This window comes from Blennius ocellaris, assembly GCF_963422515.1.
Source record: "Blennius ocellaris genome assembly, chromosome: 22".
Taxonomy (NCBI): Eukaryota; Metazoa; Chordata; class Actinopteri; order Blenniiformes; family Blenniidae; genus Blennius; species Blennius ocellaris.
This window is the reverse complement of record NC_137671.1, coordinates 6,006,076-6,148,185: the sequence shown is the minus strand read 5'-3', so window position 1 is coordinate 6,148,185 and position 142,110 is coordinate 6,006,076. Positions and strand designations below refer to the sequence as shown.

Genomic DNA, 142,110 nt, shown 5'->3' with positions numbered 1-142,110 from the left:
ATGTAAAGCCACTTTTATTGAAACCTTCTCGTGCAAAATACAGTTAAATGTTTAAAATACTTCTCCTTTAGCTGTGAACTTATGCATTTTTTTTGTTAAATAAACTGAATGAAGTAGCTGGCTTTTATAGCAGCATCACGGATATCTCAGCTCAGGCCGCAGTGTCCACTACTCGTATTGAGTATTGCTGCAGTGCAGCTGACGCGCTCAGAACTCGTCTGTACTGTGTGCAAACCATTCTCCTCTCTCAGTCACACTCCAAGTCCCAATCTGTCTCTGTGAAGCAACGTGCTGTTTTACCAGCATAAGCTCACAGGGACAACCGACAGTTTCATGAACAGTGAAAAATTACTATTAAGAATTGTAAACTAGGAAGATTCCTGAGCAATACAATCAGTCTCCTCATCCTTGTATGCCCACTGCTGGCACTACATTGGTGTCAGAAGTGGGATCAGGATGGAATCAGAAGAGGAACACAATCATCTTTTTCAAGATGCAGCTAGAGAGTAAAGAGAGAGTAGCCTGGGTAACCGAGGAGTGGAGGATGCCCGGTCACCCGAATGGTTCCAGCGACCTGAGAGCTCGCTGTCCAGGGGGTTTGCGAATGGCTGAAGACGGCGACAGTGAAATTAAGAGTGTTTGTCCCTCTGTTCACAAGACATATTTATGTCAGATAATTATTATGTTGATCAGAGGTGTCAAACATGAGGCCTGTAGGCTGAAACAGGCCTGCCAGAGGCTCCAATCTGACCCAGCAAGCAAATTGTAAAACAAATTTCAAAGAAAACATACATTTTTTTTAAACAAATATCTTCATAGCAGCAGACATAAAACAATAATACAAAGTGTGTTTGACCTTAATACAGTTGAAAACAAGAGGTACAATTGATAATTTATCTTGGAAAAATTTATTTATTTATTTATTCTTATCAGAAACATGTAAACATCAGATATTGTGTTATGTTTCAGCTGGTAAAGTGGGTTGACGCTCCGTTGGAAGGTTTTAAGTTTGATCCCCCATCTGGCCATATGTCAACGTGTCCTTGAGCAAAACACTGAACCCCAAACTGCTCCTGATGGATGACTGAGCACTGTGCATGGCAGCCAATTCTATCAGTGTGTGAATGTGACTAACATTGTAAGTTCTTTGGAGGCAATTGCTTAGTATTAAATAAGAGGTGCACTACAGACCCAAGCCATGTTTGTTTTGTTGATCAATGTGTTTTTGAATATAACTGGCGAGACCAGAGGTCTGCAACATGTGGGTCTGGAGTCACATGTGCTACATCAGGTGATAAAACAGTCGGAAAGATGGTAAAAGGAATACTATGCTAAATTGTAATGAAAATTTCATGAATGCAATGTGAGATCAACTTTTTGTATGTATAAGTAAAACTATTTATGAAACTGTATAAGTTGTGCTGGCCTCATCTTAAACATGCTGTGCCCCTTCAGTTATATTGATTTGCTGAAATATGACAAAAATGGCTCTTTTGCTCATGAAGGTTGCAGACGTTTGGCCTTGACCTTCAAATACTCACACTTGTTTGTCTTTCCAAAGGCTTGTCACTTGTGATTAGATTTGCACATGTCAAAGAAAACCACAGAATTTTAAAAGTTCTGTACATTTCTGAAAGTGGTTTTGTTCATTTGTTCATTCCTTCTTTGTGATAACATAAAGGGAAAAAAAAGTATTTTCAGTCAAACTGTTAAAATCTCATTTCAAGTTTTTCATTAGTGTGCACTGGGTCAGGCTGTTTCTTGCTTTGGATCTAAGGAAGGAACCACAAAGCAGAAGTCAGAGACAGTAATACATTTCTTGGTTTGTTGGATTGATTTGCATTTCTGCTGCACTTACCCGTTCTGTTAGAAGTTTGTAGAGGTGATAGGAAAGCATGTCCTCTTTCTGCAACATAAGCCTTGGATCCACGGTCTGTCTCCTGCCTCCTGAAATAATAAGTAGAAGAGACCAAGAGGCAATGACAGGTCATATCCACAAAAAACACATGTAACCAATGACAATAGGACTTTTATTTACCTGTCAAGAGGCTGACTACCACCCCCACGATTATGACCGCAGCAGCTCCAATGATGGAAAAGTAAAGGTAGGAGGGAGAGTGCCAGTTTCTGATGGTGAGAAAAAATCTTTGTAAAAGATCAAGGAATCAGTTCTATTGATAAAAGACTTTTTTCTTCTAGGAAAATAGGAAAATATATACAAAGTGATTTCAGTCTTGAGAGTTCATAGTATGAACTTTATAATCAACTAATTGACCTTTGTTATTTGTTATTTGATGACAATTACTGAGAGGCCATACAGTGATGATTATAGTTGAAAGCTCTTCATCTCCAGGCTTGAGGTCCTTTCTGTCTGGAGTCTGCATGTCCTGTATACAGTAAAGTGATTTTTTTTCCACTATGGTCCAAAATTATGAATTTGAGGTTATCTGTGAATGTGAATGTATATATATCCTTGTCTGTCTCATTGTGTGGATGGATGGATGGATGGATGGATGGATGGATGGAAGTCTCCATATTTTCATGTTCTTCAATTTACACTCCAATCACTGTCTACACTGCAAAAAGGGCCTTAAGGATCAAACATAAAAGAGCACACAACTGTCCACTATTCTTGCAGTCAAAAACATTAAAATTCACTGATTTGGTTCCATTTCAAAAATCCCAAACTATGTAGACAGCATAAAATAATTTAGTTTTGTGGTTGTAAATATGTGATTGGTTTAAAAAAAATTCCTCCTACTCCTTTCTGAACATAAGTTTTCCACTTCAGTGTTTTCATTCTTGTCACTTTTTTTCTTTGTTCGAAATAAAATGGAGCGCATGAACGAACAAACAAACAACGTGTCCCAATTTGTCTAACTTTAGTCAATCAATATCCTTATTTCTTGAGGAAGGTCTAAACAGCTGCAAGCAGTGTCAGTGCTCTGGTACACCACACTTACATGCAATAGTTTCCCTGTATCGGGGCTGCTGTGGTGGAATTTGGCGCCGTGGGAAGAGCAGTGGAGGTCCAGTTCAGGTTTGGAGATGCAGTGGTGAGGTTACAACCCTCAGTAGTCAGCGGCAGAGGTCGGCTCAACTCAGGAGGGGTTGGACACAGGACTTGACCCAAGGCTAGGACCAGGCAAACGATAAACCCTGACACGACACCTGACAGTCCTCCCTGACAAAATATAACAAGAAAACCATTTGAGTGCATGGAAAACCTTGAAACTGCAATCAGAAGTAATTGTATCCACTCTACTGTTACCTGTGTTTGTTTATGTGAAATTATTTCGTTTCTGTATTAACAGAATGTTTTTAATTGTTTATCTTCGTTCCTACCCTCACCTATGGTCATGAGCTATGGGTCATGACCAAAAGAACGAGATCCCGGATACAAGTGGCTGTAATTAGTTTGGTCCGTAGGGTGGCTGGGCGCACCCTTAGAGATAGGGTGAGGAGCTCAGTCATCAGGGAGGAGCTCGGAGTAGAGCCGCTGCTCCTCCACATCGAGAGGAGCCAGCTGAGGTGGCTTGGGCATCTGTTTCGGATGCCCCCCAGACGCCTCCCCAGGGAGGTGTTTCGGGCATGTCCCTCCGGTAGGAGGCCTCGGGGCGGAACTAGGACACGCTGGAGGGACTATGTCTCTCGGCTGGCCTGGGAACGCCTTGGGGTGCCACCGGAAGAGCTGGAGGAAGTGTCTGGGGCGAGGGAAGTCTGGGCAACTCTGCTCAGACTGCTGCCTCCGCGACCCGGCCCCGGATAAGTGACGACACGATGGATGTGATTTTTTTTCTTCTCATTTATTAAAAAATCCCAATAACACAATTTTAAGAAAAGTTACAAACATGGGGACATTGTATTCTTTCAGAGCACTATGTGCAGTTTGATAAGCACGAAAAGCCAACATCATCTATATTCTCAGTTAGCATTTTCAAGTGTTTGTATCCCCAAAATTTTACTTGGATTGTTGTTCACTAAGTTTAAAAATATTCAAAGTTCAAGAGAAACCTCACTCTCATTGTGTTCGTGTGAATCAATAAGGTGGAAGAGATAAACATTTCTGAATTTGCATCTATGTTGAATATTTAGTTAAAGTAAGAAAAATGAGGATATACTTACTTTGGCATTGGCAAAAGGACAGAGGATTCCCAAAGAGAACAAGGCTAATACAGGGCCTCCAACAACTGAAGCTACTATGGTGACTGCCTGTTAAAAATATTAGATATATACAAAAAGAGAAGAAAAATTAACAAACTGCTTTTTGTTATATGTTGGAATGCATCTCTGTGGTTGATTGCCCATGAAGTATTATATTACCCACCTGTGACATCTGACCCAGGACTGATGCCAGTCCAGCCATGGCCATGCAAACAACCCCGTAAAATAAAGCTGCAACGACAGTGTATTGATTTAAATCCTGGGAAATAAGTTTATGAAAAATTTAAAATCACATAAATAAACTGACAGTCACGTGAAAAGATACTACTACTACTACTACTACTACTACTACTACTAATAATAATAATAATAATAATGATAATAATTAGGACAAGCATCGTACTCAGTCCTTTGGAGAGGATGGATATGCGTTTCTCAGACATGACAGTGTATGGTTTGATCAGGTCTTCCAGGGTCACTGCAGCAAGTGCATTGATGATGGATGAAACTGTGCTGGAGTTGAAATTACAGCAAATGAAAGAATGAATACAGAGTGAATAAACAAGGTTACCACAACTGGATTTCATCAAGATCAGGCCAAATGAATGGTAGGTGTTGGTTTCACCAGTCCCATAGATAAGGCCCATCTGCACCAGAGGAAGCCAGAAATAAGATTTAAGTTGATCTTTTATGGTTGTTGTTTGGATTATGGAAACACTCTAATTGATAGTAACTGAAAGAAGGTTCATTAAGATTAAAATTGGGACTAAATACAACATTTTCTCAAAGAACTTTCGTTTTCATGGGTTGGCTGAGTTGAGGAGTGTCCAAACCTCAACTCAGCAATTACAATAAAGTCGTTCTTCTGGTGACCTTATATATATCTATACCTTATTACAGCTTATCATATCTCATGAATGAGTATCAGTATCTGTAACTGTGTCACTTTTATATGAGTGAAATATGATCAGTTTATAAAACCTCAGAGAGCCGCTATATACTGCTGAAAAGAAGAGTCCCAAGAGGCCATGTTGGCCTGCCATGATGTATTTCACCAAATATGGCAGCACCTAGAGGAAAAGGATGAGAAGAATTAATGTGTATGGCTTCTTGGAAGATTGCTACACAAACAAAATGGTGGTCGTCTCCATTCCAACTGCTTCCCACCTCATCTGGAACTGACACCAGTCCAGCCGTCCACGGGTCGCAGTGCTTATAGATTGAGTATACGCACAATCCAGCAAACATTGCAGACAACAAGATGGCCCAAAGGCCAAACAGGTTAATGTGCAGAGCTCTGAAGGAAAAAGGTACACAACCAAGAAAAATAGATGAAGTCAACAAATTATTACACAATAAACATGAAGTATCAGTACATGCAGATGATATGATCACAGTTTTCATGATTTTCACATCAATTACTGGCCCTTAGTCATTCAAACAGTACAATGAAGACAAATGACAAAATGTTGAACTCAGTCTCTTCAATCGCACTTTTTAGTAAGGAGGTGACTTACAGTCTGGCATGAGTGATGCTCTTACAAGCAGTATATCTCTGAACCTGAGCAGGTTGGGTCCCATATACAGAAATCCAACCTATTGTGCCTCCGATTAAAACGGTCCAAAAAGTATGTCTCCTCAAGGGATTTGGGTCAAAGCTGGGGGAGACAGTGCCTTCGTCAATGATGAGACCCTTGAATGAAACCTTCTCCTCAAGCGTTCTCTTCTTCATACTCACTCCCAAGCGTTGAGTCTCCCTCCTTGCTGTGAATCTGTGAGAATGGTGGAGATTCCTCCTTGTATGATCACAGACCTGATCATGATAGCCAGGTAGCCTGCAAGCATTATTCCAATCTGCACAGATAATATCAGACATATGTTTTGTATTTCATTCCCCCGTTGATGTGTGTGGATGAATAAATGTAACTTCATATGGGAGGTGTTGCTATTGTTGTGCTTTGTGTGTCGCTTTTCATTCAGAAACTTACCTGGAACACATCGGTCCATATCACTGCCTTCAGTCCACCCTGATGCAAACAGCAAAACATAAGTTGCACATTTAAAAATTCTACTTCAGATTTTTAAAAAAGCACAAAAAGCTGATGGTGATTTTTTTACTTAAAAACAGACTGCTTGAAAATAATATTTTTGACAACTCCAAGCAGCTCTCAGATGATGTTAAATTTTACTTGTCTCATTGCCACAAGATTACTAAATACTTTCTGAACTTTTCAATTGGTCACAGTCTGATTTCTCTGAACTTTGTTTCTTGAGGTTTCACGTGGAATTTTCCTGACATCACTACTTTTACTTAAAATTTGATGTAATAGTCGTACTTGAGTCCAGATCGTCACTCCTTCTTCCACCTCATCACATATATGTCTAAATATTCATGAACAAGTACCATGCAAACTCATCTTTTGTTCTTATTTTTTTTCCACTAACCAGTGTGCAGTAAAGAATACAGATGCTGGCAGTCGAGATAATTCCAATCCACAGATTCATATCAGTAACTGGAGAGAGAGATCAGAGTCACTGCTGTGTTTAAATGTAGTTATGAGGCAACTTTAAGTCAGCTGCAGTGTCTCGAAAGTTGCATGACATACGTTGGCTTAAAGCCAGAGCTGGAGCATAAATGACAAATCCAGAAAAGAGGACCTGTGACAAAAAAAGAAAAAAAGAATGAAGATAAAAGCATGAATGAAAAAAAAAGATCTAACCTTGGTTATCATGCATTATGTTCACTAAATTCTTTCTTACATTTTGGACAATATAAGTCACTGTTCCAAGCAGACGGGTCGCTCTGTTGAAACGTAACTCCAGATACTGAGCAAGAACAACACATCAGAGGAAATACATTGTTAATACTACAATTACTGAATTTAAATTAATCTTTATACCTGCCTTGATTTGTTATTAGGGCTTTTGTAACTTGATGGATCCTCCACTGTGCTGAACTATACAATTAATGGAAAGTAGCTTTATATAAAAAACTCACTTAAAATACTACATCTATATTCACTATGGACATTTACTTTATATAGGCTTCCTTAAACATGTTATAAATACACTCCACTGAAACAAATGCTGAATTCTCTTGATAGAATTTGCATTGAAAATATTCAAAAACAAATGTGAACTGGCAAATGCACACTCACTGTATAAATGCTGTTGAGCTCCAGCCTATAGAAAACTGGGAGAAATGTCTCAGATGATATTAAAACAGCAAATAAGTAAGAAAAACACAAAAGTCCATAGGCAGATCCATAGATGTATACCTACAAGCATAAAAAGTATATAATTTCAGTTAGTTTGTTATAAAACTGCTTAACAGGAGATGTAATAATACAATGAACAAAAATGTGCTGTTTTGTTCCAATTAAATGTCTTTAATTGCCTTTTAATGTTCACTGGAAATGTAAAAAAAAAAATAGTACAGCGTTAATTCACTTTGTCTCAAATTCAAATTACTTGACTATATTTTATACATAAACCAGTTTTGTGTTAAGCGTCTCTCTCTACAGTTGTGAAATTCAAAAAAATTTGAATAAACCTCAACAATGAGTTCCAGCATTGTAGTTGTAGAAGTAGAAAAAGGGTCTATAACTTGAAGGCCGCTGTCGCCTTACCTCAGCTGGGATGGATATCAGTGTAACAGACGACATGAAGCCGGCGGTCAAGGACATGGACACAGGCAGGGCGTTCATTTTTCTGCCCCCCGTCAAGAAGTCACTGGAGTTTCTCGATCCCCTCAATGTCCAGCAGGAATAAAGACCGATGGCCGCAGAGATGGCGAGCATGAAAGCAAACACCACATAGTCCTCGATCTCAAAGGAATTCCCAGAGGCCTCTGACATTTTGCTGGATTCCACTGGAGCTCCTTCCCAACGATCCACTGGAAACCTTTTGATAGCAGTATTCAATTCTACTACTAAGATAGAACAACGGGGATTGTCCACTAGAGTTAGAAGAAGTTATAATCATTGACCAACAACAATCCTCCTCCAGAAAAAGGACAGAAGTTCCCGGACTCCCTGCCATCTTGTCTTACTACCAAACAAGATAGTATCTGAATTTACAAGCCTAGTTCAGGTACAGCATGTCCCAATATTAAAGTTTAGAACTGAGATTTTATTTGAGTCCAGAGGTAATGTTTGTGTGATAATGACTGTGCCAGTATATCTGTGCTGCCATGAAACTTAGTGTTGCCACAGATCTTCTGTCTGTCGTTGGTGAAGAGAAGTTTCCCCTTTCCCCCTGCAACCTGGGAGCGTTACATAATTAGGATACAAATTTTTTTTAACTGTAATCCACTACAGTACATAAAAAAATGTGTAATCTCGTTACAGGTATATTCGATAAAAACTGGGATTACTGAGCAGGATTTCAATAGAAAATCAGAAGGAATAAACTTGCAGGTGTCACATGCGCCGCCCACAAGCATTGCAACACTTCTTTAACTAAACTAAGCAATGAGGTTGTTTACTTTTCGAGCAGCATCACGAATGTCTCAGCTCAGAGAGAGAGAGAGAGAGAGAGAGAGAGAGAGAGAGAAATGTTAGTGATGCCTAACAGTGACACATGGTGATTGAGAAAGGAAAGAAGCTCAGTGTGGGTCCTCCAGCAGTCTAAACCAATGGCAGCTTAAAATGGTCCACTGTGGCCTGAGCCAGCACTTACTGTGAGCGCTGTTTTTTTGTTTGTTTGTTGTTGTTTTTTTAAATGTAGAGACTGTGCCTTGTGTTGACCCGCGTTCATAGTGACTTGTGGATGGAAATTGTTTTCAGAACATCGAGGAGAAAAAAAGATATTTTTGTTTGCGTGGACGGGGCCTTAGAAACTGGAGGCTTGAGTCCGTCTTCAAGAGAGGAAGATGGCTGCGGTCAAGAATACTCCACTCTGATTGGCCCAGAGAGGACCAGAAGTGGGTCACGGGTCACAGGAAGTACCCAGACGGATGACTGTGTTTCAAGCATAAGACTCACTGTACATGTTGAATCAGCCTCTGTCCTTCACCATAAGTGTTGGGGGAGCACTGGCCAGAGCCATGTATGAACTGCCTGGTGAATATGATGTTGTTGTTGAATAAGCCTGCCGCAGGTTTGGAACATGCAGGATACCTTGAAATGTCTTACAATTGTTACAATAGTCTAAACGCGAGGACACAAAAGCATGAATAATCACCTCCAAATCCGAGGTACAATTGATGATTTCACTTTTTATTTTGGAAAATGTATTTTAACATGTAAATATAGGACATTACGTTATGTTTCAGCTGGTAAAGCGGGTTGTCGCTCATTTGGAAGGTTTCAAATCTGATCCCCCATCTGGCCATATGTCAACGTGTCCTTGAGCAAAACACTGAACCCCAAACTGCTCCTGATGGATGACTGAGTGCTGCGCATGGCAGCCAATTCTATCAGTGTGTGAATGTGACTAACATTGTAGTGTTCTTTGGAGGCAATTGCTTAGTATTAAATAAGAGGTAAATGGTAAATGGTCTAGATTTATATAGCGCCTTCTAACCACACTGAGTGCAGTCCCAAAGCGCTTCACATATCAGTCATTCACCCATTCACGCTCACATTCACACACCAATGGGACAGAGCTGCCATGCAAGGTGCTAGTCGACCACTGGGAGCAATTTAGGGTTCAGTGTCTTGCCCAAGGACACTTCGACTCATAGACCAGTGTAGACTGGGATCGAACCTCCGACCTCTCACTCCGAAAGACGACCACTCTACCACCTGAGCCACGGTCGCCCACTAGGAGTGTAGAGGTGCACTACAGACCCAAGCCATGTTTGTTTTGTTGATCACTGAGTTTTTGAATATAAGTGGCGAGACCAGAGGTCTGCAACATGTGGGTCTGGGGTCACATGTGCTACATCAGCTGCTAAAACAGCCGGAAATGTGGTTAGATAATTACTATGCTAAATTGTAATGAAAGTTTCATGACTGCAATGTGAGATCAACTTTTTGTATGTAGAAATAAAACTATATATGTTGTATTGGCCTCATCTTAAACATGTTGCGCCCCTCCAGTTATATTGATTTGCTGAAATATGACAAAAATGGCTCTTTTGCTCATAAAGGTTGCAGACGTTTGGCCTTGACCTTCAAATACTCACACTTGTTTGCCTTTCCATGGTCTTGTCAAGATTAGATTTGCACATGTCAAAGAAAACCAAAGAACTTGAAAGGTTCTGCACATTTCTGAAAGTGGCTTTGTTCATCAGTGTTGCTGTGAGGTGAAAGGTGATCGCCACTACACATCCACTTCCTATTCCTTCTTTGTGATAACATTAAAAAGATTAATATGTATTTTCAGTCAAACTGTTAAAATCTTGTTTCAAGTTTTTCATTAGTGTGCACTGGGTCAGGCTGTTTCTTCCTTTGGATCTAAGGAAGGAACCACAAAGCAGAAGTCAGAGGCAGTAATAAATCTCTTGGTTTATTGGGTTGATTTGCATTTCTGCTGCACTTACCCGTTCTGTTAGAAGTTTGTAGAGGTGATAGGAAAGCATGTCCTCTTTCTGCAACATAAGCCTTGGATCCACGGTCTGTCTCCTGCCTCCTGAAATATAAAGTAGAAGAGACCAAGAGGCAATGACAGGTCATATCCACAAAAAACACATGTAACCAATGACAATAGGACTTTTATTTACCTGTCAAGAGGCTGACTACCACCCCCACGATTATGACTGCAGCAGCTCCAATGACGATAAAGTAAAGGTAGGAGGGAGAGTGCCAGTATCTGATGGTGAGAAAAAATCTTTGTAAAAGATCAAGGAATCAGTTCTATTGATAGAAGACTTTTTTATTTTTGAGAGCAAAACATTTACAAAGTGATCTCAGTCTTGAGAGTTCATAATGTAAAGTTTATAATCAACTAATTGACCTTTGTTATTTGTTATTTGATGACAATTACTGAGAGGCCATACAGTGATGATTATAGTTGAAAGCTCTTCACCTCCAGGCTTGAGGTCCTTTCTGTCAGGAGTTCGCATGTTCTGTCTTCAGTAAAGTGATTTATTTCCCCTATGGTCCAAAATGATGAATTTTAGGTTATTTGTGAATGTCAATGTATAGATATCCTTGTCTGTCTCATTGCGTTTGTTATTTGCTATGGATGGATGGATGGATGGATGGATGGATGGAAGTCCCCATATTTTCATGTTCTTCAATTTACAGTCCAATCACTGTCTACACTGCAAAAAAGGGCCTTAAGGATCAAACATAAAAGAGCACACAACTGTCCACTAAATAACTTGGTTTTGTGCTTGTAAATATGTGATTGGTTAAAAAGTTCCTCCTACTCCTTTTTGAACATAAGTTTTCCACCTGTTTTCGTTCTCGTCACTTTTTTTTCTTTGTTCGAAATACAATGGAGAGCATGAACAAACAAACAAACAACCAACGTGTCCCAATTTGTCTAACTTTAGTCAGTCAGTATCCTTATTTCTCGAGGAAGGTCTAAACTACTAATGGTTTGCACATTCCTTGTCTATTCTTTCCACATGAGTGTCCTCAAGTGCTGAATGTTACAAGTAAATTTCTCCACTGTGAGATCAATAAAGGCGTATCTTATCTTATCTTATCTTATCTTATCTTATCTTATCTTATCTTATCTTATCTTATCTTATTTTAAACAGTTGCAAGCAGTGTCAGTGCTCTGGTACACCACACTTACATGCAATAGTTTCCCTGTATCGGGGCTGCTGTTGTGAAATTTGCCGCTGTGGGAAGAGCAGTGGAGGTCCAGTTCAGGTTTGGAGATGTAGTGGTGAGGTTACAGCCCTCAGTGGTCAGCGGCAGAGGTCGGCTCAACTCAGGAGGGGTTGGACACAGGACTTGACCCAAGGCTAGGACCAGGCAAACGATAAACCCTGACACGACACCTGACAGTCCTCCCTGACAAAATATAACAAGAAAACCATTTGAGTGCATGGAAAACCTTGAAACTGAAATCAAAAGTAATTTTGTCCACTCTACTGTTGGCTGTGTTTGTTTGTGTGAAATTCTTTTGTTTCTGGATTTAGAGAATGTTTCTGCAAGATAGCCTGGTTGCTCTGTAATCCAAGGCCAGAAGAATGAGGTTACAATCTGAACTTTATGAGTAAGTTTACATGTTCACCTTGTGCCTGCATTCATTTTCTCTAGCTTGAAAAACAATTCCAACTTTACCATGAACCATTAAAATACCAATACACAGACGGTTCTTTAACACCAAGTGTCGTCTAGAAATGTGTGAAGAAGACTGCCCTGCCCCTCACTTAAAGATCAGCTGATCTCCACTGTTTTGCAATAGATATTTTTAGAATGCGCTGGGTGGACGATAAGAAACCCTGTAGGTAAATATACACAGTTTCCCAGTACTTTGGCCTGTGGAAGAGAGAGAGCAGTCCTTTCGAAGTAAGTTACTTCATATTATTTCTGCCATTTCTCCTTTGTAATTTAAAAAAAAAACTTTTTCTGATTAAATTAACTCCATGACTAAGATAACAGTATGGCAATAATAACAACTTCAAAATGTATTTTTACTTTAAGAAAAGAAGAAGCACTATTTTGATCATTACCTGTTAGGAAAATATTTCATTATCATTTGTTCATGCTTGTGCAAATTCTGTGCAGAGCTTTGAGTGCAGCGGCCTGCAGCCCCTGCACCTCACATGAGATCTTTATCTGTTAATTGTTTGTGTTTCTCCCCCCTTCGAACTAGCTGTGTTTTTACGATCCTGAAGACAGACCACAGGAACCAGTTTGAATCAGTGTGTTTACAACTTGTGTAACCGCCCACTGAGCTGTCAATAAAGAAGGCATGCAGAGAGCATTCTATGAAGACTTCTGAGTGAGCCCTGTGAGGTGAACTTGGTGTCTTCCCTTGCTGCAAGTACCTTGATTGTTTCTTGATTCCCGTGTCTTCTCTTTATTTACCTAGTTCAGGGGTTTAGACCTGCCATTACCTCATTCAACAGATCAAGTTATTTTAACATGATGAGTTGCAGAAATCACATTTTAGACATGTTTGCTTGTGTGAAATTTTGTCTTTGGTTAAAAAAAAAAAAAATAGTTGTATAACCCAATTTTGCGATTCATGCAATGGAGCGGCATAGATTTAATGTATTAAAACTACATTACATATATAGTTAAATATGTTTCAAAGCAGGGCCAATTGTCTGAATTACATCTTTGGTGGGCTACTTGATCATTTAGATTTTTTTTGCAATTGGGATTTTTTTTTTTCTTCTCATTTATTCAAACATCCCATTCACCTCACTGATAATTCAATTTCAAGTAAAGTCACAAACTTGGAAGTCACAGTGCTATTTATTTTGTCGTTAATGCTGTCTCTCGTTTCAGGCTCCTTGACTTCCCCTCCTCATGTGTGATTGCTGCTGCCTGTCCTGATGTCTTTCACCTGTGCCTTAGTGTGTGATTGTTTTCACCTGGTGACTGCACTTTAAGCTGGGCTTCAGCTCTGTGTCTTGTTGCCAGTTCGTCTGTGTAGTTTCAACAGTTGCTCCAGCCTTTTTCCCTGCCTCTCGCCTCGTGGCGTTTTTTTAATCCTTTTTCTGTCCGCCCAATGTTCCAGCCCAGTTCTCCACTGACTTTCAAGATTTGTGAACCTTGCCTGCATGACCTCGGCTCAGCTTCGACGTTTTCCACCTCCCCTTTTCCCTTGTCTGAATAAAAGACACTGTCTCGTGACCAGCTGTGTCCTGCATTTGAGTCCACACTTCACCCATGACACTGGGACATTGTATTCATTCAGAGTGCTATGTGCAGTTTGATAAGCAAGAAAGGCCAACATGATTGCTCATCTATAATCTCTGTTGGCATTTCCAAATGTTTCTATCCCCAAAATTTAACTTTGATTATTGTTCATTAAGTTTAAAAATATACAAGGTTCAAGAGAAACCTCACTCTCATTGTGTCATTGGGAATCAAGAAGGTGGAAGAGATAAACATTTGTGAATTTGCATCTATGTTGAATATTTGGATAAAGTAAGAAAAATGAGGATATACTTACTTTGGCGTTGGCAAAAGGACAGAGGATTCCCAAAGAGAACAAGGCTAATAGAGGGCCTCCAACGACTGAAGTTACTATGATGACTGCCTGTTTAAATTATTAGAGACAAATAAAAGAAGAAAACTTAACAAGCTGCCTTTTGTTATATGTTGTAATGCATCTGTATGGTTGATTGCCCATGAGGTATGATGATGTTACCCACCTGTGACATCTGTCCCAGGACTGATGCCAGTCCAGCCATGGCCATGCAAACAACCCCGTAAAATAAAGCTGCAATGACAGTGTATTGATTTAAATCCTGGACAATAAATTTACAAAAAAATTGCAATCACATAAAGAATCATTCATCTGACAAAGCAGTCACCTAAAAAACTATTAATAATAATAATAATAATAATAATAATAATTAGGACAAGCATCGTACTCAGTCCTTTGGAGAGGATGGATATGCGTTTCTCAGACATGACAGTGTATGGTTTGATCAGGTCTTCCAGGGTCACTGCAGCAAGTGCATTGATGGCAGAAGAAACTGTGCTGGAGTTGAAATGACAGCAAATGAATGAATGAATACAGAGTGAATAAACAAGGTTGCCACAACTGGATTTCATCAAGATCAGGCCAACTGAATGGTAGGTGTTGGTTTCACCAGTCACATAGATAAGGCCCATCTGCACCAGAGGAAGCCAGAAATAAGATTTAAGTTGATCTTTTATGGTTGTTTTTTGTATTTTGGAAACACTCTAAATGATGGTAACTGAAAGAAGGTTAATTAAGATTAAAATTGGGACTAAATACAACATTTTCTCAAAGAACTTTCGTATTCATGTCCTGTGTAAAGTCAAAAGTAATCCCAGAGGAGAGTGTCCAACCCTCAACTCAGCAATTACAATAAAATCGTTCTTCTGATGACCTCAGCTTATTATATCTCATGAATCATTATCAGTGTCTGTAACTGCGTCGCTTTTATATGAGTGAAATATGATAATTTTATAAGACCTCAGAGAGCCGCTATATACTGCTGAAAAGAAGAGTCCCAAGAGGCCATGTTGGCCTGCCATGATGTATTTCACCAAATATGGCAGCACCTAGAAGAAAAGGATGAGAAGAATTAATGTGTATGGCTTCTTGGAAGATTGCTACACAAAGAAAATGGTGGTCGTCTCCATTCCAACTGCTTCCCACCTCATCTGGAACTGACACCAGTCCAGCCGTCCACGGGTCGCAGTGCTTATAGATTGAGTATACGCACAATCCAGCAAACATTGTGGACAACAAGATGGCCCAAAGGCCTAACAGGTTAATGTGCAGAGCTCTGAAGGAAAAAGGTACACAACCAAGAAAAATAGATGAAGTTAACAAATTGTTACACGATAAACATGGAGTATCAGTACATGCAGATGATATGATCACAGTTTTCATGATTTCCACATCAATTATTTGCCACTCTCATATTCACTGGAACATTGCACTGAAGATAAATGAATTGAGACTCTTTTTAGTAAGGAGGTGACTTACAGTCTGGCATGAGTGATGCTCTTACAAGCAATGTATCTCTGAATCTGAGCAGGTTTGGTCCCATATACAGCAGTCCAAGTCATTGTGCCTCCAATTAATACGGTCCAAAAAGTATGTCTCCTGAAGGGATTTGGGTCAAAGCTGGGGGCGACAGTGCCTTCGTCAATGACAAGAGCCTTGAATGAAACCTTCTCCTCAAGCGTTCTCTTCTTCATACTCACTCCCAAGCGTTGAGTCTCCCTCCTTGCTGTGAATCTGTGAGAATGGTGGAGATTCCTCCTTGTATGATCGCAGACCTGATCATGATAGCCAGGTAGCCTGCAAGCATTATTCCAATCTGCACAGATAATATCAGACATATGTTTAGTATTGCAGTCCCCTGTTCATGTGTGTGGATGAATAAATGTAACTTCAGAATGGAGGTGTTGCTATTGCTGTGCTTTGTGTGTCACTTTTCATTCAGAAACTTACCTGGAACACATCGGTCCATACCACTGCCTTCAGTCCACCCTGATGCAAACAACAAAACAAAAGTTGCGCATTTAAAAATTATACTTCAGATTTTTTTCTAAAAGAACACCACAACAAAATAGAAACAGAAAAGCCTTCAAAAAATGAAAAATATGAATTCAAACAAATACAAATTCTGTTTTGTCTTTGCTATCTGTACTTTTAATGTCTTTTAATGTTGGCCTGAGAAATGTGCTATGGAGTAAATATGTCATCCAAGTAAACTTAATTGAATTGCCTTTTACTGATGTTGACTTTTTTAAAGTTTTATATGACTATATATTTTAACAACTGTCATAAAAATGCGGTTATCTGATGTTAATTATTGAAGATGAGGTGTTTTTCTTTCCAATGCCTGCACACAGACTTGTTTCTTCTCACTCACTTAAAAACAGACTGCTTGAAAATAATCTTTTTGATAACTCTAAGCAGCTCTCAGATGAGGTTGTATTTGACATGTCTCCTTGCTGCAAGATTATTTTAGAATCTTTTCAGTTGGTCCCAGTCTGATTCCTCTGAACCTTGCATTTTGAGGTTTCACATGGAATTTTCCTGACATCACTACTTTTTTTTTCCACTAACCAGTGTGCAGTAAAGAATACAGATGCTGGCAGTCGAGATAATTCCAATCCACAGATTCATATCAGTAACTGGAGAGAGAGATCAGAGTCACTGCTGTGTTTAAATGTAGTTATGAGGCAACTTTAAGTCAGCTGCAGTGTCTTGAAAGTTGCATGACATACGTTGGCTTAAAGCCAGAGCTGGAGCATAAATGATAAATCCAGAAAAGAGGACCTGTGACAAAAAAAGAAAGAAAGAAGATAAAAGCATGAAAGAAAAAAAAAAAATCCAAGCTTGGTTATTATACATTATGTTCACTAAATTCTTTCTTACATTTTGGATAATATAAGTCACTGTTCCAAGCAGACGGGTCGCTCTGTTGAAACGTAACTCCAGATACTGAGCAAGAACAACACATCAGAGGAAATACATTGTTAATACTACAATTACTGAATCTAAACGAGTCTTTATACCCGCCTTGATTTGTTATTTGTGCTTTTGTAACTTGATGAATCCTCCACTGTGCTGAACTATACAATTAATGGAAAGTAGCTTTATTTAAAACTCACTAAAAATACTACATCTATATTCACCATGCACATTTACTTTATATAGACTACCTTAAACATGTTATAAATACACTCCACTGAAGCAAATGCTCAGTTCTCTTGATAAAATTTTCAAATGGCAAATGCACACTCACCGTATAAATACTGTTGAGTTCCAGTCTATAGAAAACTGGGAGGAAGGTCTCAGATGATATTAAAACAGCAAATAAGTAAGAAAAACAAAAAACGGCATAGACAGATCCATAGATGTATACCTACAAGTGACAAAGAACAGAATTTTAGTTAGTTGGTTATAATATATACAAAAATGAACAGAAATCTATAATTTGCTGTTTTGTTTCAAGCAAATGTCTTTAATTGTGCTTTAATGCTCGCTGGGGATTTAAAAAACTTAGTATAGTGTTATTTTACTTTGTCACAAATTCAAATTACTTGACTATATTTTATACATAAACCAGTTTTGTCTTCAAAAAAATTGGAAGAAACCTCAACAATGAGTTCCAGCATTGTAGTTGTAGAAGAAGAAAAAGGGTCTATAACTTGAAGGCTGCTGTCGCCTTACCTCAGCTGGGACTGATATCAGTGTAACAGACGACATGAAGCCGGCAGTCAAGGACATGGACACAGGCAGGGCGTTCATTTTTCTGCCCCCCGTCAAGAAGTCACTGGAGTTTCTCGATCCCCTCAAGGTCCAGCAGGAATAAAGACCGATGCCCGCAGAGATGGCGAGCATGAAAGCAAACACCACATAGTCCTCGATCTCAAAGGAATTCCCAGAGGCCTCTGACATTTTGCTGGATTCCATTGGAGCTCCTTCCCAACGATCCACTGGAAACCTTTTGATAGCAGTATTCAATTCTACTACTAAGATAGAACAATGGGGATTGTCCACTAGAGTTAGAAGAAGTTATAATCATTGACCAACAACAATCCTCCTCCAGAAAAAGGACAGAAGTTCCCGGACTCCCTGCCATCTTGTCTTACTACCAAACAAGATAGTATCTGAATTTACAAGCCTAGTTCAGGTACAGCATGTCCCAATATTAAAGTTTAGAACTGAAATTTTATTTGAGTCCAGAGGTAATGTTTGTGTGATAATGACTGTGCCAGTTTATCTGTGCTGCCATGAAACTTAGTGTTGCCACAGATCTTCTGTCTGTCGTTGGTGAGGAGAAGTTTCCCCTTTCCCCCTGCAACCTGGGAGCATTACATAATTAGGATACACATTTTTTTTTAACTGTAATCCATTACAGTACATAAAAAAATGTGTAATCTCGTTACAGGTATATTCGATCAAATCTGGGATTACTGAGCAGGATTTCAATAGAAAATCAGAAGGAATAAACTTGCAGGTGTCACATGCGCCGCCCACGAGCATTGCAACACTTCTTTAACTAAACTAAGCAATGAGGTTGTTTACTTTTCGAGCAACATCACGAATGTCTCAGCTCAGAGAGAGAGAGAGAGAGAGAGAGAGAGAGAGAGAGAGAGAGAGAGAGAGAGAGAGAGAGAGAGAGAGAGAGAGAGAGAGAGAGAGAGAGAGAGAGAGAGAAATGTTAGTGATGCCTAACAGTGACACATGGTGATTGAGAAAGGAAAGAAGCTCAGTGTGGGTCCTCCAGCAGTCTAAACCAATGGCAGCTTAAAATGGTCCACTGTGGCCTGAGCCAGCACTTACTATGAGCGCTGTTTTTTTGTTTGTTTGTTGTTGTTTTTTTAAATGTAGAGACTGTGCCTTGTGTTGACCCGCGTTCATAGTGACTTGTGGACGGAAATTGTTTTCAGAACATCGAGGAGAAAAAAAAAAATTGGGTTTGCGTGGACGGGGCCTTAGAAACTGGAGGCTTGAGTCCGTCTTCAAGAGAGGAAGATGGCTGCGGTCAAGAATACTCCACTCTGATTGGCCCAGAGAGGACCAGAAGTGGGTCACGGGTCACAGGAAGTACCCAGACGGATGACTGTGTTTCAAGCATGAGACTCACTGTACATGTTGAATCAGCCTCTGTCCTTCACCATAAGTGTTGGGGGAGCACTGGCCAGAGCCATGTATGAACTGCCTGGTGAATATGATGTTGTTGTTGAATAAGCCTGCCGCAGGTTTGGAACTCCTTCCCAACAGACCCAAGCCATGTTTGTTTTGTTGATCACTGAGTTTTTTATTATAAGTGTATAATTACAACATGTGGCTCTGGAGTCACATGCGGCTCATTAGCCTCTCTGTAGTGGTTCACTGAAGCTTTTACAAAATAAGAATCATATTTTTTTTCTATGTACATATCAGAGTCATTTTCAAAGGGGTTCTTATCTCTTGGCTGAAAAGGGCTTCAAATAAACACAATAAATAAATAAAAAGAAAGAAAGAAAGAGCTCAAAATTAAAGAAACAACAACAAAATAAAAAAAAACTGCTGAAATGTCTAAACTTTTTCTGAAAAAGAGTGGTGCAACTGCTCAATCAATTGCAAAACAGCCAAAAATGTGGTTCAATGTTTACTATGCAAAATTGTAATGAAAATGTCATGAATGCAATGTGAGATCAACTTTTTGTATGTATAAGTAAAACTATTTGTGAAAATGTATAAGTTGTGCTGGCCTCATCTTAAACATGCTGTGCCCCTCCAGTTATACTGATTTGCTGAAATATGACAAAAATGGCTCTTTTGCTCATGAAGGTTGCAGACGTTTGGCCTTGACCTTCAAATATTCACATTTGTTTGCCTTTCCATGGTCTTGTCAAGATTAGATTTGCACATGTCAAAGAAAACCAAAAAACTTGAAAGGTTCTGCACGTTTCTGAAAGTGGATTTGTTCATCAGTGTTGCTGTGAGGTGAAAGGTGCTTGCCATTACACAACCACTTCCTTCTTTGTGATTACATAAAGAAAAAAAAGTATTTTCAGTCAAACCATTAAAATGTTGTTTCAAGTTTTTCATTAGTGTGCACTGGGTCAGGCTGTTTCTTGCTTTGGATCTAAGGAAGGAACCACAAAGCAGAAGTCAGAGGCAGTAATAAATCTCTTGGTTTGTTGGGTTGATTTGCATTTCTGCTGCACTTACCCGTTCTGTTAGAAGTTTGTAGAGGTGGTAGGAAAGCATGTCCTCCTTCTGCAACATAAGCCTTGGATCCACGGTCTGTCTCCTGCCTCCTGAAATATTAAGTAGAAGAGACAAAGAGGCAATGACAGCTCATATCCACAAAAAACACATGTAACCAATGACAACAGAACTTTTATTTACCTGTCAAGAGGCTGACTACCACCCCCACAATTATGACCGCAGCAGCTCCAATGATGGAAAAATAAAGGTAGGAGGGAGAGTGCCAGTTTCTGATGGTGAGAAAAAGTCTTTGTAAAAGATCAAGGAATCAGGTTTTTTCATTCTTGAGAGTTCATTGTATGAACTTTATAATCAACTAATTGACCTTTGTTATTTGAAACTTGATAACAATTACTGAGAGTTCCTATAGTGATGATTATAGGGTTATTTTCATTTTCATATTCTACCCAAATGAAATGCAACACAGTGTGAAGTTTAAAATGTTTAGCCATTGTCCAACTATTTTGGGGGGATTTTTACAGTCTATTGTAAGAACTCATGAATTTCTCCAGGTAATAATAGTTATCCCCACATTCTGCGCTGATCAGTCATATCGCTATATTTAAATTATTTTGCAGATATTTGTGATAATATCTAAAAATGTATGCTCCAATCACTGTCTACACTGCAAAAAAGAGCCTTAAGGATCAAACATAAAAAGCACACAACAGTCCACTATGTCAAATGTCAAAAACATAAAAATTCACTGATTTGATTCCATTTCAAAAAGCACAAACTATGTAGAAAGCATCAAATAACTTAGTTTTGTGGCTGTAAATATGTGATTGGTTAAACAATTCCTCCTACTCCTTTTTGAACATAAGTTTTCCTCTTCAGTGTTTTTATTCTTGTCACTTATTTTTCTTCATTCGAAATAAAATGTAACAAACAAACACACAAACAACGTGTCCCAATTTGTCTAACTTTAGTCAATCAGAATCCTTATTTCTTGAGGAAGGTCTAAACAGTTGCAAGCAGTGTCAGTGCTCTGGTACACCACACTTACATGCAATAGTTTCCCTGTATCGGGGCTGCTGTGGTGGAATTTGGCGCCGTGGGAAGAGCAGTGGAGGTCCAGTTCAGGTTTGGAGATGTAGTGGTGAGGTTACAGCCCTCAGTGGTCAGCGGCAGAGGTCGGCTCAACTCAGGAGGGGTTGGACACAGGAGTTGACCCAAGGCTAGGACCAGGCAAACGATAAACCCTGACACGACACCTGACAGTCCTCCCTGACAAAATATAACAAGTACGTTTGAGTGCATGGAAAACCTTTAAACTGCAATCAAAAGCAATTTTGTACACACTACTGTTGGCTGTGTTTGTTTATGTGAAATTCTTTTGTTTCGGGATTTAGAGAATGTTTTAATGCTGCAAGATAGCCTGGTTGCTCTGTAATCCAAGGATAAAAAGAGTGAGGTTACAATCTGGACTTTGACTAAGTTTGCATGATCTCTTTGCACTCGCATTAATTTTCTCCAGCTTGAAAATCAACTTGCTCATGAACCATTAAAATACCAATGCACAGACTGTTCCTCAACACCTGAAGAAGACTGCCCTGTTAACTGGAGGCCTGCCCCTCACTTAAAGATCAGCTGATCTCCAATGTTTTGCAATATATATTTTGAGAATGCACTGGATGGACGATAAGAAACCCTGTAGGTATACAGTATGCAGGTTGCCGGTACTCCATTTCTCCTTTATAACTTTTTTCTTTTCTTTTTTTACTTATTTTGTTTATATTCAAAGAAGCCAAACTACCTGACTAAGATAACAGCCGGATGGTAATTAAAATTTCAAAATGGGTTTTTGCTGTACAACCAAGGTGCTGGTAACTCCTTCGCATTGCAAGGTCATCATTATTTTAAGATGATTAGTTGTAGAAAAGAGGTTTTAGACATTTTTTTTTGCGCATAGGCGCTAGGCCCATAGCCTATTTTTGTGTTTGTAGGGTGGGCACAACTCTTCTCCGCTACCCACAGTTCCCGCTAACTGGAGCATGTGACTCTCACAGGTGGCCTGTTTATTCGGCGGCGTCAACACCAAGCGTCATGTCATTACTGTATGCTGCTGTATTTGCTTGCATGTTGACAACAACGATCCGTTGTTGCAAAGCTGCGGCTCACTACTGTCGATCCGAAGCTTTTCCATAACCCTGGCAAGGGAGGTTAATATGAGTAAAGTGCCTTGCCCAAGGACACAACAGTCATGACTCTCTTTTATTCATGGAAATATGGAGCTGACCTGGTGCTTTAAGCTGTTTAAATGGCAATATAGTCTTAATTACGTATTTTGTGGGCGACCTGAGCAATTTACATGTTTTTGCAACAGTGATTTTTTTCTTCTTCTCATTTATTAAAAAATAGCCTGAATAACAACACAACTTCAAGAAAAGTCACAAACCTGGGGACATTGTATTCATTCGAGCGCTATGTGCAGTTTGATAGGCACGAAAGGCCAACATGATCTCTCATCTATTATCTCTGTTACCATTTCCAAATGTTTGTATGCCCAAAATTTTACTTAGATTGTTGTTCATTAAGCCAAAAAATATTCTACCTTAAAGATAAACTTCACTCTCATTGTGTCATTGTGAATCAAGAAGGTGGAAGAAGTTAACTAACATTTGCGAATTTGCGACTATGTTGAATGTTTGGATAAAGTAAGAAAAATGAGGATATACTTACTTTGGCGTTGGCAAAAGGACAGAGGATTCCCAAAGAGAACAAGGCTAATACAGGGCCTCCAATGACTGCGCTTGCTATGGTGACTGCCTATTTCAAATATTAGAAACACACAAAAAGGAAGAAAACTTAACTTTTGATCTAATATGTTGCAATCAGTGGTGTGCAGTCAGGGGTGTCAAAAACGATTTTTCTTTTCTTTTCTTTCTCTTCTTTTTTTTTTAATAATCAAAAAGTGATTCTGAAATCTGTGTTTGGAAACAATTAGTGACTTTAGCAACTTTATCCAGAAGACAACTGGGTCTATTTTGTGGGAGTCAAATCTCCTATGTCCTCTAAACGCATCATAGCTCCTTTCCTCTGCTGGGGCTAGCAGACGAAAGCGTGGCTAACCTCTGATCGAAGCTGGATGCTGCTATTGGATTAAAATGTTGAGTCACAGTATCATCAGCCAATCAAATTTTAATGTATTATTAACGGAATGCCCTAGGGCCAGCAGAATTTCTAGCGCTGATCTTGGTGCTGTCATTGAAACGAGTTTGACTGATTGGCCCATGGGCAGGTGTGTGATGACACACTGTTATTGTCTGCTAATCTGGAGTGATGGCGGCTAATTTAACAGCAAGATCTTTTATATGATAGTAGATCTTCTTCGGGGGCCTTTTTCAAGGTGCAGAAAAAAATGGAAATTGTGAGTAGAGGAAGACCGACACCAGAAATGGATGAGCTCACTCAGATCATCAAAGTGATTGGTGGGTGCTAGGTTGATTGCCCATGAGGTATGATGATATTACCCACCTGTGACAACTGTCCCAGGACTGATGCCAGTCCAGCCATGGCAATGCAAACAAGCCCATAAAATAAAGCTGCAATGACAGTGTATTGATTTAAATCCTGCACAATAAATTTACAAAAAAATTGCAATCACATAAAGAATCATTCATCTGACAAAGCAGTCACCTAAAAAACTAATAATTATAATAATAATAATAATAATAATAATAATAATTAGGATAAGCATCGTACTCAGTCCTTTGGAGAGGATGGATATGCGTTTCTCAGACATGACAGTGTATGGTTTGATCAGGTCTTCCAGGGTCACTGCAGCAAGTGCATTGATGATGGATGAAACTGTGCTGGAGTTGAAATGACAGCAAATGAATGAATTAATACAGAGTGAATAAACAAGGTTGCCACAACTGGATTTCATCATGATCAGGCCAAATGAATGGTAGGTGTTGGTTTCACCAGTCACATACATAAGGCCCATCTGCACCAGAGGAAGCCAGACATAAGATTTAAGTTGATCTTTTATGGCTGTTGTTTGTATTATGGAAACATTCGAAATGATGGTAACTGAGAAGGTTCATCAAGATTAAAGTTGGGACTAAATACAACATTTTCTCAAGGGACTTTCATTTTCATGTCCTGCGTCAAGTCAAAAGTAATCCCAGAGGAGAGTGTCCAAACCTCAACTCAGCAATTACAATAAAGTCGTTCTTCTGGTGACCTTATATATACCTATACCTTATTACAGCTTATTATATCTCATGAATCGGTATCAGTGTCTGTAACTGTGTCACTTTTATATGAGTGAAATATGATAATTTTATAAAACCTCAGAGAGCCGCTATATACTGCTGAAAAGAAGAGTCCCAAGAGGCCATGTTGGCCTGCCATGATGTATTTCACCAAATATGGCAGCACCTAGAAGAAAAGAATGAGAAGAATTAATGTGTATGACTTCTTGGAAGATTGCTACACAAACAAAATGGTGGTCGTCTCCATTCCAACTGCTTCCCACCTCATCTGGAACTGACACCAGTCCAGCCGTCCACGGGTCGCAGTGCTTATATATTGAGTATACGCACAATCCAGCAAACATTGCGGACAACAAGATGGCCCAAAGGCCTAACACGTTAATGTGCAGAGCTCTGAAGGAAAAAGGTACACAACCAAGAAAAATAGATGAAGTCAACAAATTGTTGCACGATAAACATGGAGTATCAGTAAATGCAGATGATATAATCACAGTTTTCATGATTCTCACATCAATTATTTACCGCTCTCTTGTTCATTCAAATATTACAGTGAAGACAAATGAACTCAGTCTCTTCAATCACAATTTTTAGTAAGGAAGTGACTTACAGTCTGGCATGAGTGATGCTCTTACAAGCAGTGTATCTCTGAACCTGAGATGGTTGGGTCCCATATATGGAAGTCCAACCTATTGTGCCTCCGATTAAAATGGTCCAAAAAGTATGTCTCCTGAAGGGATTTGGGTCAAAGCTGGGGAGACAGTGCCTTCGTCAATGACAAGAGCCTTGAATGAAACCTTCTCCTCAAGCGTTCTCTTCTTCATACTCACTCCCAAGCGTTGAGTCTCCCCCCTTGCTGTGAATCTGTGAGAATGGTGGAGATTCCTCCTTGTATGATCGCAGACCTGATCATGATAGCCAGGTAGCCTGCAAGCATTATTCCAATCTGCACAGATAATAAGTTATGTTTAGTATTGCAGTCCCCCGTTGATGTGTGTGGATGAATAAATGTAACTTCAGAATGGAGGTGTTGCTATTGCTGTGCTTTGTGTGTCACTTTTCATTCAGAAACTTACCTGGAACACATCGGTCCATATCACTGCCTTCAGTCCACCCTGATGCAAACAACAAAACAGAAGTTCGTAGTAAAAGTTCTACTACAGAATTTTTTTTTTTTTTTTTTAAAGAACATCAATGAGTAATGAAAAATGTGCAGGAAAAAAATAGAAACAGAAAAACTTTACAAATATGTGGAAAATTACAGTCACACTTTAAACAAACATAAAATGTGTTTTGTCTCTGCTATCTGTACGTTTAATATCTTTTGACAAATGTGCTATAGAGTAAGTATTTCAACCAAGTAAACTGATTGACTGACTTTATATGACTATATTCTTTTATAGCTGTTATTAAAATGTGCTTAAAAATAATATTTTTGACAACGCCAAGCAGCTCTCAGATGAGGTTGTATTTGATATGTCTCCTTGCTGCAAAATTATTAAATACTTTTTGAATCTTTTCAGTTGGTCCCTGTCTGATTTCTCTGAACTTTGTTTCTTGAAGTTTCACATGGAATTTTCATCACTACTTTTACTTAAAATTTGATGTAATAGTCGTACTTCAGTCCAGATCTTCACTCCTTCTTCCACCTCACCACATATATATCTAAATATCCATGAACAAGTACCATGCAGACTCATCTTTTGTTCTTATTTTTTCTACTAACCAGTGTGCAGTAAAGAATACAGATGCTGGCAGTCGAGATAATTCCAATCCACAGATTCATATGAGTAACTGGAGAGAGAGATCAGAGTCACTGCTGTTTTTAAATGTAGTTATGAAGCAACTTTAAGTCAGCTGCAGTGTATGAAAAGTTGCATGACATACGTTCGCTTAAAGCCAGAGCTGGAGCATAAATAACAAATCCAGAAAAGAGGACCTGTGACAAAAAGGAAGGAAGATAAAAGCATGAAAGAAATAAAAGATCTAAGCTTGGTTCTGATACATTGTGTTCACTAAATTCTTTCTTACATTTTGGACAATATAAGTCACTGTTCCAAGCAGACGAGTTGCTCTGTTGAAACGTAACTCCAGATACTGAGCAAGAACAACACACCAGAGGAAATACATTGTTAATACCACTATTACTGAATCTAAACGAGTCTTTATACCCACCTTGATTTGTTATTTGTGCTTTTGTAACTTGATGAATCCTCCACTGTGCTGAACTATACAATTAATGGAAAGTAGCTTTACTTAAAACTCACTTAAAATACTACATCTATATTCACCATGCACATTTACTTTATATAGACTGGCTTAAACATGTCATAAATACACTCCACTGAAGCAAATGCTCAATTCTCTTGATAGTATTTGCAAATTGCAAATGTACACTCACTGTATAAATGCTGTTGAGTTCCAGCTTATAGAAAACTGGGAGGAAGGTCTCAGATGATATTAAAACAGCAAATAAGTAAGAAAAACACAAAAGGCCATAGGCAGATCCATAGATGTATACCTACAAGCAACACAAGAACAGAATTTCAATTAGTTTGTTATAAAACTGGTTAACACAAGATGTAATAAAACAATGAACAGAAATCTAGACTTTGTTTTTTGTTTTTTCATTTCCAGCTAAAGTCTTTATTTTCCCTTTAATGCTCACTGGAAATTAACAAAACTTAGGACAGCGTTAATTACCTTTGTAGCAAATTCAAATTACTTGACTTGTTCAGTATTTTGATGCCTTTGGAACCGAAAATAACAGAAAGCAAAACAAACAAACAAACTGAAAACTATATTTTATTCACAAACCATTTTTGTCTTAAGCATCTCTCTCTACAGTTGTGAAATTCAAAAAAATTGGAAGAAACCTCAACAATGAGCTCCAGTATTGTAGTTGTAGAAGAAGAAAAAGGGTCTATAACGTGAAGGCTGCTGTCGCCTTACCTCAGCTGGGATGGATATCAGTGTAACAGACGACATGTAACTGGCAGTCAAGGACATGGACACAGGCAGGGCGTTCATTTTTCTGCCCCCCGTCAAGAAGTCACTGGAGTTTCTCGATCCCCTCAAGGTCCAGCAGGAATAAAGACCGATGCCCGCAGAGATGGCGAGCATGAAAGCAAACACCACATAGTCCGCGATCTCAAAGGAACTCCCAGAGCCCTCTGACATTTTGCTGGATTCCACTGGAGCTCCTTCCCAACGATCAACTGGAAACCTTTTGACAACAGCCTTCTGTCTTTTTCTAAGATACAACCATGGCACATGAAGTGGAACAATAGGGACTGCCCCCTAGTGTTTGAAGAAGTTATAATCATTAACCAACCACAATCTTATTGCAGAAGAAGTTAACAAGCTCCTGGACTCCATGTCAACTCGTCTTACGACCAGAAAAGTTAATATCTGAAACCTCAAGCCGAGTTCAGGGACAGCATGTCACAATATTCAAGATGAAAACGGAGGTTATATTGCAGTCCAGAGGTAATGTTTGTTTGAGACTGACTGTTCCAGGACATCTGGGCTGCCATGAAACACTTGAAATCCTGTGTGAGCGAAATCACAGTGTTGCCATTAGATTGCCAACACAAAGACATGTCTATTATGTTAATGCAGAAAGTTATAACACAGACATAAGTTGAGTTCATGTGGGGTTCCTGTGGAGTTTCTCATTCAGCTCAACATCGAAGAAAAAAACAAACAAAAAAAAACTAATTAGTGCCACAGTTCTTCTGTCTGTCATGGGTGAGAAGTTTCTCCCTTCCCCTGTGACCTGGGAGGGACAAAGAATGTTTGAGAGAGAAAAACTCTGGATGAAACATTCTATGGTCATATATTTTGTACTAATCCCACACTTGTGTTACAAAATGAAACAGAGGAAAAATCGATTTTCACATTTGGTCTCCAAGTGCCTACATAAATGCTATTTCTACAATAAACAAAAGCAGACAAAGTTCACCTACAGCCAGTGTTGCCACAGTTACCTTGAAAAAGTAATCTGATTACTATTCACAGAAAGTCACAATGGCGGAAAAAGTATTATGTAAGTTACCAAAGCAATAATCTGCATTGAACAACTTTAACATCATCTAAAATCCAAATGTGCTTTTAATAGTCCATTTTCGGAAACTTGAAGGGGTACTGTCAGGTCTCTGTGCCTGTCTGCACAGGGGTGTGTCTCGCCTCATGTTTCCAATTAACCAATGGCTTTCTAACTATTGTGATCCTGTCCTTAAGAGTTCCACTTGTTTCCACCCTCTCCATGTAATTTAAACCTCTCTCCCTCTGGCCACATTAACATGTACCCAGTTTCAAAAAAAAAAAAAACTTAACAAACAAACTAATATTTCCCTCTCTAGGTTAAAAAAATAAAAATAAAAATAAAAATCTTATTTTAAACTGATCCACATACGCCACCCTAACCCTAACCGCACCCTCGTAAGTTGGTTGTTTGTGTGATTCACTCTCTTCTTTCACCTCAGGTGTTGCAGGAAGGACGGATGTCCTGTGCAAGCTGCCATGTGGTGAAAGTGTCTTTTAATAAATACAGGTACTTCTCAAAAAATTAGCATATTGTGATAAAGTTTATTATTTTCCATAATGTAAAGATAAAAATTAGACTTTCATATATTTTAGATTCATTACACACAACTGAAGTAGTTCAAGCCTTTTATTGATTTAATATAGATGATTTTGGCAAAAAAGTATAGAAAAACCAAAAATCCCCATCTCAAAAAATTAGCATATCATGAAAAGGTACTCTAAATGAGATATTAACCTAGTCATCTGGAGCACCACACCCACCCTTGAATCAACGAATTAACTCTAAACACCTGCAAAAGATTCCTCAGGCTTTTAAAACCTCCCAGCTGTTTCATTACTCAAAACCACAATCATGGGTAAGACTGCCGACCTGACTGCTGTCCAGAAGGCCATCATTGACACCCTCAAGCAAGAGGGTAAGACACAAAAAGACATTTCTGAGCGAATAGGCTGTTCCCAGAGTGCTGTATCAAGGCACCTCAGTGGGAAGTCTGTGGGAAGAGAAAAGTGTGGCAGAAAACGCTGCACAACCAGTAGAGGTGACCGGACCCTGAGGAAGATTGTGAAGAAGGACCGATTCCAGACCTTGGGGGACCTGCGGAAGCAGTGGACTGAGTCTGGAGTGGAAACATCCAGAGCCACCGTGCACAGGCGTGTGCAGAAAATGGGCTACAGGTGCCGCATTCCCCAGGTCAAGCCACTTTTGAACAAGAAACAGCGGCAGAAACACCTGACCTGGGCTCCAGAGAAGCAGCACTTGACTGTTGCTCAGTGGTCCAAAGTACTTTTTTCGGATGAAAGCAAATTTTGCATGTCATTTGGAAATAAAGGTTCCAGAGTCTGGAGGAAGACTGGGGAGAAGGACATGCCAAAATACCTGAAGTCCAGTGTCAAGTACCCACAGTTGCACAGGAATATTAACCAACTTAAATAACCTTTTGAAAAATGAGACTGATATTTGGTATTAGCTATTTCCAGTTTAGCTGGTGGTGCCCCAATTCCATTATTATTTGATAAATAATCCATATATTCAAATCAATAGTTTTTCATTAATAAATTACTTTTGATAATTTATTAACTTTTGAGTAATTACTCAATGAGTAAATGACCATTTATGTCCATGAGTAATTCCAATTTTTCCTAAATTACTTCCAGTAATCTATGACTTACAGTAATTTTTAATGCTAATTACCAACCATAATTCCCAACATGTGATAATGACTTTTCCAGGATATCAGTGCTGCCATGGTAAATGGTCTAGATTTATATAGCGCCTTCTAACCACACTGAGTGCAGTCCCAAAGCGCTTCACATATCAGTCATTCACCCATTCACACTCACATTCACATTCACACACCAATGGGACAGAGCTGCCATGCAAGGCGCTAGTCGACCACTGGGAGCAATTTAGGGTTCAGTGTCTTGCCCAAGGACACTTCGACACATAGACCAGTGTAGACTGGGATCGAACCTCCGACCTCTCACTCCGAAAGACGACCACTCTACCACCTGAGCCACGGTCGCCCCATGAAACACTGAAATACTGTGTGAGTAATATAGCAGTGTTGCCATAACATTGCCATTAAGTGCAAAGATATGTTTATTGGGTTTATGCAGAAATTTATAACAGACATGAGTTCATGTGAGGTTCCTGTGGAGTTTCTCATCCAGCTCAACATCGGAAAAAGCCAAATTAGTGTTGCCGCAGTTCTTCTGTCTGTCGTTGGTGAGGAGACGTTTCCCCCTTCCCCCTGTGACCTGGGAGGGATAGAGAATGTTTAAGAGAGAGAAACTCTGGACCAAACATCCCAAGGTCAATTATTTTGTACTAATCCCACACTTGGCAGACCTTCTATTTCAGGACATCATAGAAAATAGAGATGTATGGATGCATTTGTTACAAAATGTAACAAATATAAAAACTGTGTTCTACAACTTCACAAGTCATCTCAAAGTGCCTACTTAAATACTAGTCTACAATACACTGTAACGCAGAGGTGTCAAACTCATTTTAGTTCACATACAGCCCAATTTCATCTTCAGGGGCAAAATAGTAACTTGTAAATTTAAACTTCCCTTGTTTGCGGCAGAGAGTATACCTGATGAAAATGTTGATTTATTTAATGAAACAAAACAATTATTACTGAAAATTACTCCAATCTAAACATAAAACCAGTGTTCATGAAACCCTCTGGTGCAAAATACAGTGAAATGTCCAATTTGCTTTCGTACAATTTGCTTTGTAGTTTGACAAACCATATTGTAGACTGTTGCAGGCGGGATTTTGGCGCATGGGCCTTATGTTTAACACCCCTACTGTAATGGTTGAAATTTCAGATCAGATCATGACTCAGGAATGAATAAACGTTTTGGTTTTCAATGTACAAGTGAGACTTACCCAGTTTTTAAGGAGTTTAAATAAGAAATAAGTAGTTGTGTCTCCTGTCTGTAAAGTGAGCCTTGATTCCAGTTCCAGCTTACAGCCACCTAAAGTGCAACATGAAAACGGATTTCATCTTTTAAGTCATTTTAAAAAGAAAGTCAGTGAGCATGATCTGAATTGTTTTTACAGAAAGCATAATCTTAAAGGCTTACCTGTAAGCAAGCTGATGAACAGCCCCACACTTATAGTAGTGATAGCTCCAAGTGGACTGAGATAAAGGTAGGATAGGGAGTACCAATCTGCCAGGAAATATCTGCGGGTAGGGTGACATGTTTAGCGACTGTAAAGACTGATTGGTTGCATAAACGAATTCATTGACATTTTCAAAAGTCTTACCCTCGAGGGTTAGGGTTCAGAATGTGCTTCCCTTATCACAAGCATGCAACATTTTGATATAGTGCAGTGAATACCACCAGACCTGAGGATCTTAAATAGCAAACACAACATCAAACTAGCTATCAATAACAGAGCTTCTGAGACACTACCTGCTGTTGTCTGCTGTGGCTGCAGCGTCAGAGCTTGGCTGTGTCGGGGGAACATTGGAAGTCCAGTTAAAGCTGCCAGTTGTGTTTAAGTTACAACCGCTCGTTGTGAGTGGCAATGGCTGGGTCAAGTCTGGAGGTGGAGAGTACATCTGGGCTCCAATGCCCACCCACAGGGTCATAACCAGTCCTGATACAATACCTGACAGAGCTCCCTATAAGGCATTTCAAAGTAATAGAAGTATAGTACTTTAATATTTCTTATAATCATAAAAAATATATATATTCACACCACCACAATCACAAAATTCTTTTTTTTAAAAAGTGCATATTTGACTAATTACAGAAAGATTCTTACTTTTGAGTTAGCAAATGGAAAGAGGATTCCCAACGTGAACAGGCCAAGTAGCGGCCCCCCAAGAATTCCAGTTATGCTTAAACTGGCCTGTATGAAGGAAACCCATATCTCACAGGTTTAAGACATTCACACTATAAAGTTGTACTAAAAAGTCATTACATGTTTCCTACCTCAAGAACTCCTCCCATTAATGAGGCGACTCCTGACATAGCAATACATGAAACACCATAGAGAAGACCTGCAAAAAACATCGTGAAAATAATTCAAGTTGCTAAATAACAGTGTTTACACATATTTTACAGTCAAACTGGTATCATGAGGACTATTCACTCACTCATTCCTTTAGAGATCCAGTAAAGGTGTTTCTCAGACATGTTTGTGTACGGTTTAATGAAGTCCTCCACAGTCACCGTAGCCAGGGCATTTATACTTGAAGACACTGTGCTGAGGAGTGACGCAAAATACAGCCAGTTACTGAAAATGAGTGATTGATTACAGTCGTGAATTATTATCAAAAGAAGTGGAGGTATTTTGTACAAATACAACAAGACAAGACGAGACGAGACTTTATGAATCCCACATGGGAAAAACTGGAAAAAATGTTTGTCAATGTGAAGACAAAAAAGTAATCATTAAAAATGTCACAGATCATGTTTGAGCATATAGTTTTGACTAAATAATAAGGTAATAACTTTGCTGGACTTTGCATTTTTGCTGTTATGTTTCTTTTTAAATAGGAAGAGCCGAGCATCAATCCATTATTGATGTAACTTGACCACTCTTAAATGTCTCAACTTCTGCAGCTTTATTATAGAAAATTGTGACTATCACCTTACATTCTCAGTGATAGGCTGACAGTCATATTTCACTACATTTCTCTGACACCAGTGGAGGAAGAACACTAATCAGCATGAAGACATATGACTTCTCGACAGAAGATTTCCACAGACATCTACAGAAAATGACTCTTCTGGGATGCAAAAGACATACATGAGAGGAAGAAGCTTCAATCACCACCACTCGTTTCCCCAACATCAAGACCTGGGAGGACACACTTCCTTCAAACGCCCTCAACTTCCCAATTCCTCTCTTCCTCCTCCTCCTCCTCCTCCTCCTGCTGAGCCAAGACTGACTCCCCACCTTACATCCACCTCCTCACCTATGACTCCTCCATGTCCACCATGACAGAGTGCTTGCAAAGAAAAAAAGAGAAAAAAAAATCTCCATCTCCAATAAAACATGAAGTGCCTCCCCTGCCCTATCACAGGATACAAACTCTCCAAAGCAATAAGAGTTTGATCTCTTCTTGTTCTTATGCACCTTTTTCTTGATTGTATCTTCCCTTTTCTTATTGCCAGTAGTGCAAGTTTGGTCATATAAAACATTTTGAATTGCGCTGTTGCTGAAACATGCTGTAAGACGCTCTATGATTTGTTCGCGGTTCTTGAAAGTAACAAATTCATGAACTGTAAGAATGAGAAGAGGAAGCAAAAATAATACACACAAATGTGTGTCATCGCAATGATGGAGAACAATTTTAAAAAGCAATCAAAGCAAAGAAAAACAAAACAACAACAGTGAATTCGTAGTAGAATATTCATTAACCTTAGAGATCCGCTGTATGCTGCTGCTACAAACAGTCCAGGAAGGCCAGGATACTCCCCTAAGATGTCCATCACTAAATACGGCACCAGCTACAAAAAAAATAGGGGTGCGTTTATCACAAACGATCAAGAGGCTTCAAGTCCTATATCTTATTCTTTAAACATAATCACGTAATCACATCCATTGTTTGACTTCATTGTAATGTTTTTGGTAAATCAAAGACTGGAGATGAAGGTATACAGCCTTTCTCAAATGCAATCTGGAGGTCTGCAAGGATAAAGGTTTACAAACCACTCGTCTGAGGCTCAACATTATAATGTGGCCCACCCTGCCTTGTTATTTGCCATATAAATACAATGTCTGTCATACCTGATCAGTCGCAGAGACTCCCCCAGCGGTCCATGGGTCACAGCTTTTATAGATTGAGTAGAGACATAGTCCTGAAAACACTGCGCAAAGCAAGATGAACCACATGCCCAACAGGTTGATGTACAAAGAGCTGGAACAGAAAAGGGGGACATACAGAGGAGTTTTGTGAGAAATAGCCTTTTCTATAGGACTTTCCAAAGAGGTCACACATGAACAAGCAAATCACTAAAAGAGTTCAGCTTTACCTAAACCGAAATCTACTCACAGTCTCGCGTGGCCAATGGTCTTGCAAGAGCGGTACCGCTGAACCTGGGACTGGTTGATACCATATATACTGATCCAAAGAAATGACCCTCCAATGGTTGTTGTCCAGAAAGTGTGTCTCCTCAGAGGGTTCACATCAAAACTGAAGAAACAGAAAAAGAACAAGGTGTGGAAATTTGTAGAGTTCAGTTATGGCTTTGGATTTTCTGAAACATTTCGGGCAGCCCTTGTATTAATTACTCCGTGCGAGTGAGTAGGTTCGGTGGAGGCTGTGTTCATTGAGCTACACCACCCAAGACCCCCTGATTGGAGGCTTCATTAAATACAGATGACTGGAGTATTACAATTTCAAGGTTGTCATTCAGATTTTAGTTTAGCTTGCTCTTGTAGGGGTTGGCTGCTATTCATTTTCTGACAGAAGAGTTGTAGTCCAAATGGATCACCGTCTCACCATGGTGGGACAGTTTGAGTGTCTCCATTTTGCCTGTAATAAATTCATAAAACCAAAGCCAAGTTTGACTGAGTCATGTGTCTTCTACCAGGGTTTCTGACAGAAATGTATAGATTAGGAAACAAACGATTTGCTTCCCAATACTTAGAGAACTACAGATTTCAAATCATCACTGCACACTCTCATTTATGAACTGTTATTAACAAATTGTGCTCTTGAGAAGTTTCTTCTTCTTATCATTAAAAAGAGCCTTTCATAAAAGGTATGCCACTTTACTGTACTCACTCCAGCAAGTTGAGTCTTCCTCCATGCTGCGAGTCTGAAATGATGGTCACGACTCCTTGTAGGACCAAAGACCTGATTATAACAGACAGGAAGCCTGCAAGCATGACACCAAGCTGAAGAGGGGGAAAACAATCATTGCTAATTTCAGTTTTCTTTGCAAATCTGCTTTGTTTTTTTTCTAAATATATATATTTATTTATTTTATGTTTTGTCCCAGTTGTGACATTTCATATCCAGTGTAATGATACATGAAGTACCACAGAAGCCAAACCTGAAACACGTCAGTCCACACCACTGCCTTGAGACCACCCTGTCATGACGCGGACCAAGAAATGTTTCAGGTGAAAAGCCGTCATGTCAAAACAAAACCAGTTGCAACTCTCTCGTACATACCACTGAGCAGTAAAAGGTACAGACCGCACCCGTTGAGATGATTGCACCCCACAGACCTACACCGGTCACTGGTGAGGGGGGCAGAGAGAGCGAGAGAGTGAGGGGATTCGGATTCATGTTCACTGACCTGGCCAAAGCCAAGTGGCTTGAAGTGTGCTCATGACTGACTGCAGAGGACTCAAAGCAACATACCTTGATTTAAAGCAAGCGCTGGAGCATAAATGACGACTCCCGTGTAAAGGATCTGTGATCAGAAACATTCTCATTACCAGCAAGAATATCCCTCATGTGAGAGATTTGTGGTTATGCATGTATTTAATCCATGTAATTACACAGTCATTAGCTTCTTACTCACGGTCTCAACCACAAAACACACAGTTCCCAGCAGACGTGTTGGTCTGTTGAAGCGCAGCTCCAAATACTTGAAAAAGACAACATGAACATAGAGGAAAACGATTACATTTCTCGTTGAGGCAGCAGAATTAAAGAAAACATTGTATCCTAACGTCAAAAACAATATCAAAAAAGCATCGACTAACATCTAAAACCCAACTTCACTCAACCAAGAATTCAAAGACTTTTTTACCATCCATATCAACAAATAACCAATTGAAAAAAGAAAATCATTAATTTCATGCAATGAATTTGTGAAGTGACAGAAAGCTGACAGTCCAAACTGTTGCATGACTTAAACCAGTTGCCATCTGACCACTAATCTCTTTGAAATGGGCATATCTTCTTTCAAATTATACGGACAATTTAAAACTGCTCTGCTTTAAACCAGAATAGAAAACTAGAGTCTGGGCATTGAACCATCACTTTGAAAAAGCTTGGTGCCTTTAAAACAGATCCAGACTCTTTCAGATAGTGCAGAATAGCTCTTAAAATGTCATGTACATTCTGCTGACACCTGAGTTTTGATGTACCTAAATCTTTTAGCCCGTTCTTATCTGATCTCTGTCGTATTATTGTCAATCTTCAATGTATTTAAGTTTATTATTTATCCGAAGCCGATCCAGAATCGACCCAGAATCAACCCAGAAATCCACACGCCACCCTATTAACAGTGGCACAAACCACACTCACCTCGCAAGTGCTGGTGATGGACAGCTTGTAGAAAAGTGGGATGAAGATCTCAGATGTGACCATCACCATCACGAGATGTGAGATACCAAAGAAAACAACACTGGCTCCGTAGCGGTATACCTGCAGTGAATGAAAGAGCCTCACTGTAGCATCAAGACTGAAAGATGTCTCACTCCGTTGATGCTGTGAAAAGTCTTGCCTCGGCCGGGGTGGACAGCATGGTGACGGCTGACATGAAGCTGGCAGTCAGGGACAGGGACACTGGGAGGGCATGCAGTCTGCGGCCCCCGGTGAAGAACTCCCCGGAGGTGCTCTCACTCTTGTCAAAGCAGGCGTAGTACACCCCGATGGCAGCAGACACAGCCAACATGAGTGCAAACACCACATAGTCTACTGCCAGGAAGGAGCCCACTCCCACAGAATCCCCTGACATTTTAGTTGGAGTCAAACTTTGCGAGGAAAATGTGACTCGGAGTTATTGAAATGATCTTTTCAGAAACAAACAGGCCTCTGTAAGTCCTCACCTGGTCGGAGTGCAGAAGGACTGCACTCTTTTATGTGTGTGTGTGTGTGTGTGTGTGTGTGTGTGTGTGTGTGTGTGTGTGTCAGAGAGAGAGGGAGAGAGAGAGAGAGAGACAGAGAGACAGAGAGCAACTGAGACATTCGTAATACTAGTTTTTCTTTTGTTAATGTATTTACAAGCTCAACTGTGCCAAACTTTACATATGTACATGCAAATATCTGACTTTATTTTGTTTTGTTGTAATATATCTAAATTCAGGACTATAAGCATTATGCAACTTTGTTGTGCCTGCACACACATTTCTCCAAACTGAGGTTATGGATAAAATGACATAATATTTACTGTTAAAATCTGCTGTATGTCCCATAGAACATTTATATCAGACAACATATTCACTTTAATTTAGATGTGATTAATTAAATGCTATGCAATGCAGTGTTTCCCAGGATGGCCGTGGGGTTATTTTCATCTCTTACTGAGACTTTCTGTTTGTGGATTAGAGGTCTGTGGTTTTCTTGTTCATGTTTTAAAATTGAATTTGAAAATAATTGAAAAAAACTTTCTATTTTCTTGGAACATTAGAAAAATAAGACATCTTAATTAAGCTGCAAAAACACGAAAAAGACAAGAATACAGAAATATTGGACATCTTGATGGTACACTGACCCTGCACACGTTTTGTTTGTTTGTTTTGCTTTGAATACTTAATGTGCACAGACTATTTTGTCTTGATCTGCCTCTTGATCTGTTTCGAGGACTAAGCTCAGACTTTACTTGTTTCATCTACATGTGATCGCTTACAGATGCACATTGTCGAGTTATTTCCACTATTGTGCAGTTACGGTAAAGAATGCAAGCCTGTGCTGACTCCTGCTGTGTACTGTCTATCCATTTGGTATAACTGCCACCATTTACCTGTAATAATTCACTGTTTCAGGGTTCTTTGATGAACTGCCAGGGTCCACATTCACATTCACATCCACATAGTATTTTTTTCACATTGACATGGATATCATTCACAAAGCGGTCTCATATGAGTAACTACACAAAGCATCTTCGAAAGAACCGTGTTTATTTGGATAGTTGTTTCTTTTCTGCACAGTCTCTGCGTTTGTCGCCCTAAAACGAAACCGGAAGTGGCACGACTGTTCTTCTCTTGGTATAATCTTCGGACGGACGGTCACCACGCGGAGGAGAAAAAAAAAAAAAAACTTCCCGTGATGCTTTGCTCGTCATGGCGGCGCCCATGTGTCGGCGTGTGTGTGTAAACACTTTGAATTTCGTCTGACTTAACGATTAAAGTTACGTTTTTCGTGCGTCGTTTTAACAGCGCGACAGTTTTTCGCGATACAATTTTTCACTTTTCACGCGACGAGTTGAAGATGAAGGGCAAATCCAGATCATCGAATCACAAATCTGAGAACACCTTCAGGGTAAGTCCAGAAGCACGACGATAAAACAGTTTTAAATAACCTTAAAATCCTGTTTCTCTGTAACCACCTTTGATTAACCTCTCATGTCAAAGTGTGTTCAAGTTGCCAAACAAATATACCTTACAATGTAATTTTTTTACCCAGCGGCATCACATACAATGTAGTGTAACTGTAAAAGTAATCTGATTTCTGTCTTCCAGTTTCTCACTTTTGCTGAAAGGCTTGCCAATGTAAATATCGATGTCATCCATCGTATTGACAGGACGGGATCATATGCTGAGGTTTGGAGACTCATAATAATTCTATTTCTCTTTACATTAATTGCTAATGCATCGTGATTCATCCATTGTGTTTTTATGTTATTACAGGAAGTAGAAACATACTTCTCAGAAGGACTAACAAAATGGAGAGATCTCAACTTGACAGAGAATTTCAGTATGTACTGCATTTTCTATTATATGCTCACTATCTTTATCACAGGACCAATCAGCTTTGACAGATAAAGATATTTTTTGGTAAATTCCAGACCTTCTAATGATTTTCATGTTATGATATACTATTGTTGATGTATGTTATATCCGTAGGCATTAAGCTCTTGATTTGGTGCTACCTCAGGTGAAGCCTGCCCCACTCACTGGTTTCAATCTGATGTCTTTCCTTTGTAGCTACATTTTTAAAAGAGGTATCCAACAAGAGCCAGTCGTTCAACATGCTGGTTTTTCACCAGAAGGCCCTTGTAGAAAGTCTGAAAACTCACTTGGCTGTCAAGGACAGCCTGGCCTACCAACCACTGCTGGAGTAAGTGATCCCCACATTATTTTATTACAGTTTTGTTGCTGTAAAACTAAATGTGCTAATTCGCCCCCAGCCTGGTGGTGCAGCTGGCCAGAGACCTGCAAACTGACTTCTATCCTCACTTCCCCGACTTCTTCGTTCTGATCACTTCCCTGCTGGAGACGAAGGACACAGAGCTCCTGGAATGGGCTTTCACCTGCCTCTCCTACCTCTACAAATACCTGTGGAGGGTCATGGTGAAGGACATGACCAACATCTACAGGTGAGCTGAAAGTGTGTGATGTTAGAGGTATACGTCTCCACTTGGATGATGGAGTTTCCGTTGGAACGCTGGAAACACTCAAACTGTTAAATCACACACTTTTGCCTGTAACAGTGTCTTTAGTTTGGCTTTATAGAGTCACTGTATTTTTTTCTCCACACAGCATGTACAGCACCCTCCTCGCACACAAGAAAGAGCACATCCGCAAGTTTGCAGCCGAGAGCTTTGCTTTCTTGATGAGAAAGGTGTGTAAGTTGTCTGTGATCAAAATGCATATTTCTGCCTCGTGATGTTTAAGCAAAATGAAGTTATTATTGATAGTCATTCCTCTCTTATTTTTTCCCCCCCATGATTTTATTATTTTCTGTCACAAACTGATGCTTGACTTTGTCTCACAGGTTCCTGACCTTGATGCCTTGCTCAGCCATGTGTTCTCAGACTTGGAGCAGCACCCCAATAAGGCGGAGGGAGCCGGCCAGCTGCTCTTCGACATGTGCAAAGGAGTCCGAAACATGTTTCATTCCTGTGCTGCAACTGTAAGCATCTTTTATTCCATCTGTTTATTGCATGTGCAGATGTATTGAATTCAAGTCGATCCTGTTGATTTGATGTTTTTTGCATTATGGTTAATGAGAATTTGAAGATTTCAGAGGCTGATTGATGTTCCTCCCAAGCAGTTTCATTTCTGCAGGAAGGCTGTAGGAGTACCTAATAAAAAATATGGGGTTCTGAAAAATGCGCAGTTATGGGAGGGTGATATTGCCACAGATATGAGACAATTACTGCTGGTGGGCCACTATTATTTGATCAGGATAAAAGCAGGTCGGGATTGGTTGAAACTGTGTTGTACAGCATTCAGAACAGAACAGACTGTGAGTGGCTGCAGGCGCAGGTCAGGAATTGATAAAACAGTTGTTGCCGTTGAAAATGGTAAAATATCCTCATGTTGTGTTTTCTGTACTCCCCGTCTTTGTAGGCTTTCCCTGTGGCCTTGCAGAAGCTCGGTCCAACCACCAGCCGCGGGGTGTCTCTGCCGTGGGACGCCGTCAGAGACGCTCTGGATCACATGGTCCAGGCTGCAGCCAGTCATGTGGACACGGAGCACTTCCTGGTTTTGTGGGAGTGCCTCCAGGTAGGGCAGCGGACACGGTTAAAAAAAAAGTCCTGTTTGTCCATTTGGAATTTGTATTTGATGTTGACTTGTCTTCATGTCTAGGCTGCTGTTTTGGAGGTGTTGGCTGCCATAACGGCAAAGGGAGAAGATGCAGAAGCGGCGATGGAGCAGCTGGAGAAGCTGCTGTTCATTTACCACACCCTGGTGTCCCACAGGGACGGAGCCAAGATCACTAAGCCAGAGGATGTTTGTCAGGCAAGAGGAGATTTGTCCTGTTTTACTGCAGTTGAATTAGGGCTGCGTGATGGATTGCAATATCGACATCATTATTTAAATGTCCATTTCGACATGATATCACATAGTCCTGTTTGAATGATTCACATTCTGTGTTGTTTGGCTTTCAGACTGTGCTTCGATTGGTCCAGCACTCGTCTCTGTCAGCCCCCTGCTACCGTCTCGTCCTCCAGATCACCTCCTCTCTGCTCCTCGGGGAGAACATCAGCCTACCCAAAGCGCTTATCCTGGATACTGTTCAGAAGGTGTGTGCACAATCAGTCCAACTCAAAACAAACGTTGACAAGCTTCCCGGAGCTCACGCGCACTACTTTCGACGACCTCCTTCAGGTTTTCCGCAGCACGATGGGCCACGATCTGATACTTGAGTTCACCAAAGAGATGTTCACTATGAAACAGTTTGAACAGGTGCAGTCTCAATCAAAATGTATTGACCTCATTCATGTTTTCGTCCGTCTGAGTCACCCTCACTCTAACCTTCGCCACGTCCTCACCCGTCCTCCAGCTCTTCCTCCCCAGCCTGCTGCGCTTCGCCTCCGATCTGTTTGGCCGCAGCGACACCCTGTCGCACCACTGTGGTCTGGACGTGCTGGTCAGTCTGATCCTCGTCAAGGCCCCGCCCCCTACCGACGGCGCTATGGCTTTTGAAACCTACCCGCTGCTCTTCATGGGACAGAGGTGGGACACAACAATATCCCTCAAACAGAAAAGAATCTTTGGATATTTGTGAAGTGGAAGTGAAGTGTTTTTTTGTTTTTTTTTTTCGTCCTAAAGCATTAAGGAGGCTGGACAGGCGAACGCAGCGCTGTCCGAGCAGCCTGCCGTTCCCGAGCTGGTGCTCTCGCTAATTAAACTCCCGAAGGACGAGAAGCAGCCCATCACCGACCTGTCGCTGCCTTGGTCCGCCCTGGTGCTGCTGCCACACCTCAGGTAGCAGCCAGACTCATTACTCATAAGTAAAGACACAACCGTTTGTTCATCAGTGAGAAAAAGGGCACTGATTGTTGTTTGATGTATGTTTCTATCAGACCTTTAGCGCCAGCAAGCATTGTTCCTGCTGTGACAGCGTTTTTAAACCTCCTCCTGTGTGAGATTGAGGCGGAAAGAATGGGAAAAGGTTTGTGACGGCCTATCATTTTAAATGTAAAGATTTTTTTAAATGTCAGTTGCTGCACATTTTAGTTCCTTTCTGAGCTTGAAAATCAATAAAACACTAATGTCTGCTTGCACTGTTATAATGTTGTTATAAATGTTGAATCGATTGTTTCTCTCTAAAATTAACTCCTTTTTAAATTGTCCAATGCTCATCAATGCAAAGTGACGTGTTAATAATGAATATTGCTGTTGTTTGTCTTCTGTCAAACCTCCAGCTGCTCTGTTTGTGGCCAGACAGGCTCTGAGCTGCCTTCTCTCTCTGGACAGCTCGACCAAACATTTCTTCGCCATCACAACCGACAAGATCAACTCAATGCTGCGGTGAGCGTTTTCACGACAATATCATTCATTCAACTTAAGAACTCCTGAGCTCTTCGGCGTTTCTTCTCCGTCGTCATGAGGAAATGCGAGCGTGGTTTCTGTGTGGAAGGATAAACGGTGACAAGGGGGCTGAATACTCTGAGGCGTTCCCGCGTTCAGGACGACTGGATCCTGTAAATATTTGACACTTTGTGATTGAATCCATGTAATAATCAGGACTGTTTCTCCTTGTTGCAGGAAGTTTCCCACCGACCTGTCGGCCCTGCTGCTCGGAGACTTGTACTACACCCGCCTGTCCCTCAGCGGTGTCTCTGAGCACCTTTCCCACAATGCTTTGCTGGAGCTCTACCAGATACTACATGCCAACCTGTCCTCCAATATTTCTAAAGTACGTCTGTCCTCTCAGGAAAACAAGGCCAATTTTGAATATCGGATGAAAGTCGCGATGATTTAAAGTGATCACTTCTCCGTTCAGATCCGCCTGCTGACTCTGCGGATTCTCTCCCAGTTCGAGGCCGAGCTCCCCCCGCAGGCTGAGGTAAGGCTCACTCATTCTGAAAAAGGAAAAACGCCTCCTTACGAGCATTTGTGTATTTATGCGAGTGCCGCTCGGTGCAGGGCGAGGAGAGCGTGGAGCTGCAGCCGGTGTTCGCCGTTTGCCTGCAGGCCGAGCTGGTGCCGGCCTCCGTGCAGGACTACAGGGAAAAGCTGCTTCACCTCCGGAAGCTGAGGCACGACCTGGTGCCACGAAGCCTGCCGCTCGGGCCGCCTGGAAACTTTGAGCAGGTCGTGAGAGAAGCGCCATGACACTCGTGTATTATGTTACCATGCAACAACAAAAACAAACCGCGGTAAAAACTTAATGACGAGCTTTAGGCTCAGGTGTAATGTGCCCCACCCTCTTTGTTTTAGGGGAGGATTTTGGATGAGCTGCAGATGTCTTATCAGGGCCCAGTTGTTGAAAACTCGGTTATCGTTAGGGCTTAACCAGTGGTTAAAATCACCCAGTTTTGAACAACCGGGCCCAGATCTTTTTGAGTTCGACTTGTAAACACACCGTTACAATAATCTATGCTACTGAAAATAAATGCGTGAACAAGTTTCTCTGAATCTGGTTGGGTCAGAAATCCTTAAATTCTTGCGATACATTTTGGCATTAGCCTGAATCTACAGTTGTTATGATACATCAAATAAAAGCCGTCTGCATGTTTATTACAGCTGTTTGGTTGCTTCTTCTCTTGGTCGTTGGTTTGCAGATCTGCATCTTTAAAGAAGCGGTAACCAATGAACGTTTGCTTGTTCTTCAGGTGCCTTTACGATATCTCACTGCAATGCTGTTCATCAACTTCAGGCCACTCTGGGACGCAGTCATTGAACTTCTCGTGTAAGTGGAAACCATTTCCCGCACGTCCATGATTGATGCCGACTCGTCGGTAACTCTCGCCGCCTGTGAACGTGGTGCTTTTGACAGGACCCATGCCAGAGGGATGGACAACAAGGACTTCTGGAGGGTGTACCACGAACAGCTGGAGATGGTTGCAGGCCTGGCTGGTGAGGATTGTGATGCACCATATTGTTTTAAAGTGTTAGAATATCATTGGCAGATAGAATCTTGAATGGAGATTTTTTTTCATTCGTTTGTGTCGTAGAAAAAGAGCTGCAGGAGGACGATGCCGACGAGGAGGAGGAGGAGGAGCCGCGTCTGCAGAGCGAGCCCGGCTGCGATGTCATTGAGAGCGGGGACGTGGGGGTGCAGTTCCTGGAGCAGCTGAAGTCGACCTCTGACCCCAGCGAGAGAACCGACTTCCCCAACTTCCGCGGGCTGCTGTGGCGCGCCATGGCCCTGTTCCCCGAGCGAGTGGAGCCACGCAGCCGAGAGCTGAGCCCGCTGCTGCTCCGCTTCATCAGGTGGAGGGAGGAGACGGTTAGCGATGTGGCCGGTGCGCATTCAGCCGATATTTACGGTTCGTCTCGTTGGCAGGAATGAGTTTTTCTCCTCCGACTTGCTGGTGGCGCCAACTCAAGATCTGAGGAAGAGAGACGACGCGGTCCCGGAGGAGTCGAGAGCAGGTAGAGAGATGGAGGAAGAGAAAGAAGAGGAGGAAGAGGAGGACGTGGAAGAGGCAAGCCGACAGCAGAGGAAGGGACCACCGAGGAGAGCCGCTGCCAAGTAAGACATGAGAACATGTATATGTTGAGTTGACTGTGGAAGTTCTCCAGGCAGGTATTATAATGCGATGATACATTTTTGTTTTTTTTGGTGGTGCAGGGTATACGTGTTGAAAATGTCTATATTTTCACGAAACCAAATAATTCAAATCGAAAAATGAACACAATCTCCAGCCGTTTCTACAAAGCACACGTGATTTCCTCTATAAAGTAAAACGAAGTTGTCTTTTTCTTTCACAGACAACTCATCACCCATCTGAAAGTGTTCGCCAAATTCACCAACCCTCGTGCTCTCTATCTGGAGAGCAGCCTCAGTGAGCTCTATAACCAGGTAACACACACACACAGACAGTCTTTAATGCAGGTTTTATACTGTATTATTGTTTGTTTGTTTTTTAATTCCAGTAAATGTTGTGTTAATGAGTGTCAAACAGAGCAAAAGATTAATTTCCTTCTTGATATTTTCAGTCATTGAGTACAATGTAAGTAACTCCGCGTTAGTAGATGGGTGAGAAACTCTTCAGTTTACTGAAGCGACGACAGTAAGTAAACGTACAGTGATTGGCAAAATGTATTTTAGAAACGGGAGGGACGTCAACATGACTTGAACCATCCAAAGTATTAGAGTTTGAAATCTTCACAACGTCACGTTGTTGTCAGATAAAGGAAGCTCATTGACACCAAAAGACTATTAATCCGATCCCACTGAAGGTCGTGGAGTTCAATGTTGTGCAACACTTCAAAGCAATTGATTTTGTTGCGGAGACAACTGTGTTGTTGTAGTGATGCTGTTATCCTTGAGCTAGTGTCATTACTGTGGACGTCCGGCGCAGGTCTGATGCACTCATGTAGCTCTGCCAGAACTTCATAAGTTGGAGGAAGATGCTCTCCAATGTGAATAACAGTTGGATTTGGACAGCAGCCCTGATGATACAATTTTGTTGCTATCCTTTATAGATTAGTACCGCAGAAAACCACACTTTTACCATATCTCGATCAAAAGATATAACAAATACGTGCCCCCCCCCTTTTCTCCTTTTCTCTCCATCATCAGTTGCTCTGCCATCAGGACCAGCAAATTCAACAAGTGGCTCTGGAGTGCCTTCTCACATACAAAGACCCCAACGTCGTCCCATACAAGTAAGGAAAAACGAATGTGCATCATAGTGATACAAGTGTCGATCTGTGGTCTGTCTCCCCTCTTCAATGGGCTCGTTGTGTGCCTCCTTGATACCTTCGGACTGGTGTCGTCATCCGTCTATGGTTACACGTGGAGGAATGCAGGCTCCCGCCTCCAATCGGACTCGCATTAGCATCTATTATCAGGCTATCCATTTACCAGACTTTAAAGCCACATGCAGACAGACGAGCACTTCCAGGGGAAGTTTTGCGTTACACGTGGTTCTATTTTGTAGCGCTCGGCTCAGGAACAGGGAATGAGACACCCTGTTCCAGGCTGGTGATGGAAAACCATGTCGCCACACTGTTCTGGATGGTTTCATGTGTCTGTGCTTCAGTGATCCAAATCTCACGTAAGACATTATGTTAGCATTCCTCAGGCCAAGATGAACGTGTCCTGAAAATAAGTGCTTTCAAGTACAGTTTTGAATCCTGTTTGTGTGTGTGTTTGTTGTTGTTTTTTTAGGGAGAATCTCGAGAGGCTTCTGGATGACAAACACTTTAAAGAAGAGATTGTTCATTTCAACATCTCTGAGGAGACGGGGGTGGTCGAGACCCCCCACAGAGGCAGGCTCATCCCACTGCTCATGAGGTACTGTTTACTTTTTCACCCCTGTTTGGACCATTGTGCACATTTGGCGTGAGTACAAGTACACATTTGTTATGCATTAGTGTTTTTCTGCTGCTTTGGTCACGACTCTGCGTCAACTGGCAGACCATCACATTGCCATGATGACAAAGCATGCAGAAAAGGGCGGGGGGGGGGGGGGCAGGGTGAGAATGTATTATTATTATTATTATTATTAAATTTTAATTAATGTATATATAATTGTTGTTGTTGTTATTATTTTCCTGCAGTAGCACAATTATTAAAAACTATTGAGAAGGCGTTTAAAATTTGAAAAATCTGAATGTTTTATTGGCCAGGCTTGTGCAGACAAACACTGCTTTCCTTAGTGTTTATATGGAAAGACCAAAATCAAGAATAAAACTAAAGTTGAAAGACCTGTAGATTGCAAATGTCGTTTTTAATTGACCTGTTTGCTTCTAGACATCCACGTGATAGTGCTTTGTTGAATAAATGCTCATTCACACTGTTTTGTTTTTTACAAACCACTAGAAGTATCCGAAGTTCTTCATTAGGCAACAAGGAGCTTTAATAAGGAAAATCCAGTAATTGTTTTCTAATTTGGTTGAATTTTTCACCTCAATTTCCGTTTTTACCTCATCGGGTTTGCCTGATATACTTCTGTTGTCCTGGTATTTCTTTTTCCAAACTGAGTTCTTCTGTTTGCTGCTTAACGACACAGGATCCTTTATGGCCGCCTGCGCACAAAAGCTGGCAGCAGGTTTCAAGGGAAGGCGACCGCGGCCTCCCGGTCTTCCATCATCCTGCGCTTCCTGGCCGGCTGCCAATCCGAGGAGCTGGGGATGTTCATCGACCTGCTTCTGGAGCCCGTCTGCCATCACGGCCGAGGTTGGTCACGTCTGTGGCGGAGATTTTCCCCTGCCTGCTCCTTCCTGGTTTTCTAAGAAGCTCAATGATGATGATGGCGACTGTATGTTTGGGCTCATTGTCCTGACAGAATACTGCAACTCATGCACAGCAGTAACAGCTAATCCTGTAATCAGAGGATGTATTAACAGTGACAGAAAAATCTGAAGGACGTGCATATTTTTCACAGATTAGATTTGACAGAGGTCTGATCACACATAGCATCATGTTAATCATGATGCCTTAATCATCTGTCCGTATGTGTCATAAAACTATATATATTTGCATCTCTTATCATTTGTGTTTTTCTTCATCTATATAAATCTAATTTAAAAGTCACTTTTTTTATCTCTACAACCCGAACATATAATCCAGAAAGTTTCAAGCTTTATATTTTGATTATGTAATCCAAAACAGGAAAAGCATTTGGTTCTCTGAAACATTGTGAGCATTGTTATTGGATTCTTCATTTTCATGCTGAAATTGTGAAGCATAAAATCAAATGTACTGAAAATTGAAAATCATCAAAGATGTACGTATGTTCCCTTCTTTTTTCCTTCCTTCCTCTTTCATTGTGTTGTAAATGTTGTAAATGCACCTCATAAACTATAACATATAGTATAATAAAGGCTCGTTACAAGATTATGAAGATATGAATATTAACGTGTCAATATTGGTTAGCTTAGTTGTCAAACAGCATTTGGTAGAAATTATTTCACCTTGATGGTGATGTTTCCTGTGAAAAGGTCAAACAGTTCATGCTCTTCTTCTGCTTCTGTCTTTATTCAAAGAAACACTTCTTCTGACGGTTTTCTGGACAGAAATGTGAAAACAATGTGTCCACCTGTGTGTTTCCAGGCTCGTGCCTGGAGGCAGTGGAGAGGGCAGTGGCAGAGACCGATCTGGGCGCCGTCCTGCCACTGGGCCGCCACCACAGCCTGCTGAACATCATCCACGTGGTGATTCAGAAACTGGGCCACCTCATCCACGTGTACCTGCCCAAAGTGCTGCAGATCCTGCTGTGTCTCACAGCGTCTGTGTCCACCGTGCTGGACAGCAGGGATCGGGTAAACCGCACGGCTCCTTCACATTCATCACGCTCCTCCACAGCGTGAGACTAATAAAGCTTTGTTCGTGCTTCCTCAGCTCCGAGCAGGTTGCATCAGTCCTCTGAAGAACCTGAGGAGACTCGGCATCTTGAGGATCCAGGACTTCTTTGACGACTTCGACTCGTACAGCTTCAGCCCGGATGAGCTGGACGCCGTGTTCCAGGGTGTGGTCTGGCCTCAGGTACACACACTGTTATTAATTGCTCTTGACACGTTTCCTCTGCGCAGGCAGCTCCACTTCAACTCTTACGTGGGGGTTTTGTTCCAGGTGTGTCGTCTCCCGACAGAGAGCACGTACTCGCCCACCCCTCTGCTGAAACTGATCCACGTGTGGTGCAAAAACTCCCGGTCAGCCTCCAAGCTCACCTCCGTCACGCCGCGCTACATGTTAGTCAACAAATTATTAGTCAATAATCCGATTCCTCCGCCGTCTGCTTCAGGTACTTCCCCCTCCTGGCGAAGCAGAGGCCGGACCACCCAGAGTGCGACGTCCTTTTAAATGTCTTTGCCCTCCTCTCGGCGAAGAAGGCGTCCCACGCCACGATCACCATGGTGATGGACGTAACCGAGTCCCTCGCGTCTGCAGAAGACTTTGTGGTCTCCGACACCGAAACGGAGCTGAAGGTCAACGGCTACGTGTTCCCACAACCTGAAGAGGGCGCTCTCACGTCCACAGGTCAAAATTGAAACAAATGACGGCAGTCAGTTTTATTTTAATCACCATTGCTGCACTTCTCTGCAGTTTGATGAAACATGCACCTCGTTGTGTCTCGCCCAGATGCTATAAGTCAAGGCTCCAGACTGCTGCTGCCCCACATTTCCACCCTGTTCCTCTACCTCAGCGGAGTGGTGCGCAATACAGACCGGCTCAAGAAGAAGAAGTTCAGAGCTCAGGTGGCCAAAGAGCTCAACATCCTCTCCAAGTGAGCCACAATCATTCATACTCAGAATCTACTCTACTTACAACAGAACTTATGCAACATGGCCGACATTTTCCCATTACACAACATGCTCTTTAAAAATTCTCCCAATTCAGTCAGTTGGTGACAAATCTGACTTAACATTGAAAGCGTATTTTAGAGATGCATAGTATAAAATGCAAAGTCAAAAGTTTAAAGATATATATGTTTGAACTATTATTGGAGTAATTGAACACCCCACTCTCTGTACCCACCACTATGGTCAAGCAGTTTCAATATCTGGAGGTAAAATGGTACACTAGATTTCTATAGAATTGTTGTTTGGATAATTTAGTTAGACAATGTTTGCCTTTTTTTTTTTCATAAAGTGGGGTTGTACCTTTTTTTCTATATTCATCTTTATAGAGTCCAATTTGTTCTCATCAAACAAATGATGTGATTTGTGTCCCTCTCCTTTTATTCCAGACTCAGTCGATTTGTGACCGATAAAGAGCAGAGCTCCATGCTCATTGGCCTGCTGCTTCCTTACCTCCAGAAATGCAAAAACCCACAAGTGAGTTGTTTTTTCTTTTTTTTTTTTCTAGAGCTTTTCATCCACTGGTGTATTTACTCAGATTGATACAGTCAAGTTATATTTGCGAACAGAACAAGGAAAATAAATGAATGGTGTATTTTGTATTACAGGGTGCAGGATTTTGAACAGTAACAATGATTGTATGGAATCCGTGTGTGTTTCAGGAGACAGAAATTGACATTCTGGCGACCGTCCAGAACCTGCTGCGACAGTGTGCGCAGCCCTCCGCCTTCCTGAGACCCCTCAGCAAACTCTTCTCCATCATTCACAACAAACTGCCCAGGCTGGCCCTCACCAGCGCCTTCCAGGTACAGCAGAGAAAAAGTGCAGTGATTTTTGGTTGAATGCCAAACATTACAAGCTGTTTACAGTTGTATAAGTGCCCGTGATTATCAATGTAGAGTCCTCTGGGGACGGTCGATGCTGTGGAAAAGCACTCCATCAGTCAAGTCCATTTACTATTTCACATACTTTTGTTTTCTGTGCTGCTTTGTTGACCAGACTTTGTCGGATCTGGACCCTTCACTCACCTACATCACTGATGTAGCCACAAAGGTTAGATCACGAAAGCTTCTTTAGATTCCACTGGATCTATGGGTGTTGCGTTAAAATACAACAACCAGCCGCCTGTCTTTATCTCGTTCCCTTCAGCTCAACGCCTTCGACAGCCGTCACTTGGATGAAATCTACTTTGACGTGCGTCTGACGGGTTTCCAAGACGCCACCAAGCGCATCAGAGACATGCAGACTCTGGACCTTGACTTCATCAACATCCTCATGCACAACTGTTTCCATACGTACGAGGTCAGTACTGATCTATTGGCTAAACCTGTAATACCGCCCGGACCCGTTTCATGCACATATTCTCTTTCTTTTGATGCAGATCGGTGACATGTCGCTGGCAGACAACGCCACCTTGTGTCTGTCCGCGGTGATAACCCAGCTTGCGGCGGTCGGTGCCGGAGAGCAAATCTACAAGGATGTAGTACAACACACCATCCTGGATGCTGTACACAAGGGACTTCGCAACAAAACTGAGGTGCAAATGCAGTCCGTCTCACAGTTTTTTGCTTCGTCAATTCTCTTCACCTGATGTGACGCAGGTCTCGTCTTTCTGTAATCCTACTAGAATGTGCAGCATGAATACACATCCGTACTGGCCTGCCTGGTGAAAACCTTCCCCACCAAGAAGGAGTTCAGAGACCTGGTGCAGCTCACCAACTACAATGACCTCGAGTCGGACTTCTTCGAGCACATGAAGCACATCCAGGTGAGAAAGACTCGTCGTTCCTACTCATCTTGTTTATTTCAATGCACTGAGTTCCTGCCAAGTTTTATCTTTAAAATTTTTTTTTTTTTTTTAAGAACTATTTACAATAACTATAATGTCTTCATGTCCAGATCCACCGTCGTGGTCGTGCTTTGAGGAAGCTGGCCAAGCAGCTGACCGATGGGACGGTGACACTGACGCCTCGATCAATGCAGAACTACATCATGCCGTACGCCACGACCGCCCTGCTCGACGAGAAGATGCTCAAGGTGACGGAGACTAAAGAAATGTTCGAGCGAAAGATGGGAGTTTGTTTTTGTTTTGTGTTTGTCTAACCCTTCAGTCTGCTCCCACCGCAGCATGAGAGCATGACGTCCGCGTCAGTGGAAGTGGTGGGTGCGGTGTGCCGCAAGCTGACCTGGTCCAAATACCTCTACTACCTCAAACAGTTCATCCACATCCTGCAGACGGCACAGACTGACCACAAACTGGCCGTCAGGTTAGTTTGATTATTTGTGTGTGCTTTAAGCGAAATGCACTTTTATGTTTTGAATTTCAAGCAAATCCATCCTTCTGCTGGTCAATTTATTTGATTTGTTTTCTCTTGACATATTTGTCACCAGTTTGCTGGTCACTGCACTCGAGGCTTTTCATTTCGACCACGAGACACTCAGCAAAGAGATGGAAGCAGCCAAAGCCAGAGAAGGTGAGAAGATTATTAAATTCTTTTTCACAAATTTTACCAGCGACGTTTCAGTGGAGCCAATCCCAAATGACTCTGCTGAATTAGGGAAAATAGGGCAAACACAGGCCAGGACTCAAAGTATCTGCATGACCATAGTACCAGCCATTTGTAGCGTCATTGTGTACAGAAAGAGAACTTGCTCGTCTATATATCTTCTACATAACATAAATGAATGTTTATCTGTGTTTGACCAGCTCGGATTGTCTCGGTCGAGCCGATTGAGGAGGAAGATGCCGACCCATCTGATGTGAGTGATAACGAGGAAGTAGAGATGGAGACCGATGCTAAAGTTGCTCCTGCCGATGTCCTAATGGAAACGGACCAAGCTGAGACTGAGAACAATGGCGACCCAATAAAAGAAGCTCGCGTTAAAGACAAGGGACAACCAGTGTCCAGTTTACCCGCTGCAACATGCGGGCTGCCGCAGAGCAGAGAAGCACTGGAGGCTCTGATCAGTGCGATCCACCGGACCGTGAGCGACAGCGTGCTGCCCCGTCTGCACAAGTGCATCACAGCAAAGGTACGAGCTGCACAACACGTCACCACCTCAGAAGGAGGAGCTCAGCAGCAGTTTGTTATAGTGGCAGTGCATGTCTTGTTTTAGGTAAAGCGTGACGACGAGCACAAAGCAGTGAAGTCGAAGGATATGAAGGAAGAGGAGGTGCTGCGGATACCTATAGCGTTCGCCATGGTCAAGCTAATGCAGACTCTGCCCCCACACATCATGGAGGCCAACCTCCCCGGGTAGGCAGCTGTTTCACCCACACACAGTCTTCCATGAATTGGAGATGAGGCGTTTCGGTAAAACCAATTTTTTTTGTTTCCCAGGATTCTGATCAAAGTTTGTATCCTGCTGAGGAATCGTTTCCAGGAGGTTCGTGACGTGGCCAGAGGAACCCTGATAAAGATCGTCGAGTCTTTAGGTTGCAGGTATCTGCAGTACTTGCTCAAGGAGATGCAGGGGGTCCTTGTGAAGGGCTACCAGGTGAGAGGCCTCACACACACTGGCAAACATGGGGGGAAATTGACATATTTGTTGTTGAGGAGTCCCTGACACATGGACTTTAAGTAGGCCTCTACAAAAAAAAGGGATTATCAAAACAAAAATATAAAAATAAAAAATCCAAATTAAAGTAGGTGCCAAGAGGTGATATAAAGCCATTTCTTATGGCGACGAGCATTCTTCACAACTCTTGTTTCTTTCCATTGTCGGCTCTGTGTCTGATCTGTTTGTTGTCGCCCTCCTCCAGGTCCACGTGTTGACGTTCACTGTGTACCAGCTGCTGTCAGTCCTCAGTCCAACCCTGAAGAGCGGGGACCTGGACCCCTGCATGAACATGCTCATTGATGTGAGTCGTTTCTAATAGATTCCTCTCCTTGTTTTCCACATTATAGGTTCATGAATGTGATCTGCATCTGGGTCACAAACATAAAATGATTGACCTAATGCCACACAAACAATTATGCATCTCTAACATGTCTGTGTCTTTTCATAGATATGCTTGATGAAGAACATGTTTTGTGTGTTATTAGGTTAATTGTCTTGTTTTTGTCGATACATGATCGCTTTTTCAAAACATAACTGCAACTTTCAATATCTGGCAGAGCTCCAATATTTCTGTTTTTTAATGACGAGTGGATTCTTGTCTGTGATTGGACGATCATATAGAGGAAGTGCTTTGAAGCACTATAATGATATCAAATGGACGCAATGTTCTACTTGTTTTCTGTCTGGTCGTTTTTTTTTTTCTTTTTACATTTTTATCACCAACAGTCTCATGGTTATGATTATGATAAGTACGCATGCTGTATTCTGTCTAAGACAGTATATGAACCCTATAAACTTTTATAAGGTACGCGTTGAAATAACTTTAATTATCACTTTGTGTGATTGTAAGTTTGCTCAAGACTTCAAAGTCAAATAAAGTGCAGATGAAAACTCTTAAAATGTAAAACTCTCCCAATAAATTTCTGTAAAACATTGCCTCACGCTTTTAATATCCTCTGTCAATCTACTTCTACTTTTATATGCACCAAAAGAGCCATATCTGACTCGTGTCCTTCTTATCGCTCGTCTTCTGCTGTGACACTGAGCAGGTTTTCAACAATGAGCTGTTCGGGCCTGTGGCGGAAGAGAAGGAGGTGAAGGGCATCGTGTCCAAGCTGATGGAGGCGCGGCACAGCAAGAGCATGGACTCGTACGAGCTGCTGGCACAGTTCTGCAGTAAAGAGAGCATCACCAAGCTTATACTGCCGCTGAAGGAGGTGAGGAAGGGGTTGAATTTGGTAAACAAGACATGCAGTCGATTCTTTTTATGATGGTATTTATTAGATGAAGGAAAAAAATGATTTTAGTTAATATTGCAAAATCTGGACATGGCTTTAACTTTGTTCTCTTGGTAGCATAAAATAAAGGACCTGGCAATTTCTATGTATGGTTTTTAGATACAGTCATACAAACTTAATCTATACCACACCAATTCACCAATTACACATTTTTGGACTGTGAGAAACCTGTGAAACTGGAGAACCTCGTAAAAACCCACTGTGAGAGAAAATGCAACGTTCACTTAAGACTAATTAATTAGTAATAATTGAACTGACCACACTTAATCTGTTCACCACTGGACCGCCCCGTTTATACGTTATCTTATGATCGTTTCTCCTCAGATTTTGGAGACGACATCCAGTTTGAAGGTGTGTAAACGAGTGGGCGCTGTGCTCCGGCGGCTCGTTCTGGGTCTGCTCGTCAACACTGGCATGACTTCCCGGGACATCCTCCTCCTGAGCCACGGCCTGGTCAGCCAGAGCCTGCCGCTGCTCACCAAACGAGACCGGTACGCACACCAACTCACTGTTGTTGTTTTTCTTTCTTTTCTTACGCCAGCTCATTCATATTTTTGCGTATCTGCAGGGATAAGGCGTCTGTAAAGCCTCCCCCGGATCCCAGGCTGCCCCCGCCCAGCTGCCTGCTCCTTCCTGCCACTCCAAAAAGAGGAGCCCGGAAAGCTCCCGTCAGCAGCCGGACCAACATGCACATCCTGGTGGACGCTGGCCTCAAGGTGCTTCAATAACAGAAACTTGTTTATTTATTTATTTTTAAATCTTTGAAAAAAATAATTACATTTGTGTGTGTCATGTATTTTTCAGCTGCTCCACCTGAGTCTGAAGAATTCCAAAGTGACGTCCTCCGAGAACTCGTCTCTGGAGATGCTGGATCCTTTCGTGCAGTTGCTTCTGGACTGCATCGACTCCATGCATGTCAAAGTACAAACGTGTATTTCCTTTTCAACTATCAACTATCGATTGGTGAAAATACTCCTCCCGCATCACCTGTCCCCCCCCTCCTAATGGTTCCTCCACCCCCCCCTCCCCAGGTGATCACGGAGGCTCTGGTGGCGTTCACTTGGCTGTTGAAGTTCCCTCTACCATCCGTGAAGCAGAACGCCAACCAGCTGACCCAACAGCTCTTTGTCCTGCTGAAGGATTACTCCAAGGCCGGAGCAGCGCGTGGGGAGAACTACCAGCTGGTCCAGAACTGCTTCAAGGTATGTCACATAATGCGTGGACACAATGCAACACAGCAGGCACACGAGCAGACTTTTAGTAAAGTGGTACCATTCCTGTAGACTCGTCTCCCTCAGTGTACCATTCATAATACATGAGGCTTTTGTCTCCAGTAAAAGGCACCGCTGTAACTATTTCACTCAACTCCTTTTTAATTGAAGGAGTGGCAAGAAAGATGGCTCAACGTCCTTAATATGAGCATTAGCTTGGATTCGAAGCTGTGTCACAGGAACACTGACAAGACGCAATTATGTACCCAAGGCACTCTTGGACTACCATGAAGTGTTCTGCGTCTTTCAGGTCATCACTATTCTGGTGAAGAACGTCAAAAGCAACAACATCTCCGAGACCCAGCTGCAGGTGCTGCTGGGATACGCCGAGGAGGACATCTACGACCAGTCGCGTCAGGCCACCGCTTTCGGACTGTTAAAGGTCAAAATACAAACCCCGGGTCAAAGGCATGCTTGAGTTTTTCCAAATCCGTAATTAAACTTTTGTGTGTTTCTACTCCAGGCGATTCTGTCCAGGAAGCTCGTCGTCCCAGAGATGGAAGAAGTGCTGAAGAAAGTGGCAAAGTTGTCCGTCACAGGAAGCAACGGCATGATCAGAACTCACTGTCGACAGGTCCGGGAGTCTCTTTTTTATTGCCCTCTCTGCTGCATGCTGGGCAATTTGTCAGTTTACATAGTTATGCTTTATTTGTTGCAGATTTATCTGAAGTACCTGCTGGATTACCCACTGGGGAAGAAGCTGAAAACTCACCTGGACTTTGTGGTGGCCCAGCTGCAGTATGAGCACGACACAGGCAGGGAGTCTGTGCTGGAGATGCTGGCATACATCTGCCAGACTTTCCCCGAGGTGTGTAAAACCTCATGTTAATGAGCACCGTCACAGAGCGCCGTGGTTGACTTCTATTGTGTTCCTTGTGATTTAGAAACTGTTGACCCGGCACAGCGGCCTCTTCTTCGTCCCTCTGGCTCTGGTTGTGGTCAACGATGACTCTGCCAACTGTAAAAAGATGGCTGCCCTGGCCATCAAGGCTCTGTTATCGCAGCTGGACGTAAACAGCCAGGACACCCTTTTCTCCTTCGTCAACACTTGGCTGAACGCAGAAAAGGTATCCGTCTATCTGCCCGCCCGCCATTTTGCCTATCAGTGGATTCACGTTAATTCAGGATCTGTTGGATAAAAACCAACTTGATTGTTCGTTTGGAGTATTATTCCCATCCGTCCGAACCCTGGTGCCTCGAAACAAGCTCTTGTGGAACACTCGGAACAGCACTTTACAGTAGACCTTCATTGGTGTGCGTGATATGGCAGTCCTTGCCACTGTCCATACTTTTGGTACATTTGACCTAAACTTGGCGAGCTCCCAGATGATCAATGTTCCACCGCGATAATCCCGGGGGTGCTTTTCAGCCTGCACTCAGACGATTAGCTCATAAAGCCGTCGACCACGCACTCTGTTAATATCTTCTCTGATGAGACAGTGAAAGCAAAACGCACTGAAATTGCCCCGTTTATTGTCATACATGGCTCCAGATTGAGTTTTAATGTCTCTCAAAGTCTAAAATAATTAAAGACCTGATGTTAAATGTACCTCCTGTCCCAGACTACCCTGCGGCGTCTCGGGGCTCAGATCTGTGGTCTGTACGTGGAGGTGGAGGAGGAGAAGTTTTCCCGTCGACTGAATGACCTGCTGCCGCGGCTGGAGAAGGAAATCAATCCCGACAACTACGAGGATGTAAGTCAGTTCAGGAGGGGGTAACTGAAGTTCAAATATCGGGCCGAGAGGAAAGGGGGTACGTCTTTCATGAGCGTTTCACTTGCTGTCTCAGATTGAAGAGGAGGAGGATGAGAAAGGAGCCGACCGACTCCTGTTCAGCTATTTGAACCTCATTGGTAAACTGGGCAAACACTGCGGCCTGCTGGAGCTCAGCAGGCCCGCCGACACACTCCGTGGTATCTGGGGTAAGCGACCGACACCGGCCTTTACCGTGTCAGACACAGAGCCGCCCTGCACTCACGCTCACCTTCTTTAATCAGGTCACATCGAAGCCCACTTGCGCTACCCTCACTGCTGGGTGTGGCTGAGCGCCTCGCAGCTCTTTGGCCAGCTGTTTGCAGCTCAGCAGGCGGAGCAGCTGGTGGCCACGTGGAGAGGAGGAGGAGGAGGAGGAGGAGGAGGAGGAGGTGCTTCATCAACATCTGCTGCCACCAAGTTCATCACCACCAACCTGGATAAAAGAGTAAAGCCGAGACCTGCTCTGTTTTCCTCTCGGTGATCTACTTTCTGCATGCCAAAAACTAAATATTTCTCCCCCCCCCCCCCCCCCAGATAAGAGAGCTGGCGTTGTCCTTCTGCCATCAACTGCAGTCCAAGTTCCTCGACACGGCGTCAGGAGAGCAGGTGCATAAACGAAACCAGAAATCAACCACCGCCTCACGTCTCCAGTGATTAATGTGTTTGATTGACTGCTGTCGTCTTCTCCGCTCACAGGTGATTAAGAACCTGCTGTTTGTCGGGAAGGTGATTTACCTCATTTCCCCCGAGTCCGAGGTCACTTCTGCTCCAGAAGAGATAGCGGACAAGGACGAGGAGATGAGGCAGAAAGAAAATGGGGGAGAAGAAGAGGAGGAGGAGGAGGAGGAAGAGAAGAAGCAGACAGACAATGGGGAAGAAGAAGAAGAGGAAAAGGAGGAAGAGGACGATAAGGACGACCGCCCTCCTTCCCTGCTGTGGCTGATTAAGAAGCTTTCACTCATGGCAAAAAGAGAAGCGGCATATTCTCCCAAAGTTCCCCTCAAGGTTTGTAAACACAGCAAGAGTTCCTGTTTTGTTTTTTTGTTAAACTCATGGATGACTTTCCAGTGTCTCACTTCTGTTTCCTCTTTGTTCCTCAGAGAACGTGTGTGTTCAAGTTCCTGGGCGCGATGGCCATGAACCTGGGGAAGGAACGGCTCGGCCCATATCTCACCACCATCATCACTCCTCTGTACAGAGAGCTGGACAGCACATATGCAGACCAAGGTAGCTGCTCTCAACAGCATTAATACCTTTTATTTTATTTTTTTTTTAGTTTGAAATTAAAATATTGGACTCACTCTGACCACAATGTCCAGCTTCATCCTCACACAGGCAGAGGTGAAGGTCCAACACTGGAAGATTTGTGCTAAAAACACAGCATTTCTTTTCTCCGTCTGTGAGGTTTAAAGCTGAATTGTGGCCGTATTTGTACTCTTGTAATACTTGATACTCAATTGATGATGGTTAAAAAAGAAAAAGAAACAATATGTCCTTATTACCCATTTGTTTTGAATTTGCAGCCTTTCATATATTAACTAACTATTTACTTGACATCCTGATATCAATGTGCCATGTATATGCATTTTCATCTTGCAATAGCTTTTTTAAAATATATTATATCTATTATATACTATAATATTACTATACTGAATCCGCATTGCTTTGCTGTCAGATGTTAAAGTTGAAACTGCTACCAAACAGCTACAAAAGCAGAAAGGCCATGTATTTCATTATTAATGTAAAACTGACTAAATTGAATTAAACACCAGAATAAATGTTAAAGGTGCGTTGATTGCAGAAACAACAGTTTTATTATTATTATTAATATTATGTATTATTTATCATTGTACCAGTGAAAACAATAACTTCTATTTTAAAAGTACAGGAAATCTGTCTTGTCTGATCAAAATGTGCAGCCTGGTGAGAAACAACTGGCCCCAGTTTTCCTTTATTAAGATATTATCAAATATTTTAAAGAATATGTACAATCCAACAGATAGGAAAGCAGGCCCCTCTTTCAACAATCTTTCTCTCACGTCAACACTGATCCAAAACAAAACTATCACAACGCCAATAGACAAAAACCACAAGGTGAATAAATCAGAAGTGGATGGATTTTTGATGTCAGCAGTTAATCCTACATATGATGAAACTCGAGGTCAGAGGTGTGACACACAAATTAAGAAATTAGTTATTTATTGACCGTTTCTGTTGATCAGTAAAATATATTTCTCTTTTGAAGTCCATTTTAAATGGTGCCACATTTCTAAGGATCATGCATTTGTGGGATGTGCATCTATTATTAAAAATGCTATTGACTTTGCACAGGAATCATCAACCAGACACAAATTTACTTAATTTTTGTGCCATTCACCTTTGATTCAGACCTTAATGAAGATATTTTAATGAATGGTGAAGTGACTTTGTTGTGAGACTCTGTGGTCTTTGGTCGCTGCCCATCGAAGCCTCACACAGGGACACAAAGGTTGTTTTTCTCGGAACGAAAGGATGAAGGTTGTATTTCGATCCTGTGAAACCAAAACAAAAATATAGGGATGAAGTGGCTGAAATGTTGCTGCCCCTTATATCCACCGTCTCTCATCATGTTATACTAATAGACCATTTGAACCATATTGATCTGGTCTGCAAAGTGAGAAATGAGACTTCAAACTGTCTGCAGTTTTCTGGTTAATAACAGGACAAAATTCAGCAGTGACTTGTGTCTCCAATGCAGATCCCACACTGAAGAACCTGGCGCAGGAGCTGATCGAGCTGCTGAAGAAACAAGTGGGGCTTGAGACCTTCTCTCTCGCTTTCTCTGCTGTCCAGAAGGAGTTCTCCCAGAGGCGAGCGGCTCGCAAGCGACACAGAGCCATGCAGGTATGAACGACGCAGGGTGTCGCCCCCCGAACAAAAGCTCCGGGAGTCAGTCGTCCATGGCTTAACGTTTGTCCTCCGTCCTCCGCAGGCTGTGGTGAACCCCGACATCGCCGCCAAGAAGAAGCTCAAGAAGCACAAGAACAAGATCGAAGCCAAAAAGAGGAAAATCGAGTTCCTCCGGCCGGGATACAAAGCGAAGAAGCAGCGGAGTCACGCCCTCAAAGACCTGGCGATCGTGAAGTGAGCGGCAGAGACGTTCCGGGGGTCCTCGACATCTTCCAGCTGTTACTGTTTGACTTCAAAATATTCTCGTGGTTTTTCAAAGTGAAGATCAGCTCTGCCATAACGTGATCCACGGCTTCTGGGCTGAAGGAGACAGCTGCTAGTCTCCGTCTCCCTTGACAACACCAAGTCATTGAATTGCAGATCAAAGCTTCTTCTTCTTTTTTTTTTTTTTTTTAAATCTCCCTTCTATGAACTCAGTCAATCTGTGCTTGGATTTTTACCCTGCAGGTGAATGTACGAGTTCTTGTAAATAAAATAATAATCTGACACTTTTACTGACAATGTATTGTCACCGAAGATCTTCTTTCTTATTTAATACGAAGTAAAATCACAGCTGGTGCGGAAGATAATTTACATCAGTGAGGGATATCTAAAGCTTATGTTCTAGGAGGCAGGAGTTTGAAGGTATTTTCTAAATAGATGATAAATTATAGCTATTAAAATGAAGTGAATGACAAATCTCAATGAATTATGTTTTACATAGCGGTTAAAATAATCCTACTTGAATTGTTGATTCTGAATTTCTAGTGAACTTGCATATTTTGGCCAGTGCTCTGTATTTCTCCTACATATACGACCTTATTTTACATGACGCCGTGTCACCATCTAAACCAGGGGCGTCAAACATTTTAGTTCAGAGGTCACAAACCAAACAATTATGGAAAACTAGAACAATTTCAACAAATCAAAATTTTAATTAAACTTCAAATACAGTGAAATATCCCCCCAAAAAAGTCCTATAACTGTTGCATTCTACACATTTTCACAAACCCACCCCGAAAGCATGCTTTTGCAGCTGATGCTAGTCTGCCCGACGGTGCCGTGTCATGTCCACTGTTAAGGAATTTGTAAAGAAAATAAATAGTTTTTTACAATGCGCTAGGTTTGTGGAGGATTAGAGCCTCTTGCGGGTCGGTTTTGGCCCAAGCGCCTTATGTTTGACAACCCCTGATCGAAAAACTCATGAAGAGGCGCCATTTCTGCACTTTGCTCTTCTGAAAACTGACGTATAATGATTTAAACTTTAAATGCTTAGTAAAGTTCTTTCCAGTTCTACCACAAAAAAAAAAAAAATCTGATTAACACCTGAATGCATCTTTTATGCCAACCAACAGGGAATCAAACAACATTTTTTTTAAAACTATATTGTAAACCATTATCCAAAAACAGACATTTGCTGAATCAGCAATATCAATAGTTTTGGTTCCGCTCTTGTATATTCAATATAACATCAATAAGAAGTCGTCCCCACTGGTACAATCATTGATAATCTTTACTGAGAATCAGTTTCACTGTACAAGCTGATATAAATATGCATCCATAAAACTGAGCATACAGTTAGTGTCCAGTAACTCAAAGACGAATATGCCAAAGCTGTACTCGAGGATTTCAAAGAGGGGGAGAAATGGAGAGAGAGGAAAAAAAAGATTTAACCACCAAATTATTCAAAACATCACAAATCAACAGAGAAATAGAAAGTCATGACATTGCTTCTGCCACACTAAATAGTACAAAAGAGCCCAGGCTGCAGTAACACTTGGCGGGAGGAGAGCAGGTGAGTGCAGGTTGAAGCCAGACTGGTTTTACTTGGCAAATTGATTGAAGTTCACGCGTCTCGCCAAGGAGAAAAAGAAGCAAAAACAGAAGTGTATTTACTACAAAACGTGAGCGAGTGAAGGGTTTTCTGGGAAAGTAGTAGTCTGAAGCTCCAAGGTTTAGTAGAAATGCTGCAAACTCGCTTCCTTTTAATCAACTTGGTGTGGAAACTTAATGAGCGGATGAATAAAGTAAGTTTCGTCACAGGGAGCATTTCTCAGAGAGAAGATGAGGCGTGAGCCAAATTGTAGCCGTCCAGACGTTACTGCAGCCGACCCGTCTCAGTCCCGGGCTTGAAAAGGCGTTCGGCGTCGGGAGGTCTCGGCCAAGGCTTCAGGTGGGAGAGGAAGATGGGGGGGGGGGAGGAGTGCAATCACTGGTCCGAGGGGGGAGGTGGAGCATGGAAAGGTGGGGACGGGTCAGTCACAAGGCTTCAAACAGGGAGGGTTTTTTTTTTTTTGGGGGGGGGGGGGGGGGGGGGGGAGGTCAAAGGTCAGGGGTATGTACAAAGGGAGTGTCGGCCTTTTACTGCCGACTCTTCAGGGATTCCACCAACCTGCAGGCCGAGAAAAAGCAAACAGTTCAGCCTCGGCAAACACAAAGAGGAGATAATTCAACGTGTCATAAAGTACCGGTAAACACAGAGCTGAGGCAAGCTACTTGGAGAGAGACCCTCACTTAAAGAGTTCACCCGCTTCCCTGAACACTTTTCGTCATCCGACCCATATTTGGACTGTCAAGTACAGCGGAGCCTACCACTCCATTCCTTCGTCCAGCCCCAGGCCCTTCAGGGCCGAGGTCTTGAAGATCTGCCACTTCCGGTCCTTGAGGGCGGGGAGGCCCAGAGCGTTGGCCACCTCGGTCGGTGTCATGGCCTGCTCCATGTCCTGCTTGTTGGCAAACACCATGAGGATCGCCTTCTTCAGCTCCTCTTCCTGCACAAATCCACACGAAGGCCAAATAAAACACTGACATTCAGGGAGAAGACTTCCAGGCGTCAGGAATCCGTTGGGTGCAGGCGAGTGACACCTGATGTGAAATATTTATATATGCAATCCCTTTACACTTTTACCTTGACAATCAGTGCATGTATGGAGAACTGGGACGTGGGAAGGTTTTTGAATACGTTTAGCTCGGGACTTAAGAAGAACTAATGGAAAAGGACACTTGTGTTTTCCCGACAAGGATTTCACGTGCAGAATTAAAATCCTGTGTTTGAGATGGAGAGCTGACTCCACCAACCTCCAACATGGCCACCAGCTCCGACTTGGAGATGCCCATCCTGTCGCGGTCGTTGCTGTCCACCACGTAGATGACTGCGTCTGTGTTGGAGTAGTAACACCGCCAGTAGGGCCTGTGGTTGTGAAAGAGCGAGAGAAGGGTTAATAAAGAGCCAGAGAGAGGTGATCATCAGCAATTCAAGCTTCTTCTTTTTTTTTTTTATAAAATGAGAATAACTGATGGAGAATTAAAGAACGGCAGTAAGTGTTTTACTAGATAAAGCAGTCGCTACATTGTTGTCATGAAACTGATCTCTTGAATTCTCCCTTTAAAAATCGCCAAAAAGTAGACCTTTGACTCGTTTGTGCTTTTAATTTGAAGGTTTTGTATGTCTGATCGTACGACCAATAATGTAGAAGAAGTCATGAGAAACTGAACATGCTTTTATCACATCATGATGAATAATGTCAGAATTTATTTTTCATGTATTAAATTATGATCATTATCAACTGTTTCTATGGAAAATCACATGTCTCGGGGCTTTTACCTAATACTCGTCTGTCCTCCCAGATCCCAAACCTGGAACTTCAAGTTCTTGTATGTGACCGTCTCCACGTTGAAGCCGATAGCTGGAGGAACAAACAAACAGAGTAAATCCAGAGACGCGAGACTTGTGAATTTCCCCTTCCAGCTCTGCAAATTATTCACTGTAACCTGGTGATGCTGGAGGTTTGAAATGAAGCCAGGAGATCTAGAGAACTAGAATACATAAAGTCGATTTCTTTTACGCATCAGTGAAACAAGCTGTTTCAGTTTAACTTTTCAAATTGTCTGCAGCTTTTTCCTGCAGTGTTTTGAGCCTCACTAGGATGAAACTAGAAGTTGTTTTGGCAGTCTCTGCTGAACTGAGCGATCCTGACATTTCACACCGGTGTGCTGTAGCTGGATTAAGATATTCTATAACAGCTAGTGGAACTTGCTCTTCTGCCAACCAGCTTCGCGTCTCTTTTGTCAAACCAGTCATGTGTCAAAGAGGAATGTGAAGCAGAGCAGTTTGTAATTGTTCGACTAAACTGCTGTAAGCAAACTTAAATGTTCAAAATGCCAGACTTTGATAAGCTTGAAGGGTTCAGAATGTGCTCATCAAACTGACTCGATCTATATCAAGCTTCCCATTTCGTCTCAAGGCAACTCAACATATTTCATCACATCCAAGATTATCTTTGAAGTCACTTCTGCAACTGTTGTAAGCACAAACAGGACAAGAGATGTATACAAAAATAAACCCGCACATGACTCAACGGGAGCCGTGTACAACAGAAACCCAGAAGAAAGTGGTACGTACTCGGAATTGTGGTGACAACCTCTCCAACCTGCAGCCTGTACAGAATTGTGGTTTTTCCCGCACCGTCCAAACCCAGGATTAAAATCCTCATCTCTCTGGTATTAAACAGACCACTGAAGAGGCTCAAGAAAACACCTGAAAAAAAGAAAAGAAAAGAGTGTGAGAAGTGCTTGGTAAAGAGACAGTGGCTTTAGAAAACACTTCTGATCATGAGCAGACATGCATATTCTTAGTTTGACAGCTGAAAGGATCCCCACCGTCTCCCATTTGCTTATCAGCTGTTGATTTCATTATTGAGTACAATAAAGACCGATAAGGGGAGCCGATCAACCACTTTACAAAAGCGCTGCCGCTATCTACGTGAGTTTGTAGCAATACAATAAAATGTTTCTTTAATGGTATACAGAAGACAAATTCAATACCTTTTTCACTCTGCAATATCTTGAACTACTTGGAAAACTCTGAAAAGGCACTTTTATGATATTCAGTGACAGCCTGTTAAAATACTTTGAACATGACTAAGGAAAAGCAACACCCTCGTAAAATAAGGGGCATGCTCTGATTACTTGTTTTAAATGGCTTCTTGTAGGCCGAAAGTCTGGGTACACCCACACATACATACTCTCCAGCATACCACAACAATAAGATCAACACCGAAAAGGCAACATGCACTGATTTCACATAAGATTGACAACGACGTTAACGTCAAATATAGAAGAGATATGTCCTCATACACCTCGATGATTTAATACTGGTTAGCTTAGCAACAGTAACAGTCATGTTGATATCAGAACTGGATTGGAGGTTGGTATATTTTATTACTTATGTCCTAATTGGCAATATGTATAACCGCAGGAAATAACTCGACGAGATGTAAAGCTTACACGCAAAACACCATAACGCCACGGCAGAAATTCACCATGTAAATAGCAACAGTTAGCCATTAGCCTAGCTGGCTGCAGTAGCATTGACGTTAACTAAAGAGGGCAGAGACGGGGGAGTAAATCGGTGTAAATCGCGTTATACACAGTTAAGTAGTATTGCGTTTTCTGCAGACTAAAAGTGGAGAAAAACAAACAACGTACCCATGTCGAAGGGACTGCGGTCTTTATTTCCCCAGCAGAAAGACAGGAGGCTCGGACAGAAATGCTCTTCCGTCTGGTTGACGTGTCGCTTGCCGACGTCATCACAATGTCTCGTGGAGTTCGCTGCGCAACATTCGCCACATATAAATTAATAGAAAAAAAGTTGAAACGATCTCGTAGCTATTTTAACTAACAACTTGAATAAACGTTTATGTTCAATACCTTTATTGGGTTTTACTCATATTTTGGTGCTTCAGAAATATAAAACGGTAATGCTGTAGAATAGAATATGAATAAAATATAAAACTATAAAATCTATAACAAACAGAATATCTATAACTCAATAGCCGGTATAATTATAAAATATGATTATTGACTATAAGAGAAGATTTTTTTTTCTTTATTGACCTTTTTCACGAAAGTGCGACTTGAGAAATTAACACAGATACTGTGGTGCAGGGTGCGTTCAAGAAGCCGAAGCAGACCCCCCGTTCACGAACGTTCAAAAGGAGTCGCTCTCCTCCAACGGGCTGTGACAATAAAGGAGTGGCGGTGTTGAACGCAACCCGCATCAGGCGAAGGAGTTGCCCTCTTTTAACAGCATCAAATTTATGAGCCGCAGACAACACAAAGATTTGAAACGCGTTAATGTAAAAGCACGATGCAGTGAGTACTTCCAGAGAACTTCTCGGTTTGTCCTGAGTTTTATTTTTTGTTTTGTTTTTTTTTTGGGGGGGGGTTTGCGGATGGACCTGGTGCCCCTCGGCGGAGGCATCATTTACAACCCGCGGTGAGACCGACGAGGCGGGACCGCTGACAGGATGGTGGAGCGGTCGGACCGAGCCCCTCTGCTGGACTGGGAGGAGGTTCCGTCCGCGGAGAAGCCTGGCGGTGCAGCCCCGGCGCCGCACGCCAGGGACCGGCTGGCTAGCCCCTCGAACAGCCGTGCCTTACTGGGATGCTCCGCGCCCGGGTTAGGGTGGAGCGGTGGAGGCGGCGGGGGACCGGGGGGTCCCGCTGCAGACGCCTCGCCCGCGACCTCCGTCACCCCGGCGGGCACGGACGGAGCGCTGCCCCCCGATTCAGACGAGCATCTCTCGGATTCAGGACCGGGGGAGGCGTCGCTGGAAGACAGGATGGTGAAATGGGAGGAGAAGGATCAGATTGTGTCTGTCTTTGTGGTTGCATTCAACACCAGATCAGGTGGGACATTACATGTGTGCTATTGTAAATATATGTAAAATAATATCATGCTCAGAGTCGTGTCTGATGCAGTCCATCCACGAGTGTGACGCCCTGGTCTGCAGACCTCTCTCCGACAGGTGTGGCTTTTTCTTCTTCTTTTTTTTTTTCCCGTCCCCCTGACCAGATCACAAGTTTACAGACATCATTAAAGGCCACGACGTCTGCTGGGGGGCAGATTACAGAGCCGACATGACTAAAATGTCAGGATGAGTTCAGCAATGGATCAATCAGCCGCTGGTTTCTGCAGAGCTCCTTCATACATTTTTAATAAGGTGCACATTTGAAGATGGGGTGAGACCCCCCATTAAACAGTTGCCAGCCAGGTTAAGTCACCCTGAGGGCTCATCACGCTCAAGAATAGTGAGACTTAAGGCTTCAGGCTTATCTTATCTTATCTTATCTTATCTTCAGTGTGCTGGAGAGAGCTTGGTGTCAATGCAGTGCAGGGTGGAGCTGGACACTTTATGGTTTTGCAGCATGTCTGGCTGACAGGAGCACAGGATGAGCAAAGGAATCGACACATCAACCTGCATGTATTCCTGCTTTGTGCAATCCATACAGTCGTATTGGATTTTAAGCTCCCCGATAAAGCTAAATCTATATGTTTGTTTAATTAAAGGCACTCTATGTAGGATTAATCTAATGCCACTCTTGTCCTCTGGGTGGCAGTATTGAGTCGCTATTCCTCAGAGTTTCAGTGGTTGGACTTTTACTGATCCTTACATTTTTTAGCACATGCTCAATGAATTAACCAGAGCAGGGATTCCCATGCATTCATCTTATACCCCTGCTTTATCTACAGCAAGGTGATGAGGAAGCTGACGATCCACCCAAACGGTTACACTAATCGCCAATCGACATTCACCAATTAATTAAGAACGTGTGGCCTCTAAGGACTTGCTTGAGCTTGAAAAAGAGTGTGAAAACCTTCCTTTGCATTGGAATAATTGAATCCAAGAACCCCCCCCCCCCCCAGGGATTAATAAATTACTTGACTCTGAATGACATATCGCATCCACAAGCACAAGTCGTGGCGTCACAAAGCAAAAACATCCGACTTAGTTTTGTGCCAACAAGCAAGGAGAAAGATGCACCCACACCGTTTAATAGTAGAGTTAAATCCTCACTGTCTGCTGCAGCTGTCGTAGAGACTGAAACGCTTGTTTGGTGTTCAGCTTCAGGTGTTTTGTGATCTCAGTTTGATGACCCATCAAGTGGCTTTTTTTTTTTTTGTTTTGTTTTTTTTTTCCCCCTCTGCACAAAGTCTGCAGACTGATTTTTGACTGATAGGAGTGAAACACACAGCGGCTGAGTCACACTCCGGTGTTTCTCTGCTCCCGTCAGACTGCGTTCGCCCAGCTGCCGCTCTCCCGTCAACTGACACATAATGAATTCACAAGAAATGAAGTCTGCGTGAAAAAAAAAAAAAAAAAAATTCAAAGGTATATAAATAAGATCTGTTCCTGCGTTGGTGTCTGGGGTTTATTATTGTCTGTCTGGCTGTGATAGGAAACATGCTGGAGTGGTGTCTGCCCAAAGATATGGACCTGGAGGGAGTGGAATTCAAAGCCATTGCCAGCGGCTCTCACCGCGTCAGCACAGACTTCATGTAAGTGCAAAATCCGAACGAGTCTTCAGCAAAGACGCAACAGAGCGACGGAAGCTTGTTTTAAGTATTAAAATGCGCCACCATGTCCCCGTCCTGGCAGTACCGAGCGATCCGCAAAGTGTTGCCTGGCCGAAAACAGGCGAGGGGAGAGAAGAAGAAGAAGAAGAAGAAAAAAAACTGCACAGCCATCTGGCAGTGTCTTTGCTTCTCGTGACTCATTGGCCTCATCTGTCTCCCTCTCCCCTCCACAGATACTTCCGGAAGGGCTGCTACTTTGGCCTCGCCTGTTTCGCCAACATGGTGGTGGAGAGCGCCGTGGAGCGCGGGGCGAGGATGAAGTCCGTGGGCATCCTGTCCACGTCGTACACCTTGCTCTACCGCTACATGGGCTTCCTGGAGCATCAGGTCCGGTAAGACGAGACTCTGAAGCAGAGCGGGCCCACGGCGGTCAGCTTTCACCTTTAAAGTAACTCCCGAATGTTTTTCACATTATAGGATGTTATCGTTACTATTATGATCCACATGCAATAAAATGTTTGTGTCTTATTAGACACTTTTTATTTGAATTATCCGGTGTTGATATCCAGTCTTTAACTGTGAATAATATTACATTTATTAACGCTTTACTGCTTCATCCAGTGCGCTGGAGCGTCTGTCGATCACTGAAAATTCGTGGTGAGATGACGTTTAAGTAGTTTACATGAAAATGATCACTTCTGTTACTTTTTTCATTTTATTTTGAGTATTTCTGCACATTTACAAACGAAAAACAAGTATTTCCATCCAGCTCACAGTCTGCTGTGTGTCACATTTTAAAGAATCCAGGATATCTTCATTTAATTCATTTTTTGCAAGTTTCAATAGCACCATTCAGACAAAAGACAACTGACGATTGCGTTCTAAAGAAATAAAGGAAATACATTAAAACAAGACGATTAAGGGGCATAAAAATGATGTTTCGTATTGTGGATGTGGAAAGAAATGAGAAAATGATTCAGCTTGCCTTTTTTTCATGTAAATATTCACAAAAAACAAGTTGTAATTGCAATGTAAAACTTATATTTTTTGATTTTTGTGAACTAAAACGCAGTTTGAGTTGTTTTCTCAATCTCTTCTTCTTTGGTAGAAATGGCTGGAGATGGATTACAATACTGCCGCCTGGGTGGGGTGGGGTGGAGTGGGGTGGGGTCACAGTGGGGCTTTGAGCTGAGCGCTGCCATCAGCATGCTCACAATAACGACTGCGGCTAATGAGACTCTTATTAGTTTTACAGATATTAAGTCATAAACTCAGGCAGCAGACTCCTGTCACACTTCCTCCTCGGTGGCTCGTTGAGCTCCTTCCTCTCGATGTGCTGCCTCTGTTTCTCCCCCCTCCTCCTCCGACTCCTCTTCCTCCGCCATAGTTCCCACACTCTGGCCCGTCCCGGCCTCCAGTCATGCAGCGATCACGCTTCGCGCTCATCATTCCCCGCGTAGCTCGCTCCACTTTCTCCCATCTGCTGACTGCTGTGGTCGGCGTCTCTCTCTTACATAAAGGACTCACTGTTTGGTCACAAGGTGATTAAGATATCGAGGAATTTATGGACACTTTCTCCTCTTTTCGCCCCCTTTCTTCACGTCTTCCTTCGCTTATTCTGTTATTTGTTTTCTCCTGGCATTCGCAGAGCAGAGAATTCATAAAATTTTGCAGGGAATTTTGTTAGTTATAGTATGGTATGGTGGTGCGTTTTGGGACCTAGATAAACAAATGTCAGCTTTAAAGTTGTAAATAACTGTAGAAACAAAATGCAGAGGTGACAAAGGTATAGAAGTCAATTTGTTTAAAAAAAAAAAAAAACTGGTAAAAGTTAAAGTACTGATTCAGTTGCTTCAAATGAGTAAATATAATAAAGTTCTGGTTCTGAACAAAAGTGGAAAGTAAAAGGAAATCCTTAACTTTCACAACACAATGAACTTCTTTTGCGATATCTTGAGCCCAGTTAAATCCAAATCCCTTCTCTGCCTGTATCTTAGTTTTAGCCATCAGCTTCAGTAGAATAATATAATTTAATATTAACAGAGAAAACATCTTGCAAAAATAATCTACTAATAAATAGAGGCGGTGTAGTAGTATGCTTGGGCGGGGCCCGGAACACCTTATTTTAACCAACTATTATTTATTACAGAATGAAAAAGAGCCAATAAATGGAAACGGAACAGTAAACTAAACATGGATAAATTAAGTTGACTCCAATAAAAGCAGGAAAATCATGTCAAATCATCGGCACCCATAAAGGAAACACAGTTTGTTCCACGCTAATCAAATATACTCACAGGCACCTAAGACATAGCAGCCTATATTTACTCACTCGCACATCCAGTTCTCCTTCAGGAGAGGGCGTGGCCTTCAGAGTAAGACAGGAGAGAGGGACTCTGTCATATCAGACAGAACAGCTCACAGGACTGTAAGAAAAGCAATTCAGAACCCACGTTTGACTGCACGAATGTCAAATCTCTGCAGTAGTTAATAGAATTTGTTTTGAATTGAATCGCTTAATGTCTGTACTGTTTGACGGTTGCATTACAAGACATTTTCAAATATGTTCCAAAGCTTTACATCAAATAACTGTTGGATCTGTTCGGTCTGCATTTGGGCAAATTAAATCTGTGAATTTGCTGGAAATTGACATCTTTTTTTTTCATTTCCAGTGATGTTTCCAAGCACTGGAATGTGAAATAAAACACTCCTCATTTACAGGTGTTACTTCTTTCCTTTTTTTTTTTTACTCATTTGCAGAATTAAATACACTGTCAAATGCAGAATCTGATGCCAAGAGATGGCGCTAATGACTTTATTCATGGTTGCAAATATCGCTGTTTTAAAATGTGAAGCGTTGAATCTTAATCTGTGCTTTTGAATGATTTGAGCACGAATAGCCAAATCTGTACGCCTTTCATTGTCTGTGGAAGAAAATGGGTCTGCTGGTGCCATGTATAAAAGAATGATTATTTGTTTTCTCCTCTAATATATATATATTCAACTTATCAACTCGATATGTTTATGAACACCAGAAGAAAGTCTCAATCATTTTTTGGTTGCACTAAAATATAATTCCCTACTTAATGTTTACCATACATACTTTCTTCCAAGCTTAACTCTAGCTTCAGTCAAGTCTCTCCAATCTCAAAACACAAAAATAAATGTTTGGATTGTCTGCATTGCATTGGCATTTTGTTTTCTTTTGTTTTTCGCTCTGCATTTATCACAAATCATAGCCTGCGAATGATTCAAATTGTGATATTTGAGTGTTATTTTCATTTTTATTCAATCCCAGGTCGTGTTGACAGTCTGCAGTCCAGATTCCTGTTAGGACGGGTTGGAAAGAGCTCCGTCAGAGCACTGGATAATTGAAAGACTATAAGGACTTTCACGACGAGTGATCAAACCACAATATCCCCTCGCACGCTGGATTAATAATAAAGTATAAATATCCTGCGAGATGGAGGTGGCCACAGGGCTGGAGCTAATATTAAAGCGGCCGTTTCCCGGCTACAGACGAGTTAATTTGTAGAACAAAGAGCAGCAGCAGATCAGCTGTTTCCCAGCTCTGCATTAATTAGTGAACATTAACCCCTCGTGTCCCACTTTTACACTTCATCTTGTCCCCCACCCCCCACCCCCCACTGTCCTCATTTACTCTACGGTGTGATTGTTTACTTGTCCGAGGAGAGCCGGAGGTGCGCGTGCATACGGGCGGCGTGTGAAAAGGCAGCGGTTGCCATGTGCACAGCGGGACGCTGCTGCTGGACCGAGCACCAGGCGTAAGCCCGAGCTTGCAGGCTGTGTGAAATTCACACGTGTGAAATGTAATAAGTGGCGCCATTGTGTCTTGTGGGATCCTACCAGCCGTGGTGACATGCTGGTGTTACAGTGTATTATGTTGTAGCTGCAACTTCCTATGTGCATCGTGCGTGTTCGGTGAAGCCCGAGGGCCAAACCCCCGGGCCGCAAGGGGCTCCGTTCTGTCAAAACCACCGAGCAAATCGGTGACAATTTCAAAGAAAACGGCAAGTTATTTGGACATTTCGCTGTATTTTGCACTAGGTTTCATTAGGATTGACTTTATGTTGAGATTGTAGTCATTTTTGATAGTAATTATTTGTTTTTTTTTTGCAAAAATCTCAACATTTCCATCACGTATACTCTGCACCACAACATCGAAAAACACTTTGATGTTTAAATATAAAACTCATGGCACTATTCTCTCGAGATAAAATAAAGCCGAATGTGTCCCTGAGCTAAAACGTGTCTGACACCTCTGCTTTATATTGTTCATATTTCATTAAATAGCTTTGTTGAATTTGTCCTCCAAATGTTGTTTATATTTTCCCTGTACGAAAAAGAAATATCGGCAAAAAGAAAACCTTTAAAAAAAAAAAAAAATCTAACAAAAAGGTGTTTTATAACTTCTATTGATGTCGCTTCTATCTCCAGCCTCCAGCTTCAGTCCCCAGGACACTACTCTCCCCTGGAGGCCTTCTACGAGGACAAGAGAGCACTACTGCCCCCCAGTGGAGACGGTGTGGTTACTGCTTGTCCAGCAAACGCCTGGGGTGCTGCAATCAACCACTGCATGCACCCTGAGATGAAGGTGGGAGAGGCGTTTGCACTTTGAGAAGTACATGTTGACGTTAGGAGAACCTTTGGATGATCTCGTTGTTTTTTATAGTTTCTCGCTCCGGTCGATATTTTAGTGCCACATAATGCGTGTGCGTGTGTGTGTGAGTTTTTTTCCCCCTCAATTACGTTTCATGTTTCTCCCATGTGGACCAGATCACCCACCCTGCAGGCTGCATGTCTCAGTTCATCCGCTTCTTCGGGGAGCAGATCATGGTCCTGTGGAAACTGGCTCTCCTCCGCCGGCGCATCCTCATCTTTTCCCCTCCCCCGGTGGGAGTCGTCTGCTACAGGGGTGAGGGACACCTTGTTGGAAAACGCTAAACATTTCAAACCAGGGGTTGTCAAACATGGGGCCCGTCGGCCAAATCACTAAGAAAACATTGATTTTATTCACATTAGTAAAATATGCAAATCTACATCTTTTAATAATGTCTTCCGCGACGATGGTCGTCTCTTTTCTAATTACTCCACCTCCACCTTTTTTTTTTTTTTTTTTTAACCTCTTAGTGTACTGCTGCTGCTGCCTGGCGAACATCTCCATCCCCGGCGTCGGCGTGGCCGTGCCCGAGTTCCGGCCTTTCTTTTACGTCAACGTCGCCGACATCAGCGCCCTGGAGAACGAGCTGTCCTACGTAGCATGTGAGTGGCCGCTCCACACGTCGACTCCCGCCAGGCTGGAATTTTTTAGACCCCCCCCCGATGGATTATATTCTGCACATTCCTGCGTGTTTCAGGCACTACCGAGAAGATCTTCGAGGAGAAGAAGGATCTGTACGACGTGTACGTAGACAATCAGAATGTGAAGACCTACAGGGACGGTTTGAAGCCGTTGCTCCGCCTCAGTACTGCCGACCGGGAGAAGTATCGCAAGCTCACTGAGCAGAGGTGAGGCTGTCGAAACATAAAGGCCGGCTGTACGTTTTAGATGGAAAATTATAGTGTGCAGTGGTTTTGGTGGTTTCGCCCTCAGTGGAGCTTTTCTGTGTGTTTCTACTTGCAGACCAAAAACGGGCCTTTAAGGTTAACTGGTCACTTTAAAATTCACTGTACTCATGAATATGTGTATGAGATTGTCTGTTGGATTGCTGACATGTCCAGGATGTAGTTCGCCTTCCCTCATAGTCAGCTAGGATCAGCTCCAGCCACACAACACTAATTCTGCATAGAAAAGGATGAGATGGATGAAAAGATGCTTTTAGGTCATCATGAAGGTCTGTTATCCAATATATTTTTGTAAGTCTATTTTTATTCATTTATTTCAGTGTTATTCGCAGGATTTGTATGGAACAGATTTTGTTCTACAAGAAACCTAATTAAAATTTTGAGAACAGATAGTCACAAATTAATTCATATTAGTTTGGAATAAATCAGAATTCAAATGAATATGAAATTTCCAGTCTGCCATTCTATTTCACTGTTTGAAATTAAAATCTTTTGATATAGAATTAAAAAAAAAAAAAAAAAAAAAAAATTCCGCTTGTTAAAGTTATGCATCATATCAACATATATTCTCAGATTAAATGGACTCCCTTCATATTCACATCTTCAGTAGTACCAAAGACTTTTATTCTGTAAGTTTCCAGGTTTTCCACCTCCGATGAGTGCTGCTTGGGTTTAGTGTCTTGCTCAAGGACACTTCAACTTACAGGCTGGATAGAATTGAGAACCAAACCATCAACCTGGGATTGGTAGACAACTACTCTTATGTTCTGTTTTGTTTTTAGAAACTTTAAGTTGAATAAAGTTTTGGGGACAATAATTTAGCACTGTGATCTACATTCGGGGAGAAAATAAAGCATCAATTAATATTTTCAAAATACAAACATTTCCCAGTTGGAGTGAATGTGAATGGAGTGAAATGGAGTGATCCTGATTCTGAATGTGCGTGTTGAGTGATGGAGGCAGGTGAGAAATGAGCACAGACAGGCTGGAGGCAAACTGGTCACAGCAAGAGTGAAAAGATGTGGTTTGGAGTCAGGCCAGAGATGAAGAGGTGGAGGTTTTCATCGGCCGTGATCAGAAAGAGGAAGAGATCAGAGACGCAGCTCAGATTGAGAAGTTCAGAGACAAAGAGGCCAGGTTGAGATGCGGGATGCAGGTTGAGGTATGGGAAGAAGGAGAAACCACTTATCACAGGAAAAAAAAAAACAGGAGCAAAACCGGGCATTCTAATTTAACAAAATAGCCAGTCTACTTGTAATGTTTTTAAAAAAGAAACATCGAAACCCGTGATAACCGTGTGATTCGACAGGTTCCTAGATTCTCAGATCCTGCAGTGAAACCAAAAAAAAAAAAAGCCACTTCCCATAAGTCTAACTTGAGTTCCACGCTTGTTGCTCGTAGGCAGATGTTGCTGTACTCGCAGGAGGAGAACGGAGACTGCGTGTCCAGTGAAGAGGATCTCTTTATTCTGTGAGTACACGTCGATTAATTAAGCCACATGTGAAGCCGTAGCGAATGATTAACCGCTGAACCCAGAGCAGGAACGTCTTTTTTTTTTTTTTTTTTAATCTGGGAAAGAACAGTCTGCACAGTGACGGCTTAATGCTTGAGTTAATGAAGCTGGCTGGAATTCTCTAATTGCATGATGCAGTCAAGATTGCTGATATTAAACAGAATAAATTCAAGGGGGGGAACTTCTTAAATGTTCCCGCAGGTTTTTCCTGGAGCAGAACAACAGGATTTTCCAGACACTCAGCGAGGTGGCGGGGAGCCCCGACCCCATGGTGACCCAGGAGAGCGTGAGGGCCATGGGCCTGGATCCGCATGGAGACAGGCTCTTCCTGCTGCACCTGCTGGAAATCTACGGCTACGACACGCTGCTGGTGTCGGAGCAGCTCTGCTGCAGCTGAGAGACGCGCTGGGATGGCTTCTCACGGGGTTATAGTCAAGCGAAGGCCGCGAACTGTGAGCGCCGCCCTGCTGGAGCCTTCACACTCTGTGGAGAACCTTTCTGTTGTGTAAATCCACGTGCTGCTTTTCTCTGCTGCGGTTCTGCTCCTTTACAGCGGCAACTCTCCCCGTATGAAGATGGATCCTCAAACCTCTGGTTGGGATAAAGACGAGTGAAACAAAACTATAAAGTGGACCAAAACTCAATGGGGCATCCAGTTTAAGTGATTTTCAATGAAAACTTGTGCTGAAAATCAATATGTATGAAAGAGAGGAAGACTACATGTAAATAGTCTCCACCCCCCCCTCCCCCCATATAGCTGTTTTTATGTTCCAGGTATGATTATAGAGCCCAAACTCTCTCGCTCTCCTTTTATCAAGTGCTGGATTCAACCATCCAATTGTTTCAAGCCTCTGTCAAAATCAGGGCCTCGTTTTTATCTATATATATGTATATATATATATATCTTTACCAACAGGTCAAACTGCCTTCGTCTCAAAGAGAGCCATGTCTGTACTCATCTTAGTTTAGGTAGTATGTATATCGACACACAAAGAGGAACATTCAAATTGCTTATTTGCACCCAAGCTTCACATCGTTTTTAGTTTATCTAAAAGTAAACAGACGTCATTATTAATCATTTGTTTTTGATGGATTCAGTGAATTTAATACCTTTTAAGCTTTTTGTGCATTTTGAAGACAAACCCAAGTGGCAAATTGGTGCTTCTGTGCTGCAGCAATGTCTTGAGTTCATCCATAAAACAAAGAAAAAACTATCACTGGTATTTTTGTAACTTACATGTCAAACCTTAACGTATGAAATGAGATGTTTAATCGTGTTGCAGAGACAGAATCTTTACTTAAATCCACAAATATTTAAATTTAGACTCTAAAAGCGTGTTAATGCAGCTTTAAGCATTTTGTCAATGTGAAGCTTCCTCTACATACAGTATGGGGGCAATCATCTTTATGACTACATTAAAATGTGCTGGAATTTATTTTTTTTTAAATCTCTGAATCAGGGATTCTCTTTAGTTTTTAACTTAAAGTTGTTTTAACTTGGTTTTTGTGCAATCATTTAACACTAATCATGCTGTGAAAAGTGATCACCCTCCTTTCACCTTCATGTTGTTGTACCTTCCCCGCCCCACAAAACAAGTTCAACCTGGTGCTTTGGTTTCTCTGTGCTGCAGACGTTAAACACAATGGGATGTATACTGGTACCGAAAGCTTTTTTTTTTTTTTTAACTGTGATTTTTAGTATTCCATGTTGTTTAGCTGTGAACTGTGAAGGTGTAAATATACATTACTGTATTATTCCTCTCTAGAAATGGGATCAGTCGAATGTGTTTTCTAAATGTTTTCTCACGATCTCAGAGAACCTCTTCGTGTTACACTGGAAATCTTGTGCAATCCCGTCTGTCTGCTGTAAGAAGAAAACCAACCCCCCCCCCCCCCCCACCTGTTGGATCACATGGCACCTTAGCACTCGTGTGCAGAGCTGAAGCGAGCGTCGTAGCTGGAGGGATAGCCCCGACTCACATTAAAACATCTTCACTTTATTGAATTTACTGTAAACCATTTCAGAAATAAAGTGCTCCATCACTTGTGAATAAAACTATCGTCCGTCTGAATATTGTGCTTTATATTCCCGCATTTAAACTGTCCATTGGATTCATTTGGCTTATTTACAGAGCCCCCCCCCCCCCCCCCCCCGCATCATTCAGGACTGAAGCCATTCATGACAGGCCTGGATGCGGCGGTGGTGCCGTTCTCCGAGACGGACCCCGAGCACGCCGCTCTCAGAACAGTGAGCCAGCTCTGCTTCAGGTCTGAACTTTCGCAGGAGAAAGTGTGGGTGGTTTTGGAACGGCTCAGGCAGAACGACGGCCGACCCTGCAGCTCCGGGGGAGAAGCGTCGACATGGCAGCCCAGCAGAGGGACGGAGATCAGAGGCTTCACATCCTGCAAAGACGAGACCAAAGTAAGTGGATTCTAAAGTTAAATCTTCTGACATGAATTTCACCCGACAAAATATAACATTTGATTTTGTGGTGCGGTGTGAAACATTACTGCCATATTAACTTTTATGCTTTTCTTAAGGCCTTGGGTTTACACAAGGGGAGTCAAACTTACCAATGGCATTCTCATGTTGACAAGGACATTTGTCCAACACAACAATTTAACTGTATTATACATTTATCTTGCCCGATTAAAGGTTGACCAAAATTTTAAACCAAAAATTGATAGTTTAAATTGAGAGGTTTGCCTCCTCTGCACCCATCAGTCATCTGAAAAACTCTTCTTTCATAATCAGTTTGTGCAACCGATTGCAAAACGGTCATTCACAGTCTGGAGCATTTCTCTGTTTTCCCCCCACAACATGGACGCATAACAGACTGACTCCAATATTGACCTTTTTGAAGGACTATGGCAACAACACTACAAGCTTCTGCTTTACTCAAAACAACCCAATCATGTCACTCCTGACATATTTAACACGCATACATATAACTATAATGCCAAGACAAACATTCGTAAGCTGAACTTATGTACAAAGCCAGATATTGAAAGTCAAAATTGCCTTTAAAAAGAATCCGAAACTCAAATTTCTACAGCTTTAAAATCTAAATACACCCCGTCACTTCTTGTGAAAAGGGAGCATACACTGGTTTGTATGAACGTTGCTTCACATCGTTTCTAACCTTTGGGAACGCGTACAGGTGAAGGACTGGAGGTTCAGTCTGGGTGACGACAGACCACAGTCTGTGACAGATCGTTGGATTGTCACCATAAAGCAGGAAGCCACTCATCACACAGTCACTGGACCCTGGGGACGTTTCGGACTGGGACGACACACAAGAGAAGAAATAGTCACAGCTTGCCCCCTTTGGTATGCAACAGAATTCCTTGACTTCACTACAAAGCATACAAAGCTCACCTCCAGTACTCGCCTCTTCTTTTCATCCAGCCTGTCTCCTCTCTGGCCGGTCAGAACGGAGTAACAATCTTTACATACTTTGTTCAGCCTGTTACCGTCATACTCCAAAGCCACTTTATTGTCAGAGCACTTCCAGCACACCACCTGAGGAAGCAGACGGAGCCACATCTCTCACATCTGTTTGGGGTCCGTGCTCTGCAGCTCATCTGGTTACTCACGAAGCCGCAGGCCCGGCAGTGATGCCTCCTCCTGGTGAGCGCGTTGAAAGGCTCCGTGCACGTCATGCAATGGGTCACCTCGTTGTCCCGGATCCAACGCGGGGCTCGCCGACCAAGTTCTTCACTCTGTTCAACAACATTCTTACTGTCGATTTTAAGTTGCATTAAATCACTTCTTGCAATTCAGATTCTCAGAATATGATCCATTTTACTTGGTCTTCCACGCTCATCTCCTTCGAGGCCAATTTGAAGGTTTCGTTTTTCTTCTGAAACTCGTCTATGGCCTTCTGGATCACCTAGAGATTAAACTCTTTAGAAGCCGGCACAATGGAAAACCTTTCATGAGTTGCAGAGCAATGAAAAATCCACATTTACCTTTATCCACTCGTCTCGCTCTTGTTCAGAGCTGGAAACATAATCACAGGTTACATGGCGATCTAAATGCATGTATGCTAATGTCAGGTGGGAATAAAATTGTCTAGAACAGATTTTCAAGCCATTTTATAATCTTCTAATAATCAAATTGCTATGTAACATGATGTCAGACACACTTGGCCTGCAGCTCAAGGATCCTCTCCTTTCCAGAGACCTGGAAGGTGTAGGGGTGGTCTTCGTTGGTGGTCTGCTGCACCTGCATGCCCTCTATTCCGATCCTGCAGCGGACCGTAAACCGCTGCCCGACCAGGCTGAACCGCGGAGAACAGCACAGCAGAAAGTTGTTGAACTGTGGACACAAAGTTATTTAGCATGATCTCAAATGTTCCTCCACTTCCAGTGCATCATTAACAGATTGTTTATCTGTTCTGACCAGGAACAGGTGTCTCTCCATGGCTGAGGTGTTCCTGGCAGCGAGCTTGAGCAGACGACCTTCCCGAAGGAATTCGTTGGCCGGGTTCACCACTTCCTCTTCTCCGACCATCTCGTAGATCTCCACCAGCCGTTTCAGGCTCTCCTACGTGGCGAAAGATCCACACTCAAAAGAATCCGTGCAGGCACAGAAGTAAAACTCTACAGTCTATATTAACTTTACACACTGACAAATGGTGAATTTCCTTCAGAACAGGTGGTGAGTGAGATGGTGTGAAAACTTACATTCTTGCGGATGGCGCTGTTCGAGTGTGTGGCTGCCATGGAAATGGTCTGCAGGGATTCTGGAGAAAGAGAAACAGCAAAGCACTTTAAACAACATCAAAGATAGTGGTGTGCTGATACGTTATTCCTGCGTCACTAATCTGTCCGCCGCATAGAAAGAAGACGGAAATGTTAAGCCGGACACTTTACTTTGAGCGAGCTCGTAGTCTGGGTTCTCCTCGGGTAACTTCTTCAGGTAATCCTTCAGCAGCATCTCGTAGCGCGGGACCCTCTGGACGGGCTCCAGCATGTGGTGCTGCAGGGTGAGGCTGCCGCACACCTCCCGACTCTAAAACAGAACATCGCACGGTTACACTTTGCGCAACAATGTATTTCACCCCCCAGCTGAGCATTTCTCACCTGAATATCCTGGATGATGTTCCTGAAGGCAGAAGAGCGGTCGGTCCATGTCCGCACCAGCTCCATGGCCTGGTCAAAGTTCCTCACATAGTCGGCGTACATCCTCAGGAAGGGAGCATGCTGCAGCAGAACTTTACCCAGACCTGGACTCTCACTCCTCCGTTTGGTAAAATCGGTAGGGTCAAAGGTTACTCAAGCTATGCAGGACTTGATGTGGGTGTTTCACAGTTAGATTCCAATGTTTAGCGTGTAATTCTCACAAATTTAGCGCATTTCTCTATGTTGGTTTAGACTTGCAACCATTTCAAAAGAAAATAAATAGTAAGTTTAACCAATGTCAACAATATTGTGAGCGCAATCAACAATGGTAACTGACAACTCCTCACATCTGTGGTAAACACCTGGTTAAAATTCACAAAAGACTAACGCAGTAAGAACTTTGTCACCACATTTCTACAGACCTTGACAATATAGTCAGCTTTGGGAATATTCTCTCGTTGGACCCAAAGTGTAAAGATAAACAATCTGTACTGTTCTTATATTTTGTATTCAGTGAAGAGTTCCGTCCCTACAGTCAGTGCATTTTGAAATAAATCACCCAATTCTTCCAATTTTTTTTTTTTGCCGGCAATAAAGATAATGTAGTCAATCTTTTACAGAAATCCAATGAGAAATATATCCAATTCCTGCACTTGAAATAGAGTCGATGTTTAGCAAGAATATCCATTTTAAAACACTGAATTTATTCTGATTGAATTGTTTAAATGGCCTTATCCAATTTATCTGCACTCTGGGATTGAAAAGCTCCATTTCCAATTATTTTGATGAGTGCGCTTTAAAAGCTGATCCTTTAAGCAGCTTTCAAAATGTCTAGAGGGTTGAAATTCCCCCACTTTCAATGAGTTTCCCATAAAGGGTGCCTTGTGAGTCTGTATTAGTTTGGTGTGACAGGAGAATTGACAATTCTGAAGGATGCTGCCAGCAAAAGAGAGATTTCTCACCGTGATCCAATTTGCAAAAGGCCTGCTTGTGCCAGTATTTTGTCAGAATGAATTTAAGACTGCGTCGCCGCCTCTCCGAGTTCTATTTCAATTGCCCACCGCTGAGTGTTGATTCAATCAAGGAACCCAGCGGCTGTTGCATTCTGGAGTGTAATGAGCAGGGAAATTGAGCTGCTCACCAGTGGCAGATGCATTTCTCCAGGTCGGGCAGCAGGAACTCGCTGTGGAAGGAGTAGATGGAGGAAATGTTGGAGAAGATATTTCTTATCACTTCCGGGGGAAATGAGCCCCGGCCTGCCTCCTCTGTTAGCCGTGAAGAAAACACCTGAGAAGCAGATCGGAGAGGCAAAAAATGTTTTCAGCTTTACAGCCTGAGATCCTCCATCGCTGACAAGCGTCTCACCATTACCTGGTCGAGGAGGTGAAGACGGGCTACATAGGACCGTTCAGTCTGCAGGAGTTCATTGGCTATTTTGTACAATTTGTCTTCTGCGTTTCCTTCATCTTGTATCTCTTCTCCTCCTCCTCCTCCTCCTCCTGCCTCCCTCTGCTCATCTTGATGACCTCCAGGCATCTCGTGAATCAGTTCTTCTCCTGTAGGAACGTTAGTCCACCGGCAGGAAAATCTGGAGCCATGTCTTGTCCGGATGTTGCCTTCCTCAGTTTTGTTATTTATTCCGTTGGATTTAAATACTTGCAGATCTTCTCCCGGCACCACGCCGTTCAGCTGTCCCAGGGAAAGCTTGGGCCCACCGGGAGATAGATGGTTTGAGTTGGGCGATTGCATCGACTTCAAAGGAGAGCGTCCAACTTTTTCAGAGGGAATCCTAAAGAAACAGCGTGATTTATAGGGGAATTGCATTAGAATTGTTGTTTCTGAATATGGATTGAATTACTAAAGGTGCTTTAATTGAACAACTTGAAGACCCTACCTGGTCTCGTCCATGTAAACAATCAGATCAGGCACACTCAAAGACTTCCCCACACTCTTTTCCTGCCTTTCCATCCAGTCATTTGGGATTCTGTGCAGTCCCAGCCAGGACTTGGAGTCCTTGGCAGGGATGTGGCTGCCCACCCTCGCCTGAATTGGACTTGGTGTCCTCAGTTTTCCCATCAGAGGGCTCTGGTTCCTCTGGGACAGCTTAGCAGGACTGTGGCCTCCTTCCCTCAGCGGGCTACAGCTCAGAATGCCTCGCTTGCCGGGACTTGGCGATCCCAAAACTGCGCCGCCTGTATGATTTGGTGTCCGCTGAGACTGTGTGGAAAGGCTAATCTGTGTGTCATTCAGCAAAAAACTAACAGGAACAACTGGAATTGGGGTGTTGTGGCAAATCTGAGTAAGGTTGACACAAGAAACGGAGGCTCCATAACCTCTACTAGGAGTCTTATCTGGCTTATTTTCTTTAACTCGGTGAGTTAAAAGTTTTCCAATAAAAGGACTGCTGACTCGACATTCTGTCCTTTGCAGGCTCTGGAGGTGAGCTGGTTTAGGAGGCACTGCAATGAAATAAACATGTATTCATTTGCAAAACGGTTGTTTAAAAGATTGACAAAATGTACCACTTTATAGATTGGATTGCAATATTTATTTTTTGGTGCAAGATTTCAGCCTACCTTGCGGTTTCAAAGGCGATCTCTTTGCTGAAGTTTTGTCATATTTTGCTTCACCAACGTTACAGATTGCTTTAAAACCACAGGTGCCGTCACGCACACGCTCTCTTGTGTACGAGCCACTCACTCCACTTCTCACATCTGAAAAGGAAACACAGGATTACTCGACATACACACACGCAGTGCATCAAATATCAAGCTGTAAAAAATTATTAACTATAATAAATAATTTAATGCTTTCATGTATTTTTATTTTGAACCCACTGAAGGGTCATCTGTGTGGCGAAACCATTTTGCCGAGTGTTCGGAAACTGCCTACGACATGTCTACACAATGTCAATGGTATGATTCAGGATCTACTTCCTTTTCTCAGCCCTCGACTTTTACTAATTCCGTTACATACACGGAAAAAACTTGAAAGTGGTGTAAATCACTCTTAGCTGAGCTATGTTAACACCCCCCCATTTTTCCCCCTCTGTTCTTTAGTAACAAACTTGTACATTAATAATTTTAAAACTCTTAGCTTTCTCAAACCGTACAATTAGTAAATGACCTCACTTTTTTTTCTGGTAAAGATAAGAGATTCAAGTAGCTATTGAGCAGACCTGCATAATATTCTGGGAGAATTTGATTGAATTCTTACTTACAGAATCTCTTCAGGTCAGCTATAATCCTGGGACGTCTCCTTTAAATAATACCCTGCATTTACCATTCCATAGTGGATTTAAGCCAAGGCTCTGACCTCGTCAATCCAAAGAGTGGATTTATGTCTGTATTATACTTGCATTCGTGTTCAATTTCTTCAAATATCACAAAGGTTATACTGAGCTTGAGCTACCCTAATCCTCCCTCACCACAGGGAAAAAGAAAGCCCTTATTCTCACACTATATTGTTGCACCTTACTTCTCCTATACTGTACACAATAGGGCTCTTACAAGGTTTCTAATGATTAGAGACCCCAGAAATGTTATTCTTTTAACATAAGGCACCGTGCATTTGGAGCAATTGTACCTTGTACATAAGGAATTACTGTCAAGATATAATTGTTTTGTTCAAAACACGCGTTTGTCTACATTTGTGTCTTAGCAGCAGATCACATTATGACCAATTCATGCAAAACACCAAGAAATTGCATATATATTTGTTATACCTGTATATACTAAAGACTTTTGTGTTTTACTGGTATGACCACTCCAGGTCTTATCTTTTGCATGTGACCGCAATGACTACATTTCTCACGGTGGAGCAATGTGTGTGTGTGTGAGCTTTAAAATCTAAATCAAAGTTTGCCCAAAGGAAGAAAAACAAATGCCAAGTCATTGCTATGCAGAATCTGCACAGTTGATGCTGGCAATAGATTGCTTTTCCAACAATTTTATGAAAATCCCTGAAGAAAAAATATACAATCAAAAACACACTGTACATTAATACTCGACAGCATGTGATGTTTTCCATTTCCAAATTATGTAACAAGTTTTCTTACCTGCAGTTCATATCCAAATTAATTCTCGTCCATTTGTTGTACTAGAGCGTAAATCTTTTTAGTTCCCTGGCTTGGCTGGAGTTTCACAGATTGGTCAGATGCGTGGAAAGAGCGAAAGCCTACTTTCCTCTGTGTAATAGTTCTGCTTTCTCACTTCTGTTTATTTCTACACAGTCGAGCCTTTTCCTGATTTGTGTGGTGCCCAATAGGCTGCAAGGCACAGTTAAAGACTTCTACCTTCACTATAAAGCACAACAACGTGTAGAAAGCAATGCATCTACATCTGACCAGAAGTGGATCCAAACATGACTATATCAACATAATTTGGCAATTTATCTTTTTTTTTTTTTTTTATGTTGTGGAAATATTTTGGTTTTGCTGTCATCTCTAAGCTAAACAATCTTAAGGTCTTTATCAAGTAAATTGCTTTATTTGGTGACTCCTCACATATTTATAATCTATGTATAGTCAAAAACACAGGATTTTGTAAAACAGAGAAATAAGTGCTGCTGTTTTGACCATTGCTTTAGTCATACATTTCTTCCTCCCAGAGAGGGGCATGATTGAAAATGGTGCTACTTGCATGAAACAGGAGAAAGTGGCTGTATGACTACTTACAAATAAACCATAAGGGCTCAATTCTACATTCTACTTGAGGTGCTTTTTGGGATCCATCATATGGTTCTAAAATTGTGCATTTTTTTTCAGAAGTTCAGTCAGTAAATTATCCAATTTAGAGAGTTTTTCCTCAGTTAAATGTCCAACTCATCTTTATTTATATAGCGATTTAAAGCGATCACTTTGAACTAAATTGCTAAATGCATGGAATCAATGATTTAATCAATGGCTCATCAAGTGCACATAGTGACAGCGTGTTGGTACACTGGCATTGGGACGTTCAATTTCAAATAAATAAATAAATGCGTTCCATTTGCAAAAACGATATTGTCATTTCACGAAAAGTAACATTGGACTTGCTTGTGTCATCAGAGCCTGGGTGGTACTGTTGAATCCTGCAGCTGACTGTACAATTGGAGCAGACATACTTCTAAAACAAATAGTCCTGCTGCAGCAAGGGGACAGTGAGCCTTTGTGCACGAGCTTCTATGTGTACGTGTGTGAGACGGAGACGGAGAGAGAGAGACATTCCCCCAAATGGGTTCAAGAGAAGGAGGCAAAGTCCAGGCTGAATCAGGAAAAGGAGATTTTACTGCAGTAATCCAGCCAGCTTAGATGTCAAATATTTCTGGAAAAGCCCTTCCAATACATGCACTCATGCACAGGCATTATAGTCACAAGCTGGCAGGAAAAAAAGCAAAATAGCGTTTACGTAATGTAAGCCATGCACATTCGGGAGATGCAACACCTTTACCTGCTGCCCTGGTCACTTTGTTACATGTCAAAACTACTTTTAACTGAAGTCAATGTTTATTCTTTCTATTGCACGTTGCAAGTGGTGGGGGGAAAAAACACGAGGATGGCTTATAACATATAAATAATGAATCTAAGGTTCGCTTTGGACCTTTAAACTCATGCATATGATCATCAGTGTCATTCTGAGTGAAATCCGAGTAAAGATTGTCCTCACCTGAGTCCCTGCAGTCCCCCACTGCCACTTTCCGTCTCACCGCCACCCTCCTGAACTCCTCCGCCTCCCGGCCGCTCTTCAGATTCACGCTGTTCCTCTTCGTCAGGTCAAACATTTCAGTTTCAGCCCGAGACCGCAGCTTCTCCCAAAAGCTCTGAACGGGAGAGGAACCGGGGAAAGACAACAAGGTTTTCCCAGAGACTCCGCTGCTCACTTTGCCCAATGATTAGCCACGCTAATCAGCTGGCGGTAAGCTCCGCCTCCAATTAAAGTCTCCACGCGCCAAGTGACGAGCCCACCGGAGGACCAATCGTCTTCAGTCAAAATCAAACCGTCGCCCAAAAGTATCATCCTTCACGTTCTTACTCCAACACAAAGATGATAAAAGTGACTATGCTGAAGCCTGTGGCCATAAAATAGAATAAATGTACTTTTTTTTTTTTTTTATGAAATGAGGATTTGCATGTATTCTACAAGCCAAAAACACAAACAATCAAATTAAATGGTCGTAATAACTGAATTCGGTGATGAAACCACTTTCTACGGTGCATTTAAATACACCTGTTTACCTCTGACTTGAAAAATACGTTCAGCTTAACAGAAAAGATCAAATTCAAATAGCATCACTCATCCCTTGCGACGCTACAAATTTATTCGTGTTATATTGCCTGATACATATTTTATTATAGGCACATCCTGCACTATACACGTGAACATACTCCATGTCTGTAAGGTCAGTTTCACATTAAACCAGCAGAGGTCGGTATTTGTCAATTTTATAGCTGTTCCGCGAACTCCACTTCTATCGAGTGGGGTCTGGATAAACAGGGTACACCCTGTACGGGTCACCACGGGACAAACAGCGACGCACACCCCCGGAGGTGGAGAGTCTCTGCAGAACCAGGTGCAGAGGCTCAGACTTTCTGCTGTTCCAGTTGGGGATCCTGCAGGAAGGTCGAGAGACAGAACACATTGCAAGAGAGAGAGAATAATAATAATAATGACATGTGATTGTGAAACATGGGGGGCGAGGAAGGAAAGAAGCTCGATTTGTTAAAGCAGTTACAGCAGCTTCACTGGAAAATGGCCCAGGGTATCTAGTCAAGTCCTTTATTTATCACCATTATACACACTGTAAAGTTCTTAGTACTTGCTCCACACCGATCTGTCATTTTGACCAATAAGAGTACTTATTCGTACTTATCGCTGCCTGTTCCCCTTACTGTGATCGGTACTTTGCGCTTCATTGGAAATCTTACCATATTAAGGTATGGAATGTAGAAGTGCGCCAATGTGAGTGTATACATTTTTTGGCACCACCACTCGACTCCTTCTCTGTGTAAATTGTATTTATTGTTTTTTTTCAAATCCTGGGATCTGCAGTGGAACTGCATTTCCCCCAAAGAACTTCTCCAAGATGATTCATCCTTATCTCTTTTGCTTTTTGTTTTCTTTTTGGGCTCCTCTTTTCCACATCTAGCGTCTGGCCTTCGAGAGAAGAAAAACAAAGTAAAAAAAAAAAAAAAAGTCAACAGTGTGAGCATGTCAGTTTTTCAATCTGCGACTTGTAAAATAAGATTTCTGCACATGCAGTTACGAATTTGTGAATGTGTAAGTGTGGTGTTGTATTTGTGGGGAGAAAAAAACAACAGATTTATGGTACACCAGTAAATTCATGGTACACACTCCAAATTCCACTTGACAAGTGCTCAAACCTTTTTCACCAATAATACAGTCATAACTAATGTACATAGTGTGGTGAAAAGCAACAGGAGCTGAAATACACAAACTATCACAAACTGCAACAGGAAAAAAAAACATTGCATGCATATTTGAGGAAAAATCAGTAATAAAACTGTCAAACATCATGGAAATCAATATTTAGTGTGTTGTAGAAACTAAAATATAAACAGGGAAACTCAGGGAATATTGAATGAAGCAAACTAAATCGGCTGAGGGAGTATGATTTTCTGAAGGTATTTGATTTTACATGAAATGAGTCCAGCAGTATTTTGTTTTTGTTTTTTTGTTATTTTTTGTTATTGTCTAGAAGGACACTGAGCTGCTGCGTGCAGCTTTACATTGGATAATAATGTTTTCACATAATCTTTATTTGATTTGAGGACGTTACTCATTTTCCACGTGTACAGGTCCAATGAAAACACAAAAGAAAAGTGAACATTTGCACAAATAAATTCAAGCATTCATATGAGCTGCATTCCACACTTGTATGTGTATGAGACAAGATAAAATCTAATCGAACGGGACTGTTTGCATTTCCTGAAGATTACTGATGAGTGACTGCCTTCAGCGTTCACACAGTTATTTATTTAATTTATTTGAGAGAGAGAGAGAGAGAGAGAGAGAGAGAGAGAGAGAGAGAGAGAGAGAGAGAGAGAGAGAGAGAGAGAGAGAGAGAGAGAGAGAGAGAGAGAGAGCGGCGCAGCAGAGCAGCAGCAGCTCCGCTCAGGCAACAGACGGCGGCCTCCCCTCCTTCCTTTCACATGCATTCTCCTCCTTCTCCTCTTTTCCCTGCTCATTTCTTTCTTTTGTAAACAACAAAAAACAAACAAACAAAAGAAAAAAAGATGTCCGCCAGACCGGGATTTTACCGGCAGGAGCTGAACAAGACGGTGTGGGAGGTTCCGGAGCGGTACCAGAACCTGACGCCGGTGGGCTCCGGCGCGTACGGCTCCGTGTGGTGAGTGCGTCTTTGCGCACTGTGTGTGTGTGTGTGTGTGTGTGTCGGGGCGAGGCTGCACAGCCACCACAACATTTACTGGTAATAATGCATCAACGCAGCGCGTGTCAGCTGTGACGGGATCAGAGTGCTGGTGTGAACTGATCCTCCCTGCAGCCTCCTCATTCTCCCTCGCTGTTGTTTCCGGTCTGTGTATTAATATAACCCTCCTCGCCCAGTCGCCTTGCTTAAGCGAGTGCTTGTTTTCCTGAGCAGGATTTGGTTGTGTGTTGTGGCTGACAGTTGTCTTAAAAAAAAAAACTAAACAAAAAAAACGTCTGAGCTTGTTTTCACCCCCTCAGCCCACCGTCTGCTCCTCCTATACGTATGTGTGGCTGCATGGGGGATTGAAGATGTAGCGTCAGTATAGGAATCTCCCAAATACCCCCCCCCCCCCCCCCCCCCCCTCCTCCTCCTCCTCACCCAAACCCACCCCTCTTCATCTCAGCTCTGCAGCTGCAGGTCACATCTGGAAAGGGGAACCTGTGCACAACTTGAGGAATCCCAGTGCATGCATGCATCATCGCCCTCATCATCATTTCATAATCCTTTGCATATGCATGCACACATGCTCCTTTGTTTATGCCCAATGCAGATCCAATCAACATTGCAATTGCTGCTATTATTATTTTTTTGTTTAAATCCGCCTCTGCGGGTGGGATGCCGTTGCCATGGTGACGTGCCACGGTGGGTAACCTTGTCTTGACAGTCAGTATTAATTAAGCCATTACAAGCAGGCTGATGAGAACATGAGAAAATGAATGGTTTGGTGTGTTTGTGAAACAGATCCCGTGGGAATAATCTCATTTCCGTGACATAAAGAAGATGTTACAAGCAGATCCTCATGTCTGACACAACAATTAGGATTAATTATGTCAGCTGGACCAAATTCTAAGCAATGGACAGACAGAGAATGCTCAACCCCTGCATGATTCTCCCTGCAGAGGCATCACCAATAACACCTTTGTCATAACAACAGATGATCTGAATATATTTAGATCCTCTTTTGTGAAAACAAAGGCGTCTCAAAATTCAGGAGGCACCAACAGATGACACCCTTGACTCATGCATATGCACCCTGGACCTTGTACAAACATCAGTGACAAAAAAAAAAGCTAAAATTCTGGGTCAGCTTTGCATGGAAGCAACTTGCCAAATCCTGCATGTCTAAGTCAAAATCCTGTGATGTTTTGCACTGACGGGATGAAAGAGGCGACGGATTTCATGGTAAGAAGCACAACTTTCTCCAGACGGCGCGCTCACTCTCTGTTCTTAAGAAGAGAGCGTGTGGAATTGGCTGTTAAGTTTGGATTTATTGGCTTTTTTTTTTCCCCCTCTGCAGAAAGAGAGTTTATACAGTAACTGACTGGCTGAATTTACTGCATCTCAGTCTCACTTTGTCAGTGGAGTCTGGTGGAGAATACGCTTTTGTTGTGTGATACGATCGTTGTCTGGCTGCTCAGATATCCTAATGGGCTGCGATAATGCACAGCTCGCATTCCAGCTTTTTGAGCCACACTGAGCATCCTCAGAAAAAAAAGAGAGGGTGAAGTTGGGATTTTCCCATACAGTGTCCCTATTTATGCTAAATTATTTATACAGTAGAAATAAATAGCATTTGTGTTTTTTTCCGACAAGAAAAATCTAAATAATTGTATTGAAATCAAAGTAAACTCTCTTGCATGTATGGTGAAACTGATCCGATGAACTAAAGTCACATCCAGGATCCATTGATGGAAAATTAAAAAAAAGAAAAAAAGAAATGATCCTGGTAAAATGGCTCCTTCCCCTCTGTCGGAAACATCCCAGTCTCTGGGTTTGTTCAAATATGGCAAGTTTAATCTGACGATTCAGTTCCTTTGGTGCTTTTTGTTCAGAGCTTTAATGTTCCGCTCAAAATAGCCTCAGGCTAAAAATGTAGAGGTCATCACTTCGCTCTCAGATGTTTGATTCGGCTTGAAGAACATCAATCCTGCACGGAAATATAGTGCCAAAGTTCAAATTTGGTTCCCAATTTGGATCCCTACACAGCTACTATGAATGACAAAAAAATGTAGTGAAGAAAATCCAGTTTTACTCGAGATCTTTCCAGTGTGTAGAAACTGGATGCGGAACACAGCTCTTGTGATCCATAGCTCTCCTTTGCACGGACTCTCTTGACCTCTTCTCCAGTTTCATAAAGAGGTTGATAATAATCTAATGGACCTGCTCTCTAAAACCTCCATGTGTGAGGGTCAGTGCACGAGTTGCGAGTGACGCTGGTTTGTGTTGAGAAAGGTCTGTCCAAGAGATGAGTAAATGAAGCAAGCACAGACACTTCAACATTTTGTTTCATTTCCTCATTTTGTTTTTTTTCAAATGTCATTTCGATGATACCTTAACTTGCTTGTGATCGGCTGCCCTTTGCAGAATGTCAGGGTCGATAGAAAGATACATGTCTATAGGCTCCATCTGCTTATCACATGTTTTCAGTACGTGACATGTAAGGACGACAGGAAGCAACTATCATTTAGTTACCTCACGACAAGATACTACATGTACACTATAACCTTTAACCTTTATGTCTTGTGTAGTTATATCATTTTGGCTGGAGCAGTGGTCTCATCAACCAAACCATTAATGTACATTTTTCTACTTGTTTGTCTCTGTTATAACTGTTGAGGCTTTTCTCTCTTTTTTACGATGCAGGATGTGTTTTGTTTTTTGTTAAAAAAAAACCCATGAAAGTTTGAATGGTGAGCATTTCGGTCCAGAAAATGTACACATTGTGTTGCACCTCATCGAGAGAGCTGAGACTTAACAAGGCTGTGATCCATTGTCTCCACATTCCAAGCAGAAACAATAGAAACATCATGAAAATGAAAATCTACAGTGTTTATAAATGAGATATACATATAGTGAAGCAAACAATTAAACTAAAAATAACTACAAGAAATTGTGATTCCTGTTTTGACTGGTTATAATATAGTAGAAACTGAGTTTCTGGTTCCTGCCAACCCCTTTCCATTTAAAAAAAAAAATCTCCGGTCTGTCCAGCTGCACTTGAGCACCAACTGCAATTGCATAGTCAATTTTTTGCAGTATTTTCTCTTTCTTTATGCAGGATATTGTCAACGTTTCTCAAAAATAAAAGGTAAAAAAAAAACTTTTACTTTAAACTTTATATTTTTTTTTTTGGGGGGGGGGGGGGGGTGATCCTTCAAACAAACCATTGTTTTTTTTTAATGCAATATTCTTTTTTTTTATTTAATTCAACTTGATCTTAAAGCAGCTGTTTTATGGAGTGACGTACCAAGTGGGAATACTCGCTGCCCAAAGTTTACTATATCATGCAAATGCACAAAGGACATTCCTCCACACACCACCGAGTGCTTCCCTGAATTGTTAATGCTGAACCCCAGCTATTGTCGGCGGGCTTCTCATCGCCACACGACAGGGGGATGGGAGGTGAGGGTGCGGCATCTGTACGAGGAGATAGAGGAGGGCTGGGACACTCTCACACTCTACCTCTTTTAGCTGCACAGTAAACCAGCTCTCATCATTTATCTAAAACTGAGCAGCCGGTTCTCCGGGGGGAACCCCTCCTGAGCTCGCAGGCTTTAGGTCAAGGATCTGACAAGCTCATATAATCCATTATGGCGAGAGCGGTAGGACTTCTACCCCTTGTTTCCTCTGGGAGAAGGGGAATCCAAAGACACTGAAATAGAGGTTTGAAAGAGAATAGTTCATTAGGTGTCAGGCAGTGTATTAGCTATAAGGGATTTACGGTTGGGGGGGGGGTCTTAGTGCAGAGGTGAGTAGCATCACAAGAACAAGGCTTTTTAAATAATTTAACCGACAGCGCTTCCTGAATTTTGATCAAAAGTTTGTAGGACTGAATGTGTCGGAGCCCGCAGTCAAATCCGTCTCCGATTTTTACGGCCACGTCTCGATCTCATTGGCTGCTTCACGTCTCCGCTTCAGTTCCTCCAGACCGAAAACCCGGCCAATTTCCATTTGTCTGGTGGAAACCAAACATCAGGAGAGAATGTGCGCTAAGCTGACGGAGACCTGCTTTCATCTCGTGTCGACATATGTGGCGTCTGTTCAGTGGAGCAGAAGTTTGGCATGAAGCCTCTCATTTGGGGAAGTATGAATAAAACATGGCCGCTTAATTTTCTCCTGTTAGAAACGCCTCAGTCTGCAGGAGCATCGATTGGGAATCTGAAAACGTCAGGATGAAAATTGGGTCCTGATTTGTTGCTCTGCTTGTTCGGATGCGTGATGGTCGTCAGGTCTGATCTAAATCTGATTCCAAAGTGACATTATAGGGGCGTGGTGCAATAAGTTAAAATGAAGAAGATCATACAGTCTTTAGGGTTAGATTTTAATTTGTTGATACAATGTGCAATTCTCTGTAACACGTATAACTCAGTAGTTTCAGTCGTAGATATTCTATGCCAGTGGAGCCCCCACCTTGTGTCAAAGAGTCTCTGGGAAAGATGCCAGAAAACCCAGGGCATCCCGAGGCTTCCCTGCTTCAAGGTTGTGTAAAATTAAACCATAATAAGACGCTTTAAAGAACCGAGATCAGATTTATTTTCTAATGTGCGTGAGAGTGGGAGTGTCCACCAGCATTTGGCTTCCCTGTCATGTTTTGACCAAGATCAGACAAAGGTTGTAGAGAGACTCTATATCCTTTTTTTTAGAGGCAATTTGGACGCCACCAGGTGAAAAAGCTTTTATTAGTAAACCTATCCAGGCAAAAATAAGGCTTTTTCAATCAGATTGAATCATTTTACCTGATAGAACAAACAAGCACTGACTAAAAGTCTTCCCTTGGGGGGGGTATAAACAAACTCCCTGAGTCATCTTCCTGGTGCTGTCGTGTCCGCCCGATGCCTCACTGCCCGATGCAGCATTGGAGAAAGTATACACCGGGGCTCTGGTTCATGTCAGCTGAAAGAGACTGGCCGCCGTCCTGGCCGGAGGAGCTCGGCGGGAACATCCGGGCTGGCAGCGGGTGATTTCAAAACAGACGGCCATGTGGACGCACTCAGCTGAGGGAGAGTGCAGTTTACTCAAGCGTGTGAGCATTACAAGTCACCTGTGATCCAATAATACTTGTGCTGTTGGGAAAAAAAACCCCCAACAGGATACATGCACCATTTGCGAGGCACTTCGGCTATATTTTTATAGGCGAAGGTCTCATTACAGTCTGACTGTGACAAGCGTCTTCTAGATTTCAGGAGAGCAAAGAACACATTTATTCAGCATCGACGGGTTCTCGGAACAAAATGTACTCGCCTACAAAAAGACCTAGTGACAAGATAACTGGAGGGTGTCTTTAAAAATTAACGAAGACTTCTGTGTTTATTTTACCCAATCATAAAAAAAACACACTGCAAGAACGGTTTTTAACGATCTTGCGAGGAGAAAGAGGAGGATGTCAGAATTTAAAAGAAAAACATGAACAGAAATCACAAAAATCAAGTAACCAGTCCAGAAAACTACTACAATCAGTTTTATAAAAACCTTCTGGTGCAAAGTACAGTGAAATATATCCACCTATAGGTGTTCAACACTGACAAAATGGCTTTTAGGCTCATTTGATTGCAACCTCCACTATATACAGTTTCCAGAGCTCCATCTTGCTAAATGTCCATTGTTTTCAATCATTGCTTGACTTTTTGTGGCATTTCTGCTCTGCATCGCAGCATCTCTCAGTTGTCACTCCTGTTTCCTCCTTCCTGTCGCCGGTTTTGCTCTCTGATGTCTGTGACGTTATTGTCGTTTTCACTGGGAGCTGTTGGCAGTGCGGAAGAGACACGGGCGTCACAAAAGCAGCCGCGGCAACGCTCTGCGTTCGACGTGAGGGATGACATTTCCATTTCAAACGAGGCAGATAAAATGGACCGTCGCCACTTTCACAATATCCGACATCCTCTTCTATCCTGTTCCACCACATCCTCTTTCACTCTTTTGTTCTCTTTGTGTCTATCTCGATGAGCCGGTGTCTCTATTTATCCTCCCTCAGTGTTACACAGATCAGCCGATGCCTTGTTTGAAAAGGCAGTTTATCCACGCTTGTCTTTAATTTTTTTTTTAAAAGTGAGTTTTTAAAATGTTGTTTCTATCCCTTCTCTTCACCAGTTCGGCGTACGACGTGGTGTTAAGGCAGAAGGTCGCCGTGAAGAAGCTGTCCAGGCCTTTCCAGTCTCTGATCCACAGCCGCCGCTCGTACCGGGAACTCAGGCTGCTCAAGCACATGAAACACGAGAATGTTAGTGCTCGTGAAAAAAAACAAAAAAACATAGACAGGCAGACGCAGCTCTCTACATGTTTCCGCTCTGTTATTGATCAAGCTCTGCTTGTTCCTGTCTCCGTCTCTGCAGGTAATAGGACTGCTGGACGTCTTCTCACCTGCTGCCACATTGGAAGACTTCAATGAACTGTAAACCCTTTTTTTTTTCTCTCCATAAAGCAGCACAGTTTTTTCACTGAAAGAGTAGATAATTCTGTTAATAAAGTGCACGGTGATGGATGTAGAGATGATCCTTGGGGGATCATAGGCTGGTGGAGATGTCTGATGGTTACCATGGCAGCATCACTTTTTCCTCCTCTTGATGAACCCCCCCCTATGCACGCAGACATTTTCTCTCTCTCTCTCTCTCTCTCTCTCTCTCTCTCTCTCTCTTTCTTCTTCTTCTTCTTCTTCTTCTTCAGCTACCTGGTGACGAACCTCATGGGTGCAGACCTGAACAACATTGTTAAATTTCAAAGGTTGTCAGACGAGCATGTGCAGTTCCTTATTTACCAGCTCCTCCGTGGCCTCAAGGTAATCTGTGTGTTTTAATTCCACTTTAAATATCAGCTGTCAACAACACAGCTGTCATATTACATTAATGGTCTTTCACTTTTCTTTCTGGATTGTAATTTCTTTTTTTTTTTTTTTTTAACAAGTAATTGTAAATCTTAGTGTTTTAACTGAACAATTACTAAATTGTAAAATGAATAATCATTCTGTATAGTCAAGAGATTGCTTTCTTACTTGTCTCTAACGATATTTTTATCCAACAAGATTTTATATTTATCATTCTGTGGGAACAGCTCTTCGGGGGTTCATACCCTATTATCATTTATCTTAATTCTAAAATGTCCACAAAAAAACATAAAAATGTCCACCGTTTATAGAGCATATACTTCATACATATGATTGCTTGCTTTTTAATTTTTGAATAATAAAGACACAGACCAGATTCTTCCAAGATAATTCTCTTGCAAATTTGTCAAAGACAAAACTGAAGCAGTGCCGCTCATCCCACAAATGCATATTCCCTCCAAATGCGATGCCTTTTAAATAACAATGTACCCACAAAAATTCCTTACTTTTCATGCTATGTTTAGTGTCTTTAAGGTCCCACAAATTGGAAAGACATTATTTTTTCTTTGTTCTTTTGCTTTCAGTACATGTAGGTTTATTTTGTTGCTGAATATAAATATAACTTTTAAAGACTTCTCTGCAACCAAGTTGGAAAATCTTTCTCTGAGGACAATTCTAATGTTTCGCAAAGCCTAGAAAAATATGTCATCTGTGTGGCTCTCCATGCGGCCTGCTGGCGATGTTTCAGTTGGAAGCCGCCGTCTATGTCACACGAATTGCACCTGGCGTTCACCAGCTGACGCTGTATCAGTCCAGCAGCCTGCAGAGGCTGGTCTTTCTGCCCGCCCGGTTACCATGGGACTCATAAAAGCCGCCTTCCCTTTTAGGCAGGAGCTAATATGTTGAATTGTGATGTTGACCTCTGTCTTCTTTATGTCCCGCTCCTCCACCCCCACCCCTGTCCTGCTGCCAACTCAATCATCGCCCGTCCACCAGTACATCCATTCTGCGGGATTGATCCACAGAGTAAGTGCCTTCACCGTGGGTTTTTTTTAAACTAGATTGGCCAAAAATGCTGTGTAGAGAAATATGAAATTGTAATGAATCTTCTATTTTTAATTGTGATTATCATCTCCTTTGTTTGTTTGTTTGTTTCACTATCCTTCTCAGGACCTCAAACCAAGCAACGTGGCAGTGAATGAAGACTGTGAGCTAAGGGTAAAAGCGACCCCACCTTTTAAAAAAAAATACTGTACAAGCTCCCATCAGATGATCGTTACTTATCAACAAAACACTGTCTAAACAGATTCTGGACTTTGGGTTAGCCCGGCAGACGGATGATGAGATGACAGGATATGTGGCCACTCGTTGGTACCGAGCGCCGGAGATCATGCTCAACTGGATGCACTATAATCAAAATGGTACGATCGCAATATCTGAGCGGTTCAGTATCTGTTTTCATCGCTACGTCATTATTGTTTGCCTGATTAAACCTCTGCTGTGTCTCTTCTAGTTGATATTTGGTCAGTGGGCTGCATCATGGGAGAGCTGCTGAAAGGAAAGGTCCTTTTTCCTGGCACTGACTGTATCCTTTATCATCATGGCATGACTCGCTCGTAATTTGCAGCTGAGCATCAACCTTCCATTACTGCTTTAAAGTGCCGCGCCAAAGCGGCCCTCTTGTGGATTTGCATTACAATCCCAGAGCTATCTAAAGAGGGAAACTGTGGAATGAATGGGAGCGAACACAAAAGGCCGAATTATCTCGGTGGCTGTGTTCAGTGTCTGAGAAAGGCTTTAAAATGAATTTGATTCACTGATCTTTGTGTGTTGTGCAACTTTAGATATCCAGAAAAGACCAGAAGACGTTCATTGGTGCTCCGTCTCGCTTTGTGACAACATACTTTTAAATGAGTGAAGTCATGCAAGCTCACGAAATGCCTTAACTCCTCCCGCTTGTCAGATATCGACCAGCTGAAGAGAATCATGGAGGTGGTCGGGACTCCGACTCCAGAACTGTTAAAGAAGATCTGCTCTGAACATGTGAGGAAGGAAAGCCCCCAAGCTGGGCTGATTGATGGGCCTTTAGACTGACGTGTCTGTTGATTGAATGGTGTTGTGAGCGTGATTGATTACTCTCATGTAGTCCACGGCGTCACTTGCAATGAGGTGAAGGGTTTGTCTCTTTCTGCAGGCGCAGAAGTACATCCAATCTCTTCCCTTCATGCCTCAACAAGACCTAGAAAAGATCTTCAGAGGCGCGAATCCACTAGGTGGGTGATTCAGCTATAAAGAGCCGTCAAAAGTCACAAACCAGTTTCTCGCCTGATGCGCCGTCCCTGCTTCCCTCAGCTGTCGATCTACTGAAGCGTATGCTGGTTCTGGATTGTGACGGGAGGATCTCTGCCGGCGAAGCGCTGTCCCATCCTTACTTCTCACAGTATCACGATCCGGATGACGAGCCGGAGGCTCCGCCTTACGACCAAACGCTGGAGAGCAAAGATCGAACCCTCGAGGAATGGAAAGGTAACTTAATCCCACTTCAGGTCCTCGTAGGGGAAAAGGACACACATTGCAGATGGGCAGAACGTTTGTTACATGACGAGATGTGTCATCGGTGGTTTATGCAACTTCCTCCTTTGCTGGTGGAAGACTACCACAGTGAAACAGTTTGCAGAAGGAAGTGAGAGCACAGGGGCCGACCTTTGAGGATTTTGCAACGATGAGCTTACTTACACAGGAAAGCAGACGACAGCGGCACAGTATTAAAATCATTAATACAAATGTGATTTAGGTCAGTAGGGAGTTTTGCATATTTGCATGGAAGGCCACATACGGATTACCGACAGCCAACTGGTGTCACCGGTGATTCGGGGGATCATTATAACCGGAATCAGAAATAAGTATTAATATTTAGAATATTGCTAAATAGAAATGCTTATGCTTATCATAAGCTCATCTCAGAGCTGGAGATGTAGGCAGGATATAATAAAAAATGAAATATCTGCACATCTAATGATTTCTCCATCTCTGCCCGCCTACAGAGTTGGTATTTGAAGAATTGAACAGCTTCAAAACACAGGGCAACAAGCCCGACAGCCTTCAGGTGGAGCAGTAAAGCCCCTTTCTGATCCACCGCCTCAACTACCTGAAGAAGGACCACGTACTCAATGAGCGCGAGGAGAAACTGTGTGGAAAGCGACTGTTTTCATCGCCCGTCATGAGTGCGTCTGGCCGGATGAGATGCACACGAGTTAAAATTACAGGGATCATTTTAGATTAAAATCAGAGGATGTTTTCAAACGCCCCGAGAAGTTGCTTCCCCTTTTGTTTCCAGCCCTCTTAACAGTGAATTGAAGAAGCTTTTGAATGTCGGGGAGTCGCAGGGGACTTGTGGATGCATGCTTGTGGAGGGAGCAACTTCACAATAACTCTGAACTGTGTTTACAGACTGACAGCAGGGTGTCGGGGGACGGGGGGTGACGGGGGGGACGGGGTAAAATAATGCACACTAGGATTTCCAAAGCAAGGACAGGGACGCTGTCTTATTCCCCACAAACGGCCACTGCTTTCATATATAAGATCCATGTTAAACGGCTTGCAAAAATACCATATCACATCATAGAATCGCTTCACATTTAACCTGCATACTGATGATGATGCATGAGTTTTGTGCATTTATTGCTACAGCACACTAATGTTACTGTATTATAATTATTAGGAGTCCTCGTTACATCTGCCGCTGGTATCAAACCAGTAAGACTGAGAGGCATTACCAGAAAATGTGACCAACTCTGTCTCATCTTTACAATTTCTGTAAAAAAACAAACAAAAAAAAACCACTGTACAAACATTGCTGCTCTTCCCGTGGATGGAAATCTCATAGAATAGTCAAAACACCAACTGTGCTATTAATTAGCAAGGTAATTAATATACGCCAAAGCCGGAACAGAGTGGCTGTGCTGCAGGCCTTTGTTTACAGTGTGACCTCGCTTCTCATATACAATTTCCGCTGATGGCCGATTGTTGCTCACCTGTTGGCTTTGGCACGGCTTCGTCAGGTCTCCGTACTGTGTCTTTCTGCGGCGCCCGTTTGTGTTTACAATAATTAACGACTCCAGACATCTTGTAAATGATGGGTTCCCAGACGGCAGGTAACAATGCTGTGTACCTAATCTATTGCTAATGCAACTTGTGGCTCCATCCTAGCAACAACTTGTCAAACACCACAGGCCAATGATTCATATCAAGCAGCTATATTTGGCTGCTTGTGGCAACCAGGAGCTCATCTTTCATGTTGCTGAAGCTTCTTTTTCCTTTTGTTGCAATGCTGCACTGTTATAAAAGGACCAATCCAGACTGTTCGCATCATTTATGAGTGATCCAGGAAATGTATATCATACTGAATGTGAGATGACAGCAATCATAATGTCACCAAGTTGGTATTAGTGACCTTATGGTTCTGGCTTGTAATATGACTAGTTACCACATAAGCGTGCTGTAAGTCGCTCTAGTTTCCAATCTGGCCCAGAGCAGATTAAAGATGAATCAGCCGGTTGGTCAATTAAAAGCAAAATGTTATCTAACAGACTGGACGCTAGAGCGACCCCCTACCGCCACCCAGAGCACAAAATTGTTGCCGTTGAAAACGTACATCTGAAATAATTGAAGCTTCATTTGAGTTCTATTTGTGAGGACAATGAGTACAAATAGTTTCTCTAATTAATTTTGTTTCCCCTTACTGGTTCACACTGGAGTGCTATATGTAGCCTTTTGTCCAATTTGTAATTTATCACTGGATGCAAAATGTTGAAGTTACAGTCCAAATGAATCTAAACTACTGTGCGTGTAAGTCAAAGTGTGTTAGGACTCTGAATGTTTCTATGTTACCTGCTGATGTTGGTGTTGTACATGTGATGGATCTGCAACCTGAATGTACATGTAGGCTATGTATACTGTATGTTACAAGTTAAGAGGTGGACTTTTGAATACGTGGTGGCATGTGTCTTGACTTTTTGCATAAGGTTAGCATCACATGAATGTCAGGTCTCAGCTTACAAAAGGCTGGATTGTTTTCTTTTCTTCTTTTTCTTTTTCTTTTTCTTTTATTTACAGGTAACATGACCACGGGTTTTGGCTGCAGCAGAATAAACATCATCCTTTCTGTTCGCCACTATGTTTTCTGGAGACATGTTTTCTGTATCGTTCAGTTATTCCTTCATATATTATTGCATTAAAGATAGCCTGAGATGACAGCGATGTCACGGTTTTGATTTGCTTTGTTGCACAAAAGATCCTCTCGAGCTGAGACTGACGTTACGTGACCTGCAGCCTGATAAAATCGTTTATAACTACAGTTACAGACCCTCATTGTTTTTGGAATATAATGCTTGATAACCACTTACCCAGCAGAGTCAGCGTTTGCTTTTTCAAGATTGTTATTGATTGAAGAAACACTGACTACTAATTAACACCAATCACTTTACCTGCCAGTGGTCATAATATTATGGCTGATCATTGTGTAGTATTGTATAGCATCGTATAGTATGGTATGAGATCGCATCTTTATAAAATAGAATAGAATAGAAATAAGTATTAACATTTATTTTCCAATACTATGGCATAATCAAGAAAAAAAGTCTTAATGAAAAAACATCTTGGCTATTCCATCCAATCAAATAAATGAATAAATTCTTAATAATAAATAAAATTAAGAATGCTTCAAGGATTTGTGAAACTGTTATTTGGCACAAAAACGCCATTTCAGCTTTATTTGCGCACTTCTTCAAGTATTGTGTTGCTCCTGTCTTGATCAAGTTACAAGAAAGTTATTTCAATCCTTTTTAAACATTTATTCACATTTTTGGAACTTGGGCCGTGTTGTGCCCACCATAGTAAAGTTTAACCTCCATATGTAAATTGCGGGGCAATAAACCGATGGTAGACAGATGTTGGGAGGATATCTTACCCCCACATAGTAGAAACACCCACACAGTGCCAGGGGCAACCGGGAGCAATGTTTGCTTGTGTGTGCTGGGGGGGTGTGACGGTGCGTCACTGGCGCACGAAGTGAACGTCTGGTTCTTCCGCACACTGCGACGGACTGCGCGTCTTTACGCATCGGAAACCCAAACTTTTGACTTCCTCCCATGAGACTGGCAGCTCGACCTCAGGCTCGTCTCCTCGGTAGGGTATGGCTGTCCGGTCCAGGACCGGGTTCTACCGGCAAGAGGTCCACAGAACCGTATGGGAGGTCCCGGAGAGGTACCGGGACTTGAAGCAGGTCGGGACGGGCGCTTACGGGACTGTGTGGTAAGTTTTGAAGCGACGAGTAAATGGAGAGACGTGCGAGATATTATTTTTACTCTCTGTGACAAAACCTTAAAAAAAACGTATATTGAATGTATTCATTGATGGAACAAAAATCCTACAAATACTATGTTTTGTACTCAACCAAAAAGTAAAAGTAAATTATCCCCCAATATCTTGCATAGGATAATGCTAGATTTTGCTTTTGCTTTCAGCGACTTATGTCAGTGTTTACGTCAGTTACTTTCTTTTCATTATGTCGAATCAAGACAACAGGCACGGTGGGATATTTTGGTCAGTGGTCTCTGCACAGCTGGCTCTGCAGGGCCCCACTTTTCATTGTGTTATGGGGGATGAGGGATGACAAAGGACACCCCCCCCCCCCAAAAAAAAAAAAAAAACCTCATTGTTTAGGAGTCAAAGACCCCGAGTTAACTGCACAGAATGCACTTTGTTCCCAATCAGAAATGTGCAGTTTCTCACAGGAGACCCTCATAATGGCAGGATGAGTGGACTTCTAAATAAACACGTTGATGTCGCGATACTTTCTAATAGTTTTGGGGTGAGATTTGAAAGTTGGTCCCTTTGCCGTGCTTGTGGCTCTCAGCTCAGCGTGGGACCGCCGCACAGGGGCACAAGTGGCCATCAAGAAGCTTCACCGGCCCTTCCAGACCAAACTGTTTGCCAAAAGGGCCTACAGGGAGCTGCGGCTCCTCAAACACATGAAGCACGAAAACGTAAGAAAGATTTTGGATACTGCGAGTGGATTACGGCGCTCACACATGAAGATCATCTCGAGCGTCTTCCAATTAAATTTGCTTCGTTTGCATGTCTCCTGACAGGTGATTGGGCTGTTGGATGTTTTCACCGCTGAAATCTCACTGGATCGATTGCGCGACTTGTAAGTCCCCTCCGCTCCTCTGAGCCCTCGGGCAGGCGGGGGTTTTTACGTTCGTTTTGATTCTCGTCTAAACCTCTGCAGTTACCTGGTGATGCCGTTCATGGGCACCGACCTCGGCAAGCTGATGAAGCTGGAGCGCTTGTCCGAGGACAGAGTGCAGTTCCTCGTCTATCAGATGCTGAAAGGACTCAAGGTGAAGGAAGTTGCGATGAGATGAGGAAATACGTTTTTTAGGCTCGTATGTTGGAGTAAACTCATCTGACGCTGTGTGTGTGTGTGTGTGTGTGTGTGTGTGTGTGTGTGTGTGTGTGTGTGTGTGTGTGTGTGTGTGTGTATGTGTGTGTGTGTGTGTTCCCCCTCTGTCCTCAGTACATCCACTCGGCAGGGATCATTCACAGGGTGGGTGAACTTTGACCTTTCAGGCTATGAGCTTTGGGGGTGGGGATTTTTTTTCTTTCTTTCTCTTTTTCACGCCGAGTCCCATTCATCCCGATTCCCACACACACAGAGAAGTGTTTGTTTTTTTAAACTGCAGATAGGATGATACGCAGTCTGTTAGATCAGATTACTGAAATGCCTCTATTTGTAGATATCTGATGTCAACAGCAACAGAAAGCAAACTATTAATGATTAATGTTCAAATTTAAGTCACTCTGGTTTCTTTTTTTTTTTTTTTTGTCTCTTTCACCACTGTGTGACTCATCTCTGGATTTTCTGTTCTTCACAGGACCTGAAACCAGGAAATTTAGCCATTAACCCAGATTGCGAGTTAAAGGTAACTCAGCTTTGCACGATCCGGCCACGACTCCAACTCTCCCAAACAGTTTGACAAGTGACGCTGCCGTTCTGCTTCCAGATTCTTGACTTTGGTTTAGCGAGGCAGGCTGACGCGGAGATGACGGGCTACGTGGTGACGCGCTGGTACCGAGCTCCGGAGGTCATCCTCAACTGGATGCACTACACGCAGACGGGTATTAAAAAAACAACAACAAAAAAACGCTCTTATTGCTGCCTGTGACCGCCAGCATCTTTTATGAGTGGATCATAAAAGAAGGGTGACCTTTGGAGTTTTGTGTTGCAGTGGACATCTGGTCCGCCGGCTGCATCATGGCAGAGATGCTGCTGGGAAAGCCGCTGTTCAAAGGAAACGACCGTATCCTTGACCGTCGTCCTCAGCGCGATTTGATAAACCCGCAAATCTCAGTGATCCGACCGGATGAAAGCTTTTAGAGCCTTTTGAGCAAATCCACTTTGAACCTCGAAATCAAAAACAAACACAAGCACAATTCACGGTTTGTTTACAGGTTTTTGCATTTGAATGATAAAGACTCTTAACCCACAGTCGCTGTCAGACTTGGACCAGCTCAGAGAGATCATGAAGATCACAGGAACGCCCAGCGCCGACTTCGTTGTGAAGCTGCAGAGCCAAGATGTGAGTCCGACGTTACTCTCAAACTCTGACCTTGCACTTTCAAAATGAATCAACTTCGACTTATTCATGACCAGGATACTTTCAACTATTTGACTTCGGCATGCTGGAAATATAAAATGAGTTTGTCACATTTTTTTTTTTAAGCTGTAGTGAGAAAAGCTGAAAAGTAGATTTTGAATAAATAATTATCGATAGCAGAGAGTCATTGAACTGAATTCATAATATAAGTTCAGGTGAGGTGAAACTTTTTATGCTTTTACAGCACAGAGCATAAACAGTGCAAAGGGTTTCTATACGTGCATTTACCTGATGTCAATGCATTGTGAGTGAATTCAGACTGTTGGTAAAGGAACAAACTCCCACAGCCTATTCATCCTATAGTTTTATGTTTTATGCACAATCTAGGTAAGATAAGTCTCAAAAGGTTTTGTAACAATTTTAATAATAGAACAGAATATTTTTGCATTATTGTGTCAAATACAAATTAGAAAACGTTTGCCATGTTTATATATATAAAATGCTTGTTTAAAAATTCCCATAAAGATGTCATGTTCTCCCTCCACAGGCCAAAAACTACATCCGAAGCCTAACAAAAATTCCTAAAAAAGATTTGCACTCCATTTTCTCCAAAGCCAGCTCAAATGGTACGTGAAGGACGGAGTCTGAATCCCAGTTATCATTCGTCCCGGCCTGAGTGGTTTCTTAAGTCTTCCTCGTGTCTCCGTGCACTGCAGCAGTAAACGTCCTGGAGAAGATGCTCCTTCTGGACCCTGAGCAAAGGGTGAACGCTTCCGAGGCCCTGGAGCTTCCGTTCTTCAACGAGTTCAGAGACACGGAGGAGGAAACCGAGGCACAGCCGTACGACCAGACCATGGACAACACAGACCTGCCACTGGAGCAGTGGAAACGTAAGATGCGTTTGAAAACTGCACATATCTGGATAGTCTGACGAAGAGTCGGGTCTGGCTGTTACATGAACTGCGACAAGAGTCAGGAAGAGTGTATGTAGAATAATGCAGTCGCTTTAAAGCTAGAAGGCCTGGGTTCAAATCCAAGTCAGTGTTGTGCGTCTCTGAGTTACTTGCAGTACCAGCTTCTCACCAGATGAGGTCACTAAAGCTCTACTCTTCATGCACCCTTTGAACACAAACGCTCAAGGAGGAGGCGCGTTACGAGGAACTACCTAGAAAAAAAATTATCGGAGGTTTTCTTGGACTGACGGTGAAGATGGCTCACATTGGAATAGAACTGATGCATAACTCTGGTTTTCTCTTTGTTCGCACAGGTCACACTTTCACAGAAATACTGACCTTCAGGCCGTCCCGGGACTCGAAAGAGACGTCACTCTGAACGCACGCACACACACACACACACTTTTTTTTTTTTTTTTTTTACTTTTTTTGTGTAGTGATATTATAGCTTGAAATAAATGTGTCCATTGATTTGTGTTCGGACCGGGTTGTTTTAATCCATTTATGTCCAAACAACAGATCCACATGTGAACCAGGCAGATGTGTAGAGAGAACGGAGGCGATGCACTCTAGGTTGGATGACGTTATGAACACAAACCATCCAGCTCAAGTATTATAAAATATTTTTATTTGCATTAAACTGTCCATACTGCATTTGTAGAACACTTTAGATGGAAATACCTCATTCATTATTTCTGGGCCCAGTGCCAAGTTAGGATTCAACTGGCAGGGTGTGACAGTGCTGTCGCAGCCTCCTTCATACTTAAAGCTTCAGCTGAACGTTGGAAAGTCACGAATGTCAGTTATTCCTTATTTGTGTTTTTTGTTTATGACGGAAATCAATGCTGCCTCAAGTCACATGCAGAATGAAACAACACAAGTCAACTCAAAGACTTGTCCAGGTTTGATTGGTTTAGTTTTCCCAATACCGGTTTGCAGCACAAGATGGTGTATTGAGTCGCTCATGGAGTCGCAGGAGAAGAAAAAAAACCACAGCGAAAACTCCTGGCGATGACATAAATAAATCCACAATGTCCTCAAACTGGATCACGAACTTCAAAACAAAATTAAGAGCCACAACTCAGAAAGCCAGACTGAAAGTTTACAGACTCCCTTAAAAAATCTAATTAAAGAGTGAAAAAAAAATTTTTTTTTTAGAGAGAAAGAGTCCTGAACTGGATTTGTTTAATTCAGCGATGCCAGAATCACAGACATCGGCCTGTGACTTTCCAACTCAAGCTTCAAACAAATGGCGTACGAAGCATAGAAATAGAAAAAAGCATCATATTTTCCATGGCGCAGCGGCCCAACTTCCTGGAAAGGAAATTAAAGTATAACTAAATTGTTTGGTTTACTCTGAAATCCTAAATCTGTTGCAGATTGGCCTTTAAATCCGAGAGCATCACACGCCATATTTCTTCTGCAACGCCGCTACAGACGATCCGTCCAGCTCGGACTGGTGAAGAAAGTCAAACAGGTCTTTGATCACTGCGGTGGGGAGGAAAGAGCAAAGTACCGGCATTACTACGCAGGATGGAAAAATAAGAGCAAATGAAAAACAGCACTTGTCTGCAGAGAGAGAGAGAGAGAGAGAGAAAGAAAAGATCTGGACCTTTCTTCTCTGCGGATGACATGAACATCACGGCCATGTCGAAGCGCCTCACGCTGGACAGGCTGCGGAGAATCTCCAGTGTGACGGCCGGGGCTTCATTCCTGCACAAAACCTCATATTAATACATTAGACCAAAACTCCTAATGCAACGTTGTGTGCTACATAAATAAAATTGACTTGAATTTCAGGAAGACGCCACAACATGGCAATGGAAAAAAAAGTTTGTTTAGTTAGTTATCTTCAGGCTCGCGCTCTCTGAGTTTTAATGAAAACATTAGGTTTTATTTAATTCACAGTTTAACTCTAGATACAGCTAAAAAAAAAAAAAAGACTTGAAGTGTTTTTAAGGGTCAACTCTTTAAAAACAAAACAAAAAAAAAAACAAGTTTAGGATTAGAACAGTATAACTTGTTTCCCCAGTCAATCATTTCATTTAGTTTTGATGTGATCAATGTGTGGATTGTGTTCAAAAGTTGCATATCCTGTGGAAGTTTTATCTGTACAGGTACTTGAACCAGAGAAGGTTGATTTAACTCTTTTACTTCATCAAATACAGTAATTAGACTAAACTAATCAGACTATAGTAATCAGACTACAGTAAACAGATTTAGGTCCTCTTGCTCAGATCCCACCAAACTGGTCCTTCACGGAGCAGGTACCGTAGTATTTTTGAGAACTCACTCCCGATAGAATTGGTGCAGCGTTGTCAGAATCACGTTGAGGATGTCGGCTTCAAGAGAGTTGTGGAAAATCTTTCCGTAAGCGTCGGGCTCAATTTGCTGCAAAGAGAAAAAAAAACAAAAAAACAAAACACAACTTCAATTCACGCTTTGAGAGGATTTTAATCTTGGATTTTAAAATCTATATGAGCTAAACCTGCAGAAGTGCAGCAGGAGCGACGTCTCACCCGCAGGTATCGGTAGACGGCTTCAGGTTGGCTCCTGATCTTGCGGAGGTCGGCCTCCAGCTGGAAGCTGTTGCCCGGCGGAGGAGGAAGGTGCGTGACGGCCTGACAGGTGGCGGTGGGAGGTTCAGGAGGTTGAAGGGTTTCCTCCGGTGGCGCCTGCTTGATCCCACTACTCGAATGTGACCAGGTGGACGAGTGCAGAGAAAAGATGAGATAAAACTGACGTTTGCATGTTTAGCTGGAGTTAAATGATGGAGCCTGTAAACTAACACAACACCTACTGGTCAGCTGCACGAGTGGGGACGTCTGCTCCCTCCTCCATCTTGATCATCTTGGCGCTCGGTGACGTGGACAGCGGCGACGAGCCGCCTTCTACCTGACTTGTTACTTCCTGGATGAAGCCCTTGAGCCCTCCTGAATCCACCTCTGGGACTGCCACCGTCCCACTGATTTCTTCAATATCGATCCTTCTCAGAGGTTTCTGAGGAGTAAAAGGAGGACGAAGCCATTTTTCATTAATCCAACAATAGCATTTTTTTTTTTTCTTTTTCTGTCTGGGTAACTCATTCGCTTATATTCCCTAGTTACTGCCTCCAATGTGTAAGAGCATCTCCTGCACTCAACAGGAGACGTTTGTGACTCACAGTTGAGCGCAGATGTGGCGGCTTGTCGACGGGCGGGACCGTTCTCCTCTGTGAGCCGGCGTCGGTCTGCAGGAGGCCGCTGGCGCTCGTGTTCTGCAGCGACGGGAGAGAGAAGTCTGTGAGAGCTCAGAGCTAACCAAGCCCGACAGCTCTGACAGTCGTCCAGGCACGTATATTTCCCTCCATGGTTACCAGAGACACAGACTCGAGGAATAAACCAACACAGAAATCGCCGTGAAAAAAACCCCCACAAGCGATCCTGTTTAACCCTTTACGGCCGCAGTCTTGTAAACGTACAATCTGAAGCTTCTGAAGTTCATTCAGCGCCTGTTTGTTGCCGGGCTCCAGCTTCAACACCTCCTGAAAATCTGGGAGACACACAAAGAGACGCGTAATCACCAATCCTGTCCAACCAGAGACGACGACTGACGGCAAGCTGCACATGAAACACTCCGCGAGGTTGATGTCCCGAGTTAAAACACTTGTGTTCTGGTCAAATACACTATGAATCAGATCCAATGCTCTTGTGTCGCACCTTGTTTGGCCTCCTGCGGTTTCCCCAGCGCCGCCCTGGCTGTGCCTCTGCGGGCGAAAGCCTTGGAGTAAGTTTTGTCCAGAGCGATGGCCTTGGAGCAATCCTCCTCGGCCTCTTTATACCTGCGGCGGACAAGAGCAAAGAGAAGAAGCTCTGCTGTGAGTCTGCAGGAAAAGGGGAGAGTGGATACGTGCACGGAGCTGTACTCTCAAGGCGTTTCCTCACTTCTCCAGCTTGAGGAAGGCCATGGCCCGGTTGGCCGGCAGGAGGACGTTGGTGCCGTCCGCCTCCATGCCGGCGCTGTAGCACTCCACAGCCGCTGCGTACTTCCCCTCTTTGAAGTAGGCGTTCCCCTGATGGGACACATCCAACGATTCAAATGAGTGCAATCCGGGACCACCGGCTGTGGCGCAGCCGCTGAAAAGGGAACAGCTCTCACTCTGTCCTTCTGGACGACGGCCTCCTGTCGTCTCTGCTGCTCCTCCACCAGCCGCTGCTGACGGCGATCGGCCGCCGGAGCGTCTCCCTCCGGCGTGGATTCACTCGGGACGGCGGGCTCCTGATGTCCGAGCGCCTAAAAAAAAAAACAACAAAAAAAAAAAAGACAAAGAGCGGTTATTCCAGACAAACGTGAATTTGAAGTTGAACAATCTCGCCACGTTCACCTCTTTAATTTTCTTTATTTCGTTGTGAGCCTCCGCGTTCTCGGGGTCGAGCCCGAGAACCGTCTGGTAATCTGTCGACAGGGAGTTTCTCATGTCATCACAGTGCGGCTGGATGAAGACGTTTTGTCTCATTGACGGAGCTGCTCAGTACCTTCTACCGCCGATTCGTACTTCTGCAGGGCGAACCGAGCCGCCCCCCTCCGCGCGTACGCCTTGAAGTAGTTACCGTCGAGAGCGATGGCCAGGTTGCAGTCGGACTCGGCCACAGCGTACCTGCAGAGGAAAAACGCCTCGGTTACATGCATCAGTGCAGAAACTACACCAATTTTCCAGCTCTGATGTTACGTCCTGTGTAGATGTGTTCACGCAGCAGGAGGAGACTTACTTTTTGAGTCTGAAGAAGGCGGTGGCTCTGTTTGTGGGAAGCACGGGGTTGTAGGGATCTGCGCCCATCCCTCTGGTGTAACATTCGATTGCATCGTCATACTTTCCTTCTTTAAAAAGGGCATTACCCTACAAGTAAAACATAATCAGTTCCAACAAGCTTAGATACATTATCTTAAATTTGCCATTTATGTTTAAATAGCCGTTTTCTTTACCTTTTCCTTCTCAGCCAAAGCTTTCTCCTGATCAACTGCAGCTTCCTCTGAGTCCGACTCCTTTGACTCTGCAGGACATTCCTCTTTCTCCAATTCTGACAGAGCCTTGTCCTGCCAGGAGGAAAACATTGTAATAAACAGACATTTAAAACCACTGCTACACTTAAATATTGCAGTACGTACCACATCAAACTTGTCCCACGATCGGTAGTCGTATGCTTTGATTCTGGAAGCTTGATTGTCGTTGGATTTTGAGTCGCCGTTCCCAGTAGGCACCTTCTTCTTCTTCTTCCTCATCTTTGTTTTGTAGTCTTTGTTGCGCACCGGAGGGAGACTTTTCTGTAACACATCAAAATGACGAGGGCTGTGCTGTGAAGAATGACAGGTTATCAAGGTTTTCTGAACTGCGATTCCAGAACGAAGGTCATGTTTGATGCAAATGAGCACAACACCTCAAAACCAATCAGATCTCATAGAAAAGGTATAATTGTGAACAGTGGTGGCCATGAGGCTGGGGAAGCACACTCGGGATTGGACTTTGCAAGTACGATTCCTTCAAAGCGGACAGGTCACTACTGTGGCTCTTGACCCTCATCAGCTCCTCAGTGTGGCTCAGTGTGTCACTGCATTGTACAAATAGGATGTGTAAATGCAGAAAAAGGGATTTCTCCAAAAGATATTAAAAAGTATGATTAGTTTAGTTTACTAGAAAGTTACAGGTTTGCACTAATATTCACAGTTTCCTTTACATTTTATTGTTTTTAGTTTATGCAGGGTGTTGCTGAAGCACGTAAATCATTGCCGCCAACTGGACCCTCGCCTATTGATTGTTTACCAACTTTATTCCCTGAACTTTACGTTCATTTTAAACACTTATGGAGCTTTTAAGAACACGTAATCCAGGACAGGCAGCACACAAGTTAGACGAGATGAAGTGAAGACGCTACCTGACCCTCCTGATCTCCCCCTCCTGTCCTCAGCTGCTCGTCCTTCTTCTTTATATCCGCCTCCCAGCTCTCCAGCTCCCGCATGTAACTGTGCAGATCGTCCGCGTTTTGCCTCATCTGAAGCACCAACTCCGCGGGCTTGTTTACCCCGGTCATCTCACGCCCTGCGAAACCGACATTAGTTTGAGATGGAGTCTTTCACACCTGTTGTTGCGGCGCCTGTGAGGTTCGTGAAGGAAACATGAGGAGGAGCAGATAATCACGCCGTCATGCTAAAGGCTATTTCAACCAGCAAAAGCGCGCGTATTTACAGATCCACGGAAACAACAAGCACCCTGTGGCCCCTAAAACCTTGAAAATACCTTTTATTCCTTTCCAGGGTGGACAGATGAAATATAACCGCTGTTATTTTGAGCAAAGTGAAAGAAAAAGAGACGCTCACAGCTTTCTGTTTATGTTGGCAGCCATGACAGCGGAGGACCGGTATGCTTTGCGCTACGTATGACGTAACAAAGATCGTATATACAAACAAACTCGTGAAAACTTACACCACTTCTTTTTTCTTTTCTTTTTTTTTAGACAGACAGACAGACATCAGATAAGAAAGTAAGCCATGCACAAGTCAATAAAATGTGCACATCTTGCCACACAAAGTAATCATAAAAATGGGAAAATACAGATAAATTCAGTTTTTTTTAAATAAATATATAACATTTACATGACAGTTAAAAAAAAATCTTCAAATAATTGATTTACATTTGAAGAGAAATTGTTGTAGTTTAGGTTCAGAGAGCATGACGTGTGAACCAGCATACTGAAAGAAGATGCATATAGACGTGCTTCAATATTGTAATTTTCAGCGAACCGATAGAAAATGCTGAAATATTTTTGTTAATGTTTTATTTGACGTTAAATTATTTTGTAGGTAATCAAAGTACGTTATTTTCACTATAATTTTTTTTTTTTTATATTACCTTTGCCCCGCAGTGACCACGTGATCTGCCAACCAGCAACGACCTCTCGTGCTAGCAGCGGCAGCAGCCACAGCTAACTCATGCGAGCTGCTGCTAAGTGCACAGCAAGCTCAGCACGATGGGACAGGCTAAACGGGAGGAGGATTATGGCTACAACTTATTCTCGGAGAGAAAGGAGGGCGGACAGAAGAACATGTCGCTCAGCCAGAGTGTGTTGCACTGTCACAACAAGTGTCGGGTCATGCTGCAGTTTGCAATGGAAACGAGTGAGTGGCGACGCTAGCTCGGTTAGCATGTTAAATGGAACACACAGAGCAGCTTGTGTGTGTGTGTGTGTGTGTGTGTGTGTGTGTGTGTGTGTGTGTGTGTGTGTGTGTGTGTGTGTGTGTGTGTGTGTGTGTGTGTGTGTGTGTGTGTGTGTGTGTGTGTGTGTGTGTGTGTGTGTGTGTGTGTGTGTGTGTGTGTGTGTGTGTGTGTGTGTGTGTGTGTGTGTGTGTGTGTGTGTGTATGGAAGTGTGGCATCAATGAATGAGTGTCAACGAGTTCAACCTGCAAGTCAGTTTGGCGTTGGTCTGTCTCAACTAACTGGATTGTGTGCTCCTGTCAGGTCCCTATGCCAAACTCCTGCTCAGTGCCATGAAGGCCTCCGGATGGTACGACACACACACACACACACACACACACACACACACACACACACACACACACACACACACACACACACACACACACACACACACACACACACAAGTCACTAAACCTAAAGGCTGTAACAATCACGCAAAGCTGTTCATGGATGAAAGTCGGCAAATGTGTTAATCTAGTGTAGTTTTAACTGATTACCACAAATGTTACAAATTTACCTGCAACATAAATACAGGCCCAAGAAAATAAATCACATGTTTGTTGTGAAGAGTAATCTTGGTACCTTGCCACTAAGGCAGGCACCAAGATTACTCTTCGAGACGGCTGTTAAACTTTATTACTATTATTATTGTTGTTGTTGTTGTAAGTAGGACACCATTTAAACAGGAAATGACAAAGAAGTGAAGAAATAGTCTCTCAAACATATGTCTTTACTTTTTGTATGCTGTTTTTTTTGTCCTATATCGCCCTCATCACCTTAATTTTTCCCCCTCGATGAAGCAACGTGTTGACAGAGAGACATTTGTCCTGTGAAGACTGCGACGGGACTGTCAACGGCGGCTTCGACGCCACCTCGTCTCAGGTAGGAGGGACTAATGGCCGCTACACACTGCGCTGCACCCTCTGCAATTTTTAACCACCAGCGAGCCTCACTGTACGATATGAACAAGCTTTGTGCACGATGGGAAGTTTGCAGTGTGCAAACTATGCGATGAAAGGCCGAATTGACGCCTACGATGCACACGAGTCAATGTGGTTGCGCGATTCCAATCGGTCGGTTTAGTTGACGTGGGTCGCGGCGGCAGCAGCGACGAGCGGCCGAGTTGACACGCAGCCGCCGTCTCTGCAGATCGTCTTGTGTCAGAACAACATCCATCAGCAGTCCCACATGAACCGTGTCGTCACCCACGAGCTCATCCACGCCTTCGACCACTGCCGGGCCAACATGCACTGGTTCGACAACTACAGACACCTGGCCTGCTCCGAGGTGAGCGACACACACACACACACACACACACACCCACACACCCAACAGTGTTACTGGCAAAACTCTTGTGGAGTGGATTTTTGTTGCGTTTCTTCAATCCAACATTATAACTATGTACATCTTCCAAATTCAAGAGAATTGTCATTCCCACAATCAAGCCATGCGAGTGACTCGATGACACCTGATTATTTCCAGCGCCGCTTTATTTAACTCGGGCTTTCCCGCTCTTTCAGGTCCGAGCAGCGAGCCTCAGCGGAGACTGCTCCTTCGGCAACGAACTTAGCCGGTACCACTTTGGCCTGAAGGAGCATCATCAGGTACGTGTCGAAAGCTCTTCCCTCTTTTAAATCTGTGGCTCCAGTCTGACCCCCCCCGGTGTGTCGTTCACCCCACCCGGCAGAAATGCGTCCGAGCCCGCGCCCTGCACTCCATCCTGGCCGTGAGGAAGATCAACCGCGCGGACGCGGAGAAAGTAGTGGACGAGGTGTTCGAGTCGTGCTACAAGGACCTCGCGCCTTTCGGACGGATCCCGCACAGCAAGAAGGACGCCGAGTTCGCGTACAGAGATCACATGAACAGAGAGCGATATTACGCGAACCTCTAGCGACGTGGATGACTGGACTTTGGTCAGCGTGGAAACAAACGCAGCCCTTCGAAAGGGACTCGTCCTCCGAGGAAGCCTCATTTCATTTTTCTACTTTTCAGACACAAAATAAAAGGGATGGGAGGAGCTGATTCTTCCTGGAGAATCAAGCATTAGATGAGTGATTGTTGTTTGTTTTCAGGTGATCAGAACGTGCGATGAATGAAATACAAGTTGCTTTTTCTGAGTGTGCCGTGGAACGATGTATTTCCCCAAGTAGTTTTTTTTTTGGTCATCTTTCTGACCCTTTGACCTTCATTCATTTCCTGTAAATTGATCGTGCTGACTGTAAACTGTGTCTCTAATTAAAGTTTGATTCCTCTGTGAAAGTATGACTTTGTGTTCCTGTGTTTCACCTTCCAGTTAATTTTTTTGTTATTTTATTTTTTGTGTGTGTGTGAAGGACAACAGCGGCCTGTTGCTTCGACCTTGCTCCTGAACATTGGGAGAATGTATGAATCGTCCAGAGGAGGATTAGTGAAACTGATTATAACTCATTATGTCTAATCCTCAGAGAGGGATTCTTCAAATAAACACGTGAGATGAGTAAAGTGGGGAAAAGTTCCTCCACGACATCTGCACGGCCGCTGTAAAATGTAATAGCTGACATCTTTATTGGACATTTCAAAAATGTCTCCAGAGATTAATGAGGGAAGAAGTTATAAAGGGAATCAGCCTCATAATCCCCCCCCCCCCCCCATCTCCTCCTGCCTATCTGAAAGACAACAGCTCCTGCATGGTAATCATAAAGTCACCACACTGGTGTTCGGGTGTAATACACCACTCAGTGTTGTCCACTTGAAAAAATGCGTCTAAGACACAAGATTAAACAACAAGAGGGAGACGAGCTGTGGAGATTTGGTTAATTTTAGAGGCTTAATGGAGGAAATGATGAAAACAGCCCGCAGGCGGAGGGATTAATGCGAAGCGGAGACAAAGGAAGGGGAAACCATATTTGGATTTGTGCAAAGTCTCCAGCTGAAGAAATGAAGAAATCACACAATACAATAGAATTACTGCTGGAATTGAGCAAGTATCAAATGCAGAAATTGTTTTTTTTATTCAATTAGACATGACTGTGTGTTTGTTCTGTGGACTGAAGGAGGGATTAAGATGAACTTTGGTCAGGAGGCCAGTTGATGAAGGAAACACAAATAAGTGTTTAAGGAATTAAAGGTTGATAAAAGTGCACAAGGTGGTGAAGCTTAGCAGAGCTAATGACCATATATGGTAACTTCTGGATTGTATGTTTCTTCCCATTTGATAATTGCACATTTATTATTATTGTTGATGTTAATATCTTATATGATTCATGTACATTTTTGTATTAACCAATTGAAATATACATATAATAAATACAATTAATAAAAAATATTGACGATATTATGTAAGAAACGTAAGTTCTGCTAACATTTTCCCTCTGGTCTGTTCAGCTGACTGATGCATTTAAGTCATTATTTATATCAAAAACTATGTAAGCACGTTTAGTATTTAAGTATTCAGTGTCTTATTGTCTGCAGGTAAGAATTGTAGACCAAGATATTAGTGTTAGATAGCATTTATACAATCTTTTATAGAAATCTAGTTAGAAATGTAAGTGAATTGTAGACATTTGATGTTGGAAATGGAAAATTTTGTTCACATCCGCTTGTGGTATTTGAACAAATTCCCTATGAAGTGTATAAATGTATCAGTCAAATACAGAAGCAACATGATTCCTAAACTGAATGTATCAAACCAAAAAGTTTTATCCCAGTTTTGACTGTTTTCTGAGTTTAAAGAGCTGCTAAAACTTGCTATTTGCCCACAAATTAGCTGCTCGCTTTGTGTTTCTGACATCAGGGTGCTTACAAATAAGTAGATAAACAGATTAAATGGAGAGAAAAAAAATCCATAGTGGAACTGGCTGCAAACAATTAAAATCTTGGCATGAGTTCAAATAAAAGCAGCGATGCTCTGTTGTGCAAAGGAGACCTAACTTACCTTTTCCAAAATTAAGATCCAAGATAACTTTATTTACCTCGAATGGATTCGATTCAACAGAGTGCTCCCAATTATTGAAACAATATAGGAAACAAAAAGTAAAGCTGTCAAATATCAAACAATAATAATACAAATAATAATCCACAAACTATATCTGGTATGATTGCAATAAACCAACGAACAACAGATAAGGAGATTTCTTTCATAATGGACTAAATAAAATACAAATGGGGGAGATCAGCAGTACCAGCAGAAAACTCTCACACATAAGGCAAATATATTTGTATATCAAGGCGAATCAAAGTGCTTCACAAAGGCAAAGAAATACATAAAATTGCATTAAATAAAACAACATAAGAAAATAAAAGGACATTTAAATAAAAAAAATGCAGCTAAAACAAGAGAATAAGAATAAGAAACAATACAAAAAAATTGTTTATTGTATGACAATTAATGTGTTCCATGCAAATATAAAATAGATAATGTTACAAAAAGTGGTGTTGTGACATCAATAAAACAAAGTTTTTAAAACATTTTTCCCATTCATATTGTGTGTAATCGTGGCATTCAGACCAAACATAAACAGGGATATAGATTAAGATTAACATCTGTAAATGCAATTTGAACAATTATAGATGCAATGACTAACAGACTAAGAAGAACCGCAATAAATGCAGTTAAAAGTGAACAGAGGATGGACGATACACTAAAAGGGTTGTGCAATGACCGGAATGTATGTGTATGCACTTGTTTTTTTTTTTATTTATTAGTTGTCTTCCTTTGCTTATTCTAACATTTCTGATTTATTTGATACAATCTGACTTTAACATTTTATCAGTGATTTTATAGATTGTGGTGTCTCCTGCCTGCAGTACCACCTGTGGCCTTTAGATGGCAGTTTTGCACCGTTCGTCATACAGCCAAGTTGGTAGAAGTCAGATTCAAGCAGAAAAAGGCCTTGTGCTGTTTTATTGATACATTTAATTGAATTCTTTTCTCTCTCTTTCTCTCTTTCCAGGTGAGTGTGGAGCCTTTTTATGAGCAGAGATGGGCCGCAGTAATCAAGCTGGCGCTGGGAAGAGTGACGACTTTCATTATTCCATCTATTTAAGCAGGCAGCCCCCACTGTGATCTAATTAGGATGCTCCTGCAACGCTGAAATTCCTCCACTAATCTGCTGTAGGACAACACATTAACCCCGAGAGCAGTAATGAACTCGTCTCATTAATTAGAATAATGTCAGATTGAGTCGGGGCATGGCGCTGCAGCGGAGAGCGAAGACACCCGCTTGCCTTTGTGAAGTTTTAAGGTGTCTGCTCTTCATGGGGGTGGAACTGATAATGAGAGACTGCTGAATTATTTAGCTGTGAATTTTAGAAGAGATTTGCATTACTGGCTTCCCTTCACAAAGAGGGTTTGAATGTTTCTGCACATCAACTTTTTAAAAAGGGAAATGAGCGTTTGACACCTTCATTTTCTCTCTTTCAAGGTCCCTTTGAAATGAAAGTGACAGAAAGAGTGGCGCAGAGGAGAAACCTGGAAGGAAAAAGGTGGCCTTTTTATTTTTTTTTTCTTGTCTGTCCCATCTCCAGCACTCTGGAGAAAACTCTTGAACAAAGAAAATATATTGAGCCCGGCCGGCTCTCTTTTAGCCCGAGGAAAACAAGCACACAGAGCTGATTGAGGACAAGAGTGCAGATCTAAAGATGGATATCAGGCACCTTGTTTCACCAGCTGACATCAGGTTCTCGACACCTGAAACAAATCCAAGGTAGAGCGAGAAACAAAGTACAGAACAAGAACTAATGTCACTGGAATGACGACAGTAAAGGTGCAGCCAAATTAAATCTACACAGAGAGGTCTCCATTGAGTTTCCCATCGTGGCTTTTTGAGACTCAATATAAATAAACAGCACCACACATCAAAACTTCTGGAAAAGTCATTCCAAACCATTGCTGGGATAAAATTAAAACCCTAATCTCACTTTATCTTAGCCTATCTGATGGAAAATATGTTTTTCTTTCAGATAAGTGATGGTTTTCACTTGTTAAAAAAGAAAACTGTGGAAATTATCACATGACGCATCATTGGTAGGAAGAAGAAAGAATCTCTTCACTCAGGTATTTCACTTTTCAAGTAAAAAGCACAGTTGTCAAAACATCTTCGAGTAAACTTAAGTTTTTGTTATGTTTATCCATGTAAAATGAATGTTTCATTTGATTTACATACGGGCAAATTATTTACATTTCAAACAAACATCTTATACAGGAGTGTCAATTACATTTTACTTCAGGGTCCACATACCCAGTTTCATCTTGAGTGGTCCTGACTGGTCAAATAGCGCCATAATAACCTTTAAATTTAAACTTTAAACTGGTTTCCTCAGTGTGGCACAGAGTATACGCGCTAAAAAAAATTAAAAAAATCTATTGTTTCTATGAAATCTTTGAAACTTTTTTAGTAGGTTTGCCAGATTGGAGCCTCTTACAGGACGGTTTTTGCCCACTGGCCTTATGTTTGACACCCCTGGTCTTATCAAAGGTAAACCATTAAAGTCCGTTAGAAAAATGACACAATTACATCTTGTTTTGTAAAAAAAAAATGGATCTAAATCAATAATTTTAACTTAAAAAGGCTTTATGGTGGTGTGGCGATTCCTGAGCTTGGGACCTTGTCTGTGTGGAGATTGCATGTTCGGCCTGCGCGATGCTACAAACCACCAAACTGGGCTATAAAAGTTTACCTCATGGCTTCAAACTGAGCTCATAAACACAAACCAAAAAAGCAGTCGGGATACTTTTTTATGGATTATCTACCTTGTACTTTAAATTAGCTTTTGTATATATTCGTCAGGAATAAAATTGTATCCACTTGACCGTATCTTCCAAAGACAATAAGCTACACCTCAAGTTCTCCTCATTGCAGCTCTTTCAGGGATTGATTAGTTTGTTAAGAGGCGGTGGAAGAAAAAGTTGAAATCATTATAATTCTCAGCACAAATCCTCTGGAGGCGAAACCGTCTAACCTGACAATTAACTCCCCCAGCATGGGGGGGCACTGTAGGGGAGCGCCGAGGGGGAGGTGGGCATGTAAATCAATTAATTATGTGTGCAAGTCGAGGATTAATTAAGGAGCTGTTTAAAGTTGGCGGGAGATCATCTCTACATTACTGTCATTTTCAGGCAATACGGGGGCAAGTCTTCCGACTCCGTTAAAGTCAGGTCACCCATAAATACAGGATATAGCGAAAGTGATTAAAATTCATTGTTTCACACGTGTTGCAGTGAACATTTCCCATTTTCGATTTTCTCGTGAAAACTCTATCGAGATAAATGGTTCCCGATGTTCTCGCTTGCTAACTGATTCACGTTTTAGATCAGGAGATTTCACTTTCGGACCACTTTTACAGTCAAGAAGGAAGTTCAGCTTTAAGTGCCCTTTTCCTTTTTCCCACGTCGTCTCAATACCGACAACAAGTCGGGGGATTTGCGGCATGTTGAATGAGGCTTATTAGGAATGAAAGGACGAGAGATTATATCAGGAAATCCCCACCCCCCCCACCCCCAAAACACACACATACACACTCGCACACTGCTGATCATCCTGATACCACCAAACATCCTGTGTTTGGCAGTTTCTCCCACTTAATAGCCAAACAACACCCAACAGGTAAAATGAATCATTTGATGAAATGTTGCTATTAGATTACACTGAAACTTTCACCTCCCCCCCTTGCACTTCTGCAAAGTTTTACTCAGATGTTCAGGTAAAGTCAGACACTGAATGACTTCTTCCCCAGTAATCACCACATGCTGGCATTTGAATCTTCATTCGGATAATAATATGCATGGTATTAATTAGGCCGAAGTGATTAACATAACAACTGCCGGACAATGTCCCAGGGTAAAAGCATGGCTGATTTTTTTTCCCTCCCCTTTTCATTAGCTCTCCCTGAAGCCACAGGCTCATTAACAAACCCCAACAGCCAGCTCCAGCTAACCTTGACAAGTAATGTGCGTCATGTATTTGTTGAAAGTAATTTGATAAACTCTGCAGGACCCAAGTGAAATCTCGGGAATATGTCATGTACGGCAAGAACCAAATGAAAAAAAGTCAAATAAAATAAAAAAAAAGCAAGAATACAAACAAACTAAAGAGAATGTTTTGTGGATGTGCTTCAAACAACTCAAGGTCTGGGTGTGAATTTGCGACTAATGAAGTTTGACACAGTTTGAGTTCTCTGTTCGAGGAGAAAACTTGCACAAATTAAAAAAGCAGCCTGCATCGTCCCCCGCAGTCCTGTGTGAAGACATCCGTCTCCAGAAACCCAGAGTCGAATTGTTTCAAGGCCCCCCCCCAAACCATCCTTCCAACACAAAACTCTTTTAATAGTATAAACTGTATTCTATAGTGTAATCTGTGTGATTCACACATTCCGTGAGGCTGAAGCCTCATATCTGGAACAGCAAAGAGTAACAACCAATAACGTTCATTTCAGCCGTAGGCGAGGCCAACGAGATCCCAATAAACCACTATCAAGTCTGGCACTGTAGCCTTTCCATTTCTCAGTTGCTTATACAAACATCTTAAAACACTCAATATTGAGCTTTCTCTCCATCGATACGTCAGTATTTTCCATTGTTGAGACAAAGAAATATTTAGTAGTGTAGCGTTAGGAAAACTGGCAAACGTTTTTTTTTTTTTTTCCTTCCCCTCTTCTTGAAAATCAATTTGGCAGCACGCTGAGTTCGAAGAAGTTTGGGGATTCAAAGCAACAGCAGAGGTTAATTAGGTAGCGTTCAAGATGAAAGAGTCTGGAAGATCAATTGAGATGTTGGAGGCCATTTCTGTCCAAAAAACATTTCTCCACTCAATACTGCAAACTGGAATTTGACTAAAAGAACAAACTTTTTCTTATCAGCGGTTCCTGCAGGTGGTGAGAAATGTTCTATAATAGAAGATGAAACAGATTTTCATTTGAAGTTGAGAGAACTGAGCTCCAATCCTGCTGAAATCTCCTCTTCCCACCGCCCCTCTTTTTTTGGGAATATTCTGCCATGTGAAACTCCAAGGACAGGCGAGGATCACCTCGTTCTCCTTTCTGACCCATTTGTGAAGTGAGGGCTGTCTTCGCCGAGACGAGCGGGCGGCCGGTGGGACCTCCGACTCATTGAAGGGAGGAACAGGAGATTGCCTGAAGGGTGGAACTCCGCTCTCTGGTGAGCCAATTTAGCCTGACCTCCCCGTCTCCTGCGTGGCAGGTCCAGATAGCCGTCCTCCAATCTGGAGGCTTTGTCACAGTTGTGTGGTCGAGCTCTGGCAGCGGGCGGAGCAGCTGAACCTGAACATCCGCAGCTGGAGGGATTACCATGTCTTCACCGCGGACCGATGTGGCGGGGGTGGGGGGGGATTAAAGCCGCTTCTGATGGCATTTTTCTATGACAAAGCAGACGGAAAGTGGGACGAGGAAATGGGTCAGTGGCGAGAGACGTGGTTGGCTGTGCTCCACCTTGAAAGGTCGACGTTTGATCTCTTTAAATACCAACTTGTTCTTCAGCGTTAATAGATTGAAATCTGTTCTTTTTGGGCAGCCTGGTAACATTTAGCTCGGTGCATATTTTGATTCTTTCGTGGTGAACCTGTCCAGGTAGATAAGGAACGAGGGCTTATGAAGGCGATGGGGTGTTTTAAGTCAACGAGAAAGGTTTAGACTTTTGTCACGTCGAACAGGTTCGATTTGAAGTGGCGATTCTCAATGTGGAAGAAGAAACAAGTCAAAGTGGGTCGGAGGTCCATTTTTAGGCCCCGATGACACGTGTTCCAAGTGAAAACAGAAATCTTTTGCGGCGTTTTGGGTGTCTGTTTACATGTCAACTGTGCTCGTAGTCACTGATAGCACAGCTTTTTGAGAATGCTCCATCGCCATGGAAATGGGAAAAAAAAATGCGAGTAAATAGTGTGTGAGTAGACGGGCAATAACGAGAATGGTGGCCTCCAGAGTGTCATGACTCCCAGTTCGTATTCTCCTGAGACCGTAACAGCAATCCGATTTTGTCGTCTGTCCATACGAATGTCTGTGGTCTCGTTATCTTCGTCTCATTTAATTACAAAAACAAACACCAGCACCCACTACTGGCGCAACATGAAAACTACATAATTTTCTGCAATTCTGATCTGCAAACTGATCTTTGTTTCCTTGTTGACATGAAACTTTTCTCAAACAAAAAGGCAAAATGATACATTTTCAAATGAAAAAAGGTTCTTCTATCAAGTTCATATAAAACTAAATCGTATCTTCTGTGTTCACACTTCTTAATAGCAGGTGGATGGTTAAATAATTATTCAGTACATTTGTTCACTTAATTGGGCAACACAGAGTGACATATGAATTTCATTAGTGGGCCGTGGTGGCCTGGCGGCCAGAGGCGCAGATGCGGGACCGGGAGTTCGCAGGTCAGAATCCGGCAAGCCGACAGGTCAAGACCTTTGACCCCCCCCCCCCCCCCCCCCCCCCCCCCCCCCCCCAGCTCCCCTGAGCGCCTTGATGTGATTGCCCACCACAGGAAAGGAATTTCCAGAAGGAGGTTAATAAAGTGTTTGTTCGATATCAGTTAGTTAGTAATTATATCGAGGCTCAAGCAGGGCCGAAACGTGTGTTTTGTGTTTTGCACAAGTGAAAAACTGAACTTTTAGTCCATAATAAAAGCTTCTTTAGTTAAAAAAGTTATATAAGTAAAGATTGTTGGTTTTAAGTGCAATTAATTAATTAAATTAAAAGGGCCGACTTCACTTCATATGTCTCTGTTTTTTGAGCTGAAGTTACTTTTTTTGGCGTGTTAGTATGCTGTAGCACTGAATCTGTATCTACGTGAGAAGGCACCTTCAGTGTCTGTGGGATTATCATTTCTCACAAAGGGTGAGGGTCACTTGGACTTTCTTCACCACACATCACACTCATTAAGTCTCTGAAGGATGAGGCAACAAGATCAGCCCACAGTCCACTTACTTAACACACACACACACACACACACACACACACACACACACACACACACACACACACACACACACACACACACACACACACACACACACACACACACACACACACACACACACACACACACACACACACTCCCACCACCACCCGCTGCTATTGATCAGCCACCAGCTCGGGCACTTTGCTCCGTCTCAGCCAGCGGGCAATTAAAGAGTAAACAGAAAGAAAACACAGCGAGAATATGACCTTAGCTTCCACGCCGAGGTAAGAGAAACACATTGATCTTCATGTGAACCTCGGTGACTCGAATAAGGAAGAGGAGTAAAATGGAGTGAAGACAAAAGTGGCCCTTCAAACCCATTATCTACAGCCTATTTAGGCACATCTAATTCACTGAACTCTTGAATTGGATTTCTTTGAATTAACTCACATGCAGCAGTACTTGGATGCCATGAAGCTTTTACTTATTTCACACGTACAACTTTGTCGACTTCTAACATATGATGTTGGGTGCATAAATCTTAAAGGCAGATTATCAAGTTGGGGCAAGCGTATTAATCTTGCCATTGATTAGGTGCCTTGCTCAAGGGCAGTTCTGTTACAGCTGAGGAGAAAGAGGAGAACGATTTGATTTCCCAGGAGACTTTCCAGTCATGAGTGGGGCTTTTAATCCTCCTCACCCGGACTCTGTTAATGACTGCAATGTGCAGTTTGACAAGAATTCATTCATTTCATAGCTAAATAAAGAGTTCTATAAATGGGCATTAATATCATCATATCCACAGCAAATATCCCCAAGAACGTGTATCTTTTTGTCAAGTCCAACTAAAATTGGGAATTCTTTATCCACTAGAGGTCACTCTCATGCTGCCGCCTGCCTCACACGACGCTTCACGTTACACTGGCTGCAATTTAATTTACTCTCCTCAAGTACTTACTACACTATTTTAAAATAATCACACACTCACTCCTGTGTATGCATATTGGGGGGGAAAAGAAGACACACCTCGTGTGGATAAAGAAGACTTGATGGATGCACATTGAGGCCTCTCGCATGATGTCTTCATTCAAAACCCCTGCATTAAGGGAACAAACTGCACGTGAGACGCGGAGCAAAGTCAGAACAAGATTTCTCAGTGAGAAGTTTAATGTGAGTTTAAGCGACTCATCCCACAGTTCATTAGTTAGGAAAACACTCTGATTGCTTTTGCCCCACAGGCCATGGTGACCTTCTTCCGGGCAGACGTAAAATCTCACTCCTCGCAATTCTCGGGAGGTGAACGGACGTGTGTGTGTGTGTGTGTGTGCGTGTGTGTGTGTGTGTGTGTGTGTGTGTGTGTGTGTGTGTGTGTGTGTGTGTGTGTGTGTGTGTGTGTGTGTGTGGACTGTACCACTGAGTGCGAGGCACATCTCGCTTTTATCTGCATTCATGCCTCAAAATCCACCCACCCCAATCCTATCACTACCTCCTCCCCTCCCCACCACTGCCTCAGGAAGACAGGAAACCACTTCTGATGGAAAAGGCAGCTGTTTGCAAGTAATGCTCGCTGAGAGAGAGAGAGAGAGAGAGAGAGAGAGAGAGAGAGAGAGAGCGAGAGAGAAAGAGAGAGCGTGGAAAAGGCTCGCGAGACCCACTCTGACAGCACTGGAGGCCTCCTGGCAGACGCACACACGGGCAAAGGGCTGCGGTTTCACGTGGTTCGGCACGCTGCATGACTCACTGACCAGAAACATGTCTCTCCCATGCAGCATGGTGAGGCTTGCAGACTCACGGCGTGGTGGGCGAGGGCCAAAGACAATAAGCCAGGGGCCGGATAATAGCATGTGCGACGGATGCCTGGCAAAAAAAAAAAAAAAAAAAGCAAGCACGTCAATGGCATGTGAATACCAATAAAAGCTCTTATAAATGTCTCGCAGGATGGAAACCCAGAGTTAAAGTGAGAGTATATCAATATTTCTGCTGGTTTTAAACACGTTGTGTGTAAAAATCACATCTTCTACACTCTGAGTCCCAGCTGACTGTGGTTGAAGGCAGGTTACACCCTGGACAGGTCATCAGTGAATCACAGGGCAAACAGAGAAACCACACACACACACACACACACACACACACACACACACACACACACACACACACACACACACACACACACACACACACACACACACACACACACACACACACACAAACACACACACGCGGGGAAAACATGCAAATGAGCGTAAGGCCCCAAAGGTCAGACATTATCATCACGCGGCTCGACTATTAATATCCACTCTTTGTTTTTAACCTAAACCACAGTATTTAATTAAGAACAACAAAGAAAAAACACACAATATGACCAGCAATGAACGATTCACTGGTGCTGGAGGCTGGTTGGTGGTGTCGTGGTTGCCTTGTGTAGAACAAACCTGGTTCAAATATGTACTGGGGAGTTTGCATGTTCTCCCTGTGCTTCATTGGATTTCTCCTCCATGTACTCCAGCGTTCTCACTCAACTGATTATAATACATTGCTTGTCTGTGTGGATGTGTGTATGAGTGTTTACAACAATACGTTTCAAGTCAAACCCAAAAAGATTCAAAGACCAACTCTGAAATTTTTACTTTTTTTTTCTTTCTGTGTGTGTGTGTGTTTGGCTTGGCTTTTGGCTTCTCCACTATTTCAAAGCACGTTTGTCTCAGAGGGTTTTCTTCATGGACCAGTTTGGGTCCAAAATGCTTATTAAGTTTGAGACAAAAAGGTTGCAGTTTTTTGAAGTTTGCCAAATTAGTCATTGGACATGAAAGCAGAGCTAAAACATTGAAAATAGGCTGCAGATCTCAACAACAAGAAAATACTAATGACTTTCATTATTATCGTCTGCTGGACAAAGACATCTATCTATCTATCTATCTATCTATCTATCTATCTATCTATCTATCTATCTATCTATCTATCTATCTATCTATCTATCTATCTATCTATCTATCTATCTATCTATCTACCTATCTAATAAAGTGTGTTTTAAAGTGACATTTCCTTCTTTAAAACATACATTTTGGAGCTGATTGTAATGAAGATATAGGCCCAGTTTACAAATCGTTTCAAATAAAAACTCATAATTTTTGTGTTTTCATTTCAGAAAAGTTTCGTAAAATTCCACCCAAGACAAAGCATCAAATGTTATTCCAAAAGTGAAATGATTTCATTTGATTATCACATGTTATTATGATGTCTTATATTTCTCCCTAATAGATTTTAATGTAGCTCTGGTATATTATTAAAGTTAGCTATAAGCTCATACTTTTTTTTTAGTTTACAACTTGTTTTCTTTAAATAGTCAGAGCAGCCATTAATCCATTTTTGTTTTTGTTTTTTCGGGATCAGAATTATTACACATGCAAATGTCTTATTTAAATGCACAGTTTGTTTGTTGAAAAAGAAGAATCTCATAAAGTTCCAGCCTTGTGGAGGTTGTGCCACAGTCTTTACACCACTTTGAGCATTTTCCAAGAGGATTTCTGGGAAATGCAGTGCGAGAAACTACACAGTTTACAGATTAGCAGTGGTTGCAGTGGTTATGTCTGAGAATGTAAAACTTCTCCCATGTGTCTTATATGTTCTTTGTCCACAAAACTGAGAAATGTCTTTGCCTTTATTTGTGGATTGTTGGTTTTTTTTTTTAAAAAGAGGAGATTGTTCAATTTTCTCAAGGCTTATTTTTCTGACTCGCTGCATTAAAAAATATGGTTTTCATGCACTTTTCCTCGTGAAAATTATAGTTTTTAATATCCCGCTCTACCTCTTTGGGGCATTTAGCGCTCGGCTATTTTGCGGGTGTCACAACGATTGCAGCACCCATGGCGAGGTGATTAAAATCAGGTGTTACTCCATGATTGATGTAGCGTGTGTCACATGTGCGGCGCATTCATGCTGGTAATTACAACACTTTCAGGAGAAGTGGAATTCGGCCTTTTGATGTGCGTTCGCCTGCGAGGACTTTGAAGGACTCAGCGAAATACCGTCTGGGCTCCAAGAGTGATTCTGCAGTATTAATGTCTGAAAATAAAACCATATAGGGGCACTAAAGTTGCATAACGAGTGAATTGTATGGAGTACAATAGGCAAAAACAAAATGCAGATGTTGCCAAGGTCGCTCTTATTCAGGCTGCTTTATGGTGATTAAAACTACTTTACCAGCAGACCGGACAAAACACATCATATAAAGGAGTTTAAAAAAGAAAAAAAAGAAGTGAAGCAGAGCTGCCAGCACACATATATAGCCTGAAACTCACACAAGTAACTTGAAACTCTCACACAACACACACATGCATTGTATCACGCCAAGGAGTAATTTTTGATTCGGTGCCAACCTTTCTGATGTTACTAACATCAAACAGAGTCATGCAACTAGATGTTCTTACTGTCCAGGTTGTTTTATCATTATCAATCATCCTCAGTGTCATTACTTGACATTCAGTTCTAAAATTGGGGCTTTTATCAAAACAAATGTCAGTTTTAAATTATACTTCTCACGTTTAAAAAAAAAAAAAAATGTGAGGAGAAAAATAAACAAACATGGGTCTGACCTGTGAGAGGAAGTAAGAAAAACAAGAATATATGCAGGGAGAACATGCAAAAACACACACACACGCACACAAAAAAAATCATAATTCAAGCAAAATTCTTCTTTATTTTGTCTTCCTTCTCTTTCGTGTTTTGATGTTATATAACGGTCTGTTTTCTTTGTTGTGTTGAGGTTCATGTTTTGTGATATTTTGAGACTCTGATTCTCTGTCTCGTTTCAGGCTCCTCGTCTGATTGCTGCCCTGATGTCTTTCACCTGAGCCTGAGTGTTTGATCGTCTTCACCTGGTGACATCTATTTAAGGGTTGGGTTCTGTTTCCTTCTTGTTTGGTGTGTCTGTGTTTCTGTATGGGGCAGCGTCTCGCTTTGTGTTTCTTTGTTCCTGTGTTTGAACTTTTCAGCGTCTCTTAGTGATTCTCACATGACCTTTTTAGACTTTTATTTTCTTCCTTTTTCTTGCGCAAATAAGAATGCGGCAAGTGGCAATTCTTTTCCACCTTTTGTGGTGTCTGGCATCTTGAGTCCTCCTCTGAAGTAACCCCAACATGTTTCTAGCTAAAACTCACATCCTGTTGATCACAAACACGCCAACATACATCTTCGGGTGCAAGAGCGGGGAGAGATAACTGACAGGTGGTTGAGAAATACTGACATATTTGGATTTATTGATGTCTCATTTTTGAGATTTTTTTTTTTAAGAATCCCCAGAAGACACACTACAATAAATGAAACGGTCCTGAATAAAGAACGAGTGACAAGTTGTCTCTTGCTTTCTGTCGTCCACCCATCAGGATTCTTCTCGACTCAAACTGCCAGGAGCAACAAGTCCAGACATATTTCCTGCAGGGTTGGATGAAAGTCATTCTGGGTAGTGTAGGAATGACGATGATAAAGTGATTTCACTAACTATTGAGTTATCTTTTATTTGCTCAAAGATTAAGTCGACACATGCAGTCCTGCGTCTGAGCCAACAGTAGAAATCCTCTCTCCGAGCCAATCTGCGTTCATCACCGTCATGAAAACCGCTCAGGAATCCAAGACTTTAGGCAACATCTGGCTGGTTTTAAGAGTCATGGACCGTTTGCCGCAGGTGGTGGCGGTGGGCGGGGGTTCATATGGGTTATATGGAGCGTGGAAGTTTAAAAGCATCGATACATGTTGATGCATCACAAGTTGCATGTGGAGTGAAATGGCAAAATGGGAGGGGGGGGAAAAAAAACTGCGTTCTTTCCATATTATCTTATGCAAAAACAACCGTGGGACAGATTTTGGACACTCCGCATGCAGCAAGAGTTTTTGAGTGTAATAAGATGTCCACAAGTGAAATAAAAAAAAAAAAAGAAGAAAAAAGTTTTCAATTCGTTTATTTTATTTGGTGCTGAAGTGAATTGTAAGTTAGCCACAAGTGCCACCAGAGCGAGGGAAAAGTCGTGTTTGGAGCCTGGATTGTGGAAATGATTATGTTCCCCTCGCTATCATGGAAAGTAATGCTCGGCGGCAATTTGTCCACCTGCACTTCTGAGCAGCGGGCTTGGTAACAATTACTGGTCCAGGAAAGAAAACATTACAGAGTCATTACAATAATGATAGTAATTCAGGCCAGGATAGATGTTACCCTCTGTGGGCCTTCTCTCCTTCTTTTTCCTCTGCCTCTCTGTCAATTTCCCACCTTGACTCTTCATCTTCTTTCAGCAACTACACATCTTGCTCTTTATTCCAAATCATTATTCGTTTCAGTTTAAAGTCTTTTTTTCTCTCTCCACGATCTTAAGTCATAACTCTGATCAGTTGATCCTTGTCATGATTCCTTTAGAGTGACTTTTTTTTTTAGTTTATGGCACCATAAATCACATGTTTAGCCCCGGAGACACACTGTACGTCTGGACAGGAATACTGTATCGTACTACGAGCTTCACAAAGCTCAGGAGACACGGCAGTAATAGCCGTTTTCTTTTTCCCAGAAAACAAAAGCTTGAATGTGAATATCCATCATGCTAAACAAGTATAAGACGGGAGGGGAGTGGAGGGAGGGGGGGCAACCAGGGAGGAGACCCGCAGGCGTCCCCGCCTTGCCAGGGAACTGCCGCACTTGTAGCAGCCTTATTTATGTCTCAGAAAACTTGAGATGACGGTGCCAAGACATTATCCGAGACGCTGATGGAGTCGCCACACAGCGGCTGCTGCTGCTGCCATCCAGTCTGGAAAACATTTGAAAATCTTTGTTATGAAAAGAGCGCCACGGTGCCCGTCTTCTTCGCGCCGGAGGAGAGATGGCTCCCCTTTCCATCTGGAGCTCGCTAAGTCGGCGTGGGAGGACGTGTGTACATTTTCGGCACAACAGAGCTCGATGATAAAATAGCTTATGAGAAAATACAAACGTCCACAGCGACTCTCCTGGGTGGGCCCACAAGCATATAACGTATTAAACCTGTGAGGGATTATTTTTGTGTCTCAGAAGTTGTTGTTTTTTTTTGACTTTGTAGAATCAAACTGATGCATGGGCTGCTAAATAGTCGTCTTTATGATTCTGCTTTGATACAAGATTTTTCTTTCCTTTGTGAGGACTTTTGTGGAATCAGTAAAACAGCATTTCAACAAATGAATTGAAAATCGTTTCAGGAAACCCAGAGTTCCATAACTGAAAACGTCTGTCAGTGCACAAGTTCTTATATTATTTAGTTTTTGCATTTAGTTTGAAAAGCCTTTTTGAGTATTTTCTATATAAATGCGATTTGATGTTTTTATTTATAATCTGAATTTAAGCTGCTAATTTGCTCATGCCAGGTGATAATGGGACGATTGTGTGCGCGAAAGAGAGTAACGAGTGAACATTTGTGTTTCTGAACTTGATAAATACAAGAAGACATCATCAACATATTGGTTGATAGAGTGACTGTGGGCCATCTTCCAGCTACGGGGCTGTAGGTGTGACACTCAACTTGTCCCTGCCTGTGGGTTGAAGTGTCGTACTACGTAGTGGAAGAGGTCAGAGATGGAATGTGGAGTCAGAAATGTATTCATCAACCATTATTTCTTCCATCATTTCAACCTTTTCTTTTGAGGAGTGAATCTAAAATATGAAGTCTGAAAATACATTTGTTCATTTTATCATTTAGGGTTATTTTCATTAAGGGGGGGGGGGGTTTTCAGAAATTGGGGAGGATTGGTGGGTGACTTTATGTTGTTGAGGTGAGCACGTTCACCCCCCCCCCCCCCCCCCCCCCCCCACACACACACACACACACACACACACACTCCAATGATGTAAGGACAGGTTTTTTCGTTTAGCGTTTATTAAAACTCCCATCCGTGTGGGTGATTGTGTAGGATATATGCTGCCTTTCACCCAGTGTAAGCTGAGATTGGCAAGGACGGATGGAAGGAAGGATGGATGGAAAAGGTTGAGTAATATTTGGATAAGAAGAGATTCCATCCAAATGGCATTATTAAGGGCCCAACACACATCCAAGCTTTATTTTTGAACAGCTCTGTTATACTTCAAAGGCGGCCCTATCAAGACATTAAAATGACCATGAAGGAATTTGGGGCGAGGACGAAATGTGCAGAAGGGCATAAAATTGTGTAAAACTAAAATATGATGTTGAACTTGTACATCAAAAACAGATTATCGTTCTAACTATTGAGACACTGCTTGCAGCCGAAGTATCGGCATACTATCTACCAAGACAATCTCCAAAAGACGAAGACATCAACCCGTTGGAGGTTTGTTTCTGAACAGATTCGCCTCAGACAGGGCTGTTCTGAATAAAAAGTGGGAAATCCCCTCCACTCCTCTGCCCTTCTTGCTTGAGCGGCTCCTTGTGACTGATGTCACGATTTCTCACAGAAACCTTAAGCAAACAATAAATATTCGACAGCTCAGTTGCTCTAAAAAGCAGAGCTGTTTGCACAACAGTACCTGCCAGGACATGCACGGGGAGCTCGCAGGGTGCCATGGCCGTGTTTGTATTGTTTCACACCACGTCGGAAAAGCAGAAGCCAATGGACGTCTTACCATGGCAAAAAACCAAAAGAAAACCAGACACGTAGGAAACTTTGCATTCTATAGGGTTCTGGTCTTTATGGGGGTTTAAATCCCCACAATTTGAATCCAAAATAAAGCATTAAGCCAAGACTGAATTCATGGCATGTGCACCAGGTTGTCCTCATTAATGACTGGCACACACGAAGAAAGTATCTGTTAATTGCTGTGACATTCCAGCTAACACATAAACTAACATTCCTTCCGAGAGAAGCCATTGGAAATCCATGCGAGACGTAGAGCAAGAACCACAACAAGATGAAACCGTTGTTTGGAAGTGTTACTCCCCTCCCTTCTCGGCGAGACTGGCTGCGGCGCGGCGAGTTTCACAAACACCATTTGTCGACTGCGGGTCTCAGTAAACAGTGAACAGGTTAACTTGTGAAAACACTCACACCCTGTTATCAGATTGGGTCTCAACAAAGACCTCTCAGCGTCAACAAAAGCCCGAGATTTTTCGCCGCCTTTTTAAAGAAAGAGGCTTGATTAACACCGTGTCGTGTTGGGTCTTTCTCCTCGCGGGTTCCCACCCCCTGTTCTCATTCCTTCCTTTGCTTTCATTCGTTGGAGCTGTTGACAGCAGGCTTGGCTTGAAATTAAAAACCTTTAGTGTTTGTTTGCTCGTTGTCAGCGTGAGGCTTTTCCCCATCATTCCCCGGGAGGGCATCACTCGCACCTTTAGAAAGCGGCGTTTTGGTGGAGGGGGTGATATTTAAAAAGTCAAGGAGGACAAAGAAAGAGAGAAAGAGTGTCTGAAGAGGACACTGATGGGCCTTGTGAGCAGACATTATTTTCAAAACTTTACGGTGTAGACTCTAAACTTTTCTGAAATGACAACACGTGGTGTAAATGGGATCTAAAACTACTGGGAACACAAAAAGTTGTTGGAAGGATGAAAAATAAGACTCAAACAAAATGTTGAAGATTTATTTAAACTGTTAAATGTGACGATATTTTATCACACAGATTTTGGGGAAAAAAAATACAAAACAGCTAATCTATTACTTGCACTCAATTTGAATGTTGAAAAAAATTTGCCTTTTGTTGTATTTCTGGGCGGGGTGTGTGTGTTCGCCCACAATCCGGGGTCAAGCACACACTCGGTGCCAGTGTTTGACCCAAGAGGGTCTCAAGTGTTGGTTCTCAGTCGGGTGAAAGGTCAGGTGGAGGGTGATGACTGAGGCATTCAAGTAGCTTTATTTAAACTAAATTGTCTTTTTCCCCCCCGTTCTTACCAATGGCTGCTTCGTTTGCTTTAGTCTTGTGAACATTGAGATGTTCTGCTTGCTTTGTTGTGTCTCTCCATTTGATCAGAAGATGTTTGTGTCTTTTCAATCAAATCCTTCAGTAACTGACATGAGCGTGGCTTTTTTTGCTTCTTAAAAAGAGTTATTTATAACTCTGTTCGTCCCCATTTATTTATCACCAGGAGGATAAACGTTAGGAGAAATTTTTTAGGTCTGAACTTTCACACTTTACTTTTCTCTTCATAGCCTCTGTTCACATGACACTCTCCAACTTTCGTTGTGCTTTTGGTGTTCATTTGAATGATGATGGTGAAACGGAGCCACCGAAAATGGAACTTTTTTTTGAAAAACGCTCCATCTCCATGGAAACGGAGGGACGTAGTAGTGTACCAGTAAGCCCATTGTACACAACACTTGAAGTAAGGAGGAGTTTGTTGAAGTTTTTACTTGACACGACAACATGGAGTAAACATGGCGTCATCTCCTCATTATTCCAACAGGCCTGATTCAAATGAATATCTTTGTCTCTTAAAAATGAACATTTTGACACTGTCAGGAATGTAAGGACATCCATCCCAAAATACTTTACAATGAGCTTTGACTCGCTGCTGCCTAACATCCAAACGACGTGTAGAAGCTGACGAAGAACAAAACACTCCAGTGATATACAGCAGCTTTCCACTGAGGTAAAACACTGGATCGCGGCCAGAGTGTTTTTCCATCCACATAAACGCTACAAGAAAAGAGACTACATTCTTCTCTGGTTTTATTTTTTATCTACTGGTGGCATTCAAGAACTGGCATTATTCTTGTTTATTGGATCCATGTCGAACACAGGCACTTATTAGATTGCAGCGTCTCATAATCGTTCTCTGTCTGATCACTTTGCCATTATGTGTCTCTGCATTTCTAACTTCATTTAGCAGTCTGCGATGTTTTATAGAGTGAATTTTAAAAGGTGGGAGTGGGTGTTGGTTGGTAGAGGTGAAAGGATTGGAGATTTATAAGTGAGACAGTGAAACCAAAAAAAAACAAAAAAACCTGCCTGAAGCTAAGTTGTTTGCCTGCACCTGGGATGAAGACAATTTTCTCTTTTCGTTTACAGCTCTCACTTCCAATCTCTCAAATAGTTATTTTCAAGAATGCACGCTGCCACATATTTCAAATGCCAAACCGGCAGACTGTGTATGATGCGTTTAATGGCACATACCTTACAATCGCTTGAGTAAGTGCAGGAATACCCATCAAATAATGGGGGCTACCTTGAAAAATGGGCTCAGAAAGCTCCAGAAACTGAGAAATAATCCCAAACAAATTGGCAATAAAGGAGTAATTGTTTTAGCTTAAGTCGAACGCTCGGCCTGGATGAGTTCAGGCTGGTGGAGCATTGACCCCCAGGGTTTTCTTCTTTTTTCTTTTTTTTTTAACAAGCCGCAGCAGGAGACAAACGAGGAAAGGTGACCTTGCGGGTTCATTTAAACTCCAGGTGGTTTCCGCTCATCCTGTCAACACTATCTTGACACTCCACCAGCCACGTTGCATTCCTGAGGGGAGAAAGCGACCACACGGTGGTCGGTGGGTGTTGTTACAGGAAGGCTGCAATTATTTTTCAATTTGCATGAGCCTGTTTTTGAGTGTTTGGGAAGTCCTCACAAATTAAATTAGGTTGAATGCATCCAGAGATTGGTGCATTCTAAATACACTGGAGTTTGTAGCAGGGACAGATATGGACGAGATTTGAGTAAGATGTCCAGGGGACAGTTTTTCGTTCAATTAATTTCTATGTATTGATTTGTATTGAAAGTTGCTTTAAAATGGAACATTACAACATAGTTGTTCCTCAGTAAAATCAGTGGATCAGTAGAGTTAACCATGGACAGTACATGAGAGGGATGATAGGAGGTGCTGTGAAGTGTATGGAACAGAAGCAAAATCAATCAAAAATGAATAAAAGAAGCTGTAACATAGCTAAACAATCACTAAAGTGACTCCCAGCACCGTTGTCGTGGAAATGGACACTCAAAACGCATTCTCTTGAAAATGTCATGTAAATTATGTGGACAACTCGTCATGGATGAGATTTCACAATTTTTCCTGTACACTGTACTTTTACATATTGTTATTTCTAAATGATATTTTATATATATTTTTTTCATATATCTCGTATACATCTATATAGTATCATATGGCTTTGTTTCCCTTGAGAATCGTTCAAATTTAGCTTATCACACCTCCCGATTTCCTGTGTGGCATCATCCATAACCTTCGTAGTAGCCAACCCAACATCTCAGCATACTGTGTATTACTTATACATTTCCTGCAATTGCAGTGGAGTGGTACATTTGTGTATATATGTATATCTACTGTGATATGCAATAAAGACTGTTTCACAATAAAAGTTATATCTTGTGTTTGTGTGTCAAATGTACTTTGAAATCCTGGAAATCAATAATGTTGAAAAAACGAGTCATGGATGAGACGTCCGGAACCACATGGACGAGTTGACCGGGGTTTGTGGAGGGATTGTTTATGCACCAAGGAGAACATGCAAACTCCACGCATGATTCTCTCAATGAAGTGAGACTGCTAACCACTAGAATACTGGGTAGCCTCGCTCACTGATTGATATTTGTATTAGTGTGACAGCAATACAACAAGGAACACGTTAATTTAGTTAAGTTACTTAAAGTGAATTCAAATAACTAACAAAGGAAGTTGTTCCTTCACAGACGTGACCTGCAACTGTATTAAAGTCTTGATCCTTTCAGAAACTCACTCAACGCTATTTACGTCGCTACATTAAAAGCTCTTTTGGAAAATAAACCTTAAGTAAATGGAGTTCCTGTCGGTAAGAGTATAAAAGTAGCAGCATGGGGGAAGGTGAAGATTTAAGCTCTGAAAGATGCTTACAAACAGCATCCTTCCCCATCGCCTCCGAGACTGTGATTCACAGCCCGGCCTCCGTCTCGGCCATTATGGTCGCGTCTTTTACGGGCACGGGGGTGTCGGTTACTGCCGTCCACAGACACACAGGCAGACCGACTGATTTAGCTCCCCCAGATTTGTGCAGAATTAGTCACAGTCGAGTTTTAAGACGTCGTGGGGAGAAAGAGAAAGCCTGGAGTGGGCGGGCCTCTTTTCTTCTTTTCTCTCTCTCTCTCTTTCTGCTTTTACGACCCCTCAGGTTTCCACCTGTGCTGACATGGCTGGGTTTTACAATAGTTCTGAAAGAGTTACAAGCAGCCGGGTAGAAATTCCAAGACTTTTTCCCCCCCTTCTCTCCCTTCTTCACCCCCCCCCCCTCACCCCCCTCTCTTTTTTCTCTCCCTTTTACTGGAAGGGTGGGGTGGGGGCTGCAGTTATTGTGGAACATTTGTCAGGCAGCCAGTTGCAGAGGCTGGGCCAACTGGTGATTTATGGCAACATCTGCAAGATGCAAAGCCGTTGTATGTGCTTTTAATCATACAAAGAGCCGTTTGCTGGAGCGGAGATTGAAAAGAGACTGGCGTTTTATGGAGTCCATGCTGGGATTCACACTCATGGCGACTGGTGTGAATGTATTATGTGACCGTGGGATTTCTCGGGCTTGGTGTATCCAAGCAGAGTTTGTCGTTTGCAGCACACTACATTGTGATATGGTCAAAAGACTGACGAGGGTGAAAACCATGTGCGAAAGTAACAAAAGGCAAATCTTGTCAGATTTTTCTGTCAGCAGCAGTGCAGTCAAACACCAAGAAAGCATGACCTCACATACCAGAAGCAGGGGGTCATCTTTTTTTCTTTTTCTTTTTTTTCTTCTTCTCACATCTGTATTCACGTACTGACAAAGCATATCTAATGTTGAAACAAGCTCCCCGTATACGTAAATTCCAGCACCAGTCCCCCGGCAGATTTCCTGAGCTTCGTAACAGAGGAATAATCATTTTGCAAGCCGCCTTCAAGCTATTTAATATAATAAACATCTGTCTGCATGTCGCCACATCTGGCAGCAATGAAAGCAAATTAGCTACAAAATTTGGAGTGTCTGGCAGTGAGATAAGACCGTGGCATGCTAAATTCATTTTCTGGGCTCAGCCGGTCACCCGGGTGTATGGCGCTGCGATGACCTGAGGAGCCGGTCGTGGATCAGTGTCTGACTGCTCATGTGCACATTGAGGGGTCAGAAAATGGAGAACAGACTCTGATTTTAGACCAACACCCCCCCCCCAACACACACACACACACACACGTCTGCCAGTCTTTGGTGGTCTGGTCGAATCGTCAACTTCCTGTCTTGTTCTTTCTGGACACAGAGTCAAAGAGAGAAAATTACCCCGCAATCTGGCCGCCGTTTTTCTTTCTTCCCCCTTCGGCTGCGAAACGCAAAAGCTTGTCAGTGACTGCAGACCTTTTTCATCCGGTGGAAACCTTCAACGCCTCAGTCACTTTTCAGGCCACAAATTGTTTTCTGGTCGCAGCAGGAGTTTCAGTGACTTTCTTAAAAGGAGTAAATAAACTATTATGAGGGGGAATTACAGCCACCCGTTTAATTTTCACATGTGGACTTCACCAGAGTGTGAAACTTCGCCTTCATGATGCAGATTTTACACTGCTGACAACAAGTATTGAATTCACCAGACCAGGCTTCAATTTGAGCTGAGACAAAGAGAAATGCTGAGTTAAAGGAGTCTGTTGATAACAACTCAATAAAAATTCAATTGTGAATAGAGTCATTTCTGTTTGCAGTTCGTAAGTGTGCTGTCTTCAGGTAGTTTCCGGCAACAGTCCAAAAACATTCAATTGCTGACCCTGAACCGCCTGCGGGTGTCGTTGTCTCTCTGTGATGGACTGGCGACGTGTCCAAGGCTTTCTCTGCCCTCGGGTTTCGTGAACTGAGATCAACTCCGGCACCTTGCAACCCTGAACTGCACAAAGCAATACAGAAGATGAATGGATGGATAACTGGTGGTTCTTATTTGCATGTAAATGTGTTTTTGAGTGTCTGTTTGTGTTGTCGTCAGTGATTAACTAGTGACTTGACTTGTCCAGGTAACCTGCCCTTTGACCAATGTTATCTGGGATCAACAGGTTTAGAGGATGGATGGACCTATATGCTCTCACTGCAGTGCTTCTTGAATGTGGCTCAGGGTAGTAGAGGACAAAATCTGCTGGTTGGATTAGTTTCCAATTCAATGGTAGGAACTTTTCAGAATCGCAAATGCAAAAACTATGTTTTTCGTCAAATGTCATGTAAAAGGGGCCTTCGGAGCACAGTGGAATATGTACGAAGTTACTCACACTTTTGGCTCTCTGTTGTTAATCACAGCGTCCAAGAGAGGTTGTTTGAAAGTGTAGCTGCGGGATCAATGAAATAAATAGGTGCGAGCCGTCTATAAATGAAATAAATCAATGTAAACATTTCTTTCCTTCAAACGTTAACGCTGCATCAACTCAATTTAAAATGTAAATCAGTAATTTACTAACATGGGAGCTATAGTAATGTCTATATCAAACCCAGTGTCCCAGAAAGACACACATGTAGAGTTCTTATTAAAATAAATGTTCAGTTTTGATTGTTTACAGTGCAGCTAGAATAATAAAAGATAAAGACTTCCAACTCATGGGTTTGTTATTCTTTATTAGATGCTGTTTCATGTTTTCATTGTGAACAAACAAGTAATATCACATCCTTCTCAGCCCATTACCTACAGAAAGTTTTGAAACGTACACACAGCTTATATTTCACGTACAAGAACAAAAGATGTTTCACAGCCTTGCTGCAGTGATTAGGTTGGCTCTCCTAAAAGCGGGCCGCTCTATTTCTGGCCTGACATCTGTTTATGCATGTCATACATCACTGAGCTCACACAACGTTTTGAACCCTCACTTCCAAACAATACAGTATGTCAGTCCTGTAAATATCAGCACATTGTGTTGAACAAGGAGTGTAATCACAATCCTCTGAGTTTATCATTCATCACTTCCAGACCCCACTCGTCCGTTCTGGAGGGGGGTGGGGGGAGGGGGGGGGGTGTCATGTTTGTTCGAGGTGGTTTTCTGCTCGGACCTGGCTCGGCTCAGCCTTGAGATAAGGTTATTAGACCAAAGTGGACCTGGTCCTTGAAGGTTGCCTCAGCAGCAGCAGCAGCAGCAGCAGCAGAAGCAGCAGCAGCACGGCAGCTGTTTCCCAGGTGTTTGGATGTGTGTGGCTCCACCATCTTGTCCTAATCGCAGCCTCCTCAGAGAACTGGCAAGACTTCCAACGAACCCCGTCATTCCTTTACAGTGGTGTAAAAGCATACAAACCAGAGTGGCGTACGTAGCCAGCGGCCAGGTGTACTCAGGCATTAGTCAGGCGGGAGGATGGGAGAGGAATCGCGAATGCTCACCATCAGCATTTCCATACACAAACCCAGCAAGGGCGTAGAGATCTCCCTGGTTTACAACAAAGGAGGTTTCGAACATTTCTCTCCAGTGCTTTTTCACACTGCACACTGGCTGCACAACTGAATGGAGGATCTGATTAAATCCCCTCCGAGCTGCTGGCACCACCATGGTGGATCTGCCGTTTCATAAACACAGCTCCACTGTGGCGGCCGCAAGACAAGTTCCAAGTGCAAGTTTCAACAGCTTGCCCGGTGCACAAGCACACCTTTTTCCCCTGGTGTTGAGGAGGAGAGGCCTGAAACAACAAACCGCCGGGCGAGAAGGGCTGGGGGATCAGGGAGGGGCATGAGTCATCCAGCAAACAGAGGGAGCCTAGTTCAGGTACATTGTGCCATTCTATCCTGACTGACGGCCATTTGTGGGTTTAAGGCGTATTATGTATGATTATTTGAAGTTGTTTTTTTTTTTAATCAAGGGTTTTATTATTAAGAGTCATACTGGATGAAAGTGGTCTCAGTGGTAACATTTGGAAGTATTAGCCTCTTGACTGGATGTTATCCAGAGGTTGGAAGTTTGAATACATGTTTCAGGTATCTCTGCTTCAGTAAATAGTGAAGACACAACACAGAGAGTGGATACTGAGTGAACACTTTGATTTAAACTGTGTCCAAACATTTGGAAGTTATGTTAGGAGAAGCTTCACTTTGAAAGGATTAGTAATTGTCTTACACAAGATTATAACTCCCTTTATGTGGCAACATTTCAAATGAAATGGCTGTTTTTTGAAATACAGAAATGATTTTTAAAATGATGTACATTAACACAAAAATGACAAACACTAAAAAAGGTGTAGTTAGTGTGTAGGGCCACGAGTCTGCTGTTTTCAAAAAGTTGTATTTTCAACACTCAAAATGCAATCAAAGTTTTCCATTTTCAGGTGAAAATACTTTGTTGTTAATCTATCTAAATATTTAAATCTGTATTTTATTCCAATATATATATATTTGCACAAAACGAACCCTGAAGCGATAACAAGTTGCTTCAATTCAGAACTTTGTTTGAATCAGTTATTTTAAGGCCACCATGTTTTTCAGGAGCAGTATTTTAAACTCAAAATGTATAAAGCTGTTTACCCTAACTTGCATTGAAAGTTGATCTTTGTTGGTTAAAACCTCAGATCATGTTTTACTGTGTGGTAGAACGACTAAACAGCAGCAATAAAGAAACTCATGACCATTTATAAGTTTTCAAAGTAAAACATCTAAGTCGAAACATGGTTGTAACCTTATCACCTGGTCAAAAAGTAAAAAAACAAAACATACTATTTTGTGTCATAATGACTATTAGTAAGATTGTGGGAGTTCAACAGTGCATATTAACAGATATAATAATAAGGAAAGCAAATGTCATGGTTTCCAACACTTCCCATTCCCTGCATGCTCAGTTCCAGTTTTTGCCTCCTGGCTTTCGGCTCAGCCTTCCTCATATGAAGGACAACAGGTACAAGCCCTCCTTCGTCCCTGAAGCCATTCCCCATCTGAATTTCTGATTGTAGCAGGAGTCGTACCTAATTTAATATTATGTGGCTTCTCTCAGGTAGGCAGGAACCTATAATATGCCCTGATCGCACTTTACCCACCTTGCATTTTATAGCTGACAAGCTGTTTGGAGTCGATCTATTTTAGTTTATTTTA

The 142,110-nt window shown here is 42.3% G+C and overlaps 9 protein-coding genes across 11 annotated transcripts; 5 read left to right on the top strand and 4 right to left on the bottom strand.

Annotated features, from left to right (window-relative positions):
• Positions 1-30,848: 30,848 nt before the first annotated feature.
• slc5a8 (solute carrier family 5 member 8) lies at positions 30,849-37,379 on the bottom strand (the record flags this gene model as incomplete). The annotated part of the gene is made up of 17 exons (XM_080518573.1): positions 30,849-30,968; positions 31,609-31,697; positions 31,806-31,906; positions 32,139-32,350; positions 32,494-32,580; positions 32,664-32,731; positions 32,828-32,937; positions 34,099-34,187; positions 34,468-34,597; positions 34,733-34,873; positions 35,468-35,580; positions 35,739-35,777; positions 35,861-35,928; positions 36,053-36,104; positions 36,216-36,281; positions 36,947-37,066; positions 37,146-37,379. 17 exons carry the CDS (start codon positions 37,377-37,379, stop codon positions 30,849-30,851), a joined length of 1,839 nt encoding a protein of 612 aa, XP_080374699.1.
• A 1,400-nt stretch (positions 37,380-38,779) lies between these two features.
• utp20 (UTP20 small subunit processome component) lies at positions 38,780-61,007 on the top strand. Its single transcript, XM_080518028.1, has 61 exons — positions 38,780-38,902; positions 39,103-39,183; positions 39,271-39,337; positions 39,568-39,700; positions 39,771-39,959; positions 40,123-40,204; positions 40,358-40,495; positions 40,936-41,091; positions 41,176-41,328; positions 41,478-41,612; positions 41,698-41,775; positions 41,873-42,045; positions 42,142-42,297; positions 42,396-42,484; positions 42,738-42,843; positions 43,081-43,231; positions 43,319-43,381; positions 43,462-43,629; positions 44,151-44,227; positions 44,315-44,394; positions 44,493-44,751; positions 44,825-45,013; positions 45,253-45,343; positions 46,067-46,152; positions 46,658-46,783; positions 47,502-47,668; positions 48,545-48,753; positions 48,833-48,976; positions 49,064-49,143; positions 49,236-49,471; positions 49,574-49,718; positions 50,181-50,268; positions 50,454-50,597; positions 50,791-50,844; positions 50,941-51,093; positions 51,173-51,328; positions 51,419-51,559; positions 51,691-51,828; positions 51,919-52,058; positions 52,183-52,265; positions 52,499-52,824; positions 52,909-53,048; positions 53,133-53,289; positions 53,555-53,653; positions 54,402-54,569; positions 54,975-55,141; positions 55,219-55,366; positions 55,455-55,571; positions 55,682-55,852; positions 56,172-56,303; positions 56,385-56,495; positions 56,580-56,729; positions 56,806-56,988; positions 57,484-57,615; positions 57,710-57,842; positions 57,918-58,120; positions 58,210-58,281; positions 58,372-58,680; positions 58,776-58,902; positions 60,413-60,558; positions 60,647-61,007. Exons 1-61 carry the CDS (start codon positions 38,852-38,854, stop codon positions 60,800-60,802), a joined length of 8,502 nt encoding a protein of 2,833 aa, XP_080374154.1. The 5' UTR covers positions 38,780-38,851; the 3' UTR covers positions 60,803-61,007.
• A 506-nt stretch (positions 61,008-61,513) lies between these two features.
• arl1 (ADP-ribosylation factor-like 1) lies at positions 61,514-66,184 on the bottom strand. The gene is made up of 6 exons (XM_080518709.1): positions 66,091-66,184; positions 65,006-65,140; positions 64,208-64,289; positions 63,682-63,793; positions 63,196-63,374; positions 61,514-62,995 (listed from the first exon to the last, which is right to left on the bottom strand). Exons 1-6 carry the CDS (start codon positions 66,092-66,094, stop codon positions 62,965-62,967), a joined length of 543 nt encoding a protein of 180 aa, XP_080374835.1. The 5' UTR covers positions 66,095-66,184; the 3' UTR covers positions 61,514-62,964.
• Positions 66,185-66,911: 727 nt separating this feature from the next.
• Positions 66,912-76,458, top strand: LOC308146368 (DENN domain-containing protein 11-like; the record flags this gene model as incomplete). Its single annotated transcript, XM_080518147.1, has 9 exons — positions 66,912-67,293; positions 68,845-68,944; positions 69,196-69,354; positions 73,421-73,577; positions 73,760-73,898; positions 74,114-74,245; positions 74,341-74,491; positions 75,950-76,018; positions 76,263-76,458. The coding sequence occupies 9 exons, from the start codon at positions 66,912-66,914 to the stop codon at positions 76,456-76,458; spliced, it is 1,485 nt and encodes a 494-aa protein (XP_080374273.1).
• A 1,760-nt stretch (positions 76,459-78,218) lies between these two features.
• LOC308146669 (FYVE, RhoGEF and PH domain-containing protein 4-like) lies at positions 78,219-86,948 on the bottom strand (the record flags this gene model as incomplete). Its single annotated transcript, XM_080518572.1, has 16 exons — positions 78,219-78,464; positions 79,205-79,345; positions 79,441-79,584; positions 79,659-79,784; positions 79,871-79,954; positions 80,034-80,064; positions 80,210-80,382; positions 80,467-80,610; positions 80,751-80,809; positions 80,940-81,078; positions 81,150-81,306; positions 82,330-82,475; positions 82,560-82,977; positions 83,083-83,647; positions 83,765-83,902; positions 86,834-86,948. The coding sequence occupies 16 exons, from the start codon at positions 86,946-86,948 to the stop codon at positions 78,219-78,221; spliced, it is 2,826 nt and encodes a 941-aa protein (XP_080374698.1).
• A 2,473-nt stretch (positions 86,949-89,421) lies between these two features.
• On the top strand, positions 89,422-99,886 carry mapk11 (mitogen-activated protein kinase 11; the record flags this gene model as incomplete). The annotated part of the gene is made up of 12 exons (XM_080518457.1): positions 89,422-89,534; positions 95,706-95,835; positions 95,948-96,006; positions 96,279-96,390; positions 97,432-97,461; positions 97,606-97,653; positions 97,742-97,856; positions 97,949-98,020; positions 98,399-98,478; positions 98,630-98,708; positions 98,788-98,961; positions 99,480-99,886. The coding sequence occupies 12 exons, from the start codon at positions 89,422-89,424 to the stop codon at positions 99,551-99,553; spliced, it is 1,086 nt and encodes a 361-aa protein (XP_080374583.1). The 3' UTR covers positions 99,554-99,886.
• A 2,742-nt stretch (positions 99,887-102,628) lies between these two features.
• On the top strand, positions 102,629-106,501 carry mapk12b (mitogen-activated protein kinase 12b; the record flags this gene model as incomplete). The annotated part of the gene is made up of 12 exons (XM_080518459.1): positions 102,629-102,747; positions 103,352-103,481; positions 103,587-103,645; positions 103,727-103,838; positions 104,015-104,044; positions 104,373-104,420; positions 104,502-104,616; positions 104,727-104,798; positions 104,998-105,077; positions 105,643-105,721; positions 105,812-105,985; positions 106,363-106,501. The coding sequence occupies 12 exons, from the start codon at positions 102,629-102,631 to the stop codon at positions 106,425-106,427; spliced, it is 1,083 nt and encodes a 360-aa protein (XP_080374585.1). The 3' UTR covers positions 106,428-106,501.
• A 193-nt stretch (positions 106,502-106,694) lies between these two features.
• rpap3 (RNA polymerase II associated protein 3) lies at positions 106,695-112,443 on the bottom strand. Of its 3 annotated transcripts, none has more exons than XM_080518626.1 (17): positions 112,400-112,443; positions 111,958-112,121; positions 111,194-111,349; positions 111,011-111,121; positions 110,797-110,924; positions 110,563-110,684; positions 110,412-110,482; positions 110,186-110,320; positions 109,972-110,099; positions 109,747-109,868; positions 109,509-109,579; positions 109,212-109,304; positions 108,849-109,048; positions 108,568-108,739; positions 108,342-108,439; positions 107,661-107,761; positions 106,695-107,536 (listed from the first exon to the last, which is right to left on the bottom strand). In XM_080518626.1, exons 2-17 carry the CDS (start codon positions 112,111-112,113, stop codon positions 107,451-107,453), a joined length of 1,950 nt encoding a protein of 649 aa, XP_080374752.1. In that variant the 5' UTR covers positions 112,114-112,121; positions 112,400-112,443; the 3' UTR covers positions 106,695-107,450. The 3 variants fall into 3 exon arrangements, with proteins under 3 accessions (XP_080374752.1, XP_080374751.1, XP_080374753.1); XM_080518625.1 differs by having other exon boundaries at positions 112,320-112,419; XM_080518627.1 differs by having other exon boundaries at positions 108,568-108,736; positions 112,320-112,419.
• Positions 112,444-112,976: 533 nt separating this feature from the next.
• Positions 112,977-115,521, top strand: atp23 (ATP23 metallopeptidase and ATP synthase assembly factor homolog). Its single transcript, XM_080518653.1, has 6 exons — positions 112,977-113,197; positions 113,539-113,584; positions 114,078-114,159; positions 114,427-114,564; positions 114,798-114,881; positions 114,965-115,521. Exons 1-6 carry the CDS (start codon positions 113,050-113,052, stop codon positions 115,166-115,168), a joined length of 702 nt encoding a protein of 233 aa, XP_080374779.1. The 5' UTR covers positions 112,977-113,049; the 3' UTR covers positions 115,169-115,521.
• Positions 115,522-142,110: the final 26,589 nt, after the last annotated feature.

Bases quoted from the DNA above. Each gene is read 5' to 3' on its own strand.
- atp23 (XM_080518653.1), top strand. From the start codon at position 113,050: ATGGGACAGGCTAAACGGGAGGAGGATTATGGCTACAACTTATTCTCG. The intron at 113,198-113,538 runs GTGAGTGGCGAC...TGCTCCTGTCAG, and splicing joins GCAGTTTGCAATGGAAACGA to GTCCCTATGCCAAACTCCTG. The intron at 114,160-114,426 runs GTAGGAGGGACT...CCGTCTCTGCAG, and splicing joins TCGACGCCACCTCGTCTCAG to ATCGTCTTGTGTCAGAACAA.
- rpap3 (XM_080518626.1), bottom strand. From the start codon at position 112,113: ATGACCGGGGTAAACAAGCCCGCGGAGTTGGTGCTTCAGATGAGGCAA. The intron at 109,869-109,971 runs GTGAGGAAACGC...TGTCCGCCGCAG, and splicing joins GCCTTCCTCAAGCTGGAGAA to GTATAAAGAGGCCGAGGAGG. The intron at 107,762-108,341 runs GTGAGTTCTCAA...GGTTTTGTGCAG, and splicing joins CTGCACCAATTCTATCGGGA to GAATGAAGCCCCGGCCGTCA.
- utp20 (XM_080518028.1), top strand. From the start codon at position 38,852: ATGAAGGGCAAATCCAGATCATCGAATCACAAATCTGAGAACACCTTC. The intron at 44,752-44,824 runs GTGGAGGGAGGA...TCTCGTTGGCAG, and splicing joins CTGCTGCTCCGCTTCATCAG to GAATGAGTTTTTCTCCTCCG. The intron at 57,843-57,917 runs GTAAGCGACCGA...TTCTTTAATCAG, and splicing joins CACACTCCGTGGTATCTGGG to GTCACATCGAAGCCCACTTG.
- arl1 (XM_080518709.1), bottom strand. The intron at 64,290-65,005 runs GTACGTACCACT...TTGTTCCTCCAG, and splicing joins GGTTGTCACCACAATTCCGA to CTATCGGCTTCAACGTGGAG. The intron at 63,375-63,681 runs GTTGGTGGAGTC...GGATTTGTGCAG, and splicing joins AGCTGGTGGCCATGTTGGAG to GAAGAGGAGCTGAAGAAGGC.